At 33.6% G+C, this 115,853-nt stretch overlaps 13 protein-coding genes, 1 long non-coding RNA gene and 2 other non-coding genes across 25 annotated transcripts in view; 9 read left to right on the top strand and 7 right to left on the bottom strand.

Moving 5' to 3' along the window:
* Nucleotides 1-16,419: 16,419 nt before the first annotated feature.
* On the bottom strand, nucleotides 16,420-20,150 carry LOC105127889 (probable LL-diaminopimelate aminotransferase, chloroplastic). Its single transcript, XM_011029361.1, has 10 exons — nucleotides 19,880-20,150; nucleotides 19,691-19,719; nucleotides 19,520-19,587; nucleotides 19,243-19,359; nucleotides 19,088-19,150; nucleotides 17,835-17,939; nucleotides 17,676-17,726; nucleotides 17,182-17,502; nucleotides 16,872-17,078; nucleotides 16,420-16,773 (listed from the first exon to the last, which is right to left on the bottom strand). Exons 1-10 carry the CDS (start codon nucleotides 19,954-19,956, stop codon nucleotides 16,480-16,482), a joined length of 1,332 nt encoding a protein of 443 aa, XP_011027663.1. The 5' UTR covers nucleotides 19,957-20,150; the 3' UTR covers nucleotides 16,420-16,479.
* Nucleotides 20,151-22,876: 2,726 nt separating this feature from the next.
* On the bottom strand, nucleotides 22,877-26,751 carry NDP1 (Tetratricopeptide repeat (TPR)-like superfamily protein). Its single transcript, XM_011029360.1, has 13 exons — nucleotides 26,485-26,751; nucleotides 26,281-26,410; nucleotides 26,109-26,182; nucleotides 25,946-25,992; nucleotides 25,692-25,842; nucleotides 25,556-25,600; nucleotides 25,280-25,484; nucleotides 25,126-25,187; nucleotides 24,919-25,019; nucleotides 24,366-24,420; nucleotides 24,252-24,299; nucleotides 23,211-23,578; nucleotides 22,877-23,168 (listed from the first exon to the last, which is right to left on the bottom strand). The coding sequence occupies exons 1-12, from the start codon at nucleotides 26,687-26,689 to the stop codon at nucleotides 23,400-23,402; spliced, it is 1,302 nt and encodes a 433-aa protein (XP_011027662.1). The 5' UTR covers nucleotides 26,690-26,751; the 3' UTR covers nucleotides 22,877-23,168; nucleotides 23,211-23,399.
* Nucleotides 26,752-30,172: 3,421 nt separating this feature from the next.
* Nucleotides 30,173-32,780, top strand: LOC105127887 (S-adenosyl-L-methionine-dependent methyltransferases superfamily protein). 2 transcript variants are annotated; one of them, XM_011029358.1, is made up of 3 exons: nucleotides 30,173-30,303; nucleotides 30,792-32,058; nucleotides 32,324-32,780. In XM_011029358.1, exons 2-3 carry the CDS (start codon nucleotides 30,827-30,829, stop codon nucleotides 32,409-32,411), a joined length of 1,320 nt encoding a protein of 439 aa, XP_011027660.1. In that variant the 5' UTR covers nucleotides 30,173-30,303; nucleotides 30,792-30,826; the 3' UTR covers nucleotides 32,412-32,780. The 2 variants fall into 2 exon arrangements, with proteins under 2 accessions (XP_011027660.1, XP_011027661.1); XM_011029359.1 differs by having other exon boundaries at nucleotides 30,774-32,058.
* Nucleotides 32,781-37,191: 4,411 nt separating this feature from the next.
* Nucleotides 37,192-42,364, bottom strand: LOC105127886 (electron carrier/ protein disulfide oxidoreductase). Of its 3 annotated transcripts, none has more exons than XM_011029357.1 (8): nucleotides 42,048-42,364; nucleotides 40,749-40,999; nucleotides 39,540-40,684; nucleotides 39,233-39,288; nucleotides 38,875-39,108; nucleotides 38,485-38,776; nucleotides 37,658-37,854; nucleotides 37,192-37,574 (listed from the first exon to the last, which is right to left on the bottom strand). In XM_011029357.1, exons 2-8 carry the CDS (start codon nucleotides 40,906-40,908, stop codon nucleotides 37,421-37,423), a joined length of 2,238 nt encoding a protein of 745 aa, XP_011027659.1. In that variant the 5' UTR covers nucleotides 40,909-40,999; nucleotides 42,048-42,364; the 3' UTR covers nucleotides 37,192-37,420. The 3 variants fall into 3 exon arrangements, with proteins under 3 accessions (XP_011027659.1, XP_011027657.1, XP_011027658.1); XM_011029355.1 differs by having other exon boundaries at nucleotides 39,540-40,736; nucleotides 40,795-40,999; XM_011029356.1 differs by lacking the exon at nucleotides 42,048-42,364 and adding an exon at nucleotides 41,691-41,797 and having other exon boundaries at nucleotides 39,540-40,736; nucleotides 40,795-40,999.
* A 5,076-nt stretch (nucleotides 42,365-47,440) lies between these two features.
* LOC105127884 (uncharacterized protein At4g37920, chloroplastic) lies at nucleotides 47,441-50,966 on the top strand. 2 transcript variants are annotated; one of them, XM_011029352.1, is made up of 6 exons: nucleotides 47,441-47,758; nucleotides 47,907-48,283; nucleotides 48,416-48,584; nucleotides 49,249-49,493; nucleotides 49,832-50,019; nucleotides 50,564-50,966. In XM_011029352.1, exons 1-6 carry the CDS (start codon nucleotides 47,617-47,619, stop codon nucleotides 50,721-50,723), a joined length of 1,281 nt encoding a protein of 426 aa, XP_011027654.1. In that variant the 5' UTR covers nucleotides 47,441-47,616; the 3' UTR covers nucleotides 50,724-50,966. The 2 variants fall into 2 exon arrangements, with proteins under 2 accessions (XP_011027654.1, XP_011027656.1); XM_011029354.1 differs by having other exon boundaries at nucleotides 47,681-47,758; nucleotides 47,896-48,283.
* A 1,004-nt stretch (nucleotides 50,967-51,970) lies between these two features.
* LOC105127882 (uncharacterized) lies at nucleotides 51,971-57,956 on the top strand. 5 transcript variants are annotated; one of them, XM_011029349.1, is made up of 14 exons: nucleotides 51,971-52,276; nucleotides 52,483-52,602; nucleotides 52,699-52,786; nucleotides 52,875-52,974; nucleotides 53,069-53,142; nucleotides 53,278-53,394; nucleotides 53,545-53,622; nucleotides 54,245-54,363; nucleotides 54,553-54,625; nucleotides 55,467-55,528; nucleotides 55,622-56,002; nucleotides 56,179-56,281; nucleotides 56,797-57,028; nucleotides 57,845-57,956. In XM_011029349.1, exons 2-13 carry the CDS (start codon nucleotides 52,523-52,525, stop codon nucleotides 56,992-56,994), a joined length of 1,473 nt encoding a protein of 490 aa, XP_011027651.1. In that variant the 5' UTR covers nucleotides 51,971-52,276; nucleotides 52,483-52,522; the 3' UTR covers nucleotides 56,995-57,028; nucleotides 57,845-57,956. The 5 variants fall into 5 exon arrangements, with proteins under 5 accessions (XP_011027651.1, XP_011027650.1, XP_011027652.1 ...); XM_011029348.1 differs by having other exon boundaries at nucleotides 52,450-52,602; XM_011029350.1 differs by having other exon boundaries at nucleotides 51,972-52,276; nucleotides 52,471-52,602; nucleotides 53,278-53,349.
* A 1,297-nt stretch (nucleotides 57,957-59,253) lies between these two features.
* LOC105127922 (ABSCISIC ACID-INSENSITIVE 5-like protein 2) lies at nucleotides 59,254-63,083 on the bottom strand. Its single transcript, XM_011029401.1, has 4 exons — nucleotides 62,836-63,083; nucleotides 59,853-60,687; nucleotides 59,672-59,743; nucleotides 59,254-59,337 (listed from the first exon to the last, which is right to left on the bottom strand). Exons 1-4 carry the CDS (start codon nucleotides 63,081-63,083, stop codon nucleotides 59,254-59,256), a joined length of 1,239 nt encoding a protein of 412 aa, XP_011027703.1.
* Nucleotides 63,084-69,177: 6,094 nt separating this feature from the next.
* Nucleotides 69,178-74,707, top strand: LOC105127881 (transcription factor TGA7). The gene is made up of 9 exons (XM_011029346.1): nucleotides 69,178-69,869; nucleotides 71,316-71,477; nucleotides 71,578-71,649; nucleotides 72,005-72,064; nucleotides 72,158-72,235; nucleotides 72,383-72,449; nucleotides 73,051-73,322; nucleotides 73,709-73,936; nucleotides 74,206-74,707. Exons 2-9 carry the CDS (start codon nucleotides 71,319-71,321, stop codon nucleotides 74,356-74,358), a joined length of 1,089 nt encoding a protein of 362 aa, XP_011027648.1. The 5' UTR covers nucleotides 69,178-69,869; nucleotides 71,316-71,318; the 3' UTR covers nucleotides 74,359-74,707.
* A 4,025-nt stretch (nucleotides 74,708-78,732) lies between these two features.
* LOC105127880 (Chaperone DnaJ-domain superfamily protein) lies at nucleotides 78,733-81,060 on the top strand. Its single transcript, XM_011029345.1, has 5 exons — nucleotides 78,733-79,149; nucleotides 79,263-79,337; nucleotides 79,764-79,903; nucleotides 79,988-80,125; nucleotides 80,685-81,060. Exons 1-5 carry the CDS (start codon nucleotides 78,882-78,884, stop codon nucleotides 80,892-80,894), a joined length of 831 nt encoding a protein of 276 aa, XP_011027647.1. The 5' UTR covers nucleotides 78,733-78,881; the 3' UTR covers nucleotides 80,895-81,060.
* A 1,367-nt stretch (nucleotides 81,061-82,427) lies between these two features.
* On the bottom strand, nucleotides 82,428-85,992 carry LOC105127879 (phosphopantothenate-cysteine ligase-like protein). Of its 2 annotated transcripts, none has more exons than XM_011029343.1 (10): nucleotides 85,919-85,992; nucleotides 85,610-85,764; nucleotides 85,386-85,509; nucleotides 85,265-85,309; nucleotides 85,036-85,121; nucleotides 84,614-84,666; nucleotides 84,420-84,479; nucleotides 83,858-83,959; nucleotides 83,564-83,683; nucleotides 82,428-82,967 (listed from the first exon to the last, which is right to left on the bottom strand). In XM_011029343.1, the coding sequence occupies exons 2-10, from the start codon at nucleotides 85,752-85,754 to the stop codon at nucleotides 82,728-82,730; spliced, it is 975 nt and encodes a 324-aa protein (XP_011027645.1). In that variant the 5' UTR covers nucleotides 85,755-85,764; nucleotides 85,919-85,992; the 3' UTR covers nucleotides 82,428-82,727. The 2 variants fall into 2 exon arrangements, with proteins under 2 accessions (XP_011027645.1, XP_011027646.1); XM_011029344.1 differs by having other exon boundaries at nucleotides 85,610-85,791; nucleotides 85,919-85,958.
* Nucleotides 85,993-89,343: 3,351 nt separating this feature from the next.
* On the bottom strand, nucleotides 89,344-89,415 carry TRNAW-CCA (transfer RNA tryptophan (anticodon CCA)). Its single transcript has one exon. It is a non-coding gene; the product is annotated as a tRNA-Trp (tRNA).
* A 99-nt stretch (nucleotides 89,416-89,514) lies between these two features.
* Nucleotides 89,515-92,929, top strand: KOM (Rhomboid-related intramembrane serine protease family protein). The gene is made up of 6 exons (XM_011029342.1): nucleotides 89,515-89,911; nucleotides 91,031-91,191; nucleotides 91,299-91,462; nucleotides 91,554-91,810; nucleotides 91,902-92,028; nucleotides 92,565-92,929. Exons 1-6 carry the CDS (start codon nucleotides 89,586-89,588, stop codon nucleotides 92,685-92,687), a joined length of 1,158 nt encoding a protein of 385 aa, XP_011027644.1. The 5' UTR covers nucleotides 89,515-89,585; the 3' UTR covers nucleotides 92,688-92,929.
* A 1,489-nt stretch (nucleotides 92,930-94,418) lies between these two features.
* TRNAR-UCU (transfer RNA arginine (anticodon UCU)) lies at nucleotides 94,419-94,491 on the top strand. The gene has a single exon. It is a non-coding gene; the product is annotated as a tRNA-Arg (tRNA).
* Nucleotides 94,492-107,277: 12,786 nt separating this feature from the next.
* Nucleotides 107,278-109,635, top strand: LOC105127877 (uncharacterized). Its single transcript, XM_011029341.1, has 2 exons — nucleotides 107,278-108,031; nucleotides 108,164-109,635. Exons 1-2 carry the CDS (start codon nucleotides 107,675-107,677, stop codon nucleotides 108,773-108,775), a joined length of 969 nt encoding a protein of 322 aa, XP_011027643.1. The 5' UTR covers nucleotides 107,278-107,674; the 3' UTR covers nucleotides 108,776-109,635.
* A 737-nt stretch (nucleotides 109,636-110,372) lies between these two features.
* LOC105127876 (serine hydroxymethyltransferase 7) lies at nucleotides 110,373-115,454 on the bottom strand. The gene is made up of 4 exons (XM_011029339.1): nucleotides 114,241-115,454; nucleotides 113,211-113,616; nucleotides 111,171-111,272; nucleotides 110,373-110,836 (listed from the first exon to the last, which is right to left on the bottom strand). Exons 1-4 carry the CDS (start codon nucleotides 115,180-115,182, stop codon nucleotides 110,619-110,621), a joined length of 1,668 nt encoding a protein of 555 aa, XP_011027641.1. The 5' UTR covers nucleotides 115,183-115,454; the 3' UTR covers nucleotides 110,373-110,618.
* Nucleotides 115,455-115,783: 329 nt separating this feature from the next.
* The window catches only part of LOC105127875 (uncharacterized), a 754-nt gene continuing 684 nt past the window's right edge, over nucleotides 115,784-115,853 (top strand). The window contains exon 1 of the long non-coding RNA XR_842719.1: nucleotides 115,784-115,853. This exon is cut by the window's right edge and continues 25 nt beyond it. This is a non-coding gene — a long non-coding RNA (uncharacterized LOC105127875).

Here is a 115,853-nt window from a genome sequence, read left to right as displayed (position 1 = left end):
TCTTGGCTGGTATGTTTTTTTTTTTGGTGAGTATTTTTATAATTTTAATATATTAATATTAAAAAATTTGAAAAAAAACTTAAGAAATATATTTAATTCTTTTATACTGCATTATTGTTAAACACATATTTAGAAATGCTAATTTAATTTAAACTCAATAAATATTGATACAACCCTAACCCTACTTAAATACATAAATATTTTTAAAATAATCACACTCAATAGATAAGAGATAAAGTATAAATATTGTTAAATTAGACTTAAAATCCACACAAACTTAACATGAAATATATATTTACATTATATAAATATATGTGTTTAATATTTAAAAAAATTCTTAATACAATATGATATATTCCCATCCTAATATTGATATAAAACACTTGTATATATAATATTTATAATTTAATATACATATACACACACTTCATGTGTGTGTGTGTGTGTGTAACACCCAAACACAGCGTAGTAATACTGGACCTGGTTGGGTTTTGTTGACAGGTGGAATTTAAATGAATGAACAGAGGATAGACTGACTGACTGGTTTCCTCATTTGGAGATTTTTTATGACGTGTTGTTGTTTTCTGGCCGAGCTTCTGTGTGATCCCTGTTTGCAAACAGACTCAGTCTGTCTAAATGGAATCAACCCATTTCTCAGTTTCGTTCTAGAACAAAAGCTTCTGTCAATTGTGTCCCTCGTTATTCATGAATTGCTCAATTCGATCCTTTTTTCCCATTTTTTCTGCTGTTAAACGGGAACATGCATACTGGATGGCAAATAATAATAGACATTCATCGAAGGCACAATCGATAATTGTATGCCACGTTACTTAAGAAAAAAACATGATTCTCCTCGTCAAATTACTTTTTATCGATAATCATGATATTATTGATGATGAAGTTGTTTCTTAGCTATTAAATACATGGTTAGATGATATTTATGATTTGTAATTTATTTAATTTTTTAATTGTGATATTTTAATCTCATGATCTAGATTGTAAGTTTAGCAGATTGATTTGAATTCTATTTTTAAATCTTTTTTTATTTGAATTTTTCTCAATTTTATCATTTAACTAATTAAAAATTGGGAATGATAATATATTTTGACTTATTTTCTAAGGAGTTATCACGATCTCATGACTCGACATGCAAATTAGTTGGTTGACGCAATATGTCTTGAATTGATCTAATATGTTGTTATCTAAATATTTATATATAAAAAAATAAATTTTAAAATTATTTTAAATTAAAATATATTTTTATCGATTATCTAGGTTTTATTTGGATTTCATGGGTTATGGATTCATAAAACTAACTAAGGTTTGGAAGATTTGCTCGAGTTTGTTTTTTTTTTCTATTTTTCCAAGCTTATGGTTTTTAAATTTTATTCTTTAGTAATTATTTAATTTATAATTGGATTCTATTATTTTTTTAATTTGTTTTCTATTAGGTTTTTCACTAATTTTAAAAATGATACAGATTCTCTCGTCTCTCAAGATGAGATTGTTTGATAATTAAGATTTATTATTTTATTCAATTTATTTTTTATAATTAAGATCTGATTTAAAAAAATAATTTTCTATTTTAATTTTATTTTTTAGCATTTGATTGATTGAGAATTATTCTTTATATATTTTTTTAGTTTTTTTGCTATGGAGTTTTTTTAATCATGTACTCATGATCGTGATGTGAAGGAGTTAACTTGATTTCAAGTTATTTTTTCATTGTTTTTATTTTTTTTATAGCTTTACTCTTTAATATAATGTTATTTAATAATTAAATTTCATAGTTTTATTTAATTTATTTTTATAAAATTATCTTAATAATGTCATGATACATATTCAGTATGCTAACCTAGATGTCAGAATTTTTAACTTTTTTATTGTCTTTCCTTTTCAGTTTATTTACTATTATTGTGTACTTTTATTTTTGTTATTAAATTTGCTAAGTTTATCAAACTCAATGCCCACCTATCTAAATTTACTTTGTATCCAAGCTCATCGTTTTAGACTGGAAAGTATCGAGAGATAACATTACCTACATCAGACTATTTAATGACATGAAAAACCTTTTTTTTTTTTTTCTCTTGCTTCACATTGGTCTACGAATATTTTGTTGGGGGATCGTTCCATTTCTCACCTTTTGTTGTTTTTATTTTTTTGTTTATCATTTCCTACGACATGTCACTTGATTTCGTTTCACGGATGAAACAACATGGATCATCAAATACTCAAATTGACATTTTATTAGAGTTTTGGAGGCTTGCAAGTTTAATTTATTTTTAAAAAACACTAAAAACATCATACTTTTACTGTATATGCACAATTTATTATAGATTACTGTAATAAATTTACTATTTTATCTTTACTTTAAAAAAACTCAGATAACATGATTTCAAGGATGAAAAGAATTTTTTTTATGATGGTTCCACTTTCAAATTTTATGAGAATAAAAAAATATTTTTACATATTTGATGTATAATGTAATGACTTTAATACTTCTAGAAAAAAAAATAAAAAACTTGAGGGAAGGGTTTTCTTGACATTTTTCAATTTGGATGTATAATGAATTACTCACATTGGCCTTTAAAGAAAAAAAAAACACAAAGCTTGCAATTAGGGGTATTAAAGACTTTTCGATATGTTTTTTTATTTTATGATTACCAATCTAGATTAGGAAAAATTAAGTGATTACATATATAAAATTAATTAAAAAAAGGTAGTTAGCATATCCTATAAATATGCCAAAAACACCCGTACAAGTATCATTTCCCAATAATAAAATATAATTGTTCATAATATCCTTGAAAGTAGCGCAACATCCATTTTATGATGGTGGGGTGCATATTAATAAAGAAGATGTGGTTGGGCTCTAGTGAATATTCCCTTTCTTTTTTTTATCCTTTTGCTTTGATTTTAACGCTAGCCCTTTAAAAAATTAATTATGTCCTCCGATTTATATTTATATTAATTTTTATTCTTATCTCTTAATTTCTTTTTTTTGTGCTTTCAATTAACTTTAATTGTTTTTCAATTTTCATCCCTAAAATATTTTATTTAATTTAATTTTGCATCCAATTTAATCCTCATTTATTTAATTGCTATTTTATTCTTTATTTTTTTTTTATCCTCTTCTCTCCTTTTCTTTTTTAATTTTATTCCTCATTATTGTATTTTATTTATTTTTTTTTATTCAATGTTGATCATAATTCTTTTAATTGCTATTTTTATCTTTGGTTTTATAATTTTATTTAATTTATTTTTATAAAATTTTCAAGGATGAAAAGAATTTTTTTTATGATGGTTCCACTTTCAAATTTTATGAGAATAAAAAAATATTTTTACATATTTGATGTATAATGTAATGACTTTAATACTTCTAGAAAAAAAAATAAAAAACTTGAGGGAAGGGTTTTCTTGACATTTTTCAATTTGGATGTATAATGAATTACTCACATTGGCCTTTAAAGAAAAAAAAAACACAAAGCTTGCAATTAGGGGTATTAAAGACTTTTCGATATGTTTTTTTATTTTATGATTACCAATCTAGATTAGGAAAAATTAAGTGATTACATATATAAAATTAATTAAAAAAAGGTAGTTAGCATATCCTATAAATATGCCAAAAACACCCGTACAAGTATCATTTCCCAATAATAAAATATAATTGTTCATAATATCCTTGAAAGTAGCGCAACATCCATTTTATGATGGTAAACTGCATATTAATAAAGAAGATGTGGTTGGGCTCTAGTGAATATTCCCTTTCTTTTTTTTATCCTTTTGCTTTGATTTTAACGCTAGCCCTTTAAAAAATCAATTATGTCCTTCAATTTATATTTATATTAATTTTTATTCTTATCTCTTAATTGCTTTTTTTTGTGCTTTCAATGTTTTTATAACTTTAATTGTTTTTCAATTTTCATCCCTAAAATATTTTATTTAATTTAATTTTGCATCCAATTTAATCCTCATTCATTTAATTGCTATTTTATTCTTTATTTTTTTAATCTTTTTCTCTCCTTTTCTTTTTTAATTTTATTCCTCATTATTGTATTTTATTTAGTTTTTTTTATTTAATGTTGATCATAATTCTTTTAATTACTATTTTTATCTTTATCATTTTCTTATTTTATTTTGATTTTCAATTTAGTCCCTCGCTATTTTCTTTCACTTTGTTTTTATATCAAATTTGATCCTCATTGTTTTAATTCCTATTTATTTTGTTTTATAATTTTCTATGATTAGGGGTTTTACTTTGTGGTTTTTTATTTGTCTCTGGTGAGGTGATCTTAATCTCATGACCTGACTCACAAAATTTAAAGATTAACTAGATTTAACTTTGTCATTTTCATGTCCTTTTTAAAATTGATTATTTTTTAATTTTATTATTCAATTTTAGATTATTGGTCCTTAATCCTAATGATTGTTTTCACTTTTTTTTTATGGGGTTATTTAGATCTCATATTTTGAGTCACGAGTTTATTAAGTTAACCTAAATTCATTTAGATTTTTTTTTATGTTTTTTTGTTAATTTGTTTTTTTTATTTTTTTTCCCATAAGATTGTCCAGGTCTTATGTCCCATATCACTGATTTATCAAGTTAACTTGAGCTAACTTGAGTTGTTTTTACAATATTTTATTTATTTATCTAGCTCCGATCTTTTTTTAGTTATTCTTTTAAAAATTTATTTTTTTACCCTGATCTTATATTATAGATGACAAGTTAAACAAGTTAACTTTTTTATTTTTTTTACATTTTTTTTCCAACATTGAGTTACTGAGTTTCTAGCTTTATGGTTTGTTTGTTTTTTTTTTTTTTAAAGTTATTCCCATTTCATATTTCGAGTAGTGGGTTAGTCAAATAAATCTAGATTGACTTAATTTTTTTCTCAATTTCTTTCAGTTTCATAATTTAATATAAATTATTGACTCTGGAATTTTGTAATTTTTTTTGTGGAGTTATTCTAATACAGGTAATCAAATTAATTTGCATTAATTCAATTCGTTTATATTGATTTAACTTCAATTTTTTAATTATGTCTTTTTTTAATATAATATTTTAATCATGATCTTATATAATAGGTGGTAGGTTATTTCAGTTAATTTAAGTGAATTTTTTTATATAGTTTTATCATTAATATTAAATTATTAATTATTTTTTTTAAGCTAACCTAATCTCATATTTGTGGGTCTCCTTCGATAGCGTCCGAGGGCACACATGCACATGGTTTTTGGTCTCGTGTAGATGGCATTATTCTTGAAAACGTTGGGGATCCAGTCTGAAGAAAGCGTGATAACGTCACAGCTAAGCCAATGGCCCCTTTATCACGTGATAAGCCCTTCCCATCAAGTGCCCCTTGCCTTGAACACGTGACTGCGTTCAGCAGAGAGGAATTCCCTCTTCCGAACACACGGCATCTTTATTGTTCTAAACGAGTCCGGCTCCCCTGGAATTTAAATTTCTTCCATTTTCCTCAAGTTGAAAAGTGAATTAATAATTTTTTATTTAAAAATTCAGCTAAATGGTATACCTACTTTTCACTCTTTAGTCTTCTTTTTTTCTTGTAATCTATAACTCTTTAAATCCAAAAATAAAAAATAAAAAACATTAACATTTATCTCGAAAAATAAATCTTATTTCATGTTTAAAAAAACCTCTTTTGATTTCAGAGGAAACTTGCCTCTCTCTCTCTCTCTCTAAATATGAAGCTAAACTTTCATATTCAATCTTGAAAGGAAAAAAATAGAGAGCAGAAGACGATCTTTTAATGTTGCCTTGTTCTTTTACTAAATAGGAGAAAGCATGCACGATGAGGCCTTTAAAAATGTCCCCCTAGTTTCTTTAGATGTCAAGATAAAAAATTTTGTTGTAAAATTAAGTGCTAGTTTGAAAACATGTTTTTTATTAAAATTATTTTTTTATTTTAAATTAATTATTTTTAATATTTTTTGATTGTTTTGATATACTTAGTGTTAAAAATAAAAATTTTAAAAAATAAAAAATTTATTTTAATATATATTTTTTAAAAAATACTTTAATAAATAAACTTATCTACAATCTCTAACTAAAAAAAACCCCATTGTCCATACACAGAGAGGAGGATCGAAGAAGTTTAGTTGAATAATAATAGGTGTTAATTTTGAAGAATTAGAGTGTTTCAGTTATAATTGGATTTTTTTTATTTGCACATTTAAATTTATATTATAAATAATAAAAGAGTATTTATTATTTTCATTACCTCTCACAATTGAAAATTATATGTACAAGTTTAATGACTTATATATAAATATCATTTTATATCAATTGTGTGTTGTGACTGACTCGATTATTATGTGACATTAAATGATTGTTGAGTCGTGATTTATTTGGTTTATTTACAACCCTACCATAATCTAGGAACTAGGTTATCTAGTGGTTGATGTCTACTTGGCAATGATGTTCTATTTTAATAGAGATGATTATTTTTGGTTTAATTTAAATTTTATTAAAAAAATAATTAAATTACAATTTAAAAAAAATTAAAACTGAAACTAAACTAATCAGTTTAAACCAATTAGTTTTGATTTGATTTTTAAACAAAAATATGTTCAAACCTATTTAGATTTATTTTTTAGTTTGACTTGGTTTTTTTTTTGTTTTTTTGTTTGGACTCCATTTGGTCTATGTTCAAACCTATTTAGATTTATTTTTTGGTTTGATTCAGCTTGTTTTTGGTTTTTTTATTTGGACTCTATTTGGTTTTTTTAGTTTGAAACTTATAAAATCAAAACTAAACTAATTAGTTTTTTCAAAATTCTGATCCATTTAATTATTTTTTAAAATTATTTTTTTCCTGATTTTTTTAATTTAATTAATTTTTCAGTTTTTTTCTCGGCTGACCTGGCTCATCAGCGTTAACGTATGTAACTCGGGTCTGGTGGGATATTATTTTCCGTCAGATTCATGGTCAACCTATTATCTCGCCGGGAAAAAAACCCCACGGAATTAAAGTCGCATGAAAACCCACGCCCGGTGATATGTAAGAGATGGATCTCCGTCCCATGCATGGATTTCAGAGCCAGTTTGTCTCATTTCCAGCTGATCTACACCCAGCCACAGTACCTTGGCGTGGAAGTGGAATCTGATTCTGACACCATTTAACCTCCCTTTTAATTATAGATAATGGGAGTGGTTGATGAAAAAGAATGCAACATTCCATTAATTAATCAACGAAGGATTTTCACACTCAGCTTGGACTTTGGAGAGCTGCCCCTTGTGGTTTTTCACCTAATATTCCTACCCGCACTCTCACGATGATCAAAGCATTTCAATATTATGAACCAGTGATTAATTAATGGATAATGCTGCAGATCATTTGTAATCGCCTTTTAGAAAAGTAGAGACAGAAATTATCAACCAACAAGAACCATATCATGCAATACACCTTTTACATTTCTTTATAGTCACCTTACAAATAAGGGTAAAATTAAAGGCTACTATATATATATATATATATATATATATGAAGAGATTTAGTAGTTTATCGAGCTAATTAAGCCTAAAACTACGAACAATCTCTAAACCAGGCAACGGCATGGGGCGCAACCCAGAACTAATTAGCACTTACATACATCAAAATACATCATAATCTTCGATAAAATTAAAAACTAGTTAAAAACCACACGAAACATGCATCACAATCTCCAACCACAAACTAGTTAATTAAAAACCAAATTTTTGTTTTCTCTGGCATGATTTTCTTCGCAGTCCACTTTGGCAGGATGGCTCTTCTTAGACCCCCAGAAGAAGCAACCTCTAGGGTTCTCACCCTTCTTCTCAGTACCAGCGAAGATCCCTTTCCCTGCTTGCTCTGATTTCTCCATCTTTTCCTTGTGTAGCTTTCGCATCACATAAGCTTGTGCAAGACCAGTATCAATTGCTGCCATTGCTAGATGGTATAGAGTTTAATTGAGAACTGTGTGTAGAAATCTGAAGGTGATAACTGATAAGGTAAGGAGGCTGAAATGGCTGGAGCTGGATATCAGAAGGTCGGGAATGCGCAGAGCATAGGTTTAGGAGGCTCTTGGGGTTTTAATTTTATAGGCTCGTCTAGTGTACTCCTACTAGTCGGACGGGGACAGAAACTTCTGTGGGGACACGCTGCAGGGTCCAATTCTCGACTTTTGAGGGTGGCTTGGTGATCAAGACACTAGCCGGCTTCATTGGAATCCCCGTGGCCATATATAGTTGAGTTGTTATTTTTTATTAAAGTAATTTTAGTTTATTTTATTTTTTAATTTTTTTTTCAGTTTTGACCCGTCACTATTTGACTAACTGTTCAATCCTTCTAAATTTGCCCAAATCAATATTAAAATTGATTAAAACTCGATTTAGATTAAACTCTAAACTATAAATTTATCATGTTATTTTATCAAGTCGGATCAAATTGAATAGCCAGGAGTCTCCGGCGAGTTAAATTCTATGTTGAGTTGGGCATAAACGTGTTAGATTTGATCTCCTCGAAATCTTAATTTCATGGCGGTTGAATAACGTAAGCAAAGAGGTGGCGCTGGGGGCACTGTGTACGTAAGCCAGTTTTCTTATGGCACTCTCATTCTGGTGCCTTGACACGTGTATTTATCTCCATCGAATTTCTTGAAATTTCCTGAGCGTCAAGGATGACGTGTGTGTGTGGATTGGGGCCTACAAGCCGAATTGACTAGGAAAGCACCTTTAGCAAACCAAAGAGAAAGGAAGAGATGCTCCATTTTTAAGTCGAAATTAAGGCATGCCGTGGCCTTTCAGGGCTTCGACAGGAGTTTGTTACGCCACGTTTGATTGCTAAAAAAAATATCGTTTTTAAGTGATTTCTTAAGAAAATTAGATTCTTTAAAAGTGATTGTTCTTAAATATTTAATCATTTCATAAAAAATGATTTATTTTGTTAAATTTTTTAAAACAATAAGCACTAAATTTTAGAAATAGAAAAGTTAAACGGATGAAATAAAAATAATTAAAAAATTATTTAAAATAAAAAAATAATTAAATAAATAAAGAATAAATAAAGAATTAAAAAAATAATAATTAAAAAAATCAAATCTTATAAAACAATGAGCTCTTATCCTTTCTTATTATATAATTTGAGATTCTCAGGGGATTTTTTTTAAAAGAAAAGTTGATGTAATTGAAGATGAGGAAGAGTAGAGGATGGATTTATAATGTTTCATTCAAGCTTATGGGAGCATGGTAATAGGTCCAAGCCTACATGCTGACACTGTAATTTCTCCGTCTCCGTTTTCTAATGGAAATTCCCCACGTCATTTTCTTTTTTCTCAAACTTGTCTACTTTTTCTCAAATGGACATCATTCATTAAGTCACCTAATTGGAAAATTAAGTTCAGGTATTTACACTGGGAGAATTAAATTGTTAACTTCAACCTTATGCTAAAATATCTGCACAAGTTTTTTTCTTATTTGAATTCTGAACCGGACAAGGATTGCCCGTGGGATGGTTTATGCACCACACCAATCAAGGATATTAAAAAAACAATAAAAAAAAGAAATTTAATTTAATTTTTGTAGTATTTTTAGTTGTTTTGATGTGTTAATATCAAAAAAAAAATTAAAAAAACTAAAAAATTATTTTAATATATTTTAAAACAAAAATAATTTTTATTACATTTTTAGATATCCACCCAAGATTCCAAGGTGGCGTGTGGGATGCAAAGTTGATGGTTACATGGATTAGGTTGCTGGGAATTATAAGTTTAAGAAGTATATCTAAGATATGTAATTTAATTGAATAGTTCATAACTTTTTAAGTGTTCCATCATGATTTGTGAGTTCAGAATTCCACAAGATGATGATGATGTTGAACTCAATATCAAGTGTTGCAATGGAGGTCAAAATTCATTTAGAAATCACACACTTTCATCTCGATCTCTCTCTGATTTGATTCAAAGATCAAAGTCAAATTGCACTTGTTTCGTGGTGTTTTTGCATATTTCTTACAGGTTTCATGTTTTTTTTTTCCCGTCACCAACCAAATAATTAGAATTATAAATTAGAAGAAGAAAAAATTGGCCCAAGTATTTCATTGTTTACTCTCTCTCTCTCTCTCTCTCTGAAATTTATTTATTTATATTAGTTTTATTTTTTCCATTTGATTCTTTTACATTAATTTAAGGTTGGACTTCATATATGCAATTCTCACGGTGCAAATATATATATTGCAACTTGAAACTGGAATGATGTTTGATTTTGTTAAAAAAAAAATTCTATTTTATTATTTGAGAATAATTAAAAATAGAGGGAGCTAAATTGAAACTGGAGACGAAAAATAGTTATAAACACAATTCATTCATTTTTCCAGTTACGTGGCTTTTATTTTTCAATTTAATCTTTTAATATTAGGTACTTACGGTGTCAAAAAATACCCTAACATTGGGTTAATGTTTAATTTTGTAAAAAAATAATTATTATTATTTATAAAAAATTAAAAATCGAGGGACTGAAATTGAATCTTAGTATGGTTTATGCACCACACCAATCAAGGATAGTTTTAGTTGTTTTAATGTGTTAATATCAAAAATAAATTTTAAAAAATAAAAAAAAATATTTTAAAATAATTTTTATTACATTTCCAACTATCCACCCAAGATTCCAAGGTGACGTGTGGGATGCAGAGTTGATGGTTACATAGATGCAAAGTTGATGGTTACATGGATTAGGTTGCTGGGAATTATAAGTTTAAGAAGTATATTTAAGATATGTAATTTAATTGAATAGTTCCTAACTTTTTAAGTGTTCAATCATGATTTGTAAGTTCAGAATTCCACAAGATGACGATGATGTTGAGCTCAATATCAAGTGTTGCAATGGAGGTCAGAATTCATTTAGAAATCACACACTTTCATCTCGATCTCTCTCTGATTTGATTCAAAGATCAAAGTCAAATTGCACTTGTTTCGTGATTTCCACACACTCTCTCTCTTTTTTCTTGTGTTTTTGCATATTTCTTACAGATTTCATGTTTTTTTTTCCGTCACCAACCAAATAATTAGAATTATAAATTAGAAGAAGAAAAAATTGGCCCAAGTATTTCATTGTTTACTCTCTCTCTCTCTCTCTCTCTGAAATTTATTTATTTATATTAGTTTTATTTTTTCCATTTGATTCTTTTACATTAATTTAAGGTTGGACTTCATATATGCAATTCTCACGGTGCAAATATATATATATATATATATATATTGCAACTTGAAACTGGAATGATGTTCGATTTTGTTAAAAAAAAAATTCTATTTTATTATTTGAGAATAATTAAAAATAGAGGGAGCTAAATTGAAACTGGAGAAGAAAAATAGTTACAAACACAATTCATTCATTTTTCCAGTTACGTGGCTTTTATTTTTCAATTTAATCTTTTTATATTAGGTTCTTACGGTGTCAAAAAATACCCTTACATTGGGTTAATGTTTAATTTTGTAAAATAATAATAATTATTATTTATAAAAAATTAAACATTGAGGGACTGAAATTGAATCTTAGAAAAACAAAATTAAAGTTTCAAGCGCTATACATTCAGCACTGTTTTCAAAAATTATGCCTTCAGGTTTCGGTCAAATTCTTTCTGATCCTTCTAGTTTGATAATTACAAGTTTTGGTCCAAAACTTTGTTCTGTTCACATTTAAGCCCATGAGTTTATAAGAGGAGAGAGAAAGTTGCCTAAAAATTAAAGAGAAGAGAAAAAAATTTAGCTGTCCACATTTTGATTAAAAAAAATTGTTTTTGATATTAATAATTTTTACTGGACGAGAAAAGTTTTAATGAGATTTCTTTTGTTTTATCTTGTCCAAAAAAAAAAATATAATATAAATCAGAATTAAGAAAAAGTAATTTCTTCTTATGATGTTTAATCATTTCCATTTCTAGATATTATCTGGGAAGCAAATACCATATTTTGAATAAGAGAAATTTTAAAATGTTAATTAAGGAATATTTTTTACTTCTACGAGGGATTTTTCAGCTTATATGAAAATATTATTTTCACTTTTGATGAGTGCGGTATTTAATTGTTTCTTTTATTATTCATTTATTTGTTTCTTCAAAGTGCATAAATGCTTATACATAATTCGTAGCACCATAAAAATCTCTATTGTCATCCCACATTATAAAAGATTTTAAGAATAATTTCTTCTTCTTCTTTTTTTAATTACAAAAAAAGAATAACAATGCACATGGCTAAAACTTTGTTAATATCAAAAATATTTTTTTAAATTAATTTTTATGTTTTTATAAGGTTATAATGATTTCATGTTTCGATATATGAATTATTAAGTTAATCTAGATTAACTTAAATTAATCTAACATGATATTTTTTAATATTTTAAAATAAAATTTTATTTTAAATTAAATTATATTTTATCAAATATTCAAATTACTTTTAAACCTATAAAAAAAACCTAAACCATATCATATCAATTTTCCACACTGAGAAAATGGACAAGTATAACACTTGCAGCGTCTTAGAAACTAAAAGCAAGAGAAAGAAGCAAGAAACTCTAAAGGATAATAGAAATATTCATAATGTGGTGTTCATAGGTACTTCTATAAGGATCCCTGAGTCACAACAATTGTTGCAGGACTTGTTCAATGGAAAAGATCTTTGCAATAACATTAACCCTCTAGCCACAATAATTTTGTTTAAAAGAAATTATTTATTATATCACATATTAAAAAAATTCAAAAATATATATATATATATACAAAATTAAATTAAAATTAAAAAAATAAATAATTTTTAAAAGCAATACATTCCTAAACACCCCCTGGATATATTCGTTGAGGGTAAAATGATCCAACCGAAGAACACAATTACTATCATAAATGATGAGGGCAGAATGTTAGAAAAAGAAATTAAGAACATGGTAAAAGAAGTTGAGAGGTTTTGCCTAGGTTAAGGAATTCTTCATAAGAATATCTTTGCTAAAATCAAATTTAATTTATTTGGGATAAACAATCTTATACATACATCGGTAACAATACTACATTTATTTTTTTTGGAATTGATGAGTTTACATTGTAACCGATGATGGTTTTTTTTTTTTCAAAGGGGAATTAAAGCTTGACGCTGGAAACATATCGAGAAATCCAATTCATGAAGAAGGATGATCATGTCATATAATATATTTTAAAAAATAAAATAAAAATAACTTACGTCTGTTAGATCATAATGAATTTTTTTTTAAAGCAATCTGCATGCCTCTGTTCCTTAGAAAGGGAGCTCTCTAGCACCAGTGGAGGTCGGGAACATACTCAAATCAGGTCCAAGAGATATAATTCAATATTTTTTAATTTCTCTAGTTGTTTTTTAATACCTTTTCTAGTTAGGTTTCGTTTTTTTGTTTTTTATTTGGTTCAGCTTATTTTTCAAAACAATTAAAATTGATTATTTAAAAATTCTCAATCCAGATTTTTCTCAATAACTTAGGAGCTGTGATTCTAAGGTTTAAAAAAACCTTAGTTTCTCTTTTTATAGACTAAGGATGTAATCTTTAAGGTTTAAGGGGCACTGGTTTTTTTCTTTCGCTATACTCGTCGATCTTATCAACTTGGTATCACAGCTTCTGGGCACAACGACAACCATGGACACACAAACCACGTCAACTATACCTTCTTCTTCAGCAAGCCCGATCACGACTCTCGTGAATCCGATTTAGCAGCAGCAAACCCTTCCTCGGTCAACAATGTTTATTCCTCTGTCAAATTACGCGCACCACTCTATCTCCTTGAAACTGACTAGTACAAGCCATTTGCATTGGAAAACACAAATGAAGTCCTTCCTTCAAGGACGAGGGCTATTCGGCATTTCGGATTTGTAGAAGGCTCCAAACTATATCCTCTATCTCATGTTATTGTTGAAAATACATTACTGTCTCAGCCAAATTCGACTCATGTTCTATGGGTTCGGCAAGATCAATTGCTGAGGAGTACCCTTATTTCTTCGTTACCTCCTTAGGTTTTTTATTTGATAGTCGATTGTACTCCATCCCGTAGTATCTGGCTGACCTTGGAGAATGCCCTTGCTTCTCCGTCTACCCGGATCATGACAATACATATTGCTCTTCGAGAGCTCCGGATGCATGATGAATCTGTAACAGCTTATTTGCAGCGAGCTAAGCATTACCATGATGGGCTCGCAAGTGCTGGGTGGCCTCTATCCACAGCTTCGTTACCACTTTATCAACCAGGTCAGAACCTGTTTCTTCCATTGGTTTATTATTGACTCGTGAATTTTCGCAAAAGGATATATATGTTTGAATGAAATCTCAAAAAACCATGTAGTTTAAGAATAAGTCTCTCGATTGGATAATCGGTAAATTAAATGGTTATAACAATTTTATTTATTTTTCTAGGTAATCAATAACACTTGTATTTGATGTTTAGCAGGTTAAGATGATTTATAGTTAACATATATAAAAGATTTTTTTTGATAAAGATACAAACATTTTAATGTTTAAATAAATATTTTTTTTAAAAAATATAATAATATTTTAGAAAGAGATATTCTAAAAATATATATAATAAAAAATAAAAATATTAATTTTTATTTAAAATTTTTTATGATGTATTTATAATCTATAAATTTTTTTTTTGTAGCAAAAAGAATGGAGGATAACTTTATCTTTGGCTCTCGAATTGCAAATGGCTCAATCACTCCCTCGGAAAATCCCAGTCAACGGAAGCAGCAGCATGTCGATACTGCTACTGACAGCCCTTTGTGGCAATAACAGAAGCAGGAACCATGTATGAGGGGATAGGAACCATGGCAATTTTCGCTCCTCTTACCATCAACCAGGGACAGCCCGGAATACCAACAATTCGTGCTCTAATAATTAGTGGTCCCCTAATGGTCAGAACCAGAGAAGCATCCGATGTCATCTGTGCAATAGGTTCAATCACACAGCTCAATTTTTCGCTCAACGCTTCAATCAATCTGAATACCCGGCTGCCTATATATATGGTCACTCATGTTCCCTCTACAGCCACTTTGCAATGGCTTCTTGGGATCATCTAGCTGATGTTTTAACTAAACATCCAGATGCTTCTCAGTTCTAACTTGTTAGATCCAAGCGTCACGTTGACTCCCTCCACCATCAGCTTGAAGGAGCATATTATAGTATTTGATGTAGTCGGTTATTATAATGTACATATATAGGTGGTCATATTTCTTGTTATACGGCTGTTATGCATTAACTTTCCTATTGTGTATTCAAGTAAGTGCGCATCAAAAACTGAAGCCTAGAAGATCATAGGCTTACAGTTTGATCTCCTTGTTTCTTTTTGTTTCTCAACTGACATAAATATAACATTATGCGTTCTGCGTTCTGCGGGTGAAGACATGAAGCCTTTTATACCGTGTCTTCTGTACCGTAAACATTCAATCGTCGAGAACGTATTGTTGGGACCACGTGGTATTCAAGATCAATGCCTATTGGAGACTGAGCATGCGCACACAATATATATTTAACATGATTGGCAAATCATAGAATAGTCTATATTATTATAGACAGAGAAAAGATACATATTCACAGAGGAGGAGGATCATCTCACTTCCAGCACTCTTTGCTGCACCGCAGCCCTTCTCTCTTTCTCTCCTCACATGTTTCTCTTTATTCTGCTCATTCTTTGCTCTACAAATGGTTCCTCTATTTTAGGCATCAATGGCCAACAACTCCAGCTCTTAATTTCTCAACAATTTGGCCACCTATCTCACTAATCTTGTTTGATATTTGGTTGCTGCACTTTCTTTGTCAATGTACGGTGTCGTTCATTCTTGGTTGATGCACATGTGAGCTTATACATTCACATTAATGGCAACAAACCTAACACGTATGGCTTATTTCTGTAGCTTAGAAGCCTCGTCATTTTAGTTACCAAATTCCCTCAGTTATTGATTTATAGAGAGGCATTTTAGACTATGTTGAGTCTGGATGACCTGCTCCACACATCGCATCAATATTTAGCAGAAAAACATCTGTCCTCAAACCTGTTGTGAGTGTGACTATAGCCATCACTCTAATGAAAGATAGAGAAGAAAAACAGTTCATTCGATCATTGGACCTCGTACATATGTCTTAGTGAAACAATCAGTGAATCCCTTCAGTTTTAAGAACCTAATTTGTAGTCTTTGGCTATATTTTCACATTTGTTTGTAACTTAGTCGCTCTATTGATTTTTCGTAATAATTTAAGTTTTTTCTTTTCTTTTCTAAAAATCCTTCATTTCAAATCAAGTTTCCAAAATCACCTACTACAGATAAAATAAAAGATTCGTTAAAAAAAGTAATTAAGTTTTTCTAAATATAATTAACAGTCAACTTTATCGAAGGACTAGCTTATGGTTCTCAAAACCAAAAGATTAATAAAAAACATAGAGACTAAATCATAAATTATTTTATTTTGGCTCAATGCAGCGATCAAGATACAAAATTTCATCTAAAGATTTTTTTCATCCTCAGAGAAGCTTCCATCATATTCTCTCTATGACTAAATGCACTAACTCTGATGTACTCTTCACCACCAGGACCAAATCCTCTACCTGGAACAGTCACTACATGTGTTTTCTCTAGGATTTCATTGAATACATTCCAAGAACTCATCCCTGGAAAATGAACCCACACATAAGGGGCATTTTTGCCTCCATAGACCTTCAATCCAAGCGATTCAAATGCTTCAACAAGTATTTTCGCGTTCTCTTTGTAGTAGTCAACCACATTGCACACAGCCTGAAACAAGAATTGAAAAGAGTGAATCCTAATTGAAAAGGTCAGCTTTGTGATGCTAGAAAAATCTTCCAAGCGAGGCAGTCACACCGCTAACTCACCTGGTAACCATCTCTAGAAAGGCATGCTAGTCCTCCAGCCTGAACAATATTTGAAGCGCCATTGAAGCAGGTGCATACAATGCGGTTGAAATCTTCTATGACAGGAAATCCGTTGGAGTATTTCAACTCTTCAGGAACCACTGTCCAACCGAGGCGGACGCCAGTGAACCCAGCAAATTTGGAGAAGGATGAGATCTCAATAGCAACCTATGTCACAAAAACACCGAATTCGATAATCAGTCAGGAAAAAGGAGCTTCACATCAAATCCAGAGGCGAGAATTAGTATAATAATCGCTGTCAATGAAAAACCTCTTTGGCTCCAGGGATTTCAAAGATTGATCTTGGGCTTTCATCTGATATATAGGCAGCATATGCAGAGTCATAAACTATTATGGAGCCGTTAGTCTTGGCAAAATCAACCAGTTGCTCTAATTGCTGCCTAGATGCAGCGCTACCAGTTGGATTGTTTGGAGAGCAGAAGAAAATTATATCTGTCCTTGGAGTAGCAGACAGGTCAGGGAAAAAATTGTTCTCAGCTCTACAGTTCATGTAAACAATGTCGCTATACTTCCCACTTTTCTCTTCCAACTTGCCGGATTGACCAACAATTACACTGGTGTCAATATAAGCCTGTCTCAAGCATATACAGCCTATCAATATGGTGACTGAAACTCCACAAGTGTCGAAAGAGAAGGCAGAGTGGAAAAATATTGCAGCATGGAAATACTATGAACACAATAATATTCTTATTTTGTATTGTACGAATCGTTCATTGCGGGTTAACTAGATCCTGATAAAATTACCGGAAAAGAAGGGTCCTGAACAGCCACCTTCACATTGGAGCCCAGGAGCATCTGCCAGGGAAAACAAGAAGTCGAGGTTTAGTATTGTAGCATCGGTTTATTGGCTATATTCCACTTAACCAGTGAGGCCTGTATACCGGTAACCATTCTCTTGTTTACCTGAAGACGTGAAATGTCACATTGTGCTCCATCAGATACAAAAATCTCCTTGCCTTTCACCCCTGTACCTCTGTAAAGCGTTTCCGCAATAGCCATTCGTAATTCCTGTGCAGAGAAGCAACAAAACTTCAGTTTTGTAATATGGGCTTGGATAGAATAAACGAGTGCTGTACACAGACAGATTCGCAGAGAATACCTCGCAATATTTATTGATATGTATTGCATTTTTTCAGATGTGATCAGATCTTGAGCAGCATAATAAATTAGTCTATTTCTCTGTTAATCTTCTCTCTTCCATTGGGTATAGAACAGAATTAATATTTTTTTCTTCTCTAAGAAAGAACAAATTTCAAATCTTTCATCGTTGATCTGGACGGAAATTAATTTTCCAGACTTAAATTTGGATTTAATCACCGTGCTTGTAACACTGTGATATTCTAGCATGAACAAGAGCGTTAGATTTTCGATTTCGAATCTCACATGTCACATTTGTCATAAGTCAGATAAAATTCAAGCATATCCTTGATAAAAAATCCGGCCGAGTCGTTTTGTTCTCCGTTTTGGCTACTCTCGGAGCGAAAAATCGGCGTTTGCTGTTAAAAATTAATGTAAATTTACCACACCTTTTTTTTCAGGTTTTGTGCAGCGTTTACACTAGAGTTTTAATAAATTTTGATTTTTTTTTTTGTGTTTCTCAATTTGTTTAAAGTGTAAGTATGGAAAATAAGTTTAAAAAATAAAAAAAATATTATTTTAATATATTTTAAAATAAAAACGTATTTTAAAAAACAATTTCAACCATTACTCTAAACCGGCAGAACTCACTTGCGTTACCTTTCTAGATAGCATGACATGATTCTTGTTTCATTTTCCTGGTATTAACCAAACACGAGAAAAAATGTACACGTACTTATGCTGTATACAGATTTTCTAGTCAACAGCAAAACCAATTAAGTTGGGATTCATTATTTTCTTTAAGTGATAATGATAAAAAAATCAAAACGGAGAAATAATTTATCAATCTGCACTGCTTCATCTCAGAACCGAACAATTCACTCAAGCATCTTCATGTGCTCAAGGATTTGTGTCGGAGTGAAATTAATGAAGAGGTTGTCCTTGTACATTTTATAGCATCGCTCCACAAAGGTCAATCTGTGGGGATCGGGATATGGTAAAGAGGGGTGGGTTTTGTTTTTTCATCGATCATTTTAAGAAAAGAGCAGCACAAGCACGAAAGATGCTATTATATATACCATGTCGCCCTGCTCTGCTCCATATCCTCTGTAACCTCGTGTAGTTGACAAACCATCTGCATGCTGCAAGAAAAAAGTACTTGAATGTCAACAGAGTCTCGAACAAAATTAGTCAATAGCTCTGTTTCACCAAATGGCCGAGGGGAAATAGTCACCTCAGCCATCGCCGTCGTTATGATGTCTGGTATAGGCTGTGTGGTGTCACCAATTCCAAGTCTTATCAACCTTGCATTTGGGTTCTTTTGGATGTGCTCATGCTCACGTATGGATATCTGATTAAGAGTTCCCGAGGAATGAAAACAATCAGATAATTGTCAATGATTAAGGAGCATGTTTCGAATTAAAAAAAGAAAGAAAGAATACATGAGTTGATAGAATTAACGAGCACGAATCTAAAAGAGTTAGGGCGCATGATAACAGCAACAAGAGAACCTCAGGAAACAAATATCCACTTCGAAGGCCCTCCATATTAACATTGCGGGGGACATGTGTCCAGTGACCTGTCATCACATGCACATTCTTTATCATGATTAGCAGACCGAGATTATAATTAAGAAACTTAATGGTGGTTTAAGAAGCACTGTGGATTCGAAAATGACTCACCAGCTCTTCTCTCATTGCCGGACTTCGAACTGTAAATATATACACCCAGCAAAGGTAAACGGAAATCAGTAAACACTATAATAAAACATAGTACATGGAGTGAAAGATAGAAACTGAAAAACGGAAGAAACAGATGGAATCCGTGCATGTAATGACACTAATCGAAGTCATTTCTGTAAAAAGAATCACCTGGTCCAGTTTGTTTTGGGTTGTAGTAAGATTGCCTTGGGTATGCAAATGCACGATGTCACTTGAGAATAATTCATAATTTGGGTTTCAGGTTTTCCAAATAAACAGGTATCTCCTCAAATATGTGAAGCTACAGAGAGTTTATACAGAATTCAGGCACGAGAATGTCTTGCGGCATTGATGCTATATATACCAACAGCTTCCGTAGGCACACTGGATAAAATTTCCAGCGAGTTTCTACTTTCTATAAGCAACCTGTCTACTGTTAATACATAGAATTTTCCAAGAAACTTCCAACCTGTTGGAAAATTGAGACATTAAAGATAGCAACATGCACATGCTCAAAACCGGACTGTACTAGTGCAATTTTCAGATTGTTTAATGTCATTTCACGTTTTCTACTACAGCTAAGACTAAGCTAGTCTTTTCGCATTTTCCACAGGAAAAAAACTCATCCACTTTTCTTAGAAATTCGTGCAAAGAGAGCACTGATCCGTTATTGACTAAAACAGTTAATCTTTAATTAAGCCTCTATGAAAAAGAAAAAGTGGTCTTTAAGCCTTTTTAGCTTAAAAAAAGAAGAAGAAGAAGGCTTTATGGAGTGGGAATAATACACTTGAATCTGTCGACAAGGACAAGACCTATGCTATCATTTCTCCTCAAGTTCCCTTGGAAGACAAAAAACTTATTGAAAAGGATACAAGTAACATTTTAAGGTCACACATGTGGCAGCCACTCAAAAACTGAGGATGGGGGCCTGGCTGCCGAAGCCTGGAAGAACCTGATATTTCGGTTTCATTCATGGCCTGAAGTCGCCAAGCATTTGTTTTTTCCACACCTCCTAATACTTCCAACCCTCTGTATTCGGAAGAAGAAACAAAAAGGAATTTTTCTAAGATAGGATGAGAGCAATATATATATGTTCTGTGTAAAACATGCTCGATTGCGTGCAAGCTATTCACGGCAAATGTTACCACACGAGTTTTCTTTCGAAGAATAGAAATTGGGTTCGAATGCCAGATTTTCGAAGCAACTTCAAGTACCTCGATCAACCATTTTTCCCCGAAATGAAGCCACCTTGTGGAATTTAGGTCTGTTTGTTTGTCTTGAAAATTTGACTTTATAAAAAAATAAATTATTTTTTAATATTTAATAGTGTTACTGAAAATAAATTAGAAAATATTTTTTGATGTTTGGTTACTTCATATAAAATAATTTATTAATATTTAATTTTTTTCAAGTTTATTAAAATAATAAGAAATAAATATTACAAATTAAAAGGTTTAATGAAAATAAAATTAAAAAAAATAATCTAATTTCATAAATTATCTCAAATAAAATAAATAATAATCAAAATAATAAAGATCAAATTTAATAGATAAAAAAACTGAAAGATAATGAAATTAAAAAAAAATTATAATTTTATAAATTATTTAAAATAAAATAAGTAACAATCAAAATAATGAGTATTAAATTTGATAGATAAAAAATTTCAATTAAAGAAATAATAAGAGAAAAACAAATAACAATCATAAAAATAAAAACCAAAACTAATATAAAAATTAAATTAAATCATATTTTAAGGGGTAAAGTTAAAAAAAAAGAGGTTCAAAATAAAATATATAAAAATTAAAAATTTAAGAATTAAATTTGATAAAATCAGCAAACAATATGATATTTTTAAATTTTTCATAATTTTTAGAAAGTGTTATACGTTCAAAATAAAATTAATATAATTTTTTAAAAATCAAATTATATTTTTTAATTAAAAAATATTTTTTATTAATCAGTTTTTTTAATAACAAATAAATATACAAAATTTTAAAAAATTATTTTCCATGGAAGTTGCCTTTTTTCATGAAAATGATATTCTCTGGCTAGCAGACAGGCAACACGAGGAGGTGCCCTTGTGAAAAGTCAGTTTTGTGGAAATTAGACTTTTCATGGAAAGGGAGCTTCCCATTATCATACAAGATCGGCTCATCTGTATTTAGAAAAGTCCAATTTCCACCGGTCCACATCAATCCGATGGCAGGAGGGTGTGTTCATGGAGAATGGTCCCTCTCATTATTCTAGAGCATTCTCCTCCTCCTCCTTTCTAAACGTGGATGTGGAATTTGAAGTCCTTTTAGATTTAGTAGGAGCCAATGCCTGCCGACTTAAGGTGAATATAATTTAGTCTAACACCATTAACATTTTTAAATATAAAACAATAGCTAATTACCATCTATACCTCACACCATAGCACCAGGCAGCATACAAGCACGCTGTTTTGAAACTGTTTCAAGTAAATTTGTATTCTCTGACAGAATAGACAGATCTTTTTTTTGTTTTTGATACTTCTGAACTGGTGAAAATAATGTTTATAAATTGGATTTGTAAGAACACAGAATTCACAATTTCAGATTCTACTTATACAGAAGAAAAAACAAAAGAAAGTGACAAAAAAGAAAAAGAAGAGATCAAAAACAGAACCAAAAGAACTTCTTGTATTTACTGTCCTATTTCCTTCCAAATCGACAATGTCACTACTTGACGCAAGATTTCCACTGCAGGATTGTGAGTTTTCAGATTACTAGGCATGCAATATCAGGGCAAACAAAAAACTTGAAATAATTCACATGCCTTCATAAGAAAGCTTGCTGCTTGCGTAACTTTTCCGAGCTTTGATAGCCCAGCTCATGGACACTGACTGTCAAAAACAAACCCTTCTGGGCTTCCACCCTTTACAACCTAACAAAACCTTCTGGGCTTCCTCCCTTTCATTTTAATGGTATTTGTGTGAATTCCAAATAAAAAATTCATTTCTTAATCAATTCATTTAATTTCTTTTTAAGTTATGTTTTTAATGGTAATTTTAATTCAAATAGCACAATAGTAGATTTATTAAATAATTTTACTCACAATAGTGAGTAGCTTTCCTTATTGTCTCCCAATTGCTCTCGGGCTAACGGCAAGCTTCATTTTCAGTTCAAGTCTTTCCTCCTTCAAGTCTTAGCTCACAAAAATCAGGGCACCCAATACAATGCAGTTATGACAGTTCAAAGAGGTCTACGTGCTGCAACTGAACGGCCATCCATCGGGGGAGCAGAATCAAACCAGTTAAAACCTTAAAAAGCACACCATGTTCTGGCATCACACTCCATTGGCCACGAGGATAACTGGAGACCTTAATCTCCAAAGAACAAAGGATTTCTTCAGTCTTCACATCCTTCATTTACATAGGTATAGAAAAAGAAAGGAAATCTCATACATTTGCCGATGAACAACAATCCTAACAAAAATCGCTCGGGAGCTCATCGGGTGATGTGCAAGGCTATGTGGATATTTCTGGGATTGTTTAACGAGCTGATGGGTGATGTGCAAGGCTATGTGGATATTTCAAAGACAAGGTAAATGACATTGAAGGCGCATTCATGCCCAACATGGACGTGATGCATTTGTGCCTTTGGAGCAGCTTCTCACGTATCCTCGTGGCATACCTCAAATCATCGTTGAGTTGTTTTTGCTGAAAGTGAAATTACAGGGCTCTGCAAATCCGGGCATCTACCACAGGCATTCTGTTGGAATAATCTGAGATTTTCAGAGCCTCAGATAGTGACAAGCTGCGGTTTCTCCATGCAGCCTCTGCCCACCTTTTCATTTTCTCTCCTTCACCCTTTCTGTTCTCTTGAATGCATAGTGTTTCTGCATAGCCACCTACAGAATTGACCATTAAAGGGATGCAACAACCACAGAACAGATAAAATCATTCTGGTGCCTGTATTTTATCAAGATTTCTATTTGAGTTCATTTGCTTTACTATTTTTTAATCTTTTTCTTGTAATTTTAAAATACCATCAACAAGTGCTTTTGTTCTTAAACCCTCCTCAAGAAACTACTGCCACACTAGTAATCAAAATGGAATTTATGGAACAACTGCACCTGATTGATAGTCCTGAAAAGCACGAGAACTCATCTCGGAAAAGGAGGAGCTCATAGAAACACTAAAATTGTGGTTATCTCCAAATTTAACCTCCTAGCTAATTACACTTTCAGAAATCAGATATTGTGCATCCCGTGCACAAAACACTCTTGAAGCATTCTACAATCCAAGCAGATAACAAAACCACCTCCAGAATTTACACACAAACTTAGAACACCTATCCACCTTACAACAACAAAACCCAAGTCAAGGTAACAAGGTATAATGATGCCTGAATGGTTGTTTAGGGACAGCATTCACAGCAGAGGCCACATCATTCAAGGCTTTAGAGAAGTGAACAAGGACAGGCTTGATAAAATGGTTAACTAGGACAATTGGCACAATATTCATATCAATACCAAAAGAATATCAAAATGCATATCAAAGTAGTTATATAGTCAACCGTACCTCTTGCAAGAGCAATGATATCCATCCTATTTCTCATTGTTCTATTAACTGCGCAATCAAAAACAAAATGAGTACTGTAGTTGCATGAGAGGAAAAAAATTCAACTTCATATACCTTCTAAGTCCAGAGGTGGAGCTTTCAGCAACTCTATTGCCCTTCTATAAAGACCCTGTCAATGATTTATGACCCAAACCATAGCAAAAGAGTGAAAACACAAACAAGTTACAGTGACTTGACCACAAAAAGCTGATGTTACACAATGTTGTACATGACCACTTCAATCAACAAATGAACATGATGCTGAATTCTATTCTTCTTTTTTTCCCTCAAGAAAAGGAGAGATGATCAAGAGACTAAAGTGAGGTTCTCAATGAACCAAAGGAAAATTAATCTGACACTAACTATCTTGTCTATCTATCTGGAGTGTGATTTCTATTGGGTAATGCCTCATAACCTTTGCCAAAACAAATAATGTTCTACCATGATGGTCCCTGGATCCAAAATATACTTTAACTCTAACTTACTAGATGAGATCAATGATCCAAAATCAACCAAGTTATAATTTTAAACCATGAAGTTTAACTGATGGTGAGGTAATAAAGTGAAGGATAGCGATTGAAATTTTAAAATTCGGACAGTATTTCTATGATTAAGGTAAGGTTCTGACCTCTTGTATTAAAAGAGAACTTGAGTGCTCGCGTTTTGCTTTATGCTGGAACATGAGAGCCAGGCAGGTTAAAACTACACCAACCTTGGGATGACGAGAGCCTACATGACAACAATAAAACCATAGTGAGTTCGGATAGATCCTTAGATAAACTCCAAAAGGTTCCAAACTACATGCAATTAAAAGTACAAATTCAAAATAGCACACCAAAAAGTTGCTCGGCTCTGTTCAGTGCACTAGTCAATGTCTCTTCTGCATTGCCAAAGTTCCTGAATCGAATATAAGTTTTCAATGGAATGAAAGGACAGCGATAAAAAAGGAAATGGTCAGTTAAGGGCATAAAAAATAACTCTAAGCATACCCCAGGTGCGCCTCAAGCTGTCCCAAAGCACAGGTAGCTGCAAGCAGAACTTCCTCTGAAGCCATATTACAAGCTGCTAAGACATGGAAATCTGTAAAGTCTTTTTTTTTAGCCACCTCTTGAATAACCTTCTGGTAGAAGTCCTTTGCCAGTGAAAAGTTTCCCATGGCATGCAAGAATTCTCCATATGATAAAGCAGCATTTCCTATACACCAGGATATCAAAATGCAGTCTGCAATTGTCTACTAAATTTCTTAGAACCAAAGTGATGCTCACCAATGCAGCCTTTATTGTCCAGAAATCCTTGGAAGAATGGTTCAGCTGGACAGACACAGCCCAGAATTCAACAATGAAACAAACGAGAACAACAACAAATACATTAACTAAAATGTAGCAATGGTTTTACGTGAACCTGATTCAAGATTGCCTTGGACAAGTTCAGCTAGCCCTTTGATTGCTTTAGCCCGAGCACTAGCAACCTCAGTGCTTTCATCACTATTTTTCAATTCAACTTTTCCTAAGAGTTCCAAGCATTTATCTGCGAGCACTGATGAAGTATCATCCTATATAAGGGGGAACCATCTCCGGATAAATTTTTTAACTCCTAAATAGAAAACAGGGTTATTGTAAAATGCACAAAAAAATATAGTCTTAAAAGAAACTTACATTCCCCATCTCTAAATTGAGCCCAACAAGAGCTTCCATTGCAGCAACTATAACAAAAGCAGCAGCAACAACAACAACGGCATTTCCATTGCATAACCAAAACTCAGCAAGCCAATGTTAATTGTAAGAGAAAGAAATACAGATAGAAGTCACAATTACCCACCTCTAACATCCAAATGAGAGTGTATTAAATCTTGAATATTTTGCAGTTTTTCCATGGCATCATCATAACTTCCTCTAAATAACACCAGAATAAAAATCAATATAACATTTCCAACATGCAAAATCAATATTATAAAAACAGGTTAAATAGAAAAAGGGGGCAAATGAAAGACCTTGCAGATAATAAGCTAGACATAGCAAGCAGGACCATTGCCTTTGAATTATGCGTAACAACATGGTTTTCACTAGATTGAGAAGAGAGGCACTGCTCTAGGACTAACATAGCTTGGGCATGCGATTCATCTGCATAATCAATCCATAAGTGAAAAAGGGGAATCAAGAAAGAGAGAGAGATTATATAGAAATGTAAGCGATACCTGTTTTTTGAGATCTGGCAAGAGATAGAGCGTAGTCAATCATTTGAAGAGCAACTGGGTTTGCACTTGGGCTTTTGATGATTCCATCATGGATCAATCTATATGGCGATGATGAAGATGGTTTGAAGGAGGTGAGTCCCAACCGGGCTGCTCGAGCCACGGTGGCCGTCACTACTCTTGATAACTTGAGTGAAGACGGCAACATCGTCTGTTTGTAAGACCCTCTGAAAGGGGTTCAGGGACTGGAGCTAATGAACAGAAAATGCTATATCTATTTTGTTTTTAAAAATTATTTTTAATATTTGTTTTTAGATTATTTTTAATATTAAAGTATTAAAATGATTCAAAAGGTTAAAAAAATATAATTTTTTTTTAAAATACGGTTTTAATTGAATTTTCAGAAAAGCTCTTATCCAAATAATAGCCTTTTTATCATCGCTATGCTCGGGTCAATTTTTTTTTTTTCTTAACAAAAAAGTTATATATACAAGCCTGTTTTATATGTTTCTGTATTAAAAAAAAATTATAAGTGTAAAAAAAATTTATGCATATATAAAATTAAATAAAAAAATTATATATGTTAATAAAAAACTATTTAATGAAAAAATCAAGATAAATATGAATATATAAATATTTAACCTCACAATATTTAATACATTTATTTATTAAAATTAAATTTTTATTTAATTAGATGATAATAAAAATAAATCACATGAAATTAATTGAATAAAAAAATTATATAAGGTTATATATATTAAAAATATTATTACAAAATAATTATTTTCCATTTATTTAAACATAAAAGAAGAAATTATAGATAAATTAGAATAATTTTTTAAAAAATAATATATAAAAATAATTATTATTTAAAAAATCTAATAAAAAATGAATGATTTAAATTAAAAATTTACCATTAAGAAAGGCATGAATTAAAAAGGTTGAAAAAAAAAATCTAAGTGTTTCCTGGCCTGGCAAATCAAGACGATGCACTTGGCTCATTTAGTGAGTGCTCTTACGCTTGGGCCCTGCAATTTTTTTGCTAGTAGCATTATACTAATTTTTTTTGAGATAAAATAGTTAGACAAGGTGTTATTTGACTTTATCTGGACTCCCAGCATTACGGTGCTGAAAAAATTAAGGTTAAAGGGTTTTTTATTTAAAAACTAATTTCCAGCTATTGTTTACCAAAAATATCTATAAATAAATTAGAAATTTTATTAAATCAATTCATAACCTAAAAAAAACACTTCAAAATTAACCAGAAACCCCAAATCCTTCTAAACTCATATATGTTTTTTTTAGGCACTTTAAAAGTATAAAAAAATTCTAAATTGAACCCTTTTTTTATTATATAAAACCATTTAATACAAAGATCAACAATTTTAGTAGTTAAAATCAATGTTAATATTTTTTTTATTATTGGAATCTAATGACTTTCTCTTTCTTTTCTTAAATTTAAGATTAAAAAATAAAAATAAAATTTTAGATAAAATTTAATTTTTGCTGAAAGTTCAAAGACCACAGGAACCCAACCCAATTCTTATAATTGGTAAGGAATGCTAGAGGAACCCAATTCTTATAATTGGTAAGGAATGAGGATTAAGGTGAACATTTTGCAAAACAAATTCCAAGACACCACCCATCCTACCTGCTTGTTTCATTTTAGGCATTTATTTTTTAATTTTTCATTCCTTAATAATTTTAGTCTAATTAGCCACTAATCAAGCTCCCAAATAGCAAGATTAAAAAGAAAAGAAAAGGAGACAAACACACTTAAATATCAATTTGGGTAAGAAAAACGCTTATCACTCGACTAATATATGAAAAATAAATAGTTTTTTTAAAAAAAACACTGTATATATCCAGGACCGTTCATCTTGGCAAATTATGGGCTATGCAAATATAGACCCCAAATGGGCTATGATGAGCGTAAACCCAGCCTAATCTTTCATAAAATCCAAGTTATCGATATAATTTTTTCATTTTTCCTTGAAAAAAATGAGAAAATTAAAAAAAAAAATTCTGTTCTGCATGAGGAGCCTGGGCTTGTCTTGTATTATAAAGAGTTTTTTTATAAAAAAATAAAAAATATTTCCTTTATTGAAAAAAATACAAATTGATACGGTTCTGTTCTGCATGATGAGCCTGGGCTTGTCTTGTATTATGAAGAGTTTTTTTATAAAAAAATAAAAAACATTTCTTTTATTGAAAAAAATACAAATTGATACGGGATTTTTTTTTTTAGAGAATTATAATTTATTAACAGACAAGGATAGAGGGAAATGATAAAAATCCACGACTATATTACAGACCAAATTGAAAATTATATTGTTCTGGACATCCGGCTAAACCTTTTTTTATAATTGAAGGAAAATATATTTAAAATAAGCTTGTAGAATTAATTTGAGGTATAATTGGATATTTATATTAATAAAAAAATAAAAAATTAATAAAATTTACTTGAAGACCACACGTTGTAAGGGATCACCGACATGGATGATGGACGAGTTGCTGAAGTCACAAATCTCCAATCCAACGGTTACAGGTTGATGAGTTCAACTCGCACGTCACAGGCCTGTCCTCTTCGTGACCAAATGAATTGACATCAAAGGTGATATGACCCTTATGGTCCCTCTACTGTTTTAACTTTATCGATCTAGACCCTTATCGATTCAATTGTCAATGAAGCGCTTATTAACAAAAACTAAATAAACTGAAAGTCATTTACGGTAAATATGGATACTAAACCATGTTAATATATACATGTACATATATATATATATATATATATTTGAGTTGTTTGATTTGTAACTTAGTAGATAATGTGTGAGAGTAATATTTAAATAATTTTTTCAAATGGATCTACAAGCTAAGATGTGCTAATCATTTATGTTTTCTTAGCGAGTCTAGCATAGTTTATTGATTTTTTTTATTTTTTTAATTGATTGTTTTTTTTTAATTTTTTTAATTTTTTTATTTGATTTTTTTTATTTAATTTTTTAAATTAATTTTATGATTTATTATTTAATTTATTATAAATTAATTTTTATATTTTTATCATGTTATAAAATAAAAAATTAGCTTAACCTTACAGAGTCAATAGTTGGGTTGTAGGTTTCTTTGGTGTTTTTTTATCTCATTCTTTTATGTTGGGTTTTTAATTAATTTTATCATGTAATGTGGGATTGATTGTAATTTTATTTTTATATTTTTTATTCTATTATAAAATAAAAATTAATTATATCACTAGAGTTTATAACCTAGATTATATTTTTATGGTTGACTGGAGTGAATATAGTTTGTTTTTTTTAATTTATTTAGTGTAAATTATAATTTTAAAATCATTTCCAGGCTATTTAATTAAAAACTTCATTTAAATAACTAATCAAATTAAGATTTTTGAAATTTAAATTTTATATCAAGTTTTAATAAGAACATTAAAAAATTTATAATGATTTAAATATTAATTCTAAAAAATTTGAATCCAATCAATGGCAAAAACACCAACAGTAAACTAGAAAACCCTAGAAATAGAAACAAAGTCCTCAGTTTTATTGACATATGCGAACGTTCAGACAAGATTAACGTTTGAGCTGGATGAAATGTCCCCGTCACAAAACATCACGAGGTATAAGGGATGCGTTAGAGGCTCGAAAACATAAGGGTCTGGATCAACAGAATTACAACAGTATAGGGGCCTAAAAAGTCGTCTAACACGAAGCAAACATACTCCTTCGGTGCTTCACTCTCAAAAACCCTAACCCTAAAAATCATTACTGCAAATAACATTCCTCAAAGACGCCATATCTGTTCAATCAGGTAACCTCTTTATATCTCAATGAACTTATTATCATTTATGCCTATCTATTGTCTCTTATATGTACATATAATGATAGTCCAATTTGTTCAGAGACCAACTTTTAGCTTCCCCTAAATTCCTAGATTTTAACTATGGCTGAAGTTTTGATTTTTTTATAGAGTTAATGAGACCCTTAACATATGATTCACTTGGAAATGAATTGCTTACTCTGATTTAAGATTTTTGATTTCTCTGTTCTGTTCTTGATAAGATAAATGGATCTGAGGAATCTAATTGTTTTTGTTAGGTTTTTCTGTAATTTATTTAAAGAAGTAACAATTTTATTTTATTTTTTTTGCCAAAAAAGCAAATTTAGCTGAGAGGTCCTTGTGAGAAGAAAATGCAGCTTGATACATTTAAAGAACTGCCGTTCATGCACCTGTCTAATCGATGTTTAACTAATTGTTACTTTTCAATCATCTTCATGTAGTTTTTTGGCCTCGTGCAGGATATTGTCTCTTTTAAAATGTGTGTTTTGGGGTGATGGTTTTTTGCTTTCTGAGATCATATAGATTCACTGAAGCGACCTGGAAGGCCTTCAGTCTACCCAATTTTGCATTTCGTGGGGTCTGCCATCCTGGAATTTTTAAACCCATGAGAGGAATCAAAGTAAAGGGCTTGTCTAGTTTGCGTACTCTTGTATCTGATGGAGAATCTCATGTTCAACCCATGCCATTAGTTGAAGAAGAGAAAGTTTCATCGTCAAGTGTACAGTCCACCCCTGAAATAGAAAAGAATTATGTGCATCGTGTTTATGATGCCATTGCACCTCATTTTAGTTCCACCAGGTTTGCCAAGTGGCCAAAAGTTGCAACCTTTCTGAACTCCTTGCCATCAGGATCTCTTGTATTGGATTCAGGATGTGGAAATGGGAAGTACTTGGGGTTTAATCCGGATTGCACTTTTGTAGGATGTGATATAAGTGGACCACTTATCAAAATTTGTGCAGACAGAGGTCATGAAGTTCTTGTTGCAGATGCAGTAAATCTTCCTTACCGAACTGGTTTTGGTGATGCGGCAATATCCATAGCAGTGTTACATCACCTGAGTACAGAGAACAGGAGAAAGAGGGCAATAGATGAATTAGTCCGAGCTGTCAAAAAGGGTGGTCTGATTCTAATAACTGTGTGGGCTGTAGAACAGGAGGATCGATCATTGGTTACAAAATGGACTCCCCTTAACCAAAAGTATGTTGATGAATGGATAGGACCAGGCAGTCCTCGTACTCGAAGCTCTTCATCCATCACACTAGAAAGCATCCCTGAAACCGAGAATAATTCAAAGGAGCATGAAAAAGATACTGAGAGTCTAAACCACAAGTTCAAGGGAACTGTGCCTTCGACATCTAAAGATGTGAGCAGTGTACAAAATCAACAGGAGTATGTTGATGAGTGGATAGGACCAGGTAGTCCTCGTATTCGAAGCCCTTCATCCATCACACTAGAAAGCATCCCTGAAACCGAGAATAATTCGAAGGAGCATGAAAAAGATACCGAGAGTCTCAAGGGAACTATGCCTTCAACGTCTAAAGATGATAGCAGTGCACAAAATCAACAGGAGTATTTTGTGCCTTGGCACTTACCTTACCACCGTGCTGAAGTCGGTGGTGCGTCTGCATGTGCTCTTGAAAATGGCCTGGCAAAGAAGGATGATAAAAAAGGTGCTGTGGTATATAACAGGTACTACCATGTCTTCAGTGAAGGTGAACTTGAAAGGTAAATGCGTGTTTTTTATGTATTCTATTTTAATTTTTACTCCTAGGATGATTTTTTTTTTGGTTATAAATGATATATTTTATGGCCATCCACCCTTCTCTGATCATATTCACGCATCTCACATGTGATGTCCTCATTTTTCTCTACTTTGTATGCATATGCAAGTCATCTTGTTTAACATCCTCCACCTTTCTTCTGTATAATGTTTTTGTTTATTTGATTTACAAACTCTTTATGCTGGTTTCTGCTGCATCCTTTTTTTCAGGTTGGTTTCTGGAATGAGCAATGCAGTGGTAGTTGATCGATTTTTTGACAAGTCAAACTGGTGTATCATTCTTCAGAAAACTTTATGAGAACGAAACTTGCTGAAAACATCAAGGATTGCTTGAAATTAATCACAAGAGTTGGTTTGTCCTCTCCTTTGAAGAAGGTGACCCACAAGAGGCAGTGACGATGACCATTCATCGCATTGCACTGATGAAGGTGCTGGGGTTCATTTGTGGGATTGGGTGGAGGGGTTCGAGGGAGAGGGGAGTGACTGCGCGGTCAACTTGTATTTTATGATGCTTAAGCTTTACCATGAGTACTAATTTCATGCTGTCCCGGGTAAAGCAGTTTTTATTTTTATTTTCCTTCTCCTTTGCGTTTTTTAACACGAATTGTGAATGGAATGTTATAGAAGCGCATTACATTCTTTTTGTGTTATAGATGCATTTGCTATTGTAATTTCTGATGCTTTATGTAGCTTACTTTGTTACGTTGACAATTGAAAAAACAAGGTTACCTAAACGCATGCCTGAGAAAATAAAAGTTATGGAGATGTGTAGAGAAATTTTGAAGGGAATCATGGCTATTTTATGATATGCCTCATCAGTTCTTCAGATTTCAGGGTCAAAAGCGTTGGTGAGTACATGAATGATAGAGGGCAGATTTGTACAACTTGTATGAAAAAAACTATAGAAAGCTTCATGCGCGAGCATCTCTAGTTTGCAAATGCTATGTTTCATGGTTTTCCTTGTCTGCAATCTATTAACGGTGTTTTTAAATCGAGAGAGAGCATGGCCTAGATATGAAAAAAGTGGCCCTGTAATAATAAGTTAGGCCAACAGCTTCAGATTGATGTCGAAGATCGATGATGAAAAAGACACAGCACGAGGGATCAACTAAAGGTAAATTTATTTTTTGATGAATGAGAAGATTCATTTATTTTTTATCAAGAAGAAAAGAAAAAAGATAAGAAATATTATATTTATCAAAAGCTAGAAGTAACAAATAAGGGAAATTTAATGCTATCAGCTGAACTTGAACAAGACATCACATGGGATGGGATCAACTTGTTGGAAATATGGCCACTACCGACAACATATGAATTAGTACTGCTTTGGAATTTGTATTTGCCTAATGAAAAACACTACCAACTGTTATCAATGCATTTCCATTATATATATATAGTTCTTCGGAACCTGAAATTAAATTCTCTTGCCAACAAACAAAAAACCCTCACTTTTTTCAATGATGAGCTAAGCAAGAGAAATCCTGCTATCTCAGTGGCCATGGATCAGCTATGGTGGCCATGCAATATCATATTTCAAAGTTAATGCGACCCCCAATAATCTAATCTAATGTAATGCTTTCAATATAGATGTTATGTCTGGCCTGGGCGATCCACGCTCAGCTCCAAAGTCTTTGAAATAAAAGTCTATCCGAGCTGGAGACCCGATCAGCTCCTCCTCCGACGATCAAGTTAATATTTTGATGAGATAATGTGTATATTTTAGTGAATAGTAATCTAGCGTGTGCATAAACAAATAAAAAAATAAATTTATAGGAAAAGGGTGTGTAAAACAGTGTTTTTCCTGTAGCATTATACTTATTTTAGAGCTTGAAACACGGTATGAACCGTGTTTTCTAAAAAAAAATAAAAAAATTATTGCTTAAGATAAGCATTATGGGGACCTTGGATTAGTGGACTTGGGTAATGATTTTTTCTTGGCTAAATTCTCAAAACAAGATGATAGGGGATTTGCCTTATTTAGAGGATCGTGGATAATTTCAAATCACTACCTAACGATGTGTCAATGACATCCAAAGTTTGATCCGCATAAAGCAACCATCGACAAAGTAGTTGTTTGGAGGCAGACTCCCTTGTTGTGGTTAATGTTATTACATAGCAGGGTGCCAAATTGAGTTTTAACTATGTTTTGGTCACAAAGGCACATAAATTATTGAGTAAAGATTGGACAATCAGAATTCAGCACGCTTACAAGGAAGGAAATGTAATTGTAGATTGGCTAGCAACTTAATTATGGGTTAACAAGAGATCCAATTTCTATAGTTGATTGTATTATTAGGAAAGCTCTTACGAGGCTATATCTTTTATTGTATTATGACCTTATTGGGACATTTGTTCCCTTATTAATTTAATCTTGCTCGAGTTTTAAGCTTCCATTTACACAAAAAGAAAAGGAAGATGATGAGTATGTCTGAGGGATAAGAGTCATAGCATGATGGTGTGATCAAAAGTCCAATGCTTCTTGTATTAGGGCTCGATAATGTTACTTTTTAAATTATTTTTTATTTTAAAATGCATTAATAATATTTGTTATTTATTTTTTTAAGATTTTTTTATATTAATACATTAAAAATATTTGAAAATACAACAAAAAATTTTATTTGAAGTAAAAAAAATTATTTTTTTTTAAAAAATTTTTATTTGAAGTAAAAAAAATTAATTTTTTTTAAAAACACTTTCAAAATACAAAAATAAATATGCTACTAATCTATTATCTTCCTCACATTTAGCTGAAGATAAGAGTAAAAAAGTGAGTGAGGTATCCCTTCCTTAATGAGACATTCTAAAAAGCTAATCATAATTAAGAAATGAAGCGGTTATTAGCAAATTCTTGACTTGAGTTTTCACTTCCCAGGATTGATAAAAAAGGAAGAAGAAGAAGCTGAGATCCACATCTGAGTACTTGTGTTTGGACATGGTCAAGTATATTGTCTTGTTGTGTAATGATATTTTTTGTTCTCTGTCTCTCTCTCTTCCATTATTCCTTTCTTATTTTTTCCTAGCAACATTTTTTTCTCGCAGGGTATCTTAAATGCTTCTAAGCTTATCACTCAACAATCATCCCTTAAAGAATAATCTTACACCCAGAACCACTAACTTGCCTCTCTTTAAGATGAAGAAAAGAAATTAAAGGAAGAACATCAGACTCTGAGACCAAATCATAGAGTTCCTAGAATGTTATGCATAGGTAAACAGCGTAAGCATAAAAAGGTTATGATGTTGAGGATATACCTCATCCTTTTCCATCTTGAGACATTCCCTTTACAAGTAGTAAAGGTAGGTCTGCTGGGAGAGAGATGATGAGATTGTTAAGGTGGGTTAATTTGTTTGAGCGTTTTAGACAATTATGTCAAGGTGGGTTATGATGTTGGCCAGAATTGTTCACTTGTGTTATAATGGTTCAGTAAGGATTGAATCTCTCACAACTTACAAATATTGATATTAATGGAATAGCGAAAACTGTTTGCCTGTGATAATGGTTTTGGTGAGGACCAAACGAATTATAATGGTGGCAAAATATACTTATAAACCCTAATTCAATGCTTATACATGTGTAAATACCTCTATCTTTCATTAATTTATAGAAACTCTTTCATTGTATTCTGGTATTGATAGAACTTTCTAAGATTTTGAGTTTAGAACTTCAAATGGCTCTGTCTACATCCTTTTTGGCCAGCCGAACACTCCACAAGGCCAAGTCACAAAATCGGAATACAAGAGGGCTAAACTTTTTATTGTAAAACCTAGAAACTCTTTCTTTCAGTTTTACCATCCTCACTACAGTCTCATCTCCTGTTTCTTTAACCATGCCCAAGTTTAATATCAACAACTCTTTATTTGAATGGCTGTCGTATTGGGTGGCTTTAAAGCTCAACAATCCCACCTCGAAAAGGGTTAGGGATCCCATTCCATAAGCCGAAGCATACAAAGTTCTTCAAGTTATAGTTTTTTTGGTATTATGTGGTAGTAGGACCATAATATATCTAGAAGATCATCTTCCATGTATTTTTAGACTTAATCTTCATCTTCAATCCTTTGAGTATAGCCTTGTTTACTGCCTCTATCTACCCATTCATTGGTGGATGTGTGACCACATTCAGCCTTGTATTGATGTTCAGACATTCATAAAGGCCTTTGAATTGGAGGTTATGATCAGATTGGCAATTGTTATCTACTACAATCACCAAAGGGACACCACACTTGCAGATTCTACGTTCAGCCTCGTATTGATGTTCAGACATTCATAAAAGCCTTTGAATTGGAGGTTATCATCAGATTGGCAATTGTTATCCACTACAGTCACCAAAGGGACACCACACTTGCAGATTATATTTGTCCATATAAATTCTTCTATTTTTCATTCAGTTATACGTTGGGACATTCAGTGCAGCTGGAATGGTTGTTTACTCCTTGTGGGTCATGTTGGTAGCAAAAACTTCAATTTGATGTGGTTATGGAAGATACTGGTCGGCAGTTCATTTACTCCGGGGCCCAATGCCGAACAGCCGAAGCTGCTATTGGATGTGGATGGAAGTTGAAGATGGACTATAGGTATTGTTTGGATTTAATGGAGCAAAAAGGAGGCCGACTGGGATCATGTCGAATGAGCTTCTTGTTCGAGAGAAAATGGGCCGCGACGGGGACAAGTATCACAGTATCCAATTCCATTGGTTTTCTGACCAAGAACAAAGGAAAACAAACGATGTGCTCCATGCACACACAACCATCTCCACCGCCGTCAGATACAGATGAGCAATCTCGGAAAATAGACGTCCACCATCTTGGCTTGTAATCAGGAAATCATTCAGGATCATGCGAGATCAGGGCTAACGGGTTGCACTTACCTCCAAGCCGACAAAAACAAGTGCATCTTGCCAAATCAAGGCATAGATGAAGAAATTACTCTAAAAAAGGAGGCATATGAACAAAGTGATGCGATCTGCAGCAGTTTTTTTCCGACCATGTGATGCAAGGGTATGTAAACTTCTGCCAGGATAACAATTTGAATGCAAAAGAAACAAAAAAGGGAAGGGGGAAAAAAGGCAAATAAGAGAGCCGTCTCAAGTCCACAGTTATCATACAAGACCAGCTAAATTTCAGGAAAGCAAAATTTTTTAGGTTTTCATTTATTAGACAGCTGTTCGCTGGCAGATACATTGACATAGATTTATTCATATTTCTTAAGCATAATAATTGTACTTCCATCTATTGAATACTCGTATAACAAGGGAAACCGTATACTTTACGAAGCCTGTATATGGTACACGACGCCAGGCTAACACTAACAGTTCAATTGTTCAAACCCCAATCATAAGGTTGGTACGTCACCTTTAGCTGAGCACCATCGAGCAACTCCATCAAAGTTTCTGAGTAGGTTGGCTCCAAGAAGTTGGATGCATGCTTGAGCACCTCCATCTCATTCTTGCCAAAATCCACGCTAAACCTGCACACCAAGAAGATAAATAACATTCAACAGAAAACATTGTTATTTCCAGAAACCAGACAACACATTACACTAGAAATTACCATTTGAGGATCTTGCTGGCGAATGCAGTCTTGGCATTCAAATCAATAACAAGCCCTCCACCTCTTAAGAAATCACGGGCAGCCTCCATCAGTTCTTTATCAATGTCCCCAGGTGAGAAGCATCGAAGGGCAGGTCCAGATCGGGTACCACAAACAAGTGCAAAGTGGATTAAAGGTTCAGCATACGGAAGAGTCACCTGATAAAGAATGAAGCAAATAAAACCCATCATGAAACAAATAAAACCCATCGAAGGGCAGGTCCAGATCATGAAACAAATAAAACCCAAACAGAACCCTATTCCTTGTTCATCCACTATTTTTCTCTTTGTAAATCCTTATTCTCTGCCATATGCTCCGTCTCTGCCATATTCTGTTTTGCATTTCTCCCTTACAAAAAAGAATGAAAGAAAGAAAACGAAGGGGGGGGGGGGGGGGGGGGGGGGGTGTGGGCGCTATTCCTTGCTAACAATATAATCAGCGATTAATTAAATCAGAATAATCAGTTCATTTTCTGCTTGAAAAGATTGCCAACAGCAAAACAAGCATGAAATGTGTCATATTGATTAATTTTGTAATTTGATGTTGTTAAATACAAATCGGGTCCACAGTTAGTTGAGAAACAATAGAACCACCACCTGCACTTCCTCACCCCAGTCCCCCCACCTGATTATAATTTTTAATTTTTTTTAAATAAAAAAGAAGATAAAAGAGTAAAGAAAGCGCAAAACAACACTGGTTGGCAAGCATCACACTCCATCAGAAGTTTGGAATTCTGGAAAAACATTACATTAAGCTGAGTAATTAAGAAATATGTTGAATTCTCTTACCTTGGAACGCTTATCTTTCACACCGAATGGCTTGGTAAGATTGTATGGCGGTCGCTGGTTGCCCCTTAAAATGCCATTTTGAATAGCTGAAAGAGAGTATGTGCACCCACCTATCACATACTGGAAGTCTCCAAACAACTTCCTTCTTTCCAATGCTCCTTTTGGAAAACCCAACACCAATATAGCATGGATGGCCATCATATTGTAGAGATTTATGAAAAAAGCAAGCTTCTCCTCCCTTGGCATATCTAGCAATTCTACTCGATGGAGCTCCTGAATTATCCGCAAATATCTACAAGTATCAATGCAAACAAGTCAGAGCATAAAGTAAAAACAATAACTATCAAGATGCCAAAGTTTGAAATTTTATAGCTCTAGACTAAATCAAACCTTGCAAATTCCTCACTTCCATGAATACTTCTGTAGTCAACATGCTTTCCATCTACTGATGTGTAGGCTTCAAAGATTGCACAGGACAAAAATCTGAGTCTCGCTGCAATTTCTGTTATGGGCTTAGGCTTTGCCTCAACAATGCCCCTTGGGATATTATGGCATTGAGATGACACAACAGGATCATTGTCCAAAAAGCGATACAAGTGGTTACCATCCTCGAATATGTTCTCACTACAGTTTTAAGCATCATAAAGGAGAAAAAAATGTTAAAAATTGTCAATGAAGAGATTTCAAAAGAAAGAAAAAGGCATAAGCAGAAGAATCAAAGACACTAGGGCGTATCCAATGGACTCACTCAAGAATGTGTCGAAAGAAGAGTTTGCCAACAAGCTTTCGCCCAAATTCAGTAGCCTGTTTCATAATGTAAGAGCAAGAGTAAGATAAGCTTAATACTAATATAACCAGGAGATTTTTATTTCTTTTTCAACATAAAAATTTGAGAGCATGCAACAGGGGCATTAATTCTATACAAATATGTGCAAAGAAAGTGGACTATTTTCCAACAAGAGCATGGAAGACATAGATAAGATACTACATCTACCATATATTTCAGGTTCTAGGACTCTGCATGTCTCAAAAGAAAAGCAAAAAATCCAACTGACCTCTTCCCTCTCCAAGTATTGATCCTCTGACAAGAAATCTACAGCCTCTGAACCTAGAAAGCAGCTGGTGAACCTCCGCATCTTATAAAATCGATCCTTAACAACAATGGATTCTTTCATTTTCCGAACAATAAGTGCTAGTTCATCAATTGAGCCACTAGTGGAAGCATCATCTTCACCAGAAAGAGGAGGAAGTGGAGCTTCAGATGCTGGTGCTTCAGTAATCAAATAATCAATCTTCTCTCCAAGCTTGCCAGACTCATCCAAGCCATTGAGTTCAGTCAAACCTCCAATTACAATTTCATTAAAAAACACCTTAGGAACAGTAGAAGATCCAGTAAACTTCTCTAGTTCCAGCTTTCTACTTGGGTATACATCAATGTTGATCTCAACATATCTGAGCCTTTTCCCATGCAAAAATAACCTAACCTCTTTACAGTCTTGGCACCCTAATCTTGTGTACAGTATAATTCTTCCCTTCATAGCTATAGGTTGTGGTGGCTCTTCACTTCCTTCCACCCCCTGCTCAAATTTGTTTTCTGCATCATCATGGGAAAACATAATATAGCTGAGAGGATTCCATGCAGACCTGTCCGCTGGTTTCTGAGAAACTTCTGTTACTTCTTTGTCTTTGGCTGAATCCGAAGCCTCCTTATCTTCATCACCAGTAACCAATTCCACTTCATCTCTTTTTACAGAAAGAACACGAAGAACACTGGTGACAGCAACTGCACCCTTCTCCTTGACAAAGTTCTTAAGAGCCACGGCCTTCTCAGGCCAAACAGACCCCTCAGCCTCGTGATCAGCATCTGAGGAATGGAAAGATGTACTTCTGTTAGCTTCCATCCCAGGAACCTCTGTTCCATCAAAAACAGGCTCTGGCTCCTTCTGCTCACCAAGAATTTCCTCCGGTGTTTGCTTGTTTCCTTCTTCAGCTTTTGGCTCCAAATCACCAACTTCATCCATCTTGTCACCAGCCACAACAAGTTGAGTATCATTGTTTAACTTTGCTCCAACAGATTTAGGTTCCATACCCATGTTCTCACACTCCTTTCCCAGGTCATCATGTTTCACAACATTGTCAATTGGACATTTAAACTCTAATCCACTGCTCTCATCAATACTTTCACCAGCATTAGATTCTGCATTATCCTTGTCTAACTTGGGATTATCCTTTCTTGTGTCTAGAGAGTTCACCTCCTCTGAGACCCTTGTCTAACTTGGGATTATCCTTTCTCGTGTCTAGAGAGTTCACCTCCTCTGAGACTCTCATTTGATTATCACCTTCAGCAATTATTGCATCTTCCTCATGCTTCTCAGAAGTTGGGGAATTAGTTGTATCTTTATCACTAACTGCTGCTTTTTCCATAATGATGGCACTAAATAAAGTTTGGAATACAATCCAACAAAACTTGGTCTTCAGTTTTAGTGTTTCTGCAGATCAAACGGCTAACACAAACCTGGAAAAAATCCAGTTGAGAAAAAAAAAGGTCAAAATTGTACAAACATGTATACATATCTAAATTTCAGGTCATATACTGAGACAAGCAATCAATAGTAAGCTCTTGTACACAAAGGATTTCACATCACATGCCAAAGATTACTACAACGCTTAATCATCCAACATTCACCATGCATCAAATACTTGATAAAAACCCAATTCAGACCGTTAAAAAAAGAGTTGCGAATTAAAGACAGAACAAAAAATAAGAGCCTTTTTCCAATTCCCATATTGTCCATAGAGTAAAACAAAAACACCATTTGCCTCCAACAAATATGAATACTGCATTTTCAGCCTAAACCGAATCTTAACATAACCCCGAGCTGATGTGATAGTACTCAACGGGCAATTAAAAACAACAACAAAAAATCAACTTTAGGTATTTTGGTTAATCTTCCCATATCCTTTTAAAGTATTGTTTGCAAAAAGAAATTGATTGTAGCAATTAAATTATTCATTGAGGCAAGCGAACTGTTGCTACCTAGCTCCTCGACAAAGAGAAAAAAAAGGTCAAATCCAGAAAAGAAAATAATTAAAAAGAAAAGGAAAATAAAACCCAAACGGCCAAATCATGACCTCGATCTTCAATCATCTGTAGCCAAATGAAAATATCAATATATACTAAAACAGGAAAAGGAAAAAAAAATTACTTCAAAATGATCTCCGAACAAACACATGAGCAAACATAATGAGACAGAGAAATTATGAGACAGACGCGGTCTAAAGTGAGCAGGTCAAACAAATGACTTGTCAATCAACATTAAGGAAAACTGAAACCAAAAACCAAGACCAGATAGGCAAACGGAAATAAAATAAATGATTAAAAAGACTTTTCAAATAACAAACAGTTGCACAAACAATATCCTAATGCCTAATACAGTGGTACAAAAACAAAAGTCCGGTCAAGATTTCAATCAAATATAAAGAAGGACTTTAATAGTGCATTTTAGGGTTTAGGTCGCTTGCAATTAAATACAAAATTAAAGGAAAGGGAGAGAAGAACCTACCGATCTGAATATCTACAGAGAGAAGAGAGAAATTTGAATAGGAAGAATAGAGGGAGTGGATGGAGAAGAAAGAAGTTACAAAGAGGTGGTGACATAAATAGCCTTTAACTTAACCAACAGTTTTGTGCTTGTAGAGGCTGATTGGATCGAAACCGCTGGGCGATAAGTCTAAATGATGAGATTGTTTTTATTTATTTATTTTTAGAGAGAGAGGGGAGGAGGAGAGGAAGGCAAGGTGAGGGGAGAAAAATGATAAGCGGGAGAAGCGGGAAGACCAGCGGCTGAAATTTATGTGGCAGCGGGATTGACTATGACGCCCTCCCTAACGTTTTTTTATTTCTATGCATGGAGTCCCTTACTAAAGCCTAAGCAGGATTGACTCTGACGCCCTCGCTAACGTTTTTTTATTTCTATGCATGCATGGAGTCCCTTACTAAAGCCTAAGTTTGGGCTTAGATTTTCACTTGGACCTGGCCTTGAATGTCTTTTATTTTATTTCCATCTCAATACCACAGGAATCCATGGCGGCTTTGGTTGTAAGAGCTAGATTTGAAAGTATAATTATCATTATTTTTTGAAGTATTTTTTATATTAAAATATGTTAAAATAATTTTTTAAAAAAATTATTTTAAAATTAATTCATCAAAACAATTCAAAACATATGAAACAATTTATTTTTAACAAAAAAAATTAAATTTTTGAAAAGGCGATTGAAAAGGCATTCCCAAACTACTTCAAGCAAAACCTAGAAAAGGCGATTTATATTGCATTCCCAAACTACTTCAAGCAAAACCTTTCAATGTTTTTCAAGTGAATTTCCACATATAAATGGCTATCTTTATGGTGTTTTGCATGTGAATTTTTCTCCACCTAATAATCACTTCTAATTAAAATCAGAAGCAAATTAAGGAGAATAAATTTTTCATTAATACATGGGTTTAGCTTCTAAATATGAAGATTCCAGGACTTGTTCTCTTGATTAAAGTTATGTAATATCTATTTATCATTTCCCCATAATATATTCCTTGCAATTTTACTTCAAAGTTCATGCATTTGTATCGAAATTGATACACGGTGACGTAACACTTGGAGCCGTCTATCTCTCCGTGATTACCACAACTCTGAGGCAATCTTTTTTTCTTTTTTTCTAGTTCCATTGTATGCATGCACAATACACGTGAGACCGAGAGAAGGTTGCGCTTGAAAGCGGAGATTACCCAGTCAGTTTGTTCAATCGAGTCCACCTTTTTAACCCTTTCGATTCTTTCTGTGACCCCTCTGCTAGCAGCATTTTTAAGCCTTAAATGCTGCAGTACACGGGCAAGAGCGATACGTAATCCAAGAAATTAAATGGGCGAGACACGTGAAGAAGCACCACTGGACACTGGCTAGTGCTTCGATTATCCTCCTTCCAGATGCATGAACGACCTGTTAACAGTAAAAAACAAGAGCTGAGATAGACTTTTGAGCAAGGGAAGTAAAACAAGAGCACTTTTGAGAAGCACGCAGGATCATGTTTAAGAGCACTTTTTTAAAAAAAGCAAATAGACCCTGTCATGATCCTACACGTGATGCATATCTATGATGAATTTCAAGATTACTGCATCAGCCAAGAAGCAACACAGCAAGTCAACAAGCTGTGTTTGATCATTTAAGTTTCAAGCGCACCCTCTTTACACTCTTTCCACCTTGCTAAGCGAAAGCAGGTAAAACTCGAATTAGGAGGCAAGGTGAATACCTTGATCAGTAATTTGGGTTCCCTCATCCATGAAACATGAATTCCGTAAGAACGAGTGTATTTCTAATACGGACAGTACCCACAAATTCTCATCCCAATGAAGGTCAACTAGTGCTCAAGCAGTACTTGGATGAATGCCCTGTATCCCACTCTATTTAGGGACAGTTGCAAAAACAAATCATCCACCTGAATACCCTCTGCTTGCATCCTATACATGAGTTTCAAAGCTTCTCGGCAGAGCCAATCCCTCACATGGCCCTCAAAGTAACCACATTCCTCTCCAGTATGCTGTCAAAAATTTGACTCGCCTCTGATACAAATCCACATTTGGCAAACATATGAATTAAAGCACCACCCACAAGAACATTAGATGGCGCAGGGGTCTTGTTGGCAAAATTAGAATGGATCAATTTCCCTTGCCGAACAGTCTCAAGATTAGCACATCATCTCAAAGCCGATGAATAAGTAAAGGGATTAGGTTCCACACCTTCCTCCATCATTTCCTTCAAAAACCCAAGGGCCTCGGACTCATGCCCTAGACTGCGTGACCAGAAATTATGGCAGTCCACGAGACAACATCTCTGAAAGGCATTTGTTGCAAGACTTTTGAGGCAGCATGAGACCCCCAACATTTACAGTAGAACCACACAAGAGGGTTTCCTACATATTCATTTGATTGGCTGCAATTCTAAAAAATTTGTGCACGAACTTTCCTCCCAGCAAGCAACGCCCCAATTGACCCACAAACCCTGAGCGTACTTACAATGGTCAGGTTTTTTGATAATGCCCGTCGTCTCTGCATTATTGGAAAAGGGCTAATAGCCTCCTCACCAAGCCCCTTCCTAGCATACCCTACTATAATGGACGTCCATGTAACCGTGCTCCTCCTCCTCGTCCCATTGAACACTTTTGAATCGTCCCATTGAACACTTTTGAAGAATCTGAAATATCTCCACATTTAGTATACATATATACACCAAAAAAGTCCCAACAAAAACATCACCTTGGTATATCTTCTTCACTATGCCCGTGTATCTGTCTCTCAAATTTCAATGCCATCTCCTCTCCAAATGCCTTTGAAACGCCAGATGCAGTAAAATTTGTTGTCGAAGAAACCACATCCTGCTCCACCATCCGATCAAACACACAATGCACTCTTCAAATCACCACATTGAACATAGAAATAAACAATGGCACTATCCACGATCAAATTCCTCCAATCACCCTTACAACCCGAGCATGGACTTGTCTTCCTAGATCAAAATCTAATCTTCCACTGCACAAATTAAATAAACAAACAAAAGCCTTGCTATTTGGTACAAACCCATCCTTTATGGCCTCCCTAAACAACCCTAAAGCTTCATCATCTAAAAAAGTACCCATTTAACATTGCCTTCCAACCAACAACATCTCGATCAGGCATTCCATCAAACACATTTCGCGCCTCGACTGACTCCTAATTTCAAGCACCCACTCATCAAATTATTATCCTCTTAAGTTACCAAGTCTCTCGGACACTTTAAAAGAACAACTTGTGTTTCTTATAACGTCTGAATCCAAAGTGCAAGCAGATTAGAGTAAACAAATTCACTTGCTGATTGGTCTTTGTTGACTAGAGCAAGCAGATTAGAAAAATCAAGACCTGGGGTTTCTTGATGACTGGGAGTGGTCTTTGCTGCTGGGTACTGGATATGAGAAGTAGAAGGTGAATCACCAGTGCTCCTGCAAGAAAAACAATGGGAATCAGTGCTCGTTGTTTCTTGTTTTGGAAGTGCGTTTTGTGTTTGGGGTTTGTATAGGACACTGACGGTTGGACATTGGAAGGCGAAGGTGTAAGAAATTTGTTTTGATATAAACAGGGAACACACTCATAATTAAAATAAAATAATTGTGAGTAGATAAAGCATTTATCTCAAGCTCTTACTCGGTATGACTGACCAGTGCAATAACATCAACGTGATTATTATTCGATAAATGTGAGTGCGCTAGGTTTGAACTTATATGAGTGAGTCAGGTTAATGATGTGAAAATGCGAGCGAAAATATAAATTTGTTAAGTTAATGCTGTGAAAGGTGAGAATGCTAAGATCTAACAAATATGAGTGTATGCATATGGAATAATATAAATGAAGGCTTTGTGTTCGAATAAATAGGTGGTGGAGTTGTGAAGAGAAGGGTTGTTGTTTTTGGTGAAGAGAAAAAGAGTTCTTTGTAATAACATTTGAGTTAATACTCTTTTGTGAAGATTAAAGTTTGTTTAGGAATGTATTTATAATTACTTTTAAAATAATTTTTTATATTAAAATATATGTTAATAATTTTTTTATATATTTTTAAAAAATTATTTTTGATATTCACACGCTAAAATAATTTGAAGATACTAAAAACATATTAATTTGAAATAAACAACAATTTTAAATTAAAAAAACACTTTTAAAATATAAAAACAAATGGGTCCATATTCTTTAAAAAGGAATACAAGAGAAAAAAGTTTTATTTTTATTATATTTTTCTCTTTTTAGACTTTTAAAACATAAAAACAAATGGGTCCATGTTCTTTAAAAAGGAATACAAGAGAAAAAGATTTTATTTTTATTATATTTTTCTCTTTTTATTAACACTTTAAAACTTGAAAAATTTATAAAAATATTTTTAAGTTGTAATAGCTTTTATAAAATTATGTAGGGAAGAAAACTAATAATAGATTTGAAATAAATTTTATAAAATTATGTTATAATCATGTATAAATGCCGTGAACCATATGATTTATGGATGATTGATGCTATTTTACATCAAGGTAATAAGTTTTTAATGAATTAAGAATTGAGCGCATCCAGGTTCGTGGTCTAGCGATCTTGATAGAGAATTTTCAATTTTTGTATCCTAGATTTGAACTTTTATATACAAGTTTATTATCTTATGATGCTTTATCTGTTTATTGGGTTTGCAGGGTATTCGATAGGTCTTGGAATTAATCGTGATATTCATAAGCTTGCTTCAACACTCCAAGTTACAAAAAAATAAATTAAAATTTAGTTTAATTAGAGAAATTATTGACTAAAAAGGTAGGAAGTGATCTTTACCATGTATATAATATGCTTGTGTGAAGATGTATTTTTAAAAATTATCAATGAAAGATTTTGATGATTTATTGTGTAGAGGATAGGTTTAAACTTATATGGAAAATTACCATGGAATATATTGAAAATAAAAAAACTATAAAAGTTGGTAAATTCATATTTTTTCTCCTTCTGGAGCCGGCAAATAGAAATGAGAAGGAAATTGAGAACATGGAAATTATAACATGATGTACGACGTCGTTAAATTAACTGAGTGAGAGCAAAAGGATGAAAGCTTAATAGAATAATTATATGTAATTTTAAAAGTTTAATAAAAAATTATCAATGAGGAAATTGACTGGAATATTAAAAACGAAAGAAAATGGTTATTTCTAAAAACTCTATTTTCAATCATTAATGATTTATAGCTTTTCTTAAATTAAACTTTCACAATGACAAACACGCACACTTATTTAAGAAGATCAATTTGCCCTTGAATCAAACGGAGTCGTTTGAAAAGAATAGCTTTTGTGGGGGAAGATGGTTCTCGAGGACGACACCGTTTTCCCTCTCGCAAAATAAACTACCTCGAGAAATATCGCAGAAAAGGGGTCAGCCTCCGGTACCTGACACTCTACAAATTTTCTAAGCCTAGAACCCTCTCGCAGTCTTTCTTTCCCCCCCTGGTTTCAGTTGATAATTTGAAGCCCCAAAGTCCCTTTTTTATTAAAAAAGGGAAACTGATAGTTTGCTATCGAAAAGAAGGAACTCAAATGGAGCTGGCTTGTGCTTCTCTGCAGGCTTCATGCTCTCTAACAGTATCGGCTTCTTCAACCACCTCTCGACGTCGGTCGCCTTCTCTCTCCTTCTACAGATATTCATTTCCAAACCCTATTATCTCTTCTAAACTTAATAGTAAGCCACTCTTTTCTTTTCTTCAATCACCAAAAACAACTATTCAACGTTCCTTTTCTTATTACCGCTATCAATTCCTTTGATCTCAGTAATTGTCACAATTTGATTTGTTAACGTGCGAAATTGCTTATATTTAGTGAAATTCCAGGTAATAAATTATCAGCTAATTCATTCAGGCGCCGAAATCCCTCCCTTGTCGCTGCTGTTGATGGCGCAACTACAGTACCCAGCGATTGTAAAGGTGAGAAATTGTCGTTTTCTTCTTCGTCTGAACCAACAGCTATCAATGATGACGGAAAAGATGGTGTTGATGATGGTAAAATGGCGAGTGTATGTGATAAATTAATTGAGGTTTTCATGGTCGACAAGCCAACTCCAAATGACTGGAGAAAGTTACTGGCTTTTAGTAAGGAATGGGACAATTTACGGCCTCATTTCTACAAGCGGTGTCAGGAACGAGCGGATTGCGAGGATGATCCTGGGATGAAGCATAATTTACTTAGGTTTGCAAGGAAATTGAAAGAGGTTGGTTTTTGGTATTTAACCAAGCTTTTAGTCACGTGAATTCCCTATTTTTCTTGGTTGGCCATGCGATATTATGCTCATATATTGTGTTACTTGTTAGTATGGTTTAGTTTGTGAATCTTATATCGACAGATCGATGAAGATGTGCAAAGGCATAATGAACTTCTTGGAGTGATCAAGGCGGCACCATCGGAGTTGACTGAAATTGTTGCCAAGCGTCGTAAAGACTTCACTAAAGAATTTTTTGTGCATCTTTACACCGTAGCACAATCCTACCATGACAATCCAAGTGAGCAAAATGGTGAGTTTGTGCTCTTACTTTTTTAATGATGTATTTATTGTTCTTTTGTTTTTTGTGCGAACACTTTTGTTCCTATTAGGTTATGCTGGGGTGACCAGATATCGTCTAACTAATAGCAGGATTCGAATTTGTACAATAGTGCTATGAATTTCATGTCGTAGAAAAAAAAAAAAAATGATACTGTTATCCATATACACTTACCTTTATTTTGTTAAAAGATTGATTCACCTCCACAACAGTGGTATATGAGCTTGTGCTGATAGCTGTCGGATTTCCCAATCACCTTATGCGCTTAACTTCTTCACTGAGATTCTCAGACAAGCATACTCTGTCATAGTTTTGTTAAGTCCATGATGGGATCAGGCCTCTTTCAGTTACACGATTAAACATGCCTAGGCCAATGGCTAACCTTGTTGCTGATTTTAACAATCAGTGCAGAATTTTTACAGATTATTTTCTTTGTTTTTGTCTGTCATTTTATTCAAGTATATCTGGGTTCTGCACCATTGATTGGGCTAATCTTTTGTTTGCCATTGATTTCTTGTTGAAACCTTAGCATGAACGGAAAAGCTGCCATTAGGATTGAGCTGAAACTGCATTTTTCTGCCCTTTTCATCTCTGATATTGTGTGATACTCATTATATTTTCTTGTTTACATATGAAGCCTTGGCAAAGCTTGGAAATGACTGTGTGGCTGCTGTACAAGCTTATGATTGTGCAACAGAAAACATGGAAGCATTGAATGCTGCAGAGCTGAAGCTCCAAGATATCATCAATTCTCCTTCCTTGGATGCAGCTTGCAAGAAGATAGATGATTTGGCTGAAAAAAATCAATTTGATTCAGCATTGGTCCTGATGATCACAAAAGCATGGTCAGCCGCTAAAGAGTCCACCATGACAAAAGATGAGGTAAAGTGACTTTTGGCCTCAAACAATTCATCTCTTCCCTATGAGAGATAGTGGGACAAAAGCATTATTAGGAGTGCAGTCATGTTACAACACTTAATCCCATGGATCACATGAGATAGTCCAGCAGGAATCATTACAAGAAGCAACAATGTTTGTTACTTTTATGTTGTTTCCCCCTTAAAAGGGGATTGGGGGGCTGTGATCGTTTATATGTCCTATGCCACTTTCATTCTGAATCCACCTATCAGCCCTTAAAAAAAGAACTGTCAGTTTCTCATTTTGTTTCGTAGTGTTAGATTGCCGCTCTAGTGTAGATCATCTGTTACTCTGTATTGCAGGTCAAGGATATACTGTATCATCTGTACAAGACAGCTATAGGTAATCTTCAGAGGAATGTGCCTAAGGACATTAGAATACTAAAATATCTTCTTACAGTTGAGGATCCTGAGGAACGGTTGTGTGCCTTAAACGATGCATTTACCCCAGGAGAAGAACTTGAAGGGAAGGATGTGGACTCCCTATACACGTATGTATATGAATTGTGGTTGCTTTATGCTGAATGTGCATGAATGTATTAACTCATTATGAGATCCTTTGGCCTAAACATCCTTAGTCAAGGTTTCAAGCATTTCCTTGGCTGTTTTTCTTAACACCTGATTGAAGATTTTTATACAACTCATAAGGATAAAATGATGGATCTATGAATAGGTAGACTACTTTGTTGGATGATTAGGTGCTTCCTACATGATTTTGTGATGGAAGCAGAAATATTTTGCCCTAGCTTCCTAGGATCCGTTTGGTATGATTTTTGCAAATTGATTTGAGTTGTTTTTTTAACTTATAACTTGAAGTTAAAAATCATTTTTCACAAGTCATGCCAAATGGACTCTTAAGGCACCGAATGGAAAATTCAATTTTTTTTTACTAAAAATTATTATTATATATATATATATTTATTTATTTATTTTGAATCGTTGATGCGTAAGTACACTTACAAATAACCACTGTACATGTACTTGACTTCTTTTTTTATATATAACTTAAGTACTTTTGAACTGCTGCTACTGTAGGACCCCTGAAAAACTACACACCTGGATCAAAGCGATGGTGGATGCTTACCATTTAAGTCAAGATGGCACACTCATGAGGGAGGCCAGAGATCTGATGAACCCAAAGATCATAAAAAAGATGGAGGAATTGAAGAAGTTAGTTGAAGACCATTTCATGTAATGAAGAGTTGACTGGTACATTCCGGTAGCAATTATATATATTCCCCGGTCCTGATACTTGAAAGTCTTTCTACGTGATTGTGGATATGAAAGTGAACCGACCTTTTGTACAAGCGAAGCGAACCTAGATCAGCGTTCTCAAGCACTCCATGTAGCATGGTTGTTGAAACACAATAGCTCTGAAGACAGTTGCAAACCACTTTCTAAATTTTTTTCATGTTAATTTATTATTAGAAGATTAACCCTGTTTAACTGATTTTCAAGAAATTTTTAATTTTATTTTTTAGAATTTAATTTTATTTTTATATGAATTTTGATTTTGATTTTTTAATTATTATTTATTTTTCTTTTAATTTTTAATTGATTTTTAATCTAGGATTTGGTGTTTTTTTAATTATTATTTATTTTTATTTGAAATAATTTATAAACTAGATTTTTTTAATTTTATTATTTTTTAATTTTTTTTATCTATTAGATTTATTTTTTATTTTTTTTTATTTTAAATAATTTATGATTTTAAATAATTTTATCGTTTAACTTTTTTATATATTAGTTTTGATTGTTATTAAAATTAAAATATTAATAAGTTATTTTTTTATTTATTTTTCATGGTGTAGCTCAATATAATAAAATATATTTCAACTTATTTTTTATAATATTCTCACAGAAAGAAAAAAAATTCACCTTTTAGAAATGTATGAAAACAATTTCTATTAAATAAACATTTATAATCCTCTATGCTCTTTTTTCTTTAGAACAAATTGCATTCACGAAGCCAATTGCTTTGAAGATAAGAAACGTCGGAGACAAGAGTTTTGTATGCTGAACATGTTAAAGGGGTTACGAATTTTCCAAGCGGGATTCATTTGCTATTTTTATTATCTGCCTTGTTTCTGGGATGCTTGAGAACTCGAAGTTCCCTTCTTGGTTTGTTTTACTTGCAAGTAGGGATTTATCTTCTTCTTTTTCTCTCCTTCCCTTTTCAATTTAATTTATTTACACGTATGAGTATAATTGTCTAACAGGGAAAATTAATTCAGTAGGCTTAGATACCTTAGCCTAAATATACACAGGGCCTTGAAGCCCGTAAAGGGCACATACAGCCAGCCCAGTTAAAGACCACTAAGCATGCCCAAGGCAGAACTAAACCGTCCAAAGCAGGTCAGCTGATGAGAGGCACGTGGTACATTCTCGACCGTAGACTCCGACGGAAACTCGGCAGAATAATTCCATGTCTCCAGCTTGGAAAACCTCAGGGGTGTCGATGCAATTCAGCTAAAACTTCTTTTCAAAACATAACTACGCTGCCGCTAATAAAGCAATATCACGAGTCCATAAGGGGCCCTAACCCAAAATTCGAAGCAATCTTGTAAGAAACTGAAAATTGCAGGCTCCAGCGTGTAAAGGACGGACGCCCACAGCAAGATTAACCAAAACTCTTTAAGGACTAACAATCCCGCAAATTCACGGAAACCAACTGTATATAAGCGCTGGCTCTGAATCCGACGATGATAACTTGCCGTTAAGAATTGGACTCCGCCACCTCCACTTCCGGTACGATTTCTCACTTGAAAAAAGTTTAAGTAAATATGGAGCATACGTTACGAGGTTTGAATTGAACTTGTTTTTTAGTCTAAACTGAAATAGCGATTGAAGGGAGAATCGCGCGATTTTGTTTCGGTTGATGGTATGTTGTGGAATTTAACTGTTTTGCCTCCCAATTCTAGGGATTTTTTTTTTTTATTTAGGTTGTTGGTCAGGGTTTGGCGAATTGCAATTTATTGATGAGAAAGCAAAACGATGAACAAAAAATCAAGTTGCTGTGCCATTTGTGAGAATTCGAATCTTGCCTCCATTTGTCCAATTTGTGTCAATTACAGGTACTTTATGTTAGATTAAGTGATTTCCACGTTTAGCTTATTGTTTTGTAAAGTATTAGGTCTCTTCTATGCTAAATTTGTTGTTTGCTTATGCAGATTGAATGAATATGGCACTTCGTTGAGATCCTTGAATAGTCGCCGCGATTCCTTGTACTCCAAATTAAGTGTTGTGCTTGTCGCAAAGGTTTTGGTTTTATCCCTTTGAGGATGAATCTTTATGTTTTTATTGAACTTGTTTTGAATAATTTTATAATCCACCTGATACATACCAGGGGAAGGCAGATGATCTATCCAATTGGAAAGCACAACAAAATGAGAAGATTGCAAGTTTGAAAGAGAAGCTACATCGAAATAAGGAACAACTTGCTCAAGGTTGGCAGAGGGAATATCTCATTGCTGTTTGTGTATCTTAGATTTAAGATTAACTCATTGTAACAACTCATTAGGTTATATGACACTTTCACAGGGAAGGCCAAGGTCTTGAAGCTATCTCAAGATTTAAAGAAAAAAAATGGAATGCTTGAATCAGCTCGCAATGTGGTATTAGTTTTCTCCTGTTTCGTTTCTCTCCCCTTTTAATTCTTATTCTTTTTGTTACAAGTTATTCATTACGAAACATGCATGTTTTCCAGCTGGAAGTGATAAGATGTCTTATGCTAGTTTGTCGTATTGCAGTTGGAAAAAAATCGTCTGGAACAACTGGAGAAGTTCTATCCCAATCTTATTTGCACTCAGAGTTTAGGGCATGTGAGAACTACTACCCAGTTCCTTTTGAACATAAAATCAAACCATGTATGTTTTCAGACGTGCATGTTTTAAATTTTTGGCTCGAATTTTTTATTTCTGGAGTTTTATAAACCTGTTTTATTTGTTGTGTTTTTGTTTGTTTCATATGTTAAGCAGCAAGATTTTTGATGCTTTAAGATGTTGTCTTTGCTGCAGATGGCTATCACTTCTGAACTACTTCATAAGCAGTCCGTGGTCATAAAGCAGATATGTAAATTGTTCCCTCAACGCCGGGTAAGCACTCAAAAAACGAACACATTTCGATACCTGCAAGTGACTGAAAAGTGTGACCATTATGTTTGCTCAGTCGCCATCTGGCTCTTTTGGTAAATTTCATTATCGCGGTCTCTTTCATGACATGTCATTTAGATATAGACTTTTGGTATGATTTTTCATGTTATTTCAAACACGCAACTTTGGATTTTGGGATTTGAGCTGCCCATAATCTTAGTAAACTATCTTGCACTGTTACGGACTAGGTGCGAGCCTAAAAATCAAAGCCTACATATTTTCAATTATCTAAGAATAGTGCTTGTGTGCAACTAGTTAGTGTGTGTGTGTGTGTGTGAGAGAGAGAGAGAGAGAGAGAGAGAGAGATGGTATCTGCTCGTGATAATTTAGAATTTAATGGTAGGAATTGGAGGACTTCTATTCTGACTTGTTGTAGAATTAATTTCAGGACAGGTCAGTTGTTTGTTGTGCTGGTACATAGAGCTTCTCAAACTAATCTTTGTTATAATTGCCAAGTGGGTTTGTGTCTGGATTCACATGCATGCCATCAAAGGTGTTTTTTTTTCTATATTCTTAACATTACTTTTGTAATGGCAATCATCATGATCCATCCTATATTGTTTAGGTGAATGTAGATGGGGAGAGGAACTTTAGTGGTCAATATGATCAAATCTGTAATGCACGCTTACCAAGAGGACTTGATCCCCACTCTGTTTCATCTGAAGAGCTTGCTGCCTCCTTGGGGTAACTCCCCCCCTTTCTGTGTGGTTATGTTATCATGTGATTTTGGATCATGTGAAAATTTCTTTGATGTACTCTTTTGGTGCAATACTTTATGAACTCTCTCAGGTTCTGCTATCTGCCATTGCTTAGAATTTCCTTTGAATTTCTCATGCCCATTACTAATCAGTAATCTCCATGGTTGGAAAACAGATACATGGTTCAGCTTCTAAATCTAGTTGCTCATAACTTGGCTGCTCCTACACTTCATAATGCTGGTTTTGCGGTAAGCATGCTGTGTGTCTATGAGATGGTGGAATTTTCTCCAAGGATCTCCCCTCCCCCCCGCCTTTCCTCATTTTCTGAATTTACATGTGTTTTCTTAGCTATACCTGTACCTATGCTCGGCATCCTTAAGGGGCGTTTAGCAAAAAAGCACAGCTGTCAAGAGCTTTTGTTATTTGGACACTTGATGAACAATATAGCATTAGGTCTTCTTGGGATTATTCCCAAGTTTCTTGAATGTAGCTAGAACAGGCCTGGTGGGCCATGGTTCAAATGGTAAATGGATAGTTTATTGGAATGCATATGTATATATTTATCTAGATCACATATTTTTCGAGAGTAAATTTCACAAGCCCTACTCTTTTGATGGTGGTTTGTTAAATTCACCATTTTTCAAACGAAACTTTTTGAAGTGGACCTTATTTAGTTTTGAAGTTTGGATAATTGCAGCTTTCTGAAATACTGGCAAACTGTATAGCATATTATTTAGAATCCTGTTTTTCTTATTATTATTTTTCTAGCTTTGGTTGATGAATTTTGCAACTTGCTATATATGTATTCTGACAAAATATTCATTCTTCCTCTTACAGCCGCAAATGAGTATTTGTTATTTTGAATTTTGAGGGCTCTTCCTGTATGTTAATATTTATTTGCTTTGTTGATGGAATTGTGGAAAACATTTTCTTACTGGATTTTTTTTTGTTCTCTATTCAAAAGTCTAATCATTTTCAAGAAGGTTGCTTAAAGTTGAGATACAATTTGGTGAATGCTATTGGTAATTTGATATTGTTGTTGTGGACTTCATTTGTGTGGCTGTTGAATTCATTCTAATTCTTCTTCAGGGCTCTTGCTCTCGAATTTGGCAGCGAGATTCTTATTGGAATGCATGTCCTTCTTCTCGAAGGTATTTTGACTGGAAGAGTTTGTGTTTTGGAATTTCAATGGCTAAGTTCGAGTTATTACTCCTTCCAGAACTAAACATTTTGTGTGCTTGCAGTAATGAGTATCCACTCTTTATACCTCGCCAGAATTATTGCTCTACTAGTGCTGAAAATTCATGGACTGATAAAAGCTCCAGTAATTTTGGTGTTGCTTCAATGGAATCAGAGAGAAGGTCCCACCTAGATTCAACAAGAAGTAATAGCTTCAATTATTCATCCGTGTCTCCACATTCTGTTGAAACACACAAGGACTTACAAAAGGGGGTTTCACTTCTCAAAAAAAGTGTGGCATGTGTAACAGCATATTGTTATAACTTGTTATGTTTAGATGTTCCTTCTGATACGTCTACTTTTGAAGCATTTGCAAAATTATTGTCCACGCTATCTTCATCCAAGGAAGTTCGGTCCGTATTTAACTTGAAAATGGCCTGTTCAAGGTATATATCCTCAGCATTTCATTAATTCTACTTTATAATATGTGAAATTGTAGAACACCTTCACTCAAGATTTTTATCATGATGACAATGCGTGCTGTTTGATTTCATCTGTCTTCTTTTCTATCCTCATTCATTTTTGTTTATGATGCTTGGCATTTTTACTTTTTGAGTTTCAGGTCATGCAAGCAAGTGCAAAAGTTGAACAAATCTGTGTGGAATGTAAATTCTGCCATCTCATCAAGTGCACTATTGGAGAGTGCACATGCATTGCAACTGATGGTATATCCTTTAACTTTGTTTTTTAAAATGTTTAAAAGTTTTAGGTGATAGTTCTAATCTTTATGTTCTGGATTTCCTTTTCCATGATTTTCTCCTCCTTTTTCCAACCTTTCTTCTCTCGATAGTGTTCAAAATAGAATGTAGTTGTTATTTTATAATGTTTTAAGATGTAGACTTTTTTAATGACACCACAGAAGTTGGTGTTAACATCGTCGTTGGCATCCTACATGTACAGGTCCTATATAACTGGACCTTCATTGGAGCGGCCTTCTTGCTTGCTTAGAAGTATTTATTCATGCTTTTATGTAGTTTTATTTTGGGATCTGTCTAGAGAGATGGAACAGATAGTGACAGCAGTTGGTCACTTATTAGTTTGGTTTGGATTTATTTAGGATGTTAACTGCTTGGTGCTGGTTTTAAAAGAGCAATTTTGTGTCCATCATGATCATTTTTTTCACTGCCATCTCTGTGCTTGCAAGTTTTCAGTGGGTTTCATATTTTTGTTTGACTGGCAGAAAAACACTAGTGATAATAACCTTCCAAATTCAGTGGCTAGTTTTCTTTTTGCCACTGAGATATCTGATGGGAAGAATGAGAGCTTTATCGATGGATGGGATCTGGTTGAACATCCCACCTTTCCTCCACCACCATCACAAGTTGAGGATATTGAGCATTGGACCCGAGCCATGTTTATAGATGCCACAAAGAAATGATCTATTTGGTGGTGCAACAACCTTCAAACTTTTAGTAAGTTATCAATGTGTGCAGATGCCTTGCACTTTTACTAATTGTTGGTACTTGTAAATGGGACAGCCATGCCAAGCACTAAATTGGAAACATGTAAATAGGTAGCATTTGTTTAATTTTGTGACATGGACAGGAACTTCTATACAGTGCTTTTTTTTCTTGTTTTGCTAAGAATAGACTTCTTCGGTGATCTTGTAATTGATTATCTTACTCCCTATGCTAGTATTCATACATGCACAATGCAAATCTGCACACTGGGGCAGGTCTTTAAAGTCACATGCACTTGATAAAGTAGTCAAATTCTTCATCTCTAGATTAGCAATTGTAATTCTTCTATGTTGAAATGCCATTACTGTGTACGTGGATACCAACTGAAGTGCTGAAACTGCTTCTGTCAGGAGTTACAGGATTGTAATTTTTTTGTAGCTTGTATATCGCTATTGTAAGGATCATGTTGCCTGATGGCGGGTTTCTATAATGAAAGTGTTCTTTTCTGCTGTCTTTTGCTGGAACTTTAATGTTAGTTACAGTGATTTTCGCTGTTTGCTGCCTAGCCGGGCACTCAAGTGTTCTCAACGTTGGTTTCTATAACTTATTTCAACAGACCTTTCTTCTATATCCTTTTCATTTATAAAGCAAATATATTGTGTTGGGGCAGCCATATCGAAATTGTGGTTTTAATACTTGACTTGAAAGCATGACTGACTGTATGTGCATGTATATTTCAGTTGTAGGAAGTCGGAATATTGTATTATCATGCTTCCCTGGCCTTCTTATTCAGAAGTTAATTTTTGTTTTCATTTTTCAAATTGATAGGTTTGAGAAGGAGACGGGTCATCGAGAGACAGGCTTTACTGAATTGTAAAGTTTAACATGGCTGGCCTTCGTGGTTCTTTTTATTGTAAATACAAAAGGATAGATGTTGTGTGTGCGTGTGCGTGTGTGTGTGTGTGTGTCTATATATATATATATTGGGATATTCATCTACTTCATCCTCTCGTTTTGGAGTCCATATGCCTGATTCTTGATTTTAATCGTAAAGATGAAAAATATAAAATGCAACATTTTATGTGAAATGAACAATGAAGAAGGGAACCACAGACGGCCAGCCTCGTATTCTCTTTCTCGTGTGAATGGCACAATTTCAAGTTCTGTATATGAACTGCTGTATTGAAACTGTTCGATGCAGATAAAAAGACAAGCCTTGTGTACTTTCTCATGTATGCCTTGATTTTCAAATATCCAGTTGAAAGGATAGCAAGATTACGTTCCCTAGTTCAGTTGAGAAATTGAAAGCATATTTGATGAAACTGTTCTGTTACATCCAATATTTTTTTTTTAAAAAGAAAACACATTAAAAAACCATGATTTAAAAAAAAACTAAAAAAAAAAAAAGAGGCCTAACGCAGTTGAACCTGGCCTATAGAAAAGTGAACAACGCATTTTCTATAATGTGGCGCAAGGGCTGGTGGTAGGTGAATCGAGTATGAAAGACATCCTAATTTGAGTGACACGGTGTCTTGAGGTGTGTTGGGCCACCAAAGCATTCAAAGCCCAAGTAGAGGTATATCCTTCAAAGTATTTGACCATCAAGTCTCTCCCGAGCCTAACAAGAAGTGCAGATCTTAGAGATTGGGCTATTAATGTGCCTCCAGGCCCAATTCATGACTCTCGGTTGTACGAGCCTGTGGAGTGATAAATGTGGGAATCCACAACAATATTTAGACTTTCATTCATATTAAATCAAAACATGTGAGAGCTTTGAATCATGAAAGAATTTCTTTTCCATCACATAATCCAATATTCGAGTCATGATCAATAAAAACAAAATATTATTTCTTAACAATCAAATCTACTAGCCCTAATTTATATTCTCTTGTGTTTAGATGATATCTCTCGTAGCAAATATTTGTTTCAGAAAAAAATATTCTGTTTTCTTCTTTGATTTTTCTTAATGACATGATAGCTCTGTTGTGTTGGGGTTTTTTTTAGGGTTCTTCACGTGTAACAAATCCCGGTATATCAGTGTGACAGTGCTGTAAAAGTGGTCTCCACTAACATACATAAATCCGACTGTTCAATCTCAAAGAAGATAAATCCAACTGCTGGCTCCTAGAAGAACCTAGCTAGCAATAAAAAACGTCAAAGCTGGTACTTCCATCAATGGATGGATGCACTGTGTTGCTCTTGATTAAAAGAATTGCATGGACAAGTATTAACACTGGCTAGAATGAAGCTGAGCTGGTTCGCCGTAGCTGGAATCGTGGCATGGGAGCTTGATCAGACGATAAGAACATGATCTCCAATTCCTGCCAAACAAATCAAGTTAGCCTATTTATAGCTCTAATTGGCCACTTTCCAAATCTTTTAGCTTAATCGAAATGAATTTTCATCAGTCAGTTCTCTATGCCAAAGTTTGTACGCAATATTTCTTCTTCTTCTTCTTCTTCTTTTTTTAAAAAAACAATGATAAAATTAAGACCTTTAATTCGTATCTCCCTAGCCATGCTTTTTTTCGGCATAGGCACGTACCGGTATCTAGTGGAAAATAGAATTGGCATTAAGAAGAGGAAATGGTGGGAAATGGTGTGCGCGTGATTGCATGCATGCTTGGTCATCATCTAAAGAGTGTGAAAGTCGCACCTTTTCCTTCTTGAGCCAGTTATTTGTTTTTCTTGAATGAAACACTGCATGCTCCAACTGGCTGGTATAAGCCTATAATCATCGAAACCAGCTATTAGTATTCAATAAGGAACTCTTCTGTGAAAGAGAAACATCAACGCCAATAATTAATTAGCTCAATGCGAAATATTTGAATAATGACCTGTTTCTTTGCTCTTGACCTTGCTGCCGACTCTCGATTCTTGATCATCCTCTTCTGCCTCCTCTCAATAGTCTTCTTCATCATCTCGTCTGTATAACGACACTGCTTTCCAGCAGCCACCCGAGAATCTGAAGATGTTGCTGACATTGCTGACACTGGCATAGGCATAGGCAGTTGGTTATCCGAGTATCCAACATCCGCAACATGGTTCTGATCAGAAACAGCTTCAAACATATGAAAATTTGAATCCAACAATGTCATCTGTTGCTGCTGCTGCTGCTGCACAGAAGCCATCTGAAATGGTAACAAATCTGTCTGCTGTGACCCCACAACCATTGGATCAACCTCCATAATTGGTTGATTACTAAATACTTCATTTTGATTTCCTTTGTTGATTACACCAGCGCGAACTAGAAAATCTTCAAGTGTAGTTTCGTCAAGTTGTTGCCGAACTATTTGGTTATCGAAGACGTTTACATGTTCTTCGTTGGCAATTTCCTTCCACATATCATAGATAGTTTTCCTACTTGATGTTCCGTTAAGATTATAATTCCCAAGAAAGAGGAAGGTGGACGAGGAAGAAGACGAAGACGAAGACGAAGGAGGATTTTGCAACAGCTGACTCTCTTCAACGGATATCACATTTCTTAGCTCATCAACATTCACAGCATTCAAAGGCTTCCTTACTTTTCCGATCTGATTATTCACCTCATCAAATGTGTGATTGTACAAGAACTCCTGTCCAGGCGGAGATCGGAATTGTTGCCCCTGGGCTCCGTTTGATGGCACCAAAGGTCTATTATTATCCATGCACCAAACACTAGCCTTGGATAAGCTATAAACACCTAAGAATTGTGAGGTTAATAAGAAATGTTTACACTAATTAACCAAATACCGTATCGAATAAGTCGATCAGACCTGATTAAGTTGAATGTCAACAGAAAAGAAGGCAGTACCTTCGTTAATGAAAGTAAAACATGAGACTAGTTACGGAAAGGAACATGATTTACTACTTCATACAATAGTGATAGCTTACAAAGAACAACTTTGAAGAGTGGCTGACATTGTGAAGAATGGAATAGCAAGGCAGGTTGAGGAGCACATGCATGTGGGGGTGGGGGGATATGGAGGCCCAGGAAGATCGAAGAACCAGTTAGAAAAGAAATGATTTGTTGAGTGAGGTTTCTATTATTAGATTATTAATTATTATAACAGAGAGGGTGAGATCCTAGAGTAGTCATCTTAACCAACAGCAAGAGCTGATTCTCATGCATGTTTAGTGGGATTTAGAGATCAAATTCAGGAACCAACACCCAATGAGAAATGGCCAAACCTCATTGCTTTCACACTCTCCCTCCCCTATTCTTTTGGGTGGAAGACATGGTATAATATGTAACTGTTTGTATTACATCCAAGGAGGGAAACGATTTTGGACTATTATCTCCAGCATAATAATATTGACTCGTCCTTGTGACATTACTGTATGAGTGTCAGTCTTGCTGGCAAGTGGTAACAACAGCCAATGAGACATTTACGTAAGCCTCCTGCAGATAGTAATTACTTGAAGGACTATTTATCCCTAAAAAAATCTTAAGTTTTAACATGTCCTGTGAAAAAGATAAAAAATGAGTCAAAAATCGTAAGACTTTAACTGCTGATTAAAAATTATGACATTGATTTTCATCGTTATGGTTCCATCATCATAGATATTCGTGCTCACCTTTCAAGGGAATAAAAAGTTCAGCTTCAGCTTACTCTAAAAGAAGGCAATTGTTGTGCAGATTTTCTTGCCAAATTAGATGCTAAAGATCGGACAGAGCTTTATATATGGGATGATCCCCTGCAGGGTTATCCTCTACTATATGAACATTTATTTCTGCAGGGGTTCTTAGTTTTTACTTTTTTTTTCCTTGTACCAAAAAAAAAATACTATAAATAGCGAGTTCAGCTCGACTAACCAAAAACCTGCCAGATTATTGTGCCGATACCAAGAGCTCGGGACAGCCAAGTCCCGTGACCACTTGGGCCCTTCAATATTGTCGAAGTGATCGAGGATAAAGAAAGTTCAACCTCTACTCATAACACGGAATTGGTGGCCCGGATAAAGTTCTACCAAATGTTTTAGTTGGGTCTACAGTTAGATTTATCCTCGGCCACTAACTCTATTGAAGGTGTTGTTAATGGCATATTGGGCCGAAGTGGCTATCATTCAGCATCCGAGCAAGCTCCAAATCTAATGAGATGTGTTGGACTTTCAATGCCCATGCTTGAAAATAAATGGCCAGCAGGCTAGTGGGAGTTGGGACCTAGACTGGGAGGATGGTCTGGGACATTTGTCACCACCAACTGGCCGGGAATGGGTGCTTTTCTTTTCCCTTCAGACACCAAAGGCCTTACCAGGCCGTGGAATGTAAGAGTAAAATTTCAGCTGGTGACAATGATGCCTCTGAATCTGGGAAGGAAATTACCTCCTGGGTCTTTAATTTGCTAGCTAGTCCAGAGTCTTCTCACGAGACCGATCCATCTCTTACAAAAGATTTTGAGATTGTGAATGTATGAATGAGTTCTAGTTATCTTCAGACAAAAGCATCACGCGCCTTGCACGTGAGAATATTCCCTAATATGCCACTTGAGAGGTGCACTTTAAACTTTAAAAGGTTCAGGCAACATAAACCACTCACACAGATGCGAACAAAAGCTTTCCAACTTCCACTGGTTCACAATGTTTCCTTCTCCTCGGCCACCAAATTTAGCATAGATCTCGTTCCATGGAATTAGACTATTTAGACGGGATATACCTTAAAGACACGGGGACTCAGTCAACAGTTATACTTCATTTGAAGCATTATTTATTCAGATATTTTTCTAAAAACTATTAAGGGGTTGATATTGTATTTAAAAAGATATGTTATATTTCTTGATTTATTGTGTTTAGATATGAGGAACAATATGGGAATTCATTAAAAATCATAGAGAACAATACGGTTCTTCTTCCTCTTCTTTTATCCGGCGGGCATTTTCGTGATACAGTAAAGAATTTCTCATATCAGTATTTACTTTCTCCCTTATCCGTGAATTAAGCAAGGCTCTGTCACGTCTCCGTGTGATGTTCGAATTCTGAGAAGATGGCCGAAAATGTCGCTTTTCCTTGTAAGAAGGTTCCTTGTTGCTTCCACATGCTATATATTTACATGCAGTAAGTACGGAACCAGAAGGATCAGTAACATTCATTGGTGGTGTTAGTACTTAACTAAAAGGGATATCTGCAAAAAGGGGCTGGGATGATGTTTCTTGAGTTATGAGTAAACGGTATATGTTTCAGACTCGAGCAAACATTTAATAAATCACACGATCGAGTTAATTCCAATTTTAGACTAACAATCCTGAGACAACGAAATCTCAAATTACCTTGCGATTCAGTTTATCTCATCTAGGTTAGGATCGATGTCGTCGAGATCCAAATAATACAGGTTATGTTCATATCGAAGAAGAGTTTTTTAGGGTTAATCATTAATCTCTATACTTCTGCTTGCAGGAACCAATAGCCATAGCACACCCTATCAGTGCTATATTATTAGCTAAAACAGATGGCCAAATCATTGTTGAAGGATTCGATGGAGGGCTACTCATATGGCGTTGTGGATTGCATTTTGAACAACGCATTGTTTTCATTTTGACTATTAAGATTTTGATCCTTGCAATTTCATCCTTTAAAATTACAATACCTTTGTTTTTTTCTTTATTTATTTCAATAATGTATTCTCTCGCATGTTCTAAGTTCTTAAGGAAATCCAGCAATGGATTGGAGTCAGGTTCTTCTAAATAAATATTCAATTGGAGTTGAAAATACAAATTGAAATAACAAGGATATGATTTGAGGAAAAAAAAAAGATACATGCCCCATTTCAATCTTGGTATGGACACTTCCGTTTGATCTCTAAGATTTCATGTCCATGTTATTTTGATATTAATTTTATATTTTGATACCAAACTTTATTTTATACGTATTTCATCCCTAAGTATTAATAAAGAAGAGTCCTAGAAAATCTAGAGGAAAAAAAAAACCAGATAGTTATATTTAGACCATCAAAAAGCAGATCTTTGTGTTAATAAATTTATTTTAAAAAAAAGAGTTTAATGAGCGTGATGTTTTATATGACTATGTTGGAAATGGTATATTTGAGTTTATTAATTTCTTTATTTATTTAGATTTTATTTTTTGAATTGATCTAGAAGTATTTTAAAATTAGAAATAAATTTATCAAGATTTATATAGTGTTTTAAATGAAAAACAAGCTAAGTATAGGTTCTTAGAGCAAACAATTTTGAAGGAAAAAAAACATTTTAGTCTTGGCTGGGGCTTTTAATGATATACCAATCGATTGGGCAAGACCAATGTTTTTTTTTTCTTTTTTGCTGCAGTTACATTACAAAAATCATTTGTTATTAGAAACAATAATTAGCCTTTAAAATTAAATAAATAAAAACAATAGCCACATTTGCATGTGTACGTACATCAATTTTTCATTTTTATTTGAAAGATTAGCCTTTCATTTTCATATTTAATCCGTTAATGTATTTTTAAATCATAAATAACATTTTTTCCCCTCTATTCAAGAAAATAAGACACGGGAAAACGTACGCATCCATAACTCAATCATTCTCTTCTAGTACTGTATTAGAAATCAACTTGAAACCCTACCTTGTGCGGATATAAAGCTGATGGGGATATTTTACTTGGACTATTGAGCAGAATAGCACTTTGGGGGTGCTGTACTGTTTGTAAAGCTTCTGCCAATATTAGAGAAACCAATACGTGCGGGAAAAGAAAGCAGGAAAAGAGAAGGCAGTGGTAAAGGAAAAGAAAAGCGAAGTGCAGATTTGTCCAAAACAAAATACCTTTTGCAAATTGTGCTCCAAGAAGATTCATGTTACTATTATTTAAGTTATCTCATGCGTTGGAGATTTGGTGATAAACTACCACTTAAGCTCCTTGAGTAATGGGAGTCAGGAAAGAGGATGCAAAAAGAAAGGGTGAAGCTACCATTGATATGTAATAAAGCAAAAGTGGACTCCTCGTGGTGACCTTATTTGGGCAGTGGTGGGTGTCTTTACTCTTTATAACACCCATTAGATTCTACGTCTGCTAGCTCCCTTTGACGTGATTTGTGTTTGTGCAGAGAGTTTTAAATCAAAACCTTTCCGCAACCCTTTTTGGTTAGCTGCATTATTGATTCATTCGGTACTGAGATAATCCCCGAGCAGCGTGATCGATCTGGAAAAAAGAAAAAAATATTAATCACTGATCTGATTTCCCATCTTAAATATTATCCCAAAAGAAATGAACTTTTTATCAGATTAATTAATATCCTAATCATGTTAGATAACCTGCGGTGTCTATTAAATGGTGGGCATCCAGTGGGTGATCATGCAGCCAGATAATCAATTATTAGTTTATGCTAACCCACTTGCCAAATAATTTCTCCTTTCTTTTGTTCGTTTGTTTTCTTCCTCTTCTTTATAAACACTAATGATAAGCCGCGTCAGCATGCTCTCCCCTGTTCAAGTTGCCTATTTAGGTTTGATTTGGTGGTACGGTGAAATGTGGTTAAAAATTGTGTTCTGTTCCCATTTTAGTTTTAAAAATATTTGATTAATTAATACATATTATGATTCCATATAAATCCCATTAAAAATTTATAGTTCTTTTTTAAATTGCAATTATAAAAATTATTATAGTACCGAAAATGTACTTAACCCTAGAGATCAGCTTTTCTGAGCCCGAGCAAATTGATTAATGTGCTTTTTAGATAGATAGGTAGATAGATATAGATAGATAGAGTAAGTCTATGATGGAATCTTGAATCCCTAGATACTTGTATCAAAACTCAAACCAGTTTGATTTGGATGAAAAAATTGTATGTTTTTGTGTTTTTTAAAGTGTTTTTTATTTGAAAACTCATCCTCGATCTTGGATGAGCCTGGAGTGACCAATTGTACAAAACGCAAACCAATTTGATTTGGATGAAAAAATTGTATGTTTGTGTGTTTTTTAAAGTATTTTTTATTTGAAAAAATATTAAATTAATATTTTTTATAGATTTAATATATTGATGTTAAAAATTAAAAAAAAACAAAACATTAATTTAATATATTTTAACACTGCTTTACCAAAACACATGGAAGTTCACCCGGAAGACCAAGTACATGATCCAGATTAAGCTGTACCCTCTCCCTTGCTGGCTTTGGAGGAAGATTTTCCTAAATTTCAATCATTTGCTTTTCCATTATTGGAAGGGACATACGGTGCCAGCTCGTGCTTGACCCTCCATGCCAGGCGAAGGGGCAATGTAGCTGCAAAAGTTTTGGAGAAGGACATGATGATTAGTGGGAAAAGTCTTGTACAGTAATTGTACCGTAATAATGCTGTGGCTGCCGCATGTGTCCGTGGACGCCCCCCGTTTGCCGCAGATGTTTTCTTTCCATTCAAGTAGCTAGCTAGATGGGACAGCTCAAATGGTGAGCAAATTAATTCGAGACTGGAAAACGATCGATTCTCGAGTTACGAGAGGTTGCATGCAGCTGAAGTAGCAATTCAAGCATTTCTTCCACAATTTGTTGTCAGCACAAGGCTAGCTGGGGAAAAATCATTCAGAATTACTCCACACACAGCAGTTCACCCCCCTACCTTGCACCCACCCCTCCTTTTGTTTTAATGCTCTCTGCATGCTTCCGTGCCGATCTTGCATTTCAAGATAGATTCGACAACGATCATCCCCTTCCGAGTTGATTTTTTCATAAAAGAAAAATGTTTATTCCACGTTTTAATTTCTTGCATTCTAACCCCATTATTGCTCGCTCGAACTAAGCCTACAAACCAAGAAAATTAGGCATGTTTATCTTAGAGAATCAAAACGCATGTTTTATCTATTACCCGTTAACCTAAATATATCCCACTACCATTTCACATTGACCCCCACCCTTTCTAAAACTCCCATCCTGCCTGGAATTGCTATGAATAAAAAGAAAGTAAATCATATAAATTTGGGAAACTTTTGGAATTTCGCATGCCATCAAAAAGCATTAAACTCATCAAGTTCATTCCTTCATAAAAAAGCTGGCTCTAACTAAATGTTATACGTGTTGGGATAGGATATTTGTGGGATTTTTGAGAGTGGCTTTTATAATAACATCTCCATAATTTTATTGCTTGTTTCTTAATTAGGTCCCTTTTTATATAAAGAAAAATCCCCATCAAGTTCTTTCATCTAAAATATGTAATTTTTTAATAAAAAATGTTGTCATCTTACTGCATAAAATGGATATTTTACACAGAAAATACTATTGCATCTGGATGGGAGAACCTAATCGAGAATCTCGGGCACACGGAGGACTTGATTGGTGAAAAATAGGTGAAAACCTCAACTGAGATTTTTTGTGCCGAGGACTCAATTGAGGCCACCTGTTTTCTGTATTAAGCAGACTAAACTATATTTTTTTATCGGGCCTTGAAATAACCATGGATTATCAAACTAATTTGTTTTGTTTTTCTCAATGATAACATTATCTCGTTTTTCACATCAAGGTTATTTTTTGCTCTAACTGAGTGCTCAATACAGCAATCAAGAAACTCTTTGGCCAAGTCTCCGACTATGAAATAAATTATGCGTTATCCTACTAGGATGTAATAATTTAATATTAAATAATAAAATTTAAAAAATTAATTTAAAAAAATACAAAAAAACTAAATAAATTAATTAGCTCTATTATTTTGCAAATAGAAATATCAAATTTGAATAACCCAAGTGAAACAAATAATAACGTTTAAGGTTTAATATACATGATCTTAAATAGCGTGGGCACTTTTCATTTACTGGTTAGCATGGGTTTATAATTTTTTTATATTTTTAATTATTTTTATATATATTCAAAGTCCTAATTATTCCTTGTTTAAATTGAAAATAGAGAAAAAAAATAAATTAAAAAGGCTCAATTGACCTTAACCGTCAGTTTTATTCTTTTGAAATGTAAGGATAATATGGTCATGTAATTATGCATTTGAAGGTTAAAAATACCAAAAAGCCCTTATACCCTGCTTTATTTATGTTTTTACTTTCAAGGATATGGAAGTTATTGCAGTGTTCATTTAAAAATGTAAAAGGATTTATTTAACCCTAATTAATATAATAATGACAAAAAATTTCCCATTGAAAATAACTTTATATCCCTAAAACCATGTTATTTGAGTTTTCTAAACAAGGGAAAAACAATAATTTTATTGCTTAAATCCACTGTGAATTGTGTCTTAATGCACATAGATAACTAAAGTTTTTTAGTTTTATTTTAACTAGTTGTAGTTATAGACTTATAGTAAATTATATTATTATCTAGAAACCATGGGGAAACATTGTTTAATAGTTAATTATCTAATTACTCTTAACCAAACTAACAAACAACAAAAAAAACCCTACAAAAAGACCATATAACCCTTGCTTCACTTAATTTAATTTGTGTAATTTTATTGTGTATAAGAAAACAAAAACACTAAAATACTTATACTTGGAATTCTTTATTTTTTTTACACTTGAAGGTATTTCAATTATTTTATTATTTATAAATATATTAAATCGATCAAAATACTCTCAAACAAATTTATTATACCCAATAAACTATATAAAAATATCCTTAATTTAAATGCAAGCAAATTTTCATGTGAATAATAAAAAAATCACCAAACTTTTATTGGTGAATAGAAAATGTGAGGGGTCACGGTGAATCACGTAGTAGTTTTAATATATTTATTAAATAAAAAAATAAATTAAAAGGAGATATGCGTGTGGATCCTCTCCTTGCCAATAGCCACAGGAGCGAAAAGCAAGCTGTCTCCAGAAAATATCAGACACATCACAGGCATGAGGGTCTTTTGGCCCGGTAACTGACACACACTTCCTTACGTGTCTTAACTTGTTAGCCCCCGCCCCTCTCTCTCTCTCTCTCTTCTATCCCTACCCCAGTCGCCATCCCCTTCTTTCCATTCGCTCTTGCTTTATTTAGGACCAATTAAGAAAAAAAAGAGAAAAGAAACAAACATAAAAAAGCAAATTCATAATTATTATTATTATTATTATTTTGATTTACGTGGGGTGTCTGGGCTAGCTTGCGCGTACCACAACTAATCCCCACGGCTCACTGAATACTCTGCAAACCCAGTAGGCATATAAGGCACCATAGAGATAACAGACATATACGCCAGAGCTCAAATCCAGGTGCAGTGAAAGAAGATAAGCTCCTTCCATCGCTAGGCCAAACCCTGGATTGCAATTCATAATTATTATTAGTAGTATAAGTGATACCCGCCACTCAACTCACCAGCCATTCATTTATCCCCACGTAGCACTTTACTTATCGCCGACCAACCCCCACTTCGCCGCCAAATTACGTCAGCCTAACCACACTTTGTTGTCAACATGACATAACATATATATGCGAGAAGGAGTGTTTAATTGTATGAGGTAAGTACTTGGGAGAGTTCGGCGTGCGTGCGTACGTTAAAGTGACAAGGGTGCGCATTTTATGAATATAGCGGCGTTAACGGGTTGACTGTAGGAACGTTCAAAGGAGGAAGAAAAAAATAAATCTTTTATTTGATTAAAACATTTTATTCTCTTTTCTTCTGTGGACTCTGGGGCGTGTCTCTTTTGGGTTTTGATTGCTTTTAAGGAATGGATGGCGGTGATGTTGATTCCTGATACTAACTAGTATTAAGGACAGTGAACTAGTGTTAAATTTTCTGGCTTTAAGTTCTTGGACTTGCTGGAATTCAATTGCTTGAGAGATTTTGGTAGGAAGAACCAAGTTTCACGCAGACAGAGAGAAGGAAGCAAACTTCGTTAAGTTATTTTACTGTTTTTGTTTCCCTTCACGGGACGTTTAATTTCTTTTTTGCTAGCCAGGAAAGTTGAGACTTTTCGCGCCATTTTTGCAAATTAATGACCCTTTGAAGCATGATGTAAAGAGGTAAGTAAAGGCTGATGACTGACTTAACTAGTATTAGCTAGATCTGTTTTTGTTTAAAATTATGCTGGGACTAATTGGAAGCTGAAGTTACATAGTATTGGTAGTGTATAAAAAAGCAGCACACTTGCTATGCTTTTCTGCGTTTGATGGTCGTTTCTGAGTTTGTGTGTTGGGCTAGACAAGGGGTTTTTTCTTTTGGGTGTTCTCTTTATGTTCAAGCAATGGTTTGTGTGTTTGATGCCATATTTAAGAAAATCCTGATTGATTAAGATTGAGTCTAATTCACCATCGATTCTGTTTTTAATTTTTCTTGTTTAGCATGGTTTGCTTTGGGCGATTGAATTTTGTGGAAAAAATAATGATCTCCTGAAGCCTAACTTCAAAAAGGATAAACTTGAGATGGATTTAGGCTATAATGTTCGTTGACCTTGCTGTTGCATGAAACTAAATTGGTTTCTGGAGGCAATTGCTGCGTAATTTATAGCTGATCTTGGACTGTTTGTCCTATGTCAATCTTGCCGATACTATATTTATTAGTAGTTCATAGTCCATATTCCAGTTATTTTAAGAAAACAAGTCTTGAAGCTTTTTGAAAAGATTTATTCTGTTTTGAGTTTCCACACTGAATGGTCTTCGATTCACTGTCAGTCTATAGCATGTCTTCACATGGTAAAGAGGTTTCTAGAATCAAAACCAGTGAAAAAAACTGTAGAAAATGCTAATTAGCAAGCCAAAGTTATCTTAAGCAAGACATGAGGTCATCCTTGCTGATTTAGCTCAATATACCAGGAGGAATCTCTAGCATGGGAGTGCTGTGAGAGAATCAATGTTGCATGTTACCCTGAAAAAATTGTCTGTCTATTATCTCCGATGTTCCTACTTCCTCTGGCAAAGTAAATATGATATGGTTCATTGTTTCATGTCCACAACAAGGCTGCCTTGCTTCCCCCTAATTTTTGTCTTCCTTATTGATGTTGCTAATGCTGCCACTCTTAATCAACAATTTTTTCAAGTGTTTGGTTTTTGTCTGCTTGAATGAACAGGAATAACTGACATTGCCATGTCAGTGGAGTGTGTCTGGGCATTATGGTTTAACCTTTGTGAGTGTTTGATCTCCTAGCTTTGTAAGTCTACCTGGTCTGAGTGACTCAGAGTTACAGGTTTTCTTTTGTATGTTTGTCACCTGGATGGCACAACAGTTCATGAAAACTTGGCAGGAGTTTTTTGAAATGTCAATTATAAGTAGATATCCTTTTGAGCACTGTCCATGGATGAGCGTCAGTTTGACCACAATTCTCTTTCCCTTTCTGTTTCTATTCTTTTGATTTCTTTGCTTAAGAATGGCAAGCTTCATGCAATTTTATTACTGCACTGTTGTCATGCCCCAGCTTATTAAATGCGCCTGTTTTCTGCTTTGTTTTTCTGTTTTTTGTTCCATTTTTTTAGAGCATGGGCTCTACATCAACTCAAATTGCTGCCATGAGAGGAATGGGTTTTTATGAGCCCTTTCACCAGATTAGCTCATGGGGACACGCCTATAGAGATGATGGTAGCCTAAACATTGGTCCATCCACAATTGTACAGGTGGATGCTGGGCTAGACAACAAGGTAATGATTAATGATTCATGATATTTTCCTTCTAGTTAGTGAATGTCAGAGTTACCTCTGCTTATCAGGTGGCCTGACCTTTCTGACTAACTTTGTCTAGACTGAACATGTTTCACATGAATCCATGGAACCATCCAGAAGTGATCAAGAAGCGCACAAACCTGCTGATAAGGTCATGGAACTCTCTCCTGCTCTCCCGATTAATTAAAAACGTATCAGCTATTAATCTTCAATTTCTTATGAACTTATATTAACTTCATGAAGATCGTGTAAAATTTGAACCCTCTGAAAACTGAATGGAAAATCTGCTTCAATGAAACCCACAAATGGAAATCTATTGTGTCTCTCACATGAAGAATATGGTATCAAGGATAATGAGTTTGTAAATGTTTGAGCTATTAGTGACACTGCTTAAACATGATTAAACTCAATGGAAGTGCCTATTCTATTTCTCTTTTTGGCAAAAGTGAAAAACCAACGAATAGCTGACTAAAAGGCACTTGAAATTTTCACAAATCGAACTGCAGATACAAAGACGTTTGGCACAAAATCGTGAAGCTGCTCGCAAAAGTCGCTTGCGGAAAAAGGTATAATTTAATGCATTCTTATACAAGTATATGCTGATGGAGTTGTTTTGAGATTGTAGTGCATAAGATTTATATTTCAAAATTGTTTCTTAGGTCTATGTTCAACAATTAGAATCCAGCCGTTTGAAGTTGGCCCAACTAGAGCAGGAACTTGAAAGAGCTAGGCACCAGGCGAGACGAGAATTCTATTCTCTCTATTATGTTTCACCATTTATTTAGATGCATTTCCCTGCTTATCAGCACTGATTAAAATAGTAGCATGATTGCCTGGAACAGCAAATTGTCTCCTCTAACAGCTCTGTGAATGCCTTACTGCAGGGTGCTTACATAGGAGGCAGTGCATCAGATTCTAGTCATTTGGGATTTTCGGGAACAGGAAATCCAGGTTTTTTTTATTTATGTGCTTGTAGGTTAACTTGATGATACTTGTATGGCATGGAAAATCATGGTAACTCTTGACATACGCAAAAGCACCAATGAAGGAATTTTGAAGACAGAACAATATACTTTTAGGACTATATGCAAAAACTGACCTGCCTTGATGGCTTTTCTCTTATAGAGATCCATCTGAAAACATGGGTTCCATATGCCTCCTCATTTTTTCTTGCTGGATACAGATCAGAAGGATGCTCAAAATGTATTTGTTAACTATTCTGTGCTTCAGCTCATGTTTGTAAAGCATCATAGGTCCTGTTCTCCCGTCTTTTCAGTTTTTACTGCAAAATACTTTTGGATGCATGCACGCAGTTAACAAACTAGACACTAAAGACTCCACCTACAATTTCCAAATTTGTTTCCTTAACTTTCCATGTAGATTATTTTTATGTGTATTTAATATCTATTCAAGGAAGCTGGGAAGTTTTGGCCTTTAATTGCCTAATTATCCCTTGAAACTGTTTTGCATACTCATCATTGTGATTACATTTGTTCCTTTAAGCTCTGATCTGTGCTGTCATCTAATGGTTCTTCTGATTATGAATTATCAGGAATTGCTGCATTTGAGATGGAATATGGACATTGGGTTGAAGAACAACTCAAACAAGTTTCTGAACTTAGGAATGCATTGCAAGCTCATATAACTGATATTGAGCTCCGTATCCTAGTTGAGAATGGCTTGAATCACTATAAGAATCTTTTCCGCATGAAAACAGATGCTGCGAAGGCTGATGTCTTCTATCTGATTTCTGGGAAATGGAGAACGTCAGTAGAACGCTTCTTTCTGTGGATTGGAGGATTCCGCCCATCAGAACTTCTAAATGTAAGGCTTAGTTCCATATAATTTATCATTTGAAAATTGCTTAGGTATTGATGTCCCTGTGTCCCTGATAATACCAGCGGGCTATGTTCATGATTTTTTCAGTTCTTTTTGACGCTTGACATAAAGCTACCTTTTTAGCATTATATATCCTAACTATAGGATTGTGGCTCTTAATAGTAGCATATAAAGAAGACAATGTGCCTCAGCTTGCTTTATGTGTTATTGGTTCCCGTCCCAGAGGAGTTAATCCAACCACAATTCGCTTGACATATCTTTAGAACACATGCATAAAATCTTATTTCACTGTTTCTTTTTTTTCTTTATGGTGAATATTTTACTATTGCTATGTTGATTTTATACGTTAAACTTCTAAATCCCCACTGCAGGTTCTCATGTCACAACTTCAGCCTTTGACTGATCAACAGCTTGTGGATGTCTGTAACCTTAGTCAATCTTCTCGGCAAGCTGAAGATGCTCTAACTCAAGGAATTGATAAACTCCAGCAGACTCTGTCCCAAAGCATTGCAGCTGATGTGATGGGTGATGGGGGTTATGGGGATCAGATGGCTGACGCAATAAAGAGTTTGGAAGCGCTTGAGGGATTTGTGAACCAGGTAATAATTTCTTAGCAATCATCTAGTCAGTTATTGTGCACTTGAAAGCTGAATTCACTCATGTTTCACGAATTCTTTCCTTCCTCTGTCATAGCTCGCTTAACTATTCTGAACAAAGAAAAACAAAACCAAGTCATAACCATACATAATGAACAAATATCACGGTTGAGAATGTTGAATGATAATATTAATTAATTATGAGCACTCGACAACTTATCCCTTGACTTCATATTTGTAACTGGATAATGATATACTCTTTCTTAAAACAGGCTGATCACCTTCGGCAACAAACTCTGCGGCACATGTCTCGGATCTTAACAATACGTCAAGCAGCCCGAGGTTTACTTGCACTAGGAGAGTACTTCCACCGTCTTCGTGCTCTCAGTTCTCTATGGGCTGCTCGTCCCTGTGAACCTGCCTAGTCAGCAGCGGTATGACCCTAGAAAACCACTATATCTATATTGACCCCCGCCAGCACTTGTGCCTCTGCAGGGGAACAGGTTCTTGTGGCATTTGTAATATGGACAAGTATTCGATCCAGTCATATGTTTTTCCAAAGCAGTTTTTCTCAACTTCTAATGATGTAAATATGAATCTTAATGATTTGTGTCTGAAGCAGCAAATTTAGGTAATTAAGTTGATACTCGGTGCAGGATGTATAGTTAAAAGTGTTAGAAAGTCTCGTTTGAAATGTAGGCTATGTTTGTGCTTCTTGGCTACTTGTGTAGGAATACGCGTGTTGTTGTCAACAAATTCCTTGCCGTACTTGAATCGTCAATATCTGTTAAGAGTAGTATGCTGGCTCAATGGGCTAAGGAGGTAGGGTCATCAAATTTCTTGAACGACGGGCAAAAGTGAGAAACTAGAAAACCACCCGCGTCTGATTAAAATGTACTCCAAATGCCGAAATTAACAATTGATTTTCTTGATATTGAAAATTGTTCTCCCATTACCGTGGACAGAACATTTAGATGGTGCCTGAAATTGCTTTTGAAAAATCTCAATATTTTTAGTTTTAAATTATTATTTTTTTAGTTTTTTTTATTTGTTTTGATATATTGATGTTAAAAATAGATTTTTAAATAATAATAAGATATTATTTTAATACATTTTCAAAAAATAAATAAATAAATTATTACATTGTTTGACAGGCACTTAATCAGACATCCTATTGGGAGTTAGTTTTCAAGTTGAACTTGAATTGCTATGAGATTGAAGATTCTTTTTATGAAAGTAATGCATGTACGTAATTCATGAATGATGGTTTGGCATTGCTGTAAAGATTGGTTTTTAAAATTTATTTTTAATATTACTACATTGATAATTTAAAAATATCAGAAAATAAAAATTTAAAATAAAAATAGTAATTAAAATACATTTTTAAAATACAAAAAAAATTCTTATACAGATACTGCGAATGCATTGATGAATCATTTATTTGATGGGGTCAAGATGACGTAAAGTCACACCGTGAGGCAGAGTAGAAGAATCCACAAAACTCCCTAGGCTTGTTTTCTCAAGAACCAGTGGAGGAGGAGGGAGGCCTAATTCCTGCCAGGTCTTTGACCCTGCTTCGCGGAGTTAAATTTCTCCTTCATTTCTTATGCTTAGTGCCGGCTGTCTTCAAAATAAAATGGGAGAGTGTGACAGGGGAGGTTATATTTCTAATACCACCAAATCCCAACCTTTTAAATTAAATAAATAAATAAAAACATTAAGGAAGGAGAGCTTCCCGGTTATATTTTTTGTTGTACTTTATATATGAATAATTCTTAAGAATCCGATTATTGTAATCTCGGAGAAAATGTATGTTTCCGATTATATTTACGGATTCCTCTCTTATTAAAAACAATCAAACTGAATCATTATATTCACATTTGTACAATATTATTAATTAGAATGGTGTTTTTTTTTTAATTTCTTACTTTTTTTAGTTTTTATTTTTTTTAATTTTCACCCTTCATAAACCCGATTTTTTTTTGCAATATCATCCTTTAATATTAGATTATTTTGAGAATTACACTTTATAATATTTTTCTATTTTTTTCTATTTTATTATATATCGATCTCATGGATTTAGTTTTTTTTTTAATTTTAATCTTTAATATTGGATTTGCTGGAGATGAAGCTTTGTAATTTTATTTTTTCTTTATGAAGTTATCCTGATCTTATAACCTAAGTCGCAAATTTAACAGGTTATTTTGGATTAACCTGGGTAGTTTTTTAGCTTTTTTTTATTTAATTTTTTATTTTATCTTTTAATATTAGGTTGATTAGAAATTAGACTTCATGATTTCTTTGACTTGATTTCTACGACGTTATTTTAATCTCATAACCCAAATAGCAGGTTTAACAAGTTAATCCAAGTTGACTCGGATAGTTTTTTATTCTTTTTTAATTCAACATTTTATTTTTTATTTCATCATTTAACATTGAATTGATTACGAATTTGCTTTTATAATTTATTTTAATTCACTTTCTATAATGTTATCATGATATAATGACCTAGTTGTAGATTTGACAAGTTAACCTGAGTTGATTTAATATATCATTATCTCAATATTTGAAAAACAAATATCATCCAATATATCTTCGTCTCAGTATTTAAAAAAATAATAGTGTCCAATATGTATCATTTTTTTTAAGTTCATGATTAATTTATTTTATTGTAAAGTATATTAGCAACGTTTCAACATTTTTTATATTAAAAATAAATTTATCCAACTTGCATCACATGGGAGGCCAATAACTATGGTTTTTGTACTTCTTGTTGTAAAAAAAACTAAATGGCACAAAGAAAATATTGTTCTCCTTGCCACTATTCACTTCTAACAATTCATCATGAATTGCCATGATGAATTATTTTTCATTTGGATTATCAAAGCTTTTTTCCTCTTGATTTAGATCGGTCAAATTGATTGCTAATCAGTTATGATTTATTAAAAAACAACAAAATTGAAAGATGATAAGCAAAAGTGAAAAGCATAGCAAAATTTGGTGGCACCTTCAAAATTTGTGTGAAAAATATCATTTTTGCCCTCACACAAATATTATTGTTGCCCTTATACTTTCCAATTTGTTTCTTTTTTTGGATCCTTTTGGTTTTAGAAATTTCAATTTTGACACAAGATTTTATTTTTTTAATTTTTTAATTTTTGATTTAAGAGATAAAAGAAAGTTATTGAATTTTAGTAGTAGAAAGAAAAAGTCTCAGTTGAAACCGATTTATATTATAAAAAAAAAATCAATCTCAGTATTAACGAGTTTTATTCAATGAGAGAGGTTTTATCTAAGTTTTTTTTTTACCCTTACTATCATTTAAAATGACATATCTAACTCGAAAAGTTTTTAGATTTTTATGTTGTTATTTAGGTTATTTAAGGCTAATAATAGATTTGTCAATGTATATAAAATGTTTTGGGTTAAAAATAAAGGTTCTTCAACTAAAAAAAACCTTTGGTTTAAATTTCTAATAACCTTTTAATTACTTGAAATTGGGCTAGCGAGTAATATATTAGTTGATATTTTATTTTTAAAAACATAAGGAGTGCACGAGATCATTCACCCATTTTAAAAAATAAACTAAGCCTAGTCACTTGGTTTTTTTTTAGTTCTATATACATTGGGTTACTTGGGCCATATCCATATGCCTGGATTTTTTTTGTGTCAATTTAGTTTTTTTTGCTTTTTTTTTTCTTTTTTACTTCTTATTTTATTGTTTAGTTTTTTCATTGGCTTTTCTTTTTAGTTTTTCTTTTTATGAATTTTCAATAAAATGTTATTTAGTTTTTACTTGGTGTATTCAAGTTTATGAATAGGCTTTCAATTTTTTCTTTTCTTATTTTAAAAGATATTTTTTCTATTCAATCTTAATTTTTTCTCTTTTTTATTTTATTGAATCACTTGTCTATATGTGTTTTTTTATCAAATAAAATATTAGTTACAAGAAATAACTTTATTAAATACAATCCAGTTTATAGTCTATGTTTAAATATCATGTATCTACATCCATTTCTATCTTTCAACTTTTTAATTTATTCTTTTGTTAAATTTTCTATGCATTTTTTTATTATCAAATAAAACATTACTTCCAAAAAATGATTTTATTAAATACAATCGAGTTCATGGTCTATGTTTCAATATCAAATATTTATATCCACTTCTATCTCTTAAGTTTCCAATTTATTTTTTGGTTAAATATCATATGTTTTTTACTTGGTTTTTTACATAAAATAATAGCATATATTTTTTTTAATATATGTAAACTTGCATAATATTTTTTTTCACTTTCATTTTAATCAATCAATTTCATATACGTGTCTATTTCTATTATTATTTAGTTAAATAAAAAATAATTATAATAAATAAATTTATTAAATATAACCGATTAAATAACATATATTGTGAAATCAAATATTCTGATGTTGATTTTTTCAATTTAGTATTTAGTTATCATTAATAATTATTTATTTATTTTATTAAATATATACACAAGCCTTTTCATTTATAATTAAGATATTTTTACACCAAATAATATTTTAATTTTAAAAAATATTGTATATTTATTTATTTATTATTAAAAAAATTAAAACACGAATAGAATCCTAGTAATTATTGTAATATGGGTTTATTTAAGTTATTAGGCCCACAATACTTGCACGTTAAAAAAAAAAAATTAAAAAGGAGGAGGTAAAAGTAAAATGGTTAAATGTCCATTATCCAAGCTGTCACGGGAACATGAAGCTGTGGACGGCCGCAAAGCTGGCAGTAAAAAAAAAAAAAAAACAGAAAAGAGGGGCAAATTACCAGAGAGATTCACCAAGATTCCGTTGGTGAGGTTCCTAATAATAATTCATTTCCTGCACGTCTCCAACAATCAATTATTGAATTCCCCTCGCGAACTGAATTTCTCCCTTTTCATTTCTGTTGATCGAGGTTCGTTAAAATGAGCAGCAGCAGCAGCAGTTTGAGAACGACATGTAGGCCTCACTCAGTTTTAACGTCATTCATGTGCAGTAGCAGTAGCAGGCACCAACCTCGATCCAGAATTAGGGTTTCCTTTCGAACCCACCCTGATCGGAACAAGCCTCCTCCCTCTTTCTTCTCTCCTTGGCTTAGTCACACCAATAACAACGACCCCTGGTTCCGCGTTAATCACAAGAGAACTATCGTTCGTGCCTGGACCGAGCCTAAATCTCCATATGAAACCCTAGGTATGATATTTTCCTCTTCTCTATTGCTCTCTTGTTTGGTTGCTGAGAAAATCGGTGCAAAAAGGAGAAACTCATGTCAGACGTGATTTATTTTTTGTATTTTTCGAGCGCAGAATTGGAAAGGGATGCTGGTGAAGAGGATATAAAGGTTGCTTATAGACGGTTGGCCAAGTATTATCATCCAGATGGTGAGTCACCTTACTCTTCTTTGTTATAGTATAATATTAGTTTTGATTTTCCCATATCAATAATATTTTATTTAGTTGGAACTTGCTATTAGTATTGCTGTTGTTTTATGGGTGTTCGTCTATTTGTTATTTGGAATTGGAGACCTGAATCTGGACACTTTAATCCCAGGGGTTTCGGCCTTAACCACTGGACCAATGCCTCATGAGTAGAAGAAGAAGTATTGTCGTTCTTGTTGAATGGATCTGTATGTTAGTTAACTTCTGGTGCTGCTTCTTGTATTAAATGGTTGTATTTAGTTTTATGATGAGTTACAGGCAGTTTTTTGCAGCATAATTTCTTGTCTCTGCTGTGCTGCTAGAAAATCCACTCGTGTCTCTTTAACTACTCTGTGCTGGAGCTTATCTCATCATTTTTTCCATGTTAAGTTTATGACGGAAGAGGCACTCTTGAGGAAGGAGAAACAGCTGAAGCTAGATTCATCAAGATTCAAGCTGCATATGAGTTGCTAATGGATGATGAGAAGCGAAGACAATACGATATGGATAATAGAGTCAATCCAATGAAGGTACTACTTACTGTTATAGCAGTGCCAGTGTGGTATTAGTGTCAGGCATATCCCCTTAACGAATTACAATTTCTCTTCTTCCAGGCCTCACAAGCATGGATGGAATGGCTTATGAACAAAAGAAAAGCTTTTGATCAGCGGGGTGATATGGCTATCATGGCTTGGGCTGAGCAACAGCAGCGCGAGATGAATCTCCGTGTACGCCGTCTTTCTCGTACAAAGGTATTCGAGTAATTCTGTTCTTTCTCAAGTGTCTTGCACTGGAGCTCCTTTATCATCATCTATATATTTCTTTATTCAAAACTTTCAATTCATAGGTGAAATTCAATGGATTTAATATTCATATTATAGTCTGTAGTTAGCCATATGAATCATATTGTTCTGGTCGATGAGATCTGATTGAAATATCATTCATAGTAAACAATTGATGGAACCTTAGCAAGCTTCAACAGAACTTATCTTGTACCTCTAGCAAGCATCAATGGAACCTTATCTGTTGGTGTCATTTTCGCTACCACTGTATTTGGTAATCAAAGCTGCAATCAGCAGCTTCAATTACAATTATGTTGCATTATTTTCGCTGTTGGCTGAAACAAGTGGCACCATTTAAATATTATGTTATGTTTGCTTTTTTCATCAGCGGGGTTTACCAATCCTTTTCTTTTCGTTGAAATCTTTGAAAGTTTTTATAAAACTCCTTTCCTTGGATGATTTGCCAACTGTTCAATCAATTACTTCTTTCTTGTGTCGCTCAAAAACTTGTCCTTTTTTGGAAGTTTAGACTGACCCTGATGAAGAGAGACGGATTCTAGCAAAAGAGAAAAAGGCATCAATGGAATACTTTTCCAGCACAATGAAGCGTCACACACTTGTATTGAAGAAAAGGGATTTGATGCGAAAGAAAGCAGAGGAGGAAAAAAAACGGTCCATTAGCCAGCTTTTAGCTGCAGAAGGGCTTGAGCTGGACACGGATGCCGATGAAACACTGTAGAGATACTATGCAGTTGGTCTACTAGCTGCATTGCAGCACGTATTCTACTTGTACAAAAGTAAACTGTATATATGATTACTTTTCCGAGTAAGAAATGAATGACAAGTTGGCACTTACCTCGGAAAAACTCTCTCAAAAACTATCTTTCTCATTTCCTTTCCCTTTATATTTTTTTATTCATTTATTTTCATTTTTTAAATAAGACTTTCTTATGGTACTTTGGTTGCCGCTTAGAAGGTTGCTCGAGGCAATTAGACCTCTTAGAAGGCACGTCAAGCATTCCAGTTAGTAGCATACCGTAGAGCGTGAATGATGTATATAGGTCTTCGAAGATCGTTGTCCATTCTAGAGCTGTTGGAAACATCTTTGCGAGCCAGAGCCAGAGCCAGTACGACAACATTAACCTCCCCTGCACGAGTTATGCTGTTTCTCTCTTATTTCTTGGGCGAGGGGTGGCACCTCCATAAAAAAGGTATCCAGTGGGTTAAATTGTATAAAAAAGGCAAGTCCAGATTATGGACTACCTTGTTGACGGCGGTTGTGATTGTGCAAGGCACCGCCTGAGTGACCAAATAGTTGCAGGATTGGCAAGGTATGGTTGCCCCCCAATTAAGAATTTAGCACTAATGAAATCAACCCAGCACTGTTCGGCCAATACCACCGTTTAGAATGCTCAAAGCAACAGAAATGAATTCTACAATCCATTAAATTAAGTGATTTCCGTACAATTCTAAATCGCAACCCAGGGAAAACGACTTCAGAATTCACCATAAAAAAATTCACCCCAACTCTCTCCCCTGCTTGAAAAATTCTTTGATATTCAAAATCTCATCCTCTATACTAGCAATAAAATGCCCATAATCTGATAACTAAGATTAGTTGAAGTAAATGAGTCAAATATCATCATGGTTTACTGGTGGAGATGGTCAGTGTTTTGAGTCGATCTGTTGGCTTGCTTTTCAATCCCAAGACAACTGGTCTGTTGACTTTTGTTAATGTTAGAGGCACGTGGAACATGATTTTATTTTATTTTTCACTTGTGACAATGCTAATTTTATTTTGTTGGATCGTAATTGAGTTTTCCAAAATAAATAAAGAAAAGAAAAATCTGATGAAGTGTTTGGCATGTAGAAATTTGGCCGGTGGTTTGGTTGAAGTTCGAGGAACAAAGTACAGGTTAGATAGAAATGACAGTATAAGTGGTAAATGATACATTTTCAATAATTTTGTTCAAATAAATTCCGCAATTTTCAATTTTCAATAATGATATATTCCGCAACAAACCCATTTCAAACATGAATTCAATCTAATTAAGTAATGGAAATCAGTTCTAGTGTAAAATTGGTTCCAAGGTGCTACCTGAAGGCTGAAGACACTGGGAAACAGCATGCCTTGACGGATAATGCCATGGCACCAGCAGCTGCATATTATCCTCCAATCATAAAAAAGGCAAAGAAACATGATGACTTGTTTGCGCCACCAGCACTGGTGCCCACTAAAACCATGTGAAATGAAGCACATGAACCTACTAGCTGCAGAATTAGTTTGGAATAATAAAGTATACATTTGGAGTACAGTAGTTGTTCAGTGCTTCTTCCGAACTGGAAAACATTACCGGGGAGGGGGAGGTCACAGACATTTATCTTTATTCATTTCAAACAAGGATTGGTTATATGATACAGAACTATTTAAAATCTTCTGTTGATCAACTTGAACATAAATTAAAAAAGAAGAGAAAAGGCACTTTGGCAATGCCAAGAAAGTCTTTTAGCTTCACTTCAGAGAGTGAGAGACGTGTATGTGTTGCGTATCTGATGCTGTTTAGCTAAAAAGTCATAAATCAGAATCCTTAATATAAGCTGAATGCCTGCCCACAATTAATTCAATGAGGGGTTCTTCCACATCAGAATCAGCCCTTGTCTTGTCACGACACACGAGAATCTTTTCATTACCAGTGACAACTGTAACTACCTCTTTGCGAGTCGAAAGCTCATTTGCAACAACCATATGCATCCTGTACTTTTTAAGAGCCATTTCAGCTTTCTCCAAAAGAATTTTTGAATCTGTCTCAAGCTGTTTAAACAAAAAGCAGGGACAAAAATCAGGGCCAACTAGCAAATATCCCAGGTTGAAACCTAGCTAATCGTAACACACAAGTAGTCAAGTTGTGATCACCTTTTCCTTTCAAAGCAGGTGAAAGATGTACACAAAAAACTTTCAATAGAATCATATTAAACCTCCATTCAAATTCAAATACTACCATATGAAGTTCTCTACCATAAAGGTACTAGTGCATTGTCCAAATACACAAACATTTCATCAGTCTTTTGTTAAGACACAGGAAATAATAAGGGACCACACTGTCTTCCCAGCATATGTATTTAGTAAAACTGAGAATGAGAGAAAAAATGAAATTATAAATTAGGTTTCTGTTCAACAATTATCAACCAATTTTTCAATATAAGTGCTCAGTGCCCAGATATAACTATTGGAAACATTTTCTACTGTTCACATATTGTACAGTAATCACTCCAACTACAGCTCGTCATCTAATAAACGTTTTCAAGGATATGCTCAAACATCTTTTCATTCCCAAAAAAGACATTAAGAAGGGTGGCACAACATCTGATCTTGAATTTGTTAAAAAAAAAAACACACAAATATCTAACCTTGAATGATATGCAGAAGGCCATGGGAGCCCATTCTTTCTTCAGTGCTGAGAGCATTTTCGGGACCTGCACTAGTCGCATGTCCAGAGGACCAGATGCTGACTGAATCTTGTGCTCTGCCTGCAGATATAATCAAGTGAATTACAACTGATAACATACACTCAAGCAATTTCATCTTCCAAATCAATTAACTGTCAAGGTCCCAGGAATAATCAGTTGCCAACTTTCAATCTGTATTTCCTAACAGATGATCCTGCTATCAATCAAGAGAGTATTACTTTATTTAAGTATTACCATGCTCTTCCATGGAACATAAAAGTCAGATACGGCAGCAGCAAGATAAAACACAGCAAGCGACCCAAGATCCTTCATTGACATTGCAATGCTTTGTAAAATCTGCCAAAAATTCAAGACATGCATTCAACACATATGAATGTAAAATAGCTGTTACACATATCTCAGTGTGTGAGAAATAAAAAACAGCTTGGACAGAAAAGAATACAGAGAGAGAAAATTGTAAAGAAAAAAATAATTACTTTTAGCTTATACATAAAAAGCCAAACCACTGCATGGTTAATGAAGAATCCCTGGGCTGATATGGCAATGGTTAGGAAAGGCATGTGAACTCTTGCCAGAATGTTCAACATGCTAGTCACAATTGGAGCTAAACTCATCTAATAGGCAACTCATTCATAAAAAGTATGTATTGCATGTGAAAACCTATGAAAGAACAGAAAAACTGATATCCATCATGAACAAACAAATGGATTTTTTACCAGGACAAGAAATGATAGGCAATTATTGTGGCACCTAGCACATTGCTTTGGAATTTATGGAAACAATTTTAAAAGCTAACCTGAAGATACTCAAATATGGTTGTAAATGGAAGTTTTAACAGGTGCCCTCCAGCTATAGCCTGCAATAAACCCGAAATCCTGAGTTGGCTCATTGTTACGGTGAGCTAAAGTTTTGCCCTCAAACTATACAACAAACAGGGTCAATTGAGTGACATTTCTAGAACGATGGATGTAAGTTATTAATAGTTCATACAGCATGATGATCACTAACAGCTCTCTTCACTGCTTCGGTGTGTGGTTGGCGCACTGAAATATAAAGAAAATTTGGTTAAATAAATGGAACCCTCAATTGTTGATACAGTTTGATTATATGACAGAATCAACAAGATATTGCCGATTATAGCTAATCTTCCAGGATAAAAAAACAGTTCACAATAATAATATCTGAAGAATCAACCACAAAGCTCCTAAACCATCAATGTTGGACACGTTATCTCCAACCAATACAATGTTTTGAAATGGAAAGAATGCCAGCCTATCATAACAAATTAGGCAACACGCCTAAGTCAGGCCATATAAGAATCATTTATGATCAAGTCAAATGCATCAAACTAACAGACATATATCAACTGATCAGCAAGTTCAATTTATTTGCAGGAAAAAAAAGTAACAAACCTTGAATAGTAGAGTCATCAGAGCACTCAAAGCATTCAAGTAACGGATCCTCAGGAAGAGATTGGCAATAAGGCTGGAAAGTTCCTCTGCATAAGAAAGCCATATATCATCCAAAATAAAAACCTGTTCTTGATTGTTTATTTTTTCCTTTACTCACTTCCCAACAGCAACTTAGTAGCAATAGAAAGGAGCAACAAACACACAGCTTTATAAAAACATAGAAATTCACCTCCTGTATAAAAAGATAACAGCATACCCAGCCTTGATAAAATATCTGCAATAAAATAATTACAATTGAGAAGAGTGTATAAAAGAGCTTCTCTATTTGATAGGTTCCAAAATTTGAGTACTCGATAGAAGTAGCTCCTCTATGGCCTGAGCTGAAATTATCAATGTAACGGACGCAACGTTGCTCCAATGGAACTGTGGTGCCACCAGATGTCACACACACAACCCTTCTAGGACTCCCCTTTCCTGCATTTACTGACCTATCAATACAACTAACGTCTAATTAAACACTAATATTATGGTTATTCATCTATGAAGATGTGCAAGTAATTGAGTTAGTTCTTACCAGGTGGAGTAGAATTGTATTCAATGAATTCCTTCAATTTCTTTATAATCCCAGCACTGTCTTTTAGAGGAGGAGCCGAATCAAAAAATGATTCGATTTCTGCATCCAATGGAGTTTCAGATACTGACCCATTTCTAGAATCCATTCCGAATCCCCTGAGAAATTAACAGTTAAATACCATTCTTGAATCTAGAGGATTAGACATCCAATGGCAATGGCAACCAACATAAAGAAGAACACAAAATAAAATAAAACAAAACGCGGATACACGATAATGAAAAAGGGTTCTTCGAGAAATTAGGTGCTTACCCAGAAACTTCAAAGTGATGGAGAGGAGAGGACTGTGAGGAGGCGGTTTTCAATTCGTATTTTATACTAGTTGCAGAAAGAGAAGATAAGCTTATAATAATAATAATAATAATAATTTTTATGGTATTCAAAGTTTGTTGGGAATTTTTTTTTAATTTTTTGTGGTGTTATGGAATTAATTATCACCGTGATTTATTTATATAACTTTATTCCCTTTACAATTAAAAAGTCGGGAGGAGTCCTAGTTGGAGCATGTTTGGAAACGTGGCTTTTTTTTATTTTTTAATAATATTTTAATATGTTAATATTAAAAATATCAGATGCTAGAATAATGTTCCTGTATTGTGGCTATTTGACCGTCAATATATCAAAAACCCGGGGTGGTAATATTTTTTCTCTCACGCTCGTATATGTATGTATTCGAGCTTGTGATTTATTATTATTCCGGTGATTTTTAAATAAAATATGGCTTGAGCGGGTATTTAATATTGGATCTTGTCAAACTTACGAAGTCTGGCAATAAAAAGAAACGGGAAAAATAGTTCCTCTTTAGACTGAGAATTATTATAATATAATTAAAGTATATGCTAAAAATAGTTTTTTTTCTTTACATTAATAATAAATCTAGGTTGTTTTATATAAAACTCTTCGTTTAGATCATTAAAAATTATTTTTATATCTATTTAATATATTTTAAGTTTATTCATTATTAAGATAATTATTAACATTCATATAAAAATTATTCTTAATATAAATAAATATATATTAAAATAATTTATATTTTTTAATTTAAATATATTAACAACAAATCTAACTTTATATTGATGATTAATACCATGAGCTTTCATCTTTATTTGAATTTCCATTTATATCCTAATAGAGGAATATTCACTAGTTCTAATATATGACAATGTATAATGAATTTTATTTCATTATTGATTGTTTTTTTTTTTAATATGAAACTCTACAACCGGGCATTTTCTTGAATATATTCGAGATTTATTTTTTAATAAGCATGTTAAAAAATTAAAATTATATATTTTGATTATTGTTTTACTTTTTTTCTTGTTCTATACTTGATTTTATTATCATTTGATTAATGATGATTATTTAAACTAGTTTCTATCATTCTTTCAAATGAATATTTTTTTTTGTGTTTCCTTCCATAAAAATATATATTTGAAAAATGATATCATTATGAATATTCTTAATAATTATCTTGTGTGCTGTAAATGAATATGTGTTATTATTCTAAGCATATCTAATAAATATATAATATATAATTTTGGATTCTTTATTAATCCTTTTAAAAATGATATCATTGTGAAAATTCTTAATACTTGTCTTGTGTGCTATAAATGAATATGCATTATTATTGTAAGCAAATCCAATTAATACATAATATATAGTTTTAGATCCTTTATTAACCCTTTTAGGATAAGTATCATTACCTATCTTTTTGATATATTTTTATATTTTGAAGTATTTGTGTGAAGGGTTTCTACCTTTCCATGATATCTACTTTATTAAATATATAATTTACAATTAAAATTGTTTCTCCACACAAATTTTAAGGTGATCCTTAATTTATCGACATGACATTTATTATTTATTTTAAAGTTCAATTATAACATTATACAATATCATCTAGTAACATGAAAACGAGCAGTAATTTAATAGATAATATCATTTTAGAAGGACAATTTATCAAATGGTGCTTTGAATTCTCAATATTTATCACTTTTTATTACCTTATTTTCTTATCAAGTTAATTTTCAACTTCATTATTATAATATTTAAATATCGTAAGAGCCTCGTTTTTGCTTTTACGCAGATAATTATAATAATAACTTGTGCAATTATGTATACAAATAATATAATATTTTTTTCTCACCTTTAGTTTGAACAAATTTTAAATTATTAATATCCAAGTGAATGAAATTTAGAGGTTTATTACTTTTTTTAATTAAATGAAAAGAAGTTTTTATAAGTCTTGATTCTATACAACATCACACTTATTATTTTTCTTAAAAATAATATAAGATAATAAATTAAGATTTATTAACCCTTATATATAATTATAATTCACATTACTTAACATGTCATATCACATGTTACCAACGAGAAAGAAAAATAGACATTAATGTTATTTTTCTTCACATTCATAGTTACAATAGTAATTATATTCACTTTGAAGAAGTCATCATTAAAATATGTTTTTTCTATAAACACTCTATTTTTATATGGTAAGATTTTTAACCCTTAAGTTCTGTTAAATATTTTATAAATAGTAATTTATTTACAATATCATTCAATTATTTCAACCATTATTTTTATTTTATCATCACTATCATCACCACAACCATTTTTATTTCTTTTTCTTTCACCAACATTATTATTATCTCATTATCATCTCCTCTATTACAGCTATCATCTCACAACCATCTTATTTTTTTCTATCACAACTACCATCTTACAACCACGTTTTATTTTACTATCATTATGACCATTTAATTATGATGACCATTTCTTCATATTTCTTTTAACCATTATCTTTTGTTGTTTTTACTATTATCATACTTGTGTTATTATCTTTACTTTGCTATCACCGTTTCTATCTTCATTAAAAAAAATATTTTACAAACTAAATATTAAAAAATATTTTTTTATATAAAATATTTTATGAGAAGATATTACATCTCATTTTTACCTTTCATACTACTTACATTTGAAAAACATAAAATCTTTCTCTCTATTGACAGAGAGGGGGGATTGTGGTGAGAATCATTACTCCTTCCAGCTATTGTTTGCATCTAGCCACTTATGCAATTTAGTTTTGAAAACCATTTGGTTCTCAAATTTTAAAAGATCAATTAAAATCTCCTTGTATCCCGAACTATCTAGAGAAATTTAATCTTTGATGGAGCCCCAGAGATCTGATGGAAAAATATAGGTATTGCGTAACTAGTCCTTGCATTTGTAGATGGTCAACATAACTAGCTGATGAAAAATTTCAGCAACAACACAGCACAAAATATTAAGGTGGGGCTGCAGTATCTGTATTTGTGTGTTCTTAAATACATTTCAAAACTGAAGATATCACTGAGAGCTGTTTAAAAAATCCCTTTTATTTTATGCTTTAAAACTATTTTTTTAAAAAATTAATTTTTTTTACTTTAAAATAATTTTTTTATATTTTCAAATCGTTTTAATTTACTAGAATTAAAAATATTTATTTTTTAAATACAAAATATTAATTTAATATATTTTTTAATAAAAACACTTTAAAAAATAATTTATACCATACTTCCAAATACCCCCCCGTATCAGAGTGCTTGCTGGCCTTGGAAAAAAAATAATCTGCTAACCTAATTTTTTACCACTCACCACGATATTAATATAATTTAGGAAAATAAAAGGGGAATTGAACCCGACGTGAATCGAACACGCAACCTTCTGATCTGGAGTCAGACGCGCTACCATTGCGCCACGGATCCACTGGTTAAGAACTGTCTCAACAAATAGATTAATATATCTTAGATTTGATCTAAACTGTACATGCTTCCCGCCAAACCCAACTGCCATAACGAAGTCTCTTTTAAACGCTTTGTTTCGGTTATAACTCATAAAACCAAGAAAATCACTCAGTCTTCGCTATAGAAGAAAAATGGAAGAAAAAGAAGATGATACCAAGATCAGCATTGCAGACCCAATTCAAGATCATCAAGAAACCACATTCTCTTTCGATTTCCGAACAGAATTTCTTCAAGATGAAAACAAGACCCCATTCTTTAAACCCCGTTCTCGTAGGAGAAGAAGAGACACCTGTGTCATTTTTGCATTCGTTATCATCCACTCGGTAGTCTTTCTTATCACAATGGCCGTCAATGATTGTGGCTATAACTCTCACGGCGACTGCGCCTTCAAGGCCCTGGGGAGAATGTCGTTTCAGCCTCTTCTTGAAAACCCTTTTCTTGGTCCCTCTGCCTCCGCGTGAGCACTTTTCTCCCTTTCCTGGTCTTTCTGTGTTTCTCGCTTGAAAATTGGGCTCTGTTAGCTTCTGTTATTATGATTTCTGACATTTTATCTTGTTTTATATTCTTAATTGCTGTAACTATTGAAAATGGATCCATCTCAATTCGTGATCACGCACCGATGAATTAGCGTTGTCAAATGTTAATGCAAATTCTTTTTAGTATTTTGGAAATGCTGCTTTGTAGAATGGTTGGTTAATAGACATTAAAGCTTTTACCTTTTATCTTTTTCAGCTTCTATGATTGAATAATTCTTTGGAAGGTGATTCTAGGACCATATTTTCTGTGTGTATGAGAATGCATCGACCTGTTTATCAGAGGAGAGGATATGTAGTTAGGTCTTCTTTTTTGTGTCAAAATTGATGATGGTTATAGTTGATTTCTGTTTTTGTGGGGCTTGGTGCTTATTTGTTTGCTTTGGCATCCCTTTTCTTTTCTGGTTAATGTGGCTTTGGTTTCCACTTGTTAAACCTAATTGGCAATCATTTGTCAAAGGACATAAACAGCACCCCTTCCAGTGGCGAATGCGGTTTTTTCTTAAGAGTACAAGAGAAAAGTCCGAAGCAGAATATTCACTTAACTATCATTGCCTTCAAGTGCATGCCAAAACAGACTTGTGTGTTTTCCAATTTAAGCATGTAGCTTTCTATCATTTTCCACTTCAGTAATTGATAAATTGTTTGAAAGGTGATTCTAGGACCATTTTCTCTCCATGGTTGAGAATGTCTAGACCTGTTTATTGGAAGCAAAATGCGGTTGTGGATAAAACTGAAGAAAGGTGCTTCTGAAATATCAGTAAAGGATATCAAAAAATTGTTACTGTCTCCGAGTAATTAAAAGGATGTCTCTTGATGTTTTGTCCATCTGCCCCATTTTATATTGATGCTTATATTTGATAACTGGGATAATTTTTAAGCTGGTGCTTTATTATGCGTCTTATGGTTCCTAATGTGTTTTTCTCACCAAGTAATTGGAAGGATATATCTCTGATTAACTCTAACGTCATTGTTTCAGTTCTTCAAAAGATTCAACGTTATGTGTAATATCATTTTCTGAAATTGTGCTCGTTCTTTTACAGTCTGGATAAAATGGGGGCTATTCGCAAGACATTGCTGGCAGAACATCAAACTTGGCGTCTCTTTATGTGCCCATTATTGCATGCTGGTGTCTTCCACTTTATGATCAACCTTCTGTGCATTATCTTTATAGGAATTTACCTGGAGAAAGAGTTTGGATCAAGTAATCGTGTGATTCTAATTTTCTCTGGGCACTCAACTATGTTGCTAGATTTACAGTTGGACTTGGGATGGTGATTTTTATTATCGCTGTATGTTTCTTCTGTGCAGTAAGAACTGGGATAATCTACATGCTGTCTGCTTTTTCTGGTACCTTGTTAACTGCAATTTTTGTCAGAGATAGTCCAGCAGTTTGTTCCTCCGGTGCTCTTTTTGGCTTACTAGGGGCTGCAGTTTCTGCACTTACAAGGAACTGGAGATTCTACACCAATAAGGTAATGCTCATTCTTTTCACATCCTCCACTTCTATCTCTTTCCGCTAATTTTGACGACCAGCTTACCGGTCCCTCCTCTCTTTTATCTCAGGGTGCAGCTCTGCTGACGCTTTTCTTTGTGGCTGGATTCAATTTAATGCTTGGCTTGCTACCTTACATGGACAACTATTCAAGCATTGGAAGTCTGATATCAGGATTTCTACTTGGACTTGTGCTTTTTTACACCCCTCAAATTTGGCAAGTGGCTCAAAAAAAAATAGGTGACAGCGTCAAAAGTTCATTTAACTGGAAGCAGAAGCTGGACAGGCCTGTGCTGAGGAGTGCTTCCCTGATCCTTTTCTCTCTGCTGTGAGTTTTTCTTCTTTGTACATCAAGTTCTCTTATATTGCTTGTCAACTTTATATTCTGTGAGACTAAGAGGAGAATCTTTTATACACAGCTTTGTGGGACTTCTTGTGGCTGTACTCCTAGGCATCAATATAAGCCATTATTGCAGGTGGTGTAGATACATAGACTGCATTCCTTACAAAAGGTGGAGTTGCAATGACCTAACGTCATCTTGTGAGGTATAATTTTGATTTATTTGAAAAAACTATTGATTGCTCAGGCACGTGAAAGAAGAATCCAAAACTGAAAATGCTGTGTAAATTGGAGTTTTCAAGTTCTCATTCCTTATGACAGACCAGCAAGCATAAAGAGGATTGGTTATTAGAGGTAGAGGAATGAAATGGACGTGGAAAAAGGAAATATTTTAATTGTGTTCAAAGGCACTCTGTATAACTAGTTCGCTTCAGATAACTGAGTTTTATGGACAGAACTGATTTGCCAAACAAAATAAAATCAGAGCTAAAGAATTGATTTTATTAGATCTTCACGATATTCGATTAAGGCATAGATACAAACTGCTGAAAAAGTCGCTTTCAATGACAACAGATGATTCTGTTCAACACAATCTTGAATCAGGCAGGGCTTAAACAAGCAGGGCATCCTGTTAACTTAAATTTCTTCTTCCATGTCAATTAGAACTGAATTCTCATCAGTTAGTTTTTTAGATTTGCATGCTTTTCAACCCATGCTAATGCCGATCAAATTGTAATTGCAGACCATGGGAAGTGACAAAGAGTTGACGTTGACCTGCATGGGTAATGGGAACTTCAGAGTTTTCCCCTTCACCAACATTTCTCAAGAAAGGACACAGGATTTATGCACTCTGATATGCTCGTGACACATCCATATCTGCTGCCAATTCTGTAACGATAGACAGAACCGTGTACAATTGAATGCCAGTCTTCCTTGAGCAGCCATTCAGTTCTACCTGCCTGTAGAATCGTAGCATTGTGTCCCTTGACATACACTAAACGTAGGAAAAGGCTGCATCACTCGTGTAGTTGGAAGTGAAAGCTTATGGATTCAGCATTTACTTTGAGAATATTGAAAGACCTGGGAAATACATGCATACCTTTTCAATTGGTGCCATATATATAGCGTTTGATTCAGGACAAGGCTGAATATACATCTCAAATTACAAATAATAGGACAAGGCTGTCACTCATGCTATCTTTTGATGAATGATCTTGATATTTTTACCTGATTTTCAACCGAAACATGAGTGTCAAATTTATTGGAATGCATACTTTAGACTTCGGAGACTAACCCGGCAAACTTATTCCAGTTGTCAGGCACCAGACATCATTAGGGACTTCTCTTCCTCGACTTTGCATTTAGAAATTTAGGATTGGAGGAGTGCTTGGTGTCAGAAAATCAGTTGGATCAAATGACTGATTTGTCCATTCTAATCACATACGTGAAGATAAGATGGACTTCACGTTCATAAAATATCTAAATGGAGTGGATTAAACTATTTGTAATAAATTACTTAGAAAAAAAAGGAACATGTTTACTGTCGTATTAATTATAGGATGCCTGAATTATCTCTTTACATGCCTATTCATGCGCTATTTCTTAAAATCTAGATCAATAAGTGCCCCGACAAATAATCACCCATTTATCCTTATCTTCGCAATAAACTCATCTTCGTCACACCATGATAAATTTATTAGCTATGAATATGTTTTGATTTTTTAACGCATCTTTTTATATTGTTATCTTGTTTGGCACTCTGATCCAACCATTTTTTTAAATTATTTTTTTTAATATTTTTTAACATTTTACTGTGTTTATATAAAAAATAAATTCAAAAATATATATTATTTTGATATATTTTTAAAGATTAAACACTTTAAAAAACTATATCTACCGCACTTTAAAATAAACCCTCAGAAAAACCAAGTCACCTATCTACATGGATTCTTGATTAGTTAGAGTCCGTTTTATGGTATAAACGTGGTAAGGCTTAACAACCTCAAAGATTCTTTATATGATGTTGATGATCTCTTGGATGAGATTGCTTGTAAGGGTTTGTGGCTGGACCAGTAGGAAGCTAGACATCAAACCAATATAGTCAATGTGCGAAGTTTTTTAGGTGTGATAAGTCGGTGTTTATAGTAGAAGTGATGATAATGAAACGAGAGTGAAGTTGTTATCGTTAGATAATTTACATGGATAAGTGTAGGATTGGTAAATTAACCCTTACTCAACTCGACTACAATGGCAATAAAGTGCATTATTTTGTGTCTTAAAATAATTTGGTAATTTTAGCCACCGATGTGACCATTCAAACTTGATTTAATAGCACTGCCTTCGGCCATTAAGTTTGGGACAAAAGGTGGGAAAATGGCATATAAAGAGTAAGTTATAATTTACTCCACCAAAATGATTAATCACCCGAAAATAACTCCCACACATGCTTATGTATATTTATGACATTATTCTTCTAGTAAATCACGAAATCTTCAAGTGTTTTCTCCTTTCGCATGTGATTTTTTATGTAGTTGAAAATTAATTTTTTATCATCAGAATATATTAATTAATATTTATACTTGGGCATCATTAGTCAGCGCCCATGGCCTAATGGATAAGGCGTCTGACTTCTAATCAGGCGATTGTGGGTTCGAGTCCCACTGGGCGTGTCTGTTTTGTTTTGCAATGCATTATTTTCTATATATTATATTGTAGGAAAAATGGGCCCAGCAAGATCTCTCCAGTCCAGCCCAAACATTTTCCCTTTTGTTTTTCCTTTTTTAACTTCTTTTCTTTCTTCATTTCCAGGACTGCAGTGGAGACATGATGCTGTGGCCTCCTCGGTTCAAGAAAAAGGAAGAAAAATCGGCTGGGGTCCGTAGACCTAAAAGGACCAACTAACCGCAAACGCTTTAATTATAGGATTTCAGCTCTTAAACCCTACTTTTACAACTTATATAAAGGATTAATAATGGGGACCTATTAACCTACACGAGATCTTGATTGGGTTTTAAGCCTCTTTTTCAACCCAGGCTCTGCCCAGTTTGGAAATCCCGTCGCCAACCCTATTCCTCTAGCCAAGGAAAAGGGTAGATCTTTTACTACTTCTGTGAAATCATTATATTTTTCTCAGATCAAAATGGAACCACAACGCAGAGCATCACTTCTAAAACCAGTTTTTCAGCTTAGAGTTCATGTCATACTTGGACCGCCTGAACCTTGAAGCTAATTCTTAAGCATGAGCTATACTTTCCTTGGCAGCTCTGCACTAACTACTCTGGCTTCTCCTCCTTGGTTAGAACAAGGCAGCGTGGGGAATGGCGGGGAGCGGACCTTTTTGCAGCTGGAATGCCGACCAGATTTTATAGCGACTTTCTGTTTGTTTATTTTCAGAGAGAAAGGGATATGCACAGGTGTCCAAATTTGTCACAGCACACCATGGCCTGAAAAGGAGACTGGGGACCAAATGAAAAAACTGGGTTCTTCTTAACTAAGCCAGGAGCGGATGATGAATTAACAATTACATGATGATTTGCAAAATTTTATGATGGGTCTCGGGCCATTTAAGTGCACAGCTAAGTGCCCAAATCTAAGACCACTCAAGTCAGTTCTCTTGGCAAAATTCAAGGTCTATTTTTTATTTTTACATGCAAATTGACCAGGACAGACGAAGGAGGTTAAGTCGCTCCTGGTCAGTGTCAACAAGCATGTCACCTGTCAAAAATCATGTTGCTGTAGCATCTCTTCACAATCTTTATTGAGGTTGCAACCACTGGATTCTTAACACGTGGTGTGCTCCCGTTAGGACATGATGAGGTAAAGGCTCAACCATATTGGCATGCAAGTTCTAGATCAAAATCATAATCATGAAAAGTGAAGCACCTCCTGCCCCATGACTTTCATTCGATAACCCATTTATAAAGCCTACACAGCCAGGAGCACACTACTGGTGTATTGCTACTATAAAAGCTTGGTTGATAGTAGTTTGCTAGTAATAGATCTATAATTTGCAGAAGACTCCCTTTTCCCGGGGAGAAAAGGCACCTATAGTGGGAAGGAATCCTGAAGTGGGTTTTGCCTAGTTGAACTACAAAGCAAGGCAAGTAATTAAAACCCTTGTAGCTGTACCCTCTCGCCATCGAATGTTAGTCAATGAATGGTAATGGGCTCTAGGAACTAGACCCAAGGAATAAGGTATGGACTTAAATACGATTATGGGGTCCTCTCTTCGTGTATCATCATGTCAAGTCCCCTTCTTCTTCCTTTATGAGTTGACCCAAGCTCCATTTTCTTATCCTTGCTCCCCTCACAGGGGAGACCCTCGTACTTGCATACATACACTTAGATAAAAATGCACGCTTATGCACAAGTGGGTAGAGAAACAATCCTTCATAGGGGTGCATGTAGAAGGGAGTATCGGTTTAAGCAGGTTATTTTTTTCATCTATCAAGCTGCTATGAGTGGAATTGATTGATATGGGAGACACAAAGGCCAAACCATCCTAATGGGCAACAGTATTAAGAAAGAAAACATTACAATATTAGTGCATGAAAAACAAAAGCAGGTATATCGATCCCCCCTGACCCATACATGGCATGTCTAGAAACCCATTGAATCGCAAGCTCTTCAGTCATGTCAATATAACGTGTGCGTGGCCCATCATCTTCTTGCGAAGAAAGCTGTCCACACGTAAACATGTTATCGTCAGGGACATTCTCCATCCAGCCAATTTCAACCGTTGATCGAGGGAGATTTTGTGCTCAAATGATTAAGTAGATAATGTAGCCTAATTTGTGTCTGTGTGTGTGTATCTAGCACCAGCCTCCGTAGATCACTGCCTACTGACTAGTATTCGAGAGATTCAACTTGCTTAAATAAAAAAGAAAAGGGAAAAGATTCCATCCATCACAGAAAAACATTTGTTATTACCGATCATTTTTAACAAAATCATTTATTTGAATCCGTATTGTTAAAGTTTTTAAAGGAATTCGATGCCACTAGTGACTCGTCCTCTCCTCCCTCCTCTGCATCATTGGAGCATCAACGTTACAAGATAACATCGTGAATACATGCTGCGAAATGAGATAATAATGAATTAAGAACGAAAAAAAAAAGAGCTACTAGGGATAGGATGCATAGGCAGGTAAGATAATTGCATCTAGAATAGAGGGCCCAATAAAACCTGCAAGGTGTGGATCATATGCATTCCACACTCTGCTTCCCTTTTCTTTTCTTTTTCTTTTTTTTTATTTAAATCTTAGATTAATCTGACATCAACAAGAGTTGCAAGAAGAAGAAGAAGAAAGAAATAGGGATAAAGAGGGTCATCATGCGGCCAGAAGCATACAGTGGGAGGTTGAAATTATCCGGTTGTGTAGTTTTCGCGGTGGCCATCTGTCCTAGGAGTGTGGAGGCAACCTTAGCTTGACTCCACCTTTTTCTCTATAACAGTGATTTAATTGCTCTTATTTATGATAATAGGAGCAGCTTCTTGACAGGATGACAATGATGCCCTTCCATCATTGCCTGCCCTTTTCTTTTCCCTTTTCCTCTGTGTAAACTCCATCTTTGCTTTCGCGTAGAATCCACCGAGTACATTTTACAGCATACAGAATCTTTTTGGAGCCAGCAATCGCAACGTATAGGATGTTGAGCTAGAAAGAGTAGCCTTCTATTTGCCTTTCTTTTCTTTTCTTTTTCCTTAGAAGAGGCCTGAGTTTGAGGTACGAGTATTCGATATTTTTTCTTCAAGTATTCAATTATTGAGTGCATAAAGTCTAGGTATCATCAATTTCGTGTGTGTCTACATATCAGAGAGGGAGAGAGAGAGAGAGAGAGAGAGAGGGTGTTTTTCTGCTCCCTCATCATTATTATTTATTACCGGTGGAGCTAACATTGGAATAAGATACTGCTGTTTTTTTTTCTTCTTAATTTTAAATTAATTTTTTGTATATTTTTAGATCGGTGTGATGTCTTAAAATCAAAAATAAATTTTAAAAAATATAAATATAAATATATATTTTAAAAAAAAAATCTTTACAAAACAATCTTTATAATCAAAAGAGGAAAATATCTGTCCCGGTCATCATTGTGCTTTTGCGACTATGATCAAAATTGAAGCTTTGAATACTTTATAGAAAGAAAGAAAAAAATTCGAAGAAATAGGCAAATAGAATGCAGGGATGATAATTAATTATAATAACAAATCTTGGTTTTCCCTTCTCTTTATCCACTTCATCGACCCATCTTTAATTTCCTTCTCTCATGAGTTCTTATTTTTAAGAGATTGTTATATATGTGGTGTGTGAACTTCTCGGTTTTTTATTTTATTTTATTTGAGTTATTATATTTTTATTTTCTCTTTTTAAATGTGTGGATTTTAAAAAAATTTAACCAAGCTTTTTTTTTTCCTTCATGTTCCACCGAATATATAATGCAAAGTATGTATGGATATTTGATTTATTCATGATCAAGCCTATGTACCTTTTTTTCCTTCTACTTGAATGCGTGAGTTTTTATTTTTACTATTTAAATATTTGTGCTGTTAAAAATCAACAGTATTTCAAGGGCCAGTAAATGTCCACTTTACAATCTACATTCTTGTGGAGGTCATGTTTGATGAAATTATATAAAAAATAAAACAACAAAATAGTAATAGCAAACTATTTTATAGCCTCATCGTACTTTCTCTCTACCCTCTTAATTTAGTTTAAAATTAGTTATTGAATTACTTTTTGCTACGGGTTGGATAATAGGAAAAAATCCATGACCTAGTAGCCTAGTAGGTACCCTGAAACTCCCTCTCACTGCGGAGTTTGAGTTTAAAAATAATTTATATAAAAATATTTTTAACGTGATGTTATCAATACGGTGAATTTAAATATAATTTAGATAATTAATAAAAAATATTATTTGATTTTAAAATAAATTTTAAAATAATATTTTTTTAATATTAAAAAATTAATATTTTAGATTAACACGGATTTCATAACTTAACCTATCAAATATATAACTTAAATTATAGACTTATCTACATGTAATAACTTTATTTTTTTAATTATCTTTTATTTGATAATATAATAATTAAAATAAACACTTATAAAATAGACCATCAATCAAATATTAAATTATTTATTTGAAATTATAATAACTATATAAAAAACAAATTATAAAACAATTAAAATTAATAAAATATTGAAAAAAAAAGATTTAATAAAAAACACAAAAAAAAGCAGGTGAAACTTTTTTTAAAAAAAAAAGAAAAAAAAAGGGGGGGGCCAGTTCCTTCACTTTTCTCATTTCACATTACCTTTTTAGTTTTTAGTTAATTATTGAACAAATAATCATTAGTATATTTATGTTAATTATTATTCCAGTCAAAAACTAGCTTAAATGAATACAAGTAAAACTTGTTATGCATGAAATATAGTGATGGTTTTCACGAAAATACAAGTATTTAATGGATAAGTATAACCCAATGTATAGTCACATACGATTGTCTTATGATTAGAACAATATATTATTAATATAATCTAATTCTCCAGAGAAAAAGTATTGTTTCTTAAACTTGATTTACTATGAATTGAAATAGTAAATTTATATCTTTTTTTTTCTTGGAAAAAATGAATGAACTAGTTTTTAGAGGTAAATGATATTTTCACGAGTCCATCTTTTCTTATTTCTTTTGAACAATAAATTACTTTAATATCCTTTAAATAAAATAAACAAACACTTCACTGTGGTTTAGAGACTTTTTTTTTAAGCACGGTGTAATGATCCAATTTTCTTTATAATTAAAATTCTCAAAGCATGGTTATAAGGGCTTTCTTGTAATTTCAAAGGGATTTTTTTATAATTATTATTTGGGTCCTGGGGTGATGTTATAATTTAATAAAAAAAAAAATTGATGTTTTGTGTATTGCATTCATCGGTGCATCATTCACTTCGCTACTGTCAGGCGGTGCATGCAACCGACTATAATGGTAAAAACTATTTCTTTGTAGTGTCATTTTATTCACCTTGAAATTTCTTCCTCCTAAATAATGCATGCATGGCGATTTTATATGGTTTGAGATTGATTTAATTTTTTCTATTTATTTATCTCTCCTCCGGGTGTGCACTGCCTCTAAAACAATACAACACCTCTTCAATTTATATTCTTTTTAGACTTAGTTTTTATTATTTTAATTATAATTTTTAAAAAAAAAAATTATTTCAAATTAGAAATTATTTTCAATTAACCTTCCTTTAATTTTTTCATATCCTGAATCTAGTACTTGTTTTTTTATTGTTATTTTTTTATTTAAGATGATTTATAAATTAATTTTTTCTAATGATTCCATCCTCCTTTATTTTTTTTCCTATCAAGGTTTAATCTCTAAAACCGACTATAATGGTAAAAACTATTTCTTTGTAGTGTCATTTTATTCACCTTGAAATTTCTTCCTCCTAAATAATGCATGCATGGCGATTTTATATGGTTTGAGATTGATTTAATTTTTTCTATTTATTTATCTCTCCTCCGGGTGTGCCCTGCCTCTAAAACAATACAACACCTCTTCAATTTATATTCTTTTTAGATTTAGTTTTTATTATTTTAATTATAATTTTTTTTATTAAAAAATTAATTTCAAATTAGAAATTATTTTCAATTAATAAAAAAAAAAATTATTTCAAATTAGAAATTATTTTCAATTAACCTTCCTTTAATTTTTTCATATCCTGAATCTAGTACTTGTTTTTTTATTGTTATTTTTTTTATTTAAGATGATTTGTAAATTATTTTTTTCTAATGATTCCATCCTCTTTTATTTTTTTTTCCTATCAAGGTTTAATCTCTAAGAATTATAAACCTAAATGATATGAATTTGACTAACTTTTAAATATAATATTCATGATTTCAACTATACACGGGTCTGAAAATTATTAAACCTAACATCTAGTATGATATCAAACTCATCACACTTAGATTTAAAGTTCAATACATGTAAAATTGATAATTATTATAAGTTATATGTTGGGTTAAGTGATTTTACTTTTTTATTTTTATGACTCTTAATATAAAATGTTAAAAATAAAAAATAATCATCTTATTATATTTGTGGATATATAAAAGTCTTATAGAGACTTATTATATTTCTATATGCATTAATATTATGTAAATAATATATATCTCTCTTTAATATTATATAATAAATATTTATATCTTATTAATATTATTAAAGGAATATGTCACTTTAACCCCTCTGTTAAAACAATATGTCAAGGCTGAGAAGCTTTATATACTTTCTAAATCACTCAGTTAAATAGTTCATATTTTTCTATTATTTAAAAATCCACACTCTTATCACCACAACATATATTACACACAAACAAGAACAAAAAAAAAATTATTAGAAGAATTTAAAGTTTATTTATTTATTGTAATATCTTATTAAAAGTTACTAATTTTATCATTAAAAAATCTCTAAATCCCATCAAATTTTTGTTTTACAAGTGTTATATCACCGACCACCAGCTTTGTGAACTCTTGAGATAAAATTATTGACGTGAACATGTAATTGCCTACTTTTCAATCACTACTAAATATTATTCTTGAGCATACCAAGTTTTGGAACACCATCACTATATTTTGTTTATTACATGAATTTTACAAGTTGATTTAAATTATTTTTTTATTTATAAAAAATTATAAACATGTCTAATTATAGATAATTGTTATAAGACCAAGTAAGAATTCTGTTTTTATAAAAAAATTTATAAATTTTACATTGTAATTTATGAATTTTAACTTATATTACTTCTATTAAAAAAAATATTTTTATCAAGCATACTTGTAACATAAAATTATTTTTATTATAAGTTATTTATAGAAAAATAAATTAAATTATGATTTAAAGTTAAAAAGCACTTTTCAAAGGTCAATGTATCTAACATAAGACTTAAAATTACTCCAACTCCAATCCACATCATATTGAATTGAAGTCACATTCACTTCATTCCATGCCACAAAATCAAAGCCATGGTCGGGTGCCTCATTATTATCTGCAAAATGTCTGAAAATCACTTGGCTTTGAATCAAAGTAGGCTTTTCAGAAATCCCTTCATTACCATGAACCAAAAAAAATTGAAGAATGAGAAGAAGCTTCGGTGGTCCCCTAGCTAACCCCCGATTTAATTTAGAAATTAATACGGTAACCAACTTGCAAGACTAGGCACATCAAGCCCTGACTTCCACGGTCGATATATAGGATATATATGGCCTCCCACACCCCCAATGTTATATTAAAAAAATAATCAGAAATCTCCATTTCCCTTTGAATTTCTGCACGAAAAACTATCCTTTTGTATCATTTTCAAATGTTAATAGTGCCTATGGACCATCCAGTTGTGTTCTTCGAGGATCATCAATAAGAAAATGGAACATTCTCCCTCTATGGCCGGGTTTCGTCCGGTGATAACATGGTGGCATGAAAGGAATCCACCAGTCAAATCTAGCCATTAATAAGGGTACCCTCTAAATTATGCCATCAACTACTTCTTCTGTGAATATCCTGTTTAAAATCGAGTTCTGCTGACTTGACTGTAGCTTCGTTGTCGATTAATAAATTATTGTGATTTTATCTTTTATTATGCTCATGTTCCCATGCATGCGCATGATGTAAATTCAAATGACACGTTGGAATCTCCATGTAAAATCCTCCTCGTTATTGCTAAGAAAAAAAAAAAAAACACTTCCCATCATAAACATGGAGTAGGAGAAGGGCAGACAGTGCCCTTTTGCTTATGGTTTATTTGAGGATGGATTTTCCTCCTTGCTTTGCTATATCAGTACTGAAAAGACCATCTTCTGCAATAGATAACCAGGCTACTCCTCGCCAAACAACCCACCACATCCTAAACCTGCAGGCTACGGCAACCCCATGTTAGCTAGCAACATTTGAATTGCGAAGTGCTTTAATTTGTTTTGTTTGGCAAGTCTGGGGAGGTTCTTGCAATTTGAGCTGGTTTCGGCAATGCTGTCACTACGTTCATGAGTTAGCCATGTCACTTGCGCTACAAGTTGATCGAGTCATGTAGTGAATTTATGCATCCCGTTCTAGCATATGTCGACGCATGCAATAAAGGTGTCTAAAGGAGCGTGGAGCTTCGTAACGTAGAGTTTCAATCACGATAGAAGGGCAAGCGAAATGATTCCCCGCCCTTCCCTCCAGTAGATTACTGGGAAAATCTTGAAGAAGATAAATAATAAAAACAGGTTGAAATCTTTAATTGTTTTCCTGGAAATGGCCTAGATTCGTCCCTGAAATGTTTTATCAAAGAATATAACATTGAACAATGTGGATTGATCATAATCAATCAAAGAATATCGATTGAAGATCCAAACTAGAAGAGATAAAAGAAATCTAATATTTTATTATTGTGATTTAATTAATTAATTTTTTTTCCTATATTTGTTTGGAATTCTATTTTTTTGATAGAGAGTTTCCAAGGTTTTAATTACCTTGGTCAAGATTTGGAATCTGCCTCTAAAACCATCCTTTCATGTATTTTGACTCAAATCGTACGTTATGTATCATTGGCACAACGTATTATTTTTCTTGTTTTTCGTTGTCGAAGCATGTATTTACCTGAATATTTGTATCTTGTCTTCGGTTTTAGCTTTGATGCATAATCACCAAATAGATACTGCAAATTCACAATATAGGTTATGAGTGTTTATTTGAAAGTATAGTTATGGTTATTTTTTAAAGAATTTTTCATATTTAAATTTATCAAAATACTATTTATTTTATTTTTAAATAATTATTTTTAAAATTAGCACATGAAAATAAGTCAAAACATACAAAAAAATATTAAATTTTAACAAATCAAAACAATCCAAAACATATAAAAAAATTAATTTTTAATAAAAAAAATTAAAATTTTTTAAAAACATATTTCACATCTCATTCCCAAATATTCTTAGAATAGAGTTCTGAATGACACCTTCTAATATTAAAATCAAAGTTGACGTCAAGATAGTTGGAAGGCTTAAGATAAATGTAAGGCTTGTTGGTGTTGTGATTGAACTATTATTTTGTTATTTTAATAAATTTTTATATAAAAAAATATTTTAAAATTTAACATCAACTTGCTCTCTAACATAATTGAAAAATGAAGAGACTTGGCCACCCTCGAAAAATAAATCGAAGGAGCCCTTCTACGGTGAATTAGAGAGGGGCAAACCTTCTCGTACATGAACATGGTTGAAGAGCTCCCTGTGTCAAAAGATTTAATGGGCGCCCATATCAATGCCCTTAAATAAGGCTCCATGGACATCAGCTCCTCTTCCCTTTCCAAAGAAATCTCAAAAGACCAACATCCTCTTAAAATGTCCCCTTCTCCAAAAACCCACGAGCGAGCACCCCGCCACCACTTGAGTTTTCTCGACTATATTTGCTATCATGGGTAAAGATTGTTTTTTTAAAATAATATTTTTTAATTTTATTTTTAATAACAATATATTAAAATAAAAAATAAAAACACGATGACACCAGTCGCCAGACATGCTGTTGTAAATAAAGATTTCATGGTCCCCCACCTGGCAGCTTTAAAAAGAAGAAAGAAAAAGAAAAAGGATTGAGAGATGAAATGAGGCAAAATACAGTGAGAGAATAAAGGAAAATACTTCCCCCAAACATCTTTAAACATTCTATTGCCGTTGATTAAGTGATGATAAGACCAATTAATCATTAGAAACCCCTTCAGTCAATTGGAAATTTTTTGGAAGCCAAAGATATCATATTATATATTTATAAACAAAGAATCCGAAAGACGGTGTCACAGAATCCCTTTTCTCAGATCCGCCGTCTGATGGGTCCTAAAGCTCTGCCAAGTGAATGGCTTGGATTGACTTTTAAGTTGCTAGACTTTTTTGAGTCAGATTTTTTATGTTAAAAAAATATTTTATTAATTAATAATAATTTAAATCAATACAGGTTAATTTGATAAATATATAAGATATTAGATAAGGATACATGTTGAATAAAAAGTGAAAATATCATAAAATTCAGGCGCAATAATTTAACATCAAATAATAAAATAAATAAAAAATTAATTTAAAAAAAAAAGATAAAAAAAAAAAGTTGAGTCAACTCGAGTTCATTCTATTAACTCATCATCCACGAAATGAAATCATGATTAAAAAAATATTTTTTAAAAAGATAAATTAAAAAACATTAAAAAAATTGAGTTATCTTAGGTTAACTTGACTAATTTATGACTTGAGATAACTTGACATGAAAAAAAAAATATAAAAAATCAAAAAATTAAAAAAATTAATGTTAAATAATAAAATTAAAAAAGTAATCTTAAAAAATATTAAAATAACTAAAATAACTTGAGTTAACTTACTCACAATTTGGGATAACCTCATAAAATAATAAAATGATAAGGAAAAAGAGTAATTAAAAGAATGAGAAGTAAAATTTGATTAAAAAATAAAACAAAATATTGAGGAAAAAAATAAAAAAGCCAAGGTAAGAAAAGGATAAAAAAAATTAAAAGAATAATGACTAAAAAAATATTGAGGTAAATTTTGTTTAAAAAATAAGAAAATGATTAAAAATAGCAATTAAAAAAACAAAAATCATAATTAGATAAACAAATAAAATAAAATGTTAAGGGACAATATAAAAAAATCAAGAGAATGATTAAAAAAACAACAATCAAGAGAATGAATGTTATATTTAATATAAAAATAAAATCAAATAGAATGGAATGGATAATTTTTTTAAAAAAAATTAAAAAATAAAGACCAACAAAAAAAAAGAAGATCACAACTAAAATAAAAATTAAATTGAAGGACAAACCTAGATTTTATTTGACCTCATGTGAATTTAAAGGAGAAGATAAAGAAAAGAGGGGGGGGAAAATTCACTATCTTCAAGTCGCTACAAATTACACTACACACACCACCTCGTTAGTCATGCAATCGTTGGATGCTTTAGAAGACATAATAGTTGAATATTTCTAGCTATAAAAAACATCACACACACCATTAGAAGTGTAACATCTATTTATTGAATATATGTTTTGCACGTGTTAGTTATTTTTTATTATTAATTTTCTTATTAAAAGACTAGTTTGTTTTTAATTTAAATAAGTTATAATATAAAACCTGATAAAAATATCTAGAAATTCATTGACCCATCCTTTATTTTTTTAGGCAATGAAATAATTTTTTTAGTAAAAAATGAAAGGATAAAAAACCCCTCTCATCTTTTAGTTTTTTGCTTACCTTTTAAGGATATTTATCTCATTGCATCGTGCAAAAAAAATTAATAAATTATCATAACTCCGATTAATGTTACAGAACCAAATCAATCCCCTAGAAAAGACGATCCTATCAAGTGTAAATAAAAACTATTTATAAGAGCAAAAATATCACTGTAGTGTAGCAACCTACATGAAATAGATCTTCCACCACAGTAAAAGAGTGATGGCATTCGGTGTTTTTTTTTTAAAAAAAAACAACTAATAAGACTGCAAAGGGGACTAGTGACTAAGGGAATGAAGAAGGAAGAATAATCCAAGGAGGAAATATAAAATTAAATAAGGCCTAAAAAGACTGATTTTCCACGGCAGAAGTTTGCGGAACACACATGTAAAGAACCTCATCATTCCAATCCCTCCTTTTGAAAAGAACAAATAAATAAAAGACAATAAAAATATATCTAGGAGAAATAAAATCCCACAAATCTCAACAAGTGAAGGAACAAACTCAGCTGCTCGAGGAAGAAAAGCAGGGAAGAAGAGGCCAAAGCAAGCACTAAAATCAAAAGCGAAGACTCGTATCTGTATGGATGAAATAAAGGAATTAAAAGATATAGAAGCATAATCTCAGTCAACAATCCAGTCAAACCCAGAAATTCCTATCTCCATTATCGTATGACTGACATTAATCTTCCATGGTCGGTTTGATGATTAAAGCGTCTGTTCTATTTATTGATTTTTAGAGTTTAAATAATGGAGTGAAAGACTTTTTTTTTTTTCTAATGAAAGAAATGTTATTAAAATGATTTCTTAAGAAAATAATTAATAGTAATTGATGCGCAAACTAATCCAAAGAAATCTCTCAATGGTTGAAAGAGAATCATCATGGAAGATGACCAACTATATATTCATAATACTTGGTGTATATCAGCATCACATCCTGCCGATTTCTCTCACATATTATATTGCAATATGTGTGTGTATTTTGACAAATATATGATGGCTATAATCTAGTCTTTAAAAGGATGGAGGAGAAAAGAAACACAGAGCACAGCAACAAAAGCAAGAAGTTGGAAGGGAGCTCATGGAAAATTAATGGCTTATAGGCTTTATATATATATATATATATATATATATATTATGTCTTATGGTAAATTCTACTTTATTTATTTGGGAACTCCTAAATTGTTTTAAAATTTTCCTCCTTTTCTCCTCCTTTATGCCCATTAAACAATGAAAATGCCATTTTACCAATCATCCTTTCCCCTGTATAGGAAACACCCATCATTGCTCCCAACAATCCTTTTCAACCTTAGAAACCTGAGCTTCTAAGATATTCCCTCCTTCCATTCCTTTTCTCTTATGCTTCCCCTCACTTCTCCCGGTTTAAATACTCCTCCATCTTTTATTACCTTCTCCTCCCCTCCCCCCCTGAAAACACACCCACCTCCTCCTCCTCCTCCTCCTCCTCCTCCAACTCTTATGCTACCATCCCATCACTCTTCTTTCCTTTATACTTGCGCGGAGAGCTGTTATAGTGAGTGTGAGTGATCAGTGATCCTCCCCTGATTGATTCTTCCCCTTGAAATTAGCACAATGGATCCTTCCTCTACAAATTCTGTCAATGGTTTCTACTCTTTTCTAACCAGAGGGATCGATGATCTTGAACGTGTCTATCTCTCTAACAACTTCATGTCGATTCAATTCCTTCAAAGAGTTCTTTCTTTATTAAGATCTTTTCATTCTCAGTTGACTTTGCTTGTCCAAAAACTCCATTTGCCTGTTGGGGATAAGTGGCTTGATGAATACATGGACGAGAGTTCTAAGCTATGGGAGGCATGTCATGTCCTTAAATCAGGCGTATCCGGCATCGAGAATTACTATTCTGCTGGATTCAATATCACCTCTTCTCTTGACAGTCATCGCCATCTTAGCCCCCAGCTCTCCCGCCAGGTTCAAAAAAGAAAATCTTATCCCCATCCCTCCTCTCATTGCTTGATTCATTATACAAGAATATCTGAATTAAACTTCACAAAGGACTGTTCTTTATGATATACATATATATTTTTTGAATTCTTGAAACAGGTCATAAGGGCAATTTCCGGGTGTAGAAGGGAAGCAGTGGGATTAGAAGAAGATAACAGAGCTTTAATGGAAACAAGAATCCAACCGCTATCTTTGAGGTTTGATGAGAAGATTTCTATTGAATCCAAACTCAACGGATTCAATGGTTTTCGAGGAGTTCTTTATGCAATGAGAAACGTAAGCTCTTTGCTACTAATGATCTTGCTCTATGGACTGGTCTATTGTTGGCCAGAATCAAGTTTTCTGCGGGGAGGGTACGAAGGGTGCTTGTTTTTTGGATCAGCTTTCATGATCTCAACAGGAAGATTGCAGCAGAGAGTAGCAGCAGAGATAAACCAGATAAATGGGAGGCCAGGGATTCTTCTTTACGAGTTCAGGAGATCAAAGATGGCCATGGAGGAGCTCAGAGGGGAGCTTGAGAGAAAGTGTGGACAAGGAGGAGCTGTAGAGTGGGAAACAGAGGTGGGGATGAGAGAAAGAGTGGACAACTTAAGAGGGTGTTTTGGGGTGTTGAGATCTGGAGCCGAAAATATTATCGGGCAGCTCGATGATTTCTTTGATGAGATTGTTGAAGGAAGGAAGAAGCTTTTGGACTTTTGCAGTCATAGGTAGGTAGGAAGAGAGAGAGAGAGAGAAAAGAAGAAGAAATAGAATGGTTGAGAATTAAAAAAAAAAAAATACAAGGTAGATGAAGCAGTTGTTGGGGTGGTTGTACCTTTAAGCCTTCTCTTCTCTAGTTATTTTTTCTCCTTTTCCTCTTAATTTTCATATATTTTTCCTTTCCCCTTCCATATGGATTTCTTGTTTGTTACGGTTGCCGTGGTAGTTCTGTAGGTTTTGGTTGGAAACCAAAAGGAAAAGATGTTGAACCGAACAAAGTAAACATGAAAAACATTGGGCAGTTCAGTTTAGTTCAGGGAGATCGAGTTATTGTGCAGGGACTACGTTGTTACGCTTTTTTGACATGAAGATGAAAATCCAGCTTCTTGTTGCTTCCTACCATTTATTACAGTGAAACAACACAAAGGGAAAGCTGCTTCTTGTAGGGACAGAGAGATGCGACATGTTCGAAAAAATCCTTAGATTTTCCTCTTGTTCCGGTTGCGTAGTCATGGAAGTGCTCTTTAGTTGTTACACTAAATGACCAATCATTCTAGTAGTGAAAAATGATGGAAAAAGGAGACCTAGAACTTGTAGAGAGGACTGTGATATTCCTGAGTTTGCTTTAATTTCAAAAGAAGCCCTCCCTCTTAGCTCCTTGGGAAGAAATCTTTTGTCTGATACGGGTTCACTTTGAAAGCAATGGAGTTGATGATGAAAGCTTCTTAGCACAGCACTCTTCTTCTCGACATGTCGCTTCTGAACTCTCTTTCTTTATGATAATCATGTTATGCTTGCCAATTTCTCCCCCCTTTTTGGGCTTGGGAAAATATAAAAAACACAATATATGGAGGTCACTTTCTCTTTTCTAACCGTATCTCATGCTTTTTGTCCCTTGCCGGAAATTCATGCCTTGCTTCCCTTCATGGGTTCCATATGAGTATGCTTAATAAACTAACTTGTAAAATAATGGGGAATAAAAGGAGAAAAGATAACGACAAAATCTAGCTAAATAAATAAAGCTAGCTGCACCAGAAGCAGGCAGTTTTTGGCAGCAAAGTAGTGTTCCAACAAAGCTGTGGGCAGCCGGCAGCCGGCATCACACTGCGAATTATCATTACTCTTGAAAACCCAGCACCATGCCTTTAATTATCACAACCAATTATGCTTTTCCATTCCGTCCTTGCAACAAGATTTTAATAACAGATGAAGGAAGCGATGCTAAAAGAAAAAAACCAACCATTTACAGTTGTCCCCCACCTTACCACCTCCCCTGTACGGTGAACTAATCTGGGGTGAGAAGAATAAAGATCCCCGTAAAAGAACCGAGACTGAAAGACACACGATTAGACAAGTACAGAAAGATAGGCAGCCAAGCAAATGCTGAAATTGACATGGCTTCAAGCAGAGCAGCATATCACCATTTGAATCTGCATTGGGTTCATTAAAGAAGAAGAGCAAAGTCATCACCGAGAGCAAGATGTCATTACAATGTTTTGCATGTTATTTGCATTTGATACAGCAGACATCCTGTCTTCCTGTTTAAACCATAATCAAGATGTATCAAAATAACGCTATTTTATTCCGAGCAATCAAAACATAAAGAAACTTAGTCCATCCTCGAAAAATTTTAAATAACTCGTGATATAACTTTACAAAAAAAGAAAAAAAACAGCCAGGACGTTGTAATAATCCGGCAACATCCAAGAAATTCATTATGGTATTTTACACAGGATGAATGAAGAATAACAAATACAGTAAAACGGGGGGAAATGGATGGGTCACCATGCGGAAATGACAGTGAGCCACAATGGCAAGGAAAAAAGACCTACAGCAAGTTGCCTCTTTTATATATTCAAATGTCAAATCCTGGCATGGCAAACTGAGAAGCAAAAATCTCAACCCGGTTTCGAAGCTCAACAATGTCTTTATTGTTATGAAGACCTTTGAGGAAATCCTTTTTTCCATGTTCCCTCTGCACAATAGTCGTGATCTGAGCAGCTTTAAGAAGAAAGTCAGCAATCGTCTCAAAATCAGCCTCTATGCAACCTCTTGATGTCATTGCAGGAGCACCTTAAAAAGGTTAAAATTATGAAAAACTTGGAAATTGAAGAAAGCATGGTCCTCATGTTAACATGATAGTAACTTGACAATTACATGCAGGAATTCAGCGCAATGAAAAATTTGGAATTGAAGAAAAAGGAGGAAGCGGGAATAAACATGATCTATTATAAGACCTATTGGAAGCTAAAAACATCTCTACTTTCTGCTGAAAAAAATCATTTTGTTCTGCCTTTAAAACTATATCTAATGCATGAAGAAATTTGATTGAGAATTTTAAACTCAATATACCTATAGGTGGCTTTATATTAATTGGAAATTGAAGCTTGACAATATAACTACTTACCAATTCTCACTCCTCCAGGACAGATCGCACCATTGTCACCAAATATGGCACTTTTATTTAGAGTGATGTGGCACATTTCACACACCTTCTCATAACACTTGCCTGGAAGAAAGAACAGGAAATATGGTCATTAGGAGAGCAAAAGGAACATACAAACACATGCACTGATAATTTTATATATAACAAAAAAAGAGAGTCAACGTCATGCATAAACACTCCCTTTCTCAGGTTTACTAGGAGATAAAACTGAGAAGAAAAGTTACATAAACACAGAAAGGATGTAAGTTTACATAAGCAGTCAATGCTATTTAATTGGAATGAGCACCCCACCCATGTCTCCATCTACTGTAGACTTTGTCGCTATAAAAGGTTTTAATACGAAGATTCTACAACTATAAAGCTAAAAGGAATTAGGAAGATGAATCAGGAATCATATACAACTGCTACTTTGAGCAGCGTTTGGAGATAATATAAATATTTAAGAGCAGTGGTTTGGAAGGCCCTTGAGCTTTTCCCTCCAATGTTTTCCTTCTCCGGGCAGGTAATGATATATGCACTCACCCATGGTCTGTCATCATCCAGTGGGTCCCAACTTGAAATATGGGTCCCAAGAAGAATCAGGTTATCTTGAAAAGATAAATGATAATTTTATCTAAAACAGGCTTAACCCTAATGCCTACACTAACCCCCTTGGGTATAAAAATAAGTTAGAAGTAACGTGAAGGGGGGTATTCCAGAAAGGGGTTTGCTGCAATTGGATTAGACAAGAGAGTAACTTTGTCATTTCAAATGTTCCTTTCCCCACGCTTTGACTTGAATGGTGATGCATATATGGGCGAGTAACGTTTCCACCAGTGGCAATTCAAATCTTCTCCACTCGAATGATTACTCACTCTTCTGCACAGATACTTCTGCTCAGAGCCAAAATTAGAAGTCTGCATAACCTAGATTTTCTAGTTCATGGCTACCAGAATCCTTGTAACGAGAAAAGGCAGTGGAACAGAAATGCACATGAGAATCAAACTGAAACTCAAAGTAGTCAATGTACTAAGAAAATACATTCTATCTAGAATTCCAACGGCACATAATATCAAGAAATAGGAGCATACTACATTTCAATTTTGAATATCAATACAGTCAAGATGGCAGCCTGCTACCGTGCAAGGTATGTAATCTCATTGTGAGCAGAGTGTTTCTGAGTTTTAAACATCATATGCTCACAACAAAAAAAAAAAAAAAAGGTTTTAGCCTTATGAAACAAGGACAAATATTGACTGGACAAGTGGAGAGGAGAACTCGATGCTGATCAAGACGAGGCAAAAAATATGCGGATGAAAAGCGTTAACAAGTAGAACTTGCACATCCAATTTCAAGGGTAAACTATTTAGCACAGATGACATGTTGTCTAAAAGTCTAAAACATGATGGTATCTTTGAATTTGTTCTGTTTAGAGCTGACTGTATAGTTTGCCAAAATTCTATATTACAGCACCTAGGAAGTGATGGCAGTGACTAGTTCTATGCATTCTAAGCACATATTGCTGATCAATGAAAAAAATTATAAAAAAGAAAGAAAATATAGTGTGATGAACCACCTTAAGCTTCATAATAATATGTAAATTATGATTCAGTTTTTTTTTTTTTCCAGTGTAACTAGGGGGGGCAACTATGAATTTTGGTGGTCATTCTCACAATCAAGATAAAACAGGCTACAAAGAGATTCATATAAGTGGAAAAATTTAAAAATTTATTGCCATTTACTTGCCAAATCAGTCTACATAATCATGTCCATTCATTTTAAGAAATAAGTAACATTTCTATCCATTTTCATAATACATGATTTTCATCAAGTAATAAATGATACTTTACACCCAAAAAAGAATCCATTGACATTGAAGTGTAAAAAAAAGGGAGGAGGAGGAGGCACAATGACCGAATTGCAAAACAGCTAAAGCAGGATTGCTATTAACTTTAATGCATAAGAAAAAACTAAATCTTGGGCTACTAATGTAAACATTGCACACGGATAGAAATATAATACCTGTTAATCCCCAGGTAGTTAGATCCCAAAGCAACAAATGGTTATCAGTCCCCCCAGTCACAAGTCTGCATTTTCTTTTCAACAAAGCAGATGCTAATGCCTGAGCATTTTTCCTCACCTGTTGCATATATGCTTTGTACTCTGGTGTGGCCACTTGTTTTAAGGCTATGGCAAGAGCAGCAATGTGATTATTGTGAGGACCCCCTTGTGTTGATGGATGGACTGCAAAATTTATCTTTTCTTCAAAGTCATAATGGCTGCTAGCATCACCATGACTAAGAAGCATACCAAGCTTCCTCAATTTTGGGCCTTTCCTATAAAAAACAATCCCACCTCTAGGACCTCGAAGACTTTTGTGTGTTGTAGAGGTAACAATATCACAATATTCAAATGGACATACACATTCCTATGAAAGAGAGACAAAACAATAGTAAAGAAAAACTACTGAAAAATATTTTGCTAATTTAATTGCACAATATTGTTTGTTCTCAATACAAATATGGACTCAATAGGAAACTGTTTTTTCAGTCATCAAGCACTTAGAAAAAGTATGCTTTTAGCAAATAAATCCACATTACAATCTGAATCCTAATACAAAAACCATGCCAATGTTTAGTTCAGGCATTTACAGCAGTAGGCAAGTGGTAAAGATAAAAAACCAATCAATTCTAAGCTATTAAATTCCATTTCAGGAAAAATAATTGATCCTGAAAGGATTCAGCACCAGAAATAGAAACAGAATGGCTAGAGAGTTTACTTGAGAAGGGTGTGTATCTATCTGTTATTGATATGTCATTTGTTAAATCACCACATATATTTCTAAATGCATCCCAGTATCTTGCTCAGATACAAATTAGAAGTTAAATAAGTGGCAACTCATGAGACTAGAAGTACAAGGTGATCAATCAAGCACTCATGACATTAAGTGATAGATAATTTTGTACCCTATCTTCAAATTCAAAACCGATATCAAAATGATAAATAAAAAGTAGAATGCTCGTGGAAATTATGCAATATCAAAATCTCAAACCTTAGCTGCTACGAGCCCGCTAATGTGAGCCATATCACACATCAAAACAGCACCAATCTTATCCGCAACTTGTCTAAACCTCGCATAATCCCACTCCCTCGGGTACGAACTCCCACCACAGATCAGTATTTTGGGTCTAAAATCCATAGCCTTCTCCTCCATCTTATCATAATCAATATACCCGGTTTGTGGATTCACCTTATATGGCAGACTCTCAAAAAAAATTGACGAAGCTGACACATTCTTCCCTCCAGGTGTATAATACCCATGACTTAAGTGCCCTCCAGAAGGCGAGTCTAACCCCATGATCCTATCCCCGGGCAATAAAAGCCCAGTGTAAACTGAAAAATTCGCTGAAGTACATGAATATGGCTGTACATTAACACCCCATTTATCAGAATCAAGTCCAAAAGCTGCCAAGGCGCGACTCCAACAGATCAATTCAATTTGATCAATATTTTGATTTCCCGTATAATATCTGGAACCAGGCAATCCCTCCGAGTATTTATTAGTTAAATGACTACCAAGAGCTTCCATAACTGCACGGCAAACAAAATTCTCAGATGCAATCAATTCAATACCTTTAAACTGCCTTTGCTTCTCTTTTTCCATAATCTCATGAATTTCAGGATCCGCGACGGGAAGAGGGTGGTTTCCCCATGCCCGAACCATGGCCCGACGAGACTCCAAACCCGGATCCATAGCAACCCGTTTGGAAGAACTTGTCGTCGATGATGACGATGATGATTGAGAACTATTATCTCTTGGTCTCTTTATGCACACTTGATGACCCAAAATGCTAAATTGTTCATCTTCTGTTTGGTTTTCTTCGTGATCCATGTGGGTTTCTTGTTTTTGATCGAGTAATTGCAGTTGAATTGGAATTGAACTTGAGTGAAATCGAAGCGAGAGACCTGATTGCGCTGCTTGTGTTAAATCCATCTCTAATAAAAATTAAAATTGGGGTTTTTTTTCAAGGATTTTTGGTTATAAGTTTTCAGGGGTAAGAGTAGAAACAACAGAAACAGTGACAACAACGTTTAAAGCATTTGCAACGGGAGTAACGTACTCTTAATGTGTTAACGGAGGAGGTTTCCATTAAAATAAGAACAAACCCTAATTTGGAAACTCTTGAGAGATTTGTTGTTGAGTTTGGAGAGGGTTGTCAAATGACAAGGGGAATGAGCCCGGACCGAAAAATGGAACGTTGGTGAATTGACCGGGAATAGCCGGTAACATCAAGTTTAACTGGAGATTTTCTTATTAAAATATATTAAAATAATTTTTTTATTTTTTAAAATTAGAGTTTATACAAAAATATATAAAAAAAATAATTTTTCCCTGCATTCCCAAACGGTGTCATAGCACCTGACCTGCGCGTTCCTTTTTTTTATTTATTATTATATTTTTTAAGACCGACCGGCCATCCTTGATTGAGAGCAATTGTAGTTTGGGCCCGAATGTACAATCTGTCAATGGGCTAAAGTCCATCTTCTTGCTTGCTTAACTAGACAAAACCTTGCGGTTGCTTGTCTATGGAGTCCTCCTCCTCCTCCCTCTCTCATTGGGATTATTTGGGTTTGTTAATTTTGCGACCCGTTCTCGCAATCTTG

The sequence above is a fragment of the Populus euphratica genome, unplaced genomic scaffold, assembly GCF_000495115.2.
Source record: "Populus euphratica unplaced genomic scaffold, PopEup_1.0 scaffold93.1, whole genome shotgun sequence".
Lineage (NCBI taxonomy): Eukaryota > Viridiplantae > Streptophyta > Magnoliopsida > Malpighiales > Salicaceae > Populus > Populus euphratica.
The sequence above is the reverse complement of the archived record's forward strand: the minus strand, read 5'-3'. Positions and strand labels throughout refer to the sequence as shown.

Bases quoted from the DNA above. Each gene is read 5' to 3' on its own strand.
- LOC105127922 (XM_011029401.1), bottom strand. From the start codon at position 63,083: ATGAATGTTACTGATCCTTCTGGTTCCGTACTTACTGCATGTAAATAT. The intron at 59,744-59,852 runs GTCATTATTCAA...CGATGATTATAG, and splicing joins GGTCAAGAGCAAAGAAACAG to GCTTATACCAGCCAGTTGGA. The intron at 59,338-59,671 runs GTGCGACTTTCA...TTTGTTTGGCAG, and splicing joins ACTGGCTCAAGAAGGAAAAG to GAATTGGAGATCATGTTCTT.
- KOM (XM_011029342.1), top strand. From the start codon at position 89,586: ATGGAAGAAAAAGAAGATGATACCAAGATCAGCATTGCAGACCCAATT. The intron at 91,811-91,901 runs GTGAGTTTTTCT...TTTTATACACAG, and splicing joins CTGATCCTTTTCTCTCTGCT to CTTTGTGGGACTTCTTGTGG. The intron at 92,029-92,564 runs GTATAATTTTGA...TTGTAATTGCAG, and splicing joins ACCTAACGTCATCTTGTGAG to ACCATGGGAAGTGACAAAGA.
- LOC105127884 (XM_011029352.1), top strand. From the start codon at position 47,617: ATGGAGCTGGCTTGTGCTTCTCTGCAGGCTTCATGCTCTCTAACAGTA. The intron at 48,585-49,248 runs GTGAGTTTGTGC...TTACATATGAAG, and splicing joins CAATCCAAGTGAGCAAAATG to CCTTGGCAAAGCTTGGAAAT. The intron at 50,020-50,563 runs GTATGTATATGA...CTGCTACTGTAG, and splicing joins GATGTGGACTCCCTATACAC to GACCCCTGAAAAACTACACA.
- LOC105127882 (XM_011029349.1), top strand. From the start codon at position 52,523: ATGAACAAAAAATCAAGTTGCTGTGCCATTTGTGAGAATTCGAATCTT. The intron at 52,787-52,874 runs GTTTTGGTTTTA...GATACATACCAG, and splicing joins GTGTTGTGCTTGTCGCAAAG to GGGAAGGCAGATGATCTATC. The intron at 52,975-53,068 runs GTTGGCAGAGGG...ACACTTTCACAG, and splicing joins TAAGGAACAACTTGCTCAAG to GGAAGGCCAAGGTCTTGAAG.
- LOC105127887 (XM_011029358.1), top strand. From the start codon at position 30,827: ATGGTTTTTTGCTTTCTGAGATCATATAGATTCACTGAAGCGACCTGG. The intron at 32,059-32,323 runs GTAAATGCGTGT...CCTTTTTTTCAG, and splicing joins AGTGAAGGTGAACTTGAAAG to GTTGGTTTCTGGAATGAGCA.
- LOC105127879 (XM_011029343.1), bottom strand. From the start codon at position 85,754: ATGGATTCTAGAAATGGGTCAGTATCTGAAACTCCATTGGATGCAGAA. The intron at 85,510-85,609 runs GTAAGAACTAAC...CAGTAAATGCAG, and splicing joins ATACAATTCTACTCCACCTG to GAAAGGGGAGTCCTAGAAGG. The intron at 83,960-84,419 runs GTTAGCTTTTAA...AATTTTTGGCAG, and splicing joins CCATATTTGAGTATCTTCAG to ATTTTACAAAGCATTGCAAT.
- NDP1 (XM_011029360.1), bottom strand. From the start codon at position 26,689: ATGTTGCCGTCTTCACTCAAGTTATCAAGAGTAGTGACGGCCACCGTG. The intron at 26,183-26,280 runs GTCTTTCATTTG...GGTGTTATTTAG, and splicing joins TCTAGCTTATTATCTGCAAG to AGGAAGTTATGATGATGCCA. The intron at 25,993-26,108 runs GTGGGTAATTGT...CTTTTGTTATAG, and splicing joins CTCTCATTTGGATGTTAGAG to TTGCTGCAATGGAAGCTCTT.
- LOC105127881 (XM_011029346.1), top strand. From the start codon at position 71,319: ATGGGCTCTACATCAACTCAAATTGCTGCCATGAGAGGAATGGGTTTT. The intron at 72,065-72,157 runs GTATAATTTAAT...ATTGTTTCTTAG, and splicing joins AAAGTCGCTTGCGGAAAAAG to GTCTATGTTCAACAATTAGA. The intron at 73,937-74,205 runs GTAATAATTTCT...TTCTTAAAACAG, and splicing joins TTGAGGGATTTGTGAACCAG to GCTGATCACCTTCGGCAACA.
- LOC105127886 (XM_011029355.1), bottom strand. From the start codon at position 40,908: ATGGAAAAAGCAGCAGTTAGTGATAAAGATACAACTAATTCCCCAACT. The intron at 40,737-40,794 runs GTGAACTCTCTA...GTCTCAGAGGAG, and splicing joins AAATGAGAGTCTCAGAGGAG to GTGAACTCTCTAGACACAAG. The intron at 37,855-38,484 runs GTAAGAGAATTC...ATTCTTTATCAG, and splicing joins TGAAAGATAAGCGTTCCAAG to GTGACTCTTCCGTATGCTGA.
- LOC105127889 (XM_011029361.1), bottom strand. From the start codon at position 19,956: ATGAATTATTCTCAAGTGACATCGTGCATTTGCATACCCAAGGCAATC. The intron at 19,151-19,242 runs GTGACTATTTCC...TTTTTCTTGCAG, and splicing joins TAACGACGGCGATGGCTGAG to CATGCAGATGGTTTGTCAAC. The intron at 17,503-17,675 runs GTAATTTTATCA...TGCTTGAGACAG, and splicing joins TTCAGGACCCTTCTTTTCCG to GCTTATATTGACACCAGTGT.
- LOC105127877 (XM_011029341.1), top strand. From the start codon at position 107,675: ATGGATCCTTCCTCTACAAATTCTGTCAATGGTTTCTACTCTTTTCTA. The intron at 108,032-108,163 runs GTTCAAAAAAGA...TTCTTGAAACAG, and splicing joins GCCCCCAGCTCTCCCGCCAG to GTCATAAGGGCAATTTCCGG.
- LOC105127880 (XM_011029345.1), top strand. From the start codon at position 78,882: ATGAGCAGCAGCAGCAGCAGTTTGAGAACGACATGTAGGCCTCACTCA. The intron at 79,338-79,763 runs GTGAGTCACCTT...TTCCATGTTAAG, and splicing joins CAAGTATTATCATCCAGATG to TTTATGACGGAAGAGGCACT. The intron at 80,126-80,684 runs GTATTCGAGTAA...TTGGAAGTTTAG, and splicing joins GCCGTCTTTCTCGTACAAAG to ACTGACCCTGATGAAGAGAG.
- LOC105127876 (XM_011029339.1), bottom strand. From the start codon at position 115,182: ATGGATTTAACACAAGCAGCGCAATCAGGTCTCTCGCTTCGATTTCAC. The intron at 113,617-114,240 runs GTTTGAGATTTT...TCTCTTTCATAG, and splicing joins GCGGGCTCGTAGCAGCTAAG to GAATGTGTATGTCCATTTGA. The intron at 111,273-113,210 runs GTATTATATTTC...TCTTTCTTCCAG, and splicing joins AACTACCTGGGGATTAACAG to GCAAGTGTTATGAGAAGGTG.